This window comes from Peromyscus maniculatus, chromosome 8 (assembly GCF_049852395.1).
Source record: "Peromyscus maniculatus bairdii isolate BWxNUB_F1_BW_parent chromosome 8, HU_Pman_BW_mat_3.1, whole genome shotgun sequence".
Lineage (NCBI taxonomy): Eukaryota > Metazoa > Chordata > Mammalia > Rodentia > Cricetidae > Peromyscus > Peromyscus maniculatus.
The window spans coordinates 73,334,746-73,456,641 of record NC_134859.1 but is presented as its reverse complement, the minus strand read 5'-3'; the positions used below and the strand labels follow the sequence as shown (position 1 = coordinate 73,456,641).

At 43.5% G+C, this 121,896-nt stretch overlaps 3 protein-coding genes across 14 annotated transcripts; 1 reads left to right on the top strand and 2 right to left on the bottom strand.

The window, feature by feature from the left end:
• Window positions 1-14,147: 14,147 nt before the first annotated feature.
• Tubd1 (tubulin delta 1) lies at window positions 14,148-41,096 on the bottom strand. Of its 6 annotated transcripts, none has more exons than XM_006983195.4 (9): window positions 40,807-41,096; window positions 36,706-36,925; window positions 36,267-36,414; window positions 34,075-34,291; window positions 31,782-32,013; window positions 27,399-27,563; window positions 20,917-21,057; window positions 16,123-16,306; window positions 14,148-14,781 (listed from the first exon to the last, which is right to left on the bottom strand). In XM_006983195.4, exons 2-9 carry the CDS (start codon window positions 36,875-36,877, stop codon window positions 14,679-14,681), a joined length of 1,362 nt encoding a protein of 453 aa, XP_006983257.1. In that variant the 5' UTR covers window positions 36,878-36,925; window positions 40,807-41,096; the 3' UTR covers window positions 14,148-14,678. The 6 variants fall into 6 exon arrangements, with proteins under 6 accessions (XP_006983257.1, XP_015857232.1, XP_076433739.1 ...); XM_016001746.3 differs by having other exon boundaries at window positions 40,701-41,037; XM_076577624.1 differs by lacking the exon at window positions 40,807-41,096 and adding an exon at window positions 40,716-40,788.
• A 111-nt stretch (window positions 41,097-41,207) lies between these two features.
• On the top strand, window positions 41,208-84,105 carry Rps6kb1 (ribosomal protein S6 kinase B1). Of its 7 annotated transcripts, none has more exons than XR_013053070.1 (16): window positions 41,211-41,462; window positions 50,475-50,524; window positions 51,792-51,912; window positions 52,990-53,058; window positions 65,416-65,563; window positions 67,764-67,821; window positions 68,008-68,050; window positions 69,215-69,315; window positions 72,139-72,229; window positions 72,387-72,481; window positions 73,719-73,826; window positions 74,746-74,808; window positions 74,970-75,047; window positions 77,987-78,094; window positions 80,209-80,321; window positions 81,709-82,161. XR_013053070.1 is itself a non-coding variant. In XM_076577618.1 (16 exons), the coding sequence occupies exons 1-16, from the start codon at window positions 41,322-41,324 to the stop codon at window positions 81,944-81,946; spliced, it is 1,644 nt and encodes a 547-aa protein (XP_076433733.1). In that variant the 5' UTR covers window positions 41,214-41,321; the 3' UTR covers window positions 81,947-84,105. The 7 variants fall into 7 exon arrangements, 6 of the variants coding, with proteins under 6 accessions (XP_076433736.1, XP_076433737.1, XP_076433733.1 ...); XM_076577618.1 differs by lacking the exon at window positions 68,008-68,050 and adding an exon at window positions 53,573-53,638 and having other exon boundaries at window positions 41,214-41,462; window positions 72,387-72,477; window positions 81,709-84,105; XM_076577619.1 differs by lacking the exons at window positions 41,211-41,462; window positions 68,008-68,050 and adding exons at window positions 41,982-42,102; window positions 53,573-53,638 and having other exon boundaries at window positions 72,387-72,477; window positions 81,709-84,105.
• A 6,132-nt stretch (window positions 84,106-90,237) lies between these two features.
• On the bottom strand, window positions 90,238-101,508 carry Rnft1 (ring finger protein, transmembrane 1). The gene is made up of 9 exons (XM_006983192.4): window positions 101,369-101,508; window positions 99,374-99,827; window positions 99,122-99,198; window positions 97,254-97,354; window positions 95,866-96,019; window positions 95,121-95,279; window positions 93,759-93,824; window positions 91,541-91,642; window positions 90,238-90,957 (listed from the first exon to the last, which is right to left on the bottom strand). Exons 2-9 carry the CDS (start codon window positions 99,774-99,776, stop codon window positions 90,823-90,825), a joined length of 1,197 nt encoding a protein of 398 aa, XP_006983254.1. The 5' UTR covers window positions 99,777-99,827; window positions 101,369-101,508; the 3' UTR covers window positions 90,238-90,822.
• Between the last annotated feature and the right edge of the window lie 20,388 nt (window positions 101,509-121,896).

Below are 121,896 nucleotides of genomic sequence, written 5' to 3'. Positions count from 1 at the left end.
TGGATGCCAGTAAAACCCTATCTCAAGAAAGGGGGAAAGTCGGGCAGTGGTGGTGCACGCCTTCAATCCCAGCACTCGGGAGGCAGAGGCAGGCAGATCTCTGTGAGTTTGGCACCAGCCTGGGCTACAGAGTGAGTTCCAGGACAGCCAGGGCCACACAGTGAAATCCTGTCTCAAAAAACAAGGGGTGGGGGGTGGGGGGCTGATAGAAAAAGAATTTACTAGAAGGGAGGAAAAAGGGGATAGGGCCAGCATGATGACTGAGTGGAGAAAGGTGCTTGCTGCCAAGTGGTGGAAGGAGAGCCAACGCCTGCAGATTGTCCTTGGACACGGACACACACACACACACACACACACACACACACACACACTGAAGCTCACACATGTACCCACACACGTACTCACTAAATAAACATAAAAAGGGAAACAACGGCTTTCAGACCCTTAGAATAAACTGAATCCAGAGGATCTAGTATAGATTACTAGGTGGATATGCTTAAAACCACTTTTTAAAAAAAGATTTGATAACATGCCAGATCTTTTTGTTTTGTCTGTTTCAACACAGGGCTGCTCTGTGTAGCCCTGCTTGTCCTGTAACTCTGTAGACCAGACTGGCCTCGAACTCGGAGTGCTGGGATTAAAGGCGTGCGCCACTACACCCAGCCTGGTCTTTTTTAATGGACACAAATGCTGTTCATTTTCTGCATAACTAACTTGATTTGGTTTGCGTGTGCTGGTGGGAGGTAGCGTAGAGGGCGCTGGGTCTGCCTTGGCCTGTGGGGTGTTCAGATCACAGGTAGGTGACAGGCTTGACTTGTCACCTTTAATGTGCAACTGGGAATTAATCCAGTGAGAACTTAGGAACCCTAGTTAAAGCCAGTATCCTGTCCCTCATACTAGCCAGCGTCCTCTGGCTTTCCACCATGTCTTACAGCAAATGCTGCGCTGCACAGAACGACTGCGTCTGAAAATGCCCCTGCCTTTTAACACGAAAGAGGGCACATAATCTACCTCAAGACGCCGAGCGATCTCGGAGGCATCTATGCTTGGTTGACGGGGCGTGGGTTTCAGTCCCTTCCCTGAGGGCCAAGAGTTCACCTGAGGTAATATGTTTGCCTTGGAGGTGAGGCCTCGAATTGCAGCAACCAACCTACCAACCTGCATTTGCATGTTCAACCTGTTCCAGGAAGAGGCCTTACAGAAGCCCGCGGTACAGGGCTGCTTGTCAGGCCTTTAGAATTGCGCCCTGCGGCGACAGGCAGCTGCCAGCTGGTCTTTGACCCGCTGGACCGCACAGGCTCCTGTGTGGGTGTTAATACGAAATTAGAAGGGAGGTGGCTTTAGATGGCCCCTGCTCGCCCCTGGGATTCGTTTCAGATCAGAACTTCAGTTCTCCCATCAGGAGACTGACCCAGGTCCAGTGAGAGTGAGTCAGCGGCAAGGGGCTGGCTAGATCCGGGGACAGAAGTGCAGCTTCCGAGTGTTTGTTATCCAGACCCAGCAGCCAGTGACTCTTGAAGCATTGAACATCTGTCCCTCTCGAGGTAGCATTTTTCACGTGCACAGAGTTGTTCCCTTGAGTCTGTAGCAGTTGCTCTGTCTTTGCCTTGAGCCGGCTTAGGACACTCTTTAGGGTCCACTTCAGTCCTGATCTCAGTTGCTTCGGGAAGGAAGAGAGAGCATTTTACAGTGCACGGCTTGCATGGAAATTCCCCTCTCCATCTGAAGCCAGGTGTCCAACCTATTTGTTAACCATTTCCAAATGACTCAAAGGACAGACAGGAAGTGCTTGGACACAGTCCAGCACCATTTCGACAAACCAGCCCTTATTTGCATTGGAAACCACATTCCAGAATTCTGAAGGGCTCCAGCCTCCCGGGACCTCTGAGCCACCCATGCCACCTGGCAGTCGGGGTCTTCAGGCAGTTCCTGGCCTCCTTGCATGGTCTTCGATCTAACATCTTGTTAATTCTGGAGGCCTCCCCCACTGTCCCAAATGTGGCGTTTCCCGATGCCATCTCTCCCTTTCACAGGACAGAAAAGGAGCAGTCCTTTCCTCGGGGCCTCTTTGGACTGACCCAGCTGGACGGCATTGCTTAATTGTCTTCTAGGCTGTTTCAGATCAAAAAGAAAAATGTTCCGGGGTAGTGAGGCCAGTTAAGCATTTGAGAAAAGGAGGGGCTGTGCCTTGCCCTGGAGGTTAGATTGTTGTTGCTCTCCTCCAGTCCCTCGCCATGTGTGCAGACAAAGAACAGCACAATTGCTCCTCGGGCCTGAGCCAGGCTTGCTGGCCAGGTCCCCAGGGAATGGTGTTCTGCTCAACCCAGTCACCACCACCACCACCACCCAGGGGGTTAGTGATTGTGTAGCCCTGGCTGTCCTGGAACTCGTTCTGTAGACCAGGCTGGCTTCGAACTTGGAGATCCACCTGCCTCTGCCTCCTGAGCACTGGGATTAAAGGTGTGCGCCACCTCCGACCACCCCCAATCACTTTTCAAGAAGGCCAAAAATAAAATGAGAAAGCCTCTCTCTGCGGCCCCTTCCCACTTGTAGGGAAGCAAGTCCAGGCCTCCAGCAGAGTCACCCCCACTGTGTGGCCATGCCCTCAGTGCCCTCCAAAGAGCCCTGTTTTGCCCATTGCCACTGCCTCTTCCCACCCCCAGGCTGCTGTGGCACTTCACACTCAGCTGCACTGACCGCTCCCAGGGACCTCTGCCCTGAACCAGGAAGCGCAGTGAGTTGCTGTAACTGATAATGATTGCTTGCTTTGTACTGGATACTGTTTTCAGTGTCATTTCGAGCGTATTGTACTTAATCGTTTAATCCTCACTGCAACCCCAGGAGGGCATTAAGAGTGGGAGGGTCAGCAGTTTGTGGGTGGTGAGGGCACGGAGGAGGAAGTGGACGTGGCAGTACAGCTCTTACGCACTCGGTTATGTAGAAATCAGTGCAAAAGTTCAAGTTGCATCTTGTGATCACTGAGTTGGTGGAGAAAGGAAGACAGCAGAAAACCAAGGCCATTGCCTAAGAAGTCAGCAGCTTTCCCGCCTCCTCAGCCATCTCGTGTGGTCAGGTTCCCAGAATGCTCTTGGTAACGATGATTACTAAACAATTCATATTTGTATAGGCCTTTTTTCTTTTCAATTTGGGGACAAAATCTCACTTTGTAGCCCTGGCTGACCTGAAACTTACCAAGATCTGCCTGCCTCTTAGTTCTGGGATTAAAGCCCTGCACCTTTCTCCATTGCAGAGTGCTTTCACACCTTGAGCTGTTTTAATCTTCCTAACAACCATGCCGGGGCATTAGCCACTCTTTAAGAACAGGGGCGGGGGGCAGAATATAGTGGTTGTTACTTATTTGCGGCGCTGTCTACCATGTGAGAGAAAACACAAGGTACAACAAAACCCACTATAAGAGTTCTTATTAGGGATTGTGCAGTAGGCCTACTTCAACAGAACGTGTGGGAAAAGGGCCCGGGGAGCGGGTGGGATCTGCTTTTATAGGTGCCCCCCCCCCCCGCCCAGCGTGCGCAGATGGGCTTACATAGGCATGTCAACCAAAAGAAGGGTAATTCATTTATAATTCACTTGTCCTTTTCCTTGTGTTCGCTCTGTTTCTGCCCCTAGAACACTGTCTCTAAGGGTCCATTGTGTGCGCAGCCAACAGCATGTGCTGGGTGAGTGCTGCAGCCGTCCAGTGAGAAGCTACTCTCCAAGTCGAGGCCGGGGTGTGGGCCCGGGATGGAGTAAAAGAGGCGAGAGAAGTGAGGAAAGGCGGGGGGTGGGGGGTTGGCTCACACAAGCACGAGGCCCTGAGTGGATTCCCAGCATCCACATCTGCACCCCAGCACTGGGGGAGCAGAAACCAGAGGGTCCCCGGAGCTCACTGGCCAGTCAGCCTAGGTAAGTCATTTTGTTCCATGAGAGACCTTGCCTCAGAAAGTGTCAGAGACAGGGAACATCGGACGGACGTCAACCTCTGACCTCCCCATGCATCCACCACACAGAAAGAGAAGAAAGAACATGGCCACCCTCCAGAAAAGATGTGTGAAAGGGGGAGCGGGTTTCTGGCTCCCCGCGCTGTTCGGGTGGCGCACTGCGCGTCACAGGACCCTGAGGAAATGCCCCCTGAGCTTTCCCGTCAGCAACAGCAGCCTTCACTTGTGTAGCATTTGCTGAAAAGATGCCACTGTGGCTGGAGCTTTGAGTCACAGGAAACGAGAACTTCCCTCTCCTGTTGTGTCCCTGGCTCCTCCCTGTGCGGCTGGAGGGTGGTGATTCCTGGATAGATGGTCTTTCTATATAAGGAAAAAAGTTGGTACCGGGAGCTGCTGTCTTCCCCTGGAGGACAGCAGCCGCCACAGCCAGGAGCCCAGATGTGTTTCCAAGGCCGAGGGAGGGCTTTTCCCAGCCGCCGCCTCTGCCAACCCCAAAGGCAGCGTTGTGACTCTGGTGCATCTTCCGGACCGTGTGGTGAAGGAGTTTTCCACTTGGCTGCTTTGGTGCTGAGGTTGTTTACATGTCTCAGTAAATGAGTTATTACTTATTGTAGTTGGCTGAAAAGGCATTCAGAATAAATGGCATATGACCTCAGTGACACCACTCCGCAGGAGCATCAGGGGTCAGCAAGAGAGGTTTAACTTGTGTCTACTGTGGTGGAGAATGGATGAAAGCGAATTCCACTCTCAGGTTCCTGCATTGTTTTCAAAGACCAGGAGGACTGGGGTGTCCCTGTTCTGGGGTTCTCATGGAACCTGGCATAACTAGCTGCTGGTCCTGTGAAGATGTGGACAAGAATTTCTGAGGAGGGATGCTGCAAGGTCCTTTCAGAATGTACCAGTCAATTCTTGATGCTCTGCGTTTGCTTCAAAAGTAAAGGAATCTGGAGATGGGGAGAGAACTCTGCTCTTAAGGGCACCGCTGCTTTTCTAGGGGATCCAGAACCTCTTTCTGCCTCTGGACACCGGGCGAGCCACAAAGACTCCACGGAGGGCTGGGGGTGCAGCGTAGGTGGTAGAGAGCTTGCCCGGCATGCATGAAGCAGCCCCGGGCTCCTTGTCCTGCCCTGCCTGAACAGGGCACGGTGGCGCCAGCCGAGAATCCCAGGAGTTAATCGCAAACTCAAGGCCACACCTTGGGAGACGGCTCAGCACTCACACTCGCTGCTCTTCACAGGAGCCGCACTTGTTTGACGGCACCCATGTGGTAACCCCAGTTCCAGAGGACCCCATGCCCTCTTCTGATCTCCGCAGGATCCTGTGCACCCGTGGCATACCCTTACATCCATCACCCAGATACAATAAGTTCAAGGTCATCCTCAGCTACATAGCAAGTCAGATAAACCTGGAATACATGAGGCCTTGTGGAGGGGGCGATTCCCTAGTCTCTGCAGAAGGAATATTCCTAATTAACTCTTCCCACCCTTTGGTATAGTTTCTGACTCACTAGGCTTTAGTCTCTATTCAGACTGTTTCCATGTGGGTGTTAGCATCCTTTAATAAATCATTTTCCTTAGCCACTGAGTTTGGGTGCCTGACGTCCCAGCTACTTAGGAGGGAAAGAAGCACATCTTGAGCCAGAAGTTCAGAGCAATATGGCAAAAACAAAGATGTCAGGCATGAGGATTGGTGGATCTTTGTGTGTTTGAGGCCAGCCTGGTTTCCATAGCAAGTTCTAGAGCTACACAGTAAGACTGTCTCAAAAACAAACAAGCGGGGAATGGGGAGAGGCAAGGTGTCAGGGGTAGCGCTCAATTGGTTTAGTGTTTGCCTAGCAAGCAGGAAGCCTTGGGCTCCCTAACACCGCACAGATAAGACAAGGCGGCACACACCTGTGATCCCAGGTAGCACAGTTGGGAAAACGCTTTATGTGTAGACGTTTCATCATCACGTGTGCACCACGTGTGTACCTGAGGGCCACGGAGGCCAGGAGGCATTAGATCCCCTGGGACTGGGGCTACAGAAGGTTGTAAGCCTCCATGTGGGTGCTGGACTCCAAATGCAGTCCGCTGGAAGAGCAGCGAGTGCCCCTAACTGCTGGGCCAAAGACTGTCTTAAAAAGAGAAAACAAAACTGGGTGTAACGGTGTACATTTGTCTCCAAACAAAAGCCAGAGGGGACGGGGGATGGCTAAGTAGGAAAAGATGGTTGCTGCGGAAGGCTGACGAGCTGGGTTTGATCCCCAGGACCCACATGTGGAAGGAAAGAACCAACTCTCACAAAATGTCCTCTGACCTCCACACACAAACAAACCTCTATGTAACCCTGGCTTTCCTGGAACTAGCTCTGTAGACTAGGCTGGCCTCAAACTCAGAAATCCACCTGACTCTGCTTCCTGTGTGCTGGGATTAAAGGCGTGAGGCATCACTCCTGGCCGAATTCCTCATGTTTTTGAACCTGTCTTCAGTTGTGTGTGTGTGTGTATGTTTAAAATTACTCCAGAGACATTATTTTTGTTTTAATTTTTAAAAATACATACGGGTGATTTGCCTGCATGCTGTCTGGGCCCACAGAGGCCAGAGGAAGTTTCAGATGCCCTGGGACTGGAGTTACAGACGGGAGTGAGCCCCTGAGAATGGAAACGGATCCTTTGGAAGAAGAGCCAGTGTTCTTAACTGCTGAACTCTCTCTCCAGCTCTACACTTCGTCTTTAATTATATTTATTACTTATTGTTCATGGACACCAAAGGATAGTTTACAGGGGCTATTTCTCTCCTTCCCCACTATGGGTTGGGGAAACTGAACTGGGGTCATGAGACTTGGACATTGCTGGTCTGTTTTGTTTTTGAGACATGATCTCATGTGTCCCAGCCTGGCCTGGAAGTCTCTTTGCAGCCAAGGATGACCTTGAACTTCTACACCTCCTGCCTCCACTTCCAGAGTGCTGGGATTACAGGCATACTGTGCCCAGTGTATGTAGTGCTGGGTATTAAACCTAGGACTTCAAGTGTGCCAGGCAAGCACTCTGTTTCCTTAGCCACTTTTCCAGCCCTGGGGTTTGGTTTGCTTTGGTTGGTTGTTTGACATAGGGCTTCATGTTGCCCGGGTTAGACTTGAACTTGCTATGTAGCTTAAGCTAGTCTTGAACTTCTGATCCTCCTGCCTTCACTTTCCCAAGTGCTGGGATTACAGGCCTGCACCACCAACCCAGAGTGATTTTGAAGTTCAGTTGTCAGCTGTACATCTCTTCTGGAGTTAGAGGCCTACGTTCATCCGTCTAGTACACATGGAGTTTCCTGTGAGCCAGGCATATGCTTGCCAGCACAGACTGTACCAAGTGGCGACTGTCTTCCTGCCAGGGGCCAGGTTGGACTCATTTCTTTACCACCCTCTCAGCACGGTCTTTCCTCGCAGGTGTTCGGTGGATGTTTGTTGAATTCAGCTCACATCCTGCTCTTGCATACTGATCTCATAAGTCCAGCCTAAGCAAGAGCCCTTTTTTTTCCCCAAAAGGAAACTCCCGTCTTTAACCTTACATCTTTTTTTGTTGTTTTTGTTTTTGGAATCAGGGTTTCTCTTTGTAGCCCTGGATGGCCTGGAACTCGCTCTGCAGAGGAGGCTGGCCTTGAACTCAAAGAGATCCACCTACCTCAGCCTCCCAAGTGCTGGCACTAAAGGCACGCACCATCACTGCCTGGCCTATGTTTCTTACTGTCTTGTTCCCATGCCCTCTCACCTAGTAAATATAAGGAAGTTTTGTTCACACTTTTACAATTCCATGAACTTTGCTCTTGAACTATCTAGAACAGCTCAGCCCCTCATATCTCACTTAAAATGTAATTTGAAGGCATTTGTCTAATTTTAAATGTTAAGGAGAAACAGGTAAAGTTAATATTACTAGCCTAATATCCATAAAATTACAATAATTAAAGTATTAATATTTTTGGCTGGAGAGATGGCTCAGCAGTTAAGAGCACTGGCTGCTCTTCCAGAGGACATGGGTTCAATTCCCAGCACCCACATGGCAGCTCACAACTGTCTGTAACCCCAATTCTTGGGAATCCTACACCCTCACACAGACATACATGTAGGCTAAACACAAATGCACATAAAAAACACTAAAGAGAATGTTAAAATATTAATATTTCTTTTTTTGTGGTTTTTCAAGACAGGATTTCTCTGTCCTGGCTGTCCTGGAACTCACTTTGTAGACCAGGCTAGCCTCACACTCACTGAGATCTACCTGCCTCTGCCACCCAAGTGCTGGGATTAAAGGTGTGCACCACCACCGCCTGGCCAATATTTCATATTCTTTTATTCATGTAGGCTTTTTTTCTTCTTGTATCATTGGAGGTTAAACCCTGGGTCTTACACACACTGGCCAAGCGCTTGAGCACTGAGCTACATTCCCATTACCATGTTGTCTCGGAAGTCTGATGTGTATTCTGCATTCATGGCACTAACCACATGTGGTCAATGGTCATATTTTTGGACAATAGTATCTTTGAATTTTTGTGTGCCACTTAAATACTTAAACTCAAGTAGAACAAGAAGGCCAGAGAAACATCTCTTACAATGACTTCACTGGCAAAGAGGAGCTAGGACAAAGCATTACTTGCTAAGTGATATGTCATTTGAATCTTTTAAATATTTTAAAATAATTTCTTGGTTTTTGTTTTTTAGACAAGGTCTTGACATAGAGCCCAGGCCTCCTCTTAATTCCCCATGTTCCTGACCCTGCTTTCCCAAGGGCTAGAACACTCAGGCTCTTTCTTTTTAAACTATTCTTATAACTAGTCATACATTTTGCCATTAGGTAAAGCCAGCAATTCAAAGACCAGGCATAGTGGCACACACTTGGGATCCCAGCACTTGGGATGTAGAGACAGGTGGATCTCAGTGATTTCTAGGCTAGCCTGGGCCACTCAGTAAGGTGCTGTCTCAAAAGCAAACAAAACAAAAAACAAATTACTTTTGTTGTTGTTTCTCTGTGTAGCTTTGGTGGCTGTCCTGGATCTCGCTCTGTAGACCAGGCTGGCCTCGAACTCACAGAGATCCGCCTGGCTCTGCCTCCTGAGTGCTGGGATTAGAGGTGTGTGCCACCACTCCCCGGCCCAAATGACTTTTGAAATGCTGATAAGCTGCATGTTTGGGGAGCATGCGCTCCCTCTCTGTTTTGTTTCCATAGCTTGAATTCCCTATTTTCTCCTACACTCAACTGACAGTTTCCCAGAAACTGGAAACATTTGCAGCGTTTATCTGAGCTCCCTGTGTATGCATCCCTGCTTGTAGAAGTGGAGTTCTGAGCATCTTCCAAGACATTTCATGGTGTAGGCACAAGAAATTATTAAATAGAAAATATAGACCCTGGGTTTTTTTTAGTTTACATTCCTAAACTCCCCCCTACAAAAAATACTTTTGATTGATGAGGGATGACAGTGTCCTTTAAGTTAGTCATCAAAAATGACAGGTCGGCCGATAAAGCCGTATTTGGTAAGAAGATGGCAGGAGAAGAGAGGGCAGACTGCCAAGTGGGGGCCCACGGGGAGGGGACAGTGGGAGAGAGACATATGGAGCGTGTTTTAAAACAAAACATTCGACAGGCATTCAAGTGTGATAAACATGGTGGTCAGAAGAGGAATCGCTGGTATGCATGCTCCAAAGTTGTCCCAAGCCAGAAGAGACATTGCAACATTCAAAGCCCAGGCCCACACTCCCCATTTGCTGTTCTTTCTGGAACTACATTCTTTCCCATTAAAAAAAAAAGTTGAATATATACACAATCAAAAGCAACAATTAGGAAGCCAGAATCGTAGCTTCATACAGCAAAAGAAACCCTGCATTGTAAGCTCTTCCATCCTGCAGTACTGATCCAGCATCCCTAACACCTCGATGGATGCCTACCACGCACTGCAGACGTTGCTGAATGAATGAATGAACTGGCTGAGGGCAGGCAGTTCTAAGTGATGGGTGAAATGAAAGACTTCACATGGAGCTACTGCTGCTGGGGGTAGGGGGATGGGGAGTGCCGAGTGGGAAGAGATGGATGGGTTCTGCAGCGTAGACCAAAAGGCTATGAGGAGACAAAAGGGTGAGAAGGTCTGAAAAGAAGCAGTCTATGCTCACACCACACCCACTGCCCATAGGGTGCCCCCTCACTCGGAGTATAGTCCAGGCTGGCCCTCCTTTCCTGAGCCTCCTCAAGGGTCAGGATAACAGGTGTGTGCCACCATACTTGGCTTCAAAATTACATTTCAAAAGTTTTCTCACTCTAACTGGGAGCTGCTGCCTCTGTTTTCTCCCTGGTTGGTGCATTTCTGATGCCATCCTAAATTCCAAAGCATTGACCTCATCTTCCTCGTGGATCATTTTTGTTTGGTTGAGACAGGGGCATCTCAACATATTGCCAGGGCTGACCTCCGTCCTGGGCTGGCTGACTTGCCTTAGGCTCCCTTGCAGCTGAGGCTATAAGCACATGCCACAGCACCTGGCCTCTAGTGTTAATTTTTGTTAAAACTGCAACTCTAACTTTAAAAAGAAGTCATTACAATTTTTTTGAAAACACTATTTTCCATGTAAATGATTAAAACAAGTTTCAAATATTTTGATGTCCACATATGTCAAATAATGGAGTACCTGAAAAAAATGTTCACACACACACGGATGGGTCCTGAGTGCTTACAGGGATTTCCTTCTAATATTCACCTCCTGTTGATTACACAGATCTCAAATAAAAATACCTTCGCCTCATTTGTACCTCATGAATTCCTGCCTCAAATATCAAGTGATTTCAACTTCTGACTTCTCTCATGCATTCCTTCTAGCAAGATCCCTGAGTCAGCTCACCCCAGTGAGCTCACGCAGCCACGGGTCTTCATTAACATTGGTTTCGTCTGGGAAGTTAAGTCCTTGCATGTGTCCAGAGCTGAAGAATTCTGTCTTGTGAGAATTATGATCTAATTATTCCTCAAGTATATTTGAGTTAACAAAGTGCAGCCAGTGGGGTGTGCCTTTTAGCAGCTAAACCGACTGCTTTTTACATTCCTTCGAAATAAGATATGGTCCAGTATTTTAAACCATAGCAACAGTTGATAAGAACAACAGCAAAAAGGTAATTATTTCCATGTGGAAAGAAAAGCAAGAAAGCAGCAAAGCTGGGAACTATTGTTTTTCCATGCAAAATAAGTTACTACTGGTAGACCGGGCAGAAATAGCCAATGCTCCTATTTTGCCTCATTTTATATTTGTTGATACACTGTGTGTGATATATTTCATTGAAACACAATGATTCCTTCAAACATACTGCCAAATATGTGTGTGTGGTATTCTCCAGAGTGAAACAATATTTCCTTATATTAATTTCATCTAGTACTGTATTGCCTTTGTGATAATTTTCTCAATTTAACAAAACATACAGGTGAGTGATATTTTTACTTCAGGGCTGACAAGGATGGCCCACCTGGTAAAGGTACCTGCCACCAGGCCTTATGACCTGAGTGAGCCTCTGGACACAGAACTGACTCCTCCAAGTTGCCCTCTGATGCCCCAATCCACACTGTGGCACAAGCATGTCCACACACGTACACACTCACACAAACATACCCAATAATGACTGTAACACAAATTGACCAAAAAGCATATAAACTGCCTTCTATAGCAAGTCAAAACCTAGTAGTCTTTAAACACCGACTGAATCAAATCATTTTCTGCTCTGACCTTCTACAGTCCATAGCCAAATCTGACCCAGGTCACTCATTCCCAGAGAGTTGAAGAAAAACCAACAATTAGCACAGTTACCTGTTTACTTAAAAAAAAAAAAAAAAAGCTTGATGTGGTGGCCAAGTCTTCAATTCCAGCACCCAGAAGGCAGGAGCAATTGGATCTCTGATTTTGAGGTCAATCTGGTCTACATAGTGAGTTCGAGGCCAGCCAGGGCTGCACAGTGAGACCGGTCTCAAAATAAATATTGAATATGTGTGGGTGCATGCACATGCCATGGCACAAGTGTGGTCAGAGAACGTTTCTCTTCTTCTGTCACATAGGTCCAGGGATGGGTCTCAGTCATCAGGCTTGGCAGCAAGTGCCTTTACCTCTGAACCATCTCTCCACACCCTGCTTTGGTTTTTGAGACAAGATCTTGCTGTGTGTAGAGAGCCCTGTCTGACCTGGAACTTGGTATATGCTCAAGCTGTCCATTAACTCCTGAGCCTCTTGCCTCCACCTCCCAAGTGCTGGATTACAAAGTTTGTGTCTAAACTTCTTTGGTCCAGGCTCATCTTGAACTCCTGACTGAACAGATCCTCCTGCCCCAGCCACCTGAGCGCTGAAGTACCCGGCACACAGCTGCACCTGGCCCAATGTTCATTTTTAAACAGCTGTGTAAAGTGGCTTATTGTATTCAGAATCGATGGTCACGCTGTAGCATTTGACAACATCTCCCCCTTGTGGTTCAAAGCATTCATTTTCAAAGGTAAATATATTTGCAGAATTGTAGTTCTCAGACCCAAGTATAGTGACTGATGCTTAACACTCCGGGAAGCTGAGGCCAAAGCTGGAGAATCACAGCAAGTCCCAGGTCATCCTGGGCTACAGAGACCCTGCCTCAAAAACAACAAAAAACGAACAAACAGAACCCATGCTAGGGCTGGAGAGATGGCCCGGGGTTAAGAGGTGCCTGCTGCACTTGCAGAGAATCAGAGTTCAGTTTCCAGAACCAACACCTGTATCTCCAACTCCAGAGGATATAACATCTGCTGGCCTCCATGGGTACCTTCATACATGTGCACACACACACACACACACACACACACACACACACACACGAAACCCTTTTTTAAAAGCCCACATGCATACCCCTAAGTATTTTTTTAGCTTTCGTTTGAACTGTGAAAGTTTAGATCATATTTAGTAATCTTTTTCAAGTAAAGAGGGAAGAGTTAGAAACATGGAGACAACACATTTCCTTTCCCGGGTTCTTACAGTATGTGTATGTCAAGAGTTTGTGGAGTTGTTTTAAACTAGGCTCTGAGGTGCATGAGCTTCCTCTGGAGGCCGAGGCAGAGGGTTCTCTTGAGCCCAACAGTTTGAGACCCTGTCCTAATGAAATGTTCTTTCCAGAAGCACTGCTTTTTTCTCCTTACAAATGAAATACCAAATACATGTTTGTAGCAGGCTTTCTTTGGGGCCACCAACCAGCCCCCAGTCACGACACAGATACTATTAGTTATGAAAGCTCGGCCTTATCTTCTGCTTGTCCCGCTGGCTCTTACAGCTTAACCTGTTCCCTTCATCTGTGACTTGCCTGCAGGCTTTTTACCTTTCTTTCCTTCTGTATGTCCTACTTTGCTGCTTCCTCCGTGTTGGACTGGCTCGCAGCTGCCTGGCTGCTGGCCCTGGGCATCTCCCTTTCTTTCTCCCTCATTCTCTCCTCTCTCTCTCTTCTCCCGAGATTCCTCCTCCTACTTATTCTCTCTGCCCGCCAGCCTCACCTGTCCCTCTTCTGCCTAGCATAGCTATTGGGCATTCACTTTTTTTGTTTGGTTGTTGTTTTGTTTTGTTTTTTTACACAGGGTTACTCTGTGTAGCTTTGGAGCCTGTCCTGGAACTCACTCTGTTGACCAGGCCATTCAGCTTTTTATTAGACCAATCAGGTGCCTTAGGCAGGCAAGATGTTGAAACAGCAACACATCTTTACATAATTAAACAAATGTAGCATAAACAAATTAACACACCTTACATAGTTAAAGTAATATTCCACAACATAGATTTTCACTGAAAATATGCTATACTCCACTGGAAGTGTTTTTTTCATGTCTGTGGACAGAGTACATAAATTAGAAGCAGCATTCTATTTTTTTCCAATTATGTAAGTATTTTATTTATCACTGGAGAAAAAAACACAGCAGTAAGTTCTGTGTTGGCTTTTTTTTTTTTTTTCTTGGTTTTTCGAGACAGGGTTTCTCTGCGTAGCTTTGCGCCTTTCCTAGAGCTCACTTGGTAGCCCAGGCTGGCCTCGAACTCACAGAGATCCGCCTGCCTCTGCCTCCCGAGTGCTGGGATTAAAGGTGTGCACCACCACCACCCGGCCTGTGTTGGCTTTAATAAGACCAAATGGTTACTCTTCCACACAGCTACTACACTCCAAATTGAAGTCAACACAGCCATCACTACAAATTACTTGTTGAAATAATCTACCTTGAAGAAAGAAAATTAGGAAAAAGAATTTAATTCCTCCAAATCACACATTTATAAATATTGTCATATTTAAAATGTTTGAGAGGCTGAATTAGTGGAAAAGTAGTTTTCTTTTGGTAACAGTAAAAAAGTCTCAGTAACAGTTTACCAAATTCAGCATTCTATTTTATTACTTTAACAGATTGGACTTTAGAGCAAGTATTTGTATTTATCTATTCTGAGATAGAGTCTCATGTAGCCCAGGTTGGCCTTGAACTCTTTTTTTTGTTTGTTTGTTTGTTTGGTTGGTTGGTTGTTTTTCGAGACAGGGTTTCTCTGTGTAGCTTTGCGCCTTTCCTGGAACTCACTTGGTAGCACCGGCTGGCCTCGAACTCACAGACATCCGCCGGCCTTGAACTCTTGATGTAGCCAAAGATGGTCTTGAGCTCCTGATTCTCCTGCTTCGACTTCCAGAGTGCTGGGCTCACATGTGACCTCCGCTGAGCATGGTTCAATTCTGAAAATACTTTAGTCCAAGACTCCTGTGAGGTGCTTTTCCTCTTAGGGTCAGAGACTACCATAACTGGCAACCACTTGTTCTAACAATGTAAAACTGTCCAAGAAGTCTTCCTCCTCCATTCCAGATCTTGTGTACTGATGAATGTAGGCTCTGGTGAAAAGCAGAAACTGTCAAATCAATAGATCCAGGCAAACGAGAAACCTAAACAATAGACAGACCTCTCCTGGCTTGTGAGCATTCAAAGCTCACAGCACTTCTTGGGGACCTTCCTTACGTGTGGGGCGCTTGTTTACTCGGAATCAGTGAATGACACTAGCAAACTCCAGCCTGTTTTCACACTCCCTCGGCCTTATGTCCAGAGGACAGGGGAAGGCGGCGTGTCGGACTCTAGTCCTGGCTCAGTACACTGCAGGAGGCCACTGCCTCCAGATCAATTCTAAAAAGGAGCCCAGAAGGTCCATTTAGGGTCTGACATTAGAACTGAATCTAGGGCTCTGCCTTGGTGGTTTTCTCAGACCCTTCCCACCCAAATGCTCTGGGTCAGGACAAACCCAGCTCCCAGAAGAACAGCAAGGCCGGTACGCAATAAACTGACATCCTAGCAAGAGGAAGAAGAGCTTGGACCAAAAGAGGACGTGGGATCCAGGTGAGGAGGAGATGGGCTGTGGAGCAACCTGGGAAGATGACCAGGCCTGGGGAATCCTAGCCCTGTTCAGTCATCTGGGGCACTGAATGTCGACAGCAAATAACTGTCTACGGGAAGAGGCTGAGAAGCCCCGAAGACTTCCCTCAATACATTACTGTTACTGAGGAGGACCAGAGTACCGTCCACTCCCTGGGACCTTTTCCTTGTCTCTTCCCAATAACCGGGACAGGACACAGGCCCCCACACATGCTGGGCAAGTGCTCTTCTCCCGAGCAGCATCTCTGGTCCCAAGGATCTTTTTTCAAAAACTATCTTATTAGGAAATGTTTGAATCTTGCCTAGAAACTGTTCATTTGGTAAACAACAAGTCCTATATTATAACAGTAGTATAGGAGCTGAGCTGGAGAGATAGCTCAGGGGTTAAGATCACTGGGTATTCTTCCAGAAGACCCAGGTTCTATTCCCAGTGCCTACATGGAGACTCATTCACAACCATCTGTAACTCTAGTCCCAGGGGGTCCAGCACCTTCCTCTGGCCTCCCAGAGCTCTCGGCATGTCTATGGTACAGAGACATATATATAGGCAAGATACCCATACACATAAAATAAAAACAATCGTGCAGGACAGTTAGTGAGCACTTGGCTAGCCAAGTGGTGTACTAGGTATTTTGCACGATGATCTCATTGGATGCTTGCTGCGTGGATGAGGGGTAGCCTTCCAGTCTTATGCCCAAGGCTTCACAGCCACATGGTGGCAGCCAGGCTCGCTCCACAGCGCACCTCACGCTTTCCCTGGGCATTATCTGGCTGAGGAGGGGAGGTCTGGGGACCTGTCTTTTACTTACTTGGATGCAAACATATTCCACGCCTTGCCCACGATCGTGTCAAGCGGCTTTACTAGGAGCTGGCTGTTGCTGACCAGGGCTGCAGACTTCTCGTACTTGTCAAAGGCTCGCTGGGTTTTCCACAGGCTGAAAGCATGAACAGGATCCAACCAGGAAGTGTAGAGAGCTGGGTCTTTAAACCCCTCTAGAATTGGAAACACCATACATGAGCAAAGTCCCTTCTATCCGTGTGTGAAGATGTTGTAACGGGGGCTGGCTCCAGGAGTAAAAGTGACTGCTGCCAAGCCTGATGACCTGAGTTCAATTCCTGGGACCCCCATGGCGGAAGGAGAGAACTGACACTCTGGAAGTTGTCCTCTGACCCCCACATGTGTGCTGTGGCACATACATGCATGTTATGTCAAGCATACATGTACACAGGTATACATATACACACATTTAAAAAAAAGAAGAAAACAGCTAAATTCTGAAGAAGGATAAAAAGACAGGGGAAAAAATAGGGGGAGAGAAGAAGGCAAGGAGCCCCTCACTCTAGACTCCAGTTCAAGTCTCTGGGCTGGAAGGATGGTCCAGTGCTTAAGAAGTTGAGAGCACTGGCTGCTCTTCCAGAGGACCCAGGTTCAATTCCTAGCACCCACAGAGGCATTCACAACTGTAACTGTAATTCCAGGGGATCTGACACCCTCTTCTGGCATCTTCCGGCACTTGCATGCATGTGATACATAGAAATACATGCAAGCAAAACATACACATAAAATAAAATAATCATAGTACAATTTACAAGATTTGCTGGGAAGACTGTCTGCAAAGAGCGATTTCAAATATGAACGCTGAACTAGCAATGAAGCATGCTCGAGGCCTGTGTGTCTATGGCTGTCCTTGGGGGTTTCTCCAATGTGACCCTGCAGTCTGGGAACCGCACAAACAAGACTGTAAACTTCGTGTACAGTAAAAGCGTGTCTTAACTCCCTGACCATGGGTTTTGTCATCAGCTCAGTCTGAGGAGACACCTTAGGTAAAGCAGATCCTTGGTTTTGCAGGAGGAAAGAATTTCCGAATGAGCCAGTAGGAAGCAGAGCGAGGCTTTATTGAAAGATGGTTTTTATATAGAGCTTAAGTTCAGGGAGTAACAGAAGGAGGTTCTGGATGAGTAAGAGGACAGGGCAGACAGAGGCCCACAGGTGGACAGAGAATCAGCAAATTGTTGCCCCGTGTGAGGTATGTGCACACAACCCCAACAAACATCCCCATGAGTGTGGATCCACAAAGAGCTGGGCCTCATTGTCTGTATAGTAATGTTGTAGAATATTACTTTAAGATGTGTTCCTTTTGTTTATGTTGCATTTGTTTAACTCTGTGAAGCTGTGTTACTGTGCCTGTGTAAAACACCTCGTGGTCTAATAAAGAACTGGCCAATAGCAAGGCAGGAGGAAAGAGAGTCAGGGCTGGCAGGCAGAGAATATACAGAGGAAGAAATCTGGGAGGAAGAAAAGAGATGGAGGAGTAAAAGGAGGAAGGAGCCAGAGAAGGAGGAGGGCATCAGGGGCCAGCCGCCCAGCTACACAGCAAGCCACAGAGTGAGAGTAAGATTGACAGAAGTTAGAGAACGGGAAGAACCCAGAGGCAAAAGGTAAATGGAATAAGTTAAGAAAAGCTGGCTAGAAAGAAGCCAAGCTTAATTCATAATTAAGATAAGACCCCATGTATGATTTATTTGGAAGCTGGGTGGCAGGACCCCTAAAAGAGCAAAAACAAACACCAGCATAGTACTTTAGTGATTTTCGAAGTTACTGTCTTCAAGGAGTTGCTAAGGACTTTTAATGAGGTCACAGGGTACCCGCCAGATTACAACGAGGAGGTAAACTCCAGATCACAGGGATGAAGGAGTGTAGGGTGTCCTCATTGAAAACTAAGATGTTAGTCTTGTTTGTGAGATTCCAGAAATATCTGCTGTAGGAGGAAGGCCCTGCCCAGGGTCCTAAACATTCAGGCCCCAAGCCTGGGTCATTCTTTTAATATTCCCACTTGAAGACATTTCTTTATAAAATACCATGTTTATGCTGACAACCTTCACAGTAAATGCTAATCATGCTGGAATCCTGTGTCTGGGTGGTGAGAGAGCGCCCTTTCCTTCCTAGGTCCCCACATTTCCCTCTTCTAGCCTTCCTTACATTTACCTTGTCAGCTGTGGCCTAGTGGGCATGGACCGCCAGATGTGCCCAGTCAGGTCCCTAGGTAACCCTCTGAAACTGTACACATCAGGGGCTGAGAGAAGACACGTGGGTAAGAGTGCTTGGCGTACAAGGGGGAGCAGGGCTGGGCAAGCTCAGGGTAAGAGTGCTTGGGGTACAGGGGGAGCAGGGATGGGCAAGCTCAGGGTAAGAGTGCTTGGTGTACAGGGGGAGCAGGGATGGGCGTTAAACCCCTGGAGCTTGCCAACCACCCTGCATTGCTGAGAGGCAATGCTCAGGTTCAGTGAGAGACCCCGGCTCAAAGGAATAAGGCAGAGCAGCCGCCCCAGGTCCTCCTCTGGTCTCTGCATGCAAATGGACAGGCATAAACCTCCTTACACTCATGGGCATACACCACACGCACACACACACACACACACACACACACACACACACACACACACACACCACACACACACACACACACACCACACACACACACACACACCACACACCACACACACACCCACACACACACACACACACATACACACACACACACACACACACACACACACACACACACACACGCATACACCACACACACACACACACACCACACACACACACACATACACCACACACACACACACACACACATACACCACACACACACACACACCACACACACACACACACACACACACACACCACACACACACACACACACACACCACACACCACACACACACCCACACCCACACACACACACATATACACACACACACACACATACACACACACACACACACACACACGCATACACCACACACACACACACACACCACACACACACACACACATACACCACACACACACACACACACACACACACATACACCACACACACACACACACACACACACACACACACACTTAGAAATAAACTCTTAAAATTGTACATATGGAGCCAGGCAGTGGTGGTGCACACCTTTAATCCTAGCACCATGGAAGCAGAGGCACGTGGATCTCTGTGAGTTCAAGGCTAGCATGGTCTACAGAGTGAGTTCTAAGACAGCCAGGGCTGTTACACAGAGAAACCCTGTCCAAAAAATAAAAAAATTAAAAAAGTACATATGGCTATTATAAAGACACTTAAGAGTGGTTCCCTCTTGAGAAGCTCATACCCACACTCGCGTTGTGTTATCTTTTCCCTAAATGCCTCCCTTCCTATAAACCCCGGTGCTGAAGCCTGTGCTAATAATTTCTTCCTGAACCAGCAGGACGGCTCAGCAGGGATGCTGCTCCCCAGGCCTAACGACCAACTTCAGACTCTGGGACTCACAGGGTGGACGGACAGAAGCAACACATTGCTTCTCACCTCCACACACATGCAGTACATGTGCACTACACACACACACACACACACACACACACACACACACACACACACACACGGATACATGTACTAAACTTCTCTTCCTAAAGAGAGAGGATGTGGCCTCAGTCTACATGAGCATCTGCGTTCCATCCCAGAGACCAAGTCAAGGAAGCTGGGGGTACATTTGTGTGACCCCGTCACTGGGTAGTCTAGACCCCGGCCAGATCTGAGTTACCAGGAAGTACCAGGCTAGTAAGAGACTTTTCCCAAAACCAAGATGAAGTGGGGGTGGTGGCACACGTAGTCCTGGCCCTTGGGAAGTGGAGGGAGGAGGGTCAGGAGTTCAACGCCAGCCACAGCTACATAGCAAGTTTGGGGACTGCGGGAAAGACAGGCTCCAAAGCTACGCAGACCTTGTCTCAAAACAACAACAACAAGACTGGCTGGGCAGTAAGGTGGCCCCGCGGGTTATCTATCCCAACCACTCAATTAGGTTCTTCTGTTCTGTTTGGTTTGTGAGACAGGGTCTCATTATATAGCTCTGGCTGTCCTGGAACTCACTCTAGACCAGGCTGCCCTCAAACTCACAGAGATCTGCCTACTTCTGCCTCCTGAGCTGGAATTAAAGGTGGCTAAATGCCTAATAAAAACTATTACATTTGCATTTAGTGTGTGGTGGAGGCTGGAGGATATCTGTGGAGTCGGTTCCCTCATCTGCCTTCACATGACTTCCAGGTGCCACATTCAGGTTTGCAGGCTTCTAAGCCAAGTGTCTCTCCCACTGCACCATCTTGACCATCCCAGAAGTTGTTTTTAAAACACCCACATGAGGGGCTGGAGAGATGGCTCAGAGGTTAAGAGCACCAGAGGTTCTTCCAGAGGTCCTGAGTTCAATTCCCAGCAACCACATGGTGGCTCACAACCATCTACGAGATCTGGCGCCCTCTTCTGTGTACATAATAAATAAATCTTAAAAAAAAAAAAAAAAAAAAAAAAACACCCACATGAGCCGGGCGTCGGTGGTGGCACATGCCTTTAATCCCAGCACTCGGGAGGCAGAGGCAAGCGGATCTCTGTGAGTTCAAGGTCAGCCTGGTCTACAAAACGAATTCTAGGACAGCTTCCAAAGCTACACAGAGAAACCCCTTGTCAAAAAACGAAACAAGCAAAAAACAACAACAAGAAAAACCACCCACATGATCCAAAATATACCCCTCAATTTTTATCTGAACTTATGCTTACCCACATCTGCACTTTGCACGTCTTTCCCACGGAGAATGACCAAGTTAGCAATAGAAGTGTTAAAATGACGATCCTTTTGGACAGACATTTTGCCAAGAGGTGGAAGACCTGAGAAAGGAGGCCGCACCTGCCAGTCGATACCTAGCACAAAAGAAAAGCTAGAGAGTTTATACACTGCTTTGAACAGCATGAGACAAATGTAGCTGCTTTAGGTTAGGTGTGGTAGCACATGCCTATGATCCCAGCACTTGGGAGGCAAGGCAGGAGAATCAAGTCAGAAGTTTAAGGCCCTTGGAGAACCCTCCCCACGCTGAGGTATGTATTTGATTGCCTGTTTGTTTTTGAGGCAGGGTCACACTCTGTAGCCTAGAACTCACAATGTAACCCAGGCTGGTCTGGAACTTCTGCTCAGTCTCTGAAGTGCCAAGGGTGCCGGGTTACAGGCATTAGCCACCATGTCCACTTTTTTTTTTTTTTTTTTTATGGGATCTTACTATATAACCCTAAACCTCAAACTCACAATTCTCCTGCCTCAAAATGCTGAAGTTACAAGCATGCACAGTCATGTTAAGCTTTGAAGCTAGGTATTCAATGACACTGTAAGCTCTCTCTGTCTCTCTCTGTCTGTGACTCTCTATTGTGTCTCTCTGCCCTTTCCCCTTCTCCCTGGGGTCTACTTATTAAGTAGACCTGGCTGTCCTAGAACTAGATATGTAGACCAGGCTGGCATCGAACTCACAGAGATCTGCCTGCCTCTGCCTCTCGAGTGCTGAGAATAAAGGCATGTGCTATCATATCTGGCAGTTTTAGTCTGTCTTGCTTCAATTTTTCATTCCCTTGTTGGTCTGTTGCTGGGAGATGTGGAGGTAAACAGCAGCAGTGATAAAAACGGAGCCAATCTTCAGACAGTGCATTCTGATAACATGAACCAGATATAAACAGATCCTTCACCTTGGTTTGTGCCATAAATATGTTCACCCATATGCTCAGTCATATATTCAAAAACGGAAAACATTCAGGGCAGGCTATGTAGCTCAGTGGTAATGCACTAGCCTAGTATATGTAAACTCTAAATTCAATCCCTGTACTACAAAAAAAAAATTATATGCTTAAACTCTATCTATAATGAACTGCAAAAAAACAAAAAACAAAAACAAACCATTGACACCTACAGTGCCCTTTGGGAAAATGACTAAGCAAACTGCACTTAATTGACCCGAGAGCTTGGTGCAGGGTGTCTCACCCTCCGTGAAGAACACTGTGCTCCATAGATCTTAGCAGGTATTGCTAGAACAGCAAGTACTGGGGCCAGGAGTCGGCAAACATCACTTCAAACTGTGCTCTGCTCTCTCCAAATGCTGGCACTGCCATCCGACACACATAAGCTGTTTCCAGCAGAAAGGGGAATCTACCTGTCATTTTAAATATTTCTATAATACTTGCTACTAAATAACATCCAGTGATTTCTAGTTAAACACAAAGGACCACATACACACTGATACTCTCTCTCTCTCTCTCTCTCTCTCTCTCTCTCTCTCTCTCACACACACACACACACACACACACACACACACACACACACACACACACACACACATTCTCTCTCCCACTCCCATTAAGACAACAAAGGATGTCTTAGAAAAAAAGCAACATTTGTGAAGACAGCATCAGCATAACTTTGGTTACTGACTGAGCAGCCAGAACAGTTGAAACTCTGCTCACCTGTTGTGGAAGTCCTGGGAACAAGACAGACATGTCTAACAGCAGAGGGAACAGGGATTTCTGCTCTGAAAAAGCTAAACCATCGAGGCCAGCTTCAGTGACTCTAGACACAGCCATGCAGAGGATCTTTCGGGACACTGGGTCACTGTGTCCTACCTAACCCCAATTCTGAGAAGTCTGCTACCTGGACAGTGATCTGAAACCGAGGCTCTGTGCCTGCTTCCTAAGTGTCCCACCACCAACCTACAGCCTGAGCACTCATGAGTCAGCCTGATGCTGCCTTTGTCCACCTGGAAGCCTTGAGACTCCCCTCTGCTCCTCTCGTAAGACCTCTCAGCACCGCAGCAGACAGATAAGGGCAGGGACGCTTCACTGTGATGTACGTCGTATGTAGTGTGTGTCAGGGTATGACAGGTGCACATCTGAGGGAAGGCCGGAGAGGGCAGCTGGTGTCCTCCTCCATCGCTCTCAGCCTGTTCCCCCAGGCCAGAGCAAGACCCAGCAATTCTCTCGTCTCTGCTCCTCTCAGAGCTGGGTTAGAGGCATGAGTAGGAGGACATTATGTGGGCACCAGGGTCTAAACTCTGGTCCTCATGATTGTACCAGCAGGCACTTTTAACCACTGAGAACAGCTCCAGTCTGGTTTTGTTTGTTTGTTTATTTTGTTTTGTTTTGAGACAGAGATCTGCCAAGCCCCCTTTTAAAGGTTTTTTTCCCCCATTATTCCTTTTCTTTAAGAGCTCTATGAAGTATATAAAATGTTATCTGAATTCTCAGTGTACTAAGCAGTTTACTAGCTTGTGGCGATGCTACTTGTCAGTGTTACTCCTTGCCAAGGAACCAATCATTCAAGTTTTGTCCCTAGGACCATAGTTAAAAAAATAAAAGCCAGGTGGTGGCTCATGCCTTTGATCCCAGCACTCAGAGGCAGAGGCAGGCGGATCTCTATGAGTTCAAGGCCAGTCTGGATCTCAGGACAGCCAAGGCTGTTACACAGAGAAACCCTGACACAAAAACAAACAAACAAATAAGCAAAACACATAAAAAAGAAACAATTCTACAAGGGAAAACAAATAGTCCATGAAATAAAGTGTGGCCTGCAAACAGCACATAGATCAACCGTTGGTGAGATTTATACTAAAGGCTGATGTAAAGGTATGTTATACTATGTTATATATGTTATAATATAAGAGAAAGAAGAATGTGAGTGACGAAGGTGTGTGTGTGTGTGTGTGTGTGTGTGTGTTTGAGCACATGTAGGTGCAGGCACCCACTGAGGCCACAAGGGGGCACTGGATCTCTTGGAACTAGAGTTACAGGTTATCTGTCAGCCTCCTGATGTGGGTGCCAGCACCCGAACTCTGAGGGGATCTAAGAAGATTCAATCAGCAGTTTTTATATTAGGAACAAAATGGATGAGCAGGGTGGCACTTGGGAGACAGGAAGATCACACTGTGAGTTCCAGGCCAGCTAGAGCTACATGGCAAGACACTGTTTCAAAAAGGTATGAAGAAAGCTGAGCACAATGGTGCACACTTATCATCTTGTAATCCTAACAGGGAGGTGAAAGCAGGAGGATCGAGAACTCATAGCAAGTTTGAGGCCATCCTGTAATACATGAGACCCTGTGTCCAAACAAAAACAAGATGGATCATTGGATAAAGCATTTGCTACCCAAGTGTGAGGATCGGAGTCCAGACTCCAGCACCCACATAAAAGCCAGGTAGGCATGGAGAGCTAGCTGCCTGCAATCCCAGCACTGGGGAGACAGGGACAAGGGGTCCCTGGAGCAAGCTGGCTAGCTCTAGCAAATTATGAGTTCTGGGCTCAGCACGAGACCCTGCTTCAATACATACAATGGAGAATGATTAAGGAAGATACCTGATGTCAACCTCGTGAACCAGCCTCTACATGCATGGACACACATGTATGTGCACCCTCCCCTATATATGTGAATACACACACATACATGCTCATTACACATAACATATACATGCAGAAATCTTCAAAAAAAAATGAAAAGCAAACAAAACCAAATTAAAGCCTTTAAAAAGTGAGGAAAAGAGGAAAGGAATGGGTAAAGGTGGAAATAAAATTAAATCAGAGCCAAATATTTATTTCTAAATAAATAGGGCCATAAGTTTCAGAAGAAGCAACTGAACAGATTGAAAGCGGTTTTCTCTGAGTGAGGGGAAGCAGAGGGCCGGGCACTGCTGTGGTCTGCTTACAAATGTGTGCCAGGGAGCTCTTCTAACTGCTGACACACAGTGTGCCTGCAATACCACACTAGGACCAAATCCAGGACCTCTCACATGCGAAGGGTCTGCTGGAGGCTGCAGTGACTTAGCGACTGCTCTTCCAGAGGACCCAGGTTCCATTCTCAGCATCCATATCTATCACCATATCCACAGCTGTCTGTAACTCTGGTCCTGGGAATCGAAGGCCCTCTTCTGGCCTCCACAGGTACCAAGTGTGTATATGGTACACAGATATACATACATACAGGCCAAACAATCATACATATAAAGTAAATAAAAATTTTAAAAATTGTGTGTGCTACCACTGGGCTATATCTGCACTCCTTAAGTGATTTAATTACTTGATTTTTTTCTTTCTTCTTCTTCTTTTCTTTTTTGGTTCTCCAGACAGGGTTTCTCTGTGCAGCCTTGGCTGGCCTGGAACTCACTCTGTAGACCAGGCTGGCCTTGAACTCACAGAGATCTGCCTTCCTCTGCCTCCCTAGTGTATTGAGAGCTGCTGGTAGCAAAAGACCATGGGAGTATACAGCAGGTGACAACTAGTGCTCAGAAGGTCAACCTATCAGAACCAAGGGTTCTGTTGAAGGAAACCATCACACAAGGCGTTATGGAATTACTGCCTTTTGAATGAACTGGCTGTTTCTTGTTGTAAACTTCTTGTGCAATAACAGCTATGATTCTCTCCATTTACCGTGCATTTCCATGTAATGTGTACATGCAATCTCACGATTACAACTCAATCTTATGGGCACACATAATTATAGATAGTCTAAAAGATGGTTTCTTATTTAACTGTACAATTTTTATGAACAGAAACATACTAAAATATGCTTCAAAACTAGGTCTATTTTTCCATGTGGACTGTAGATACTTAGAGGTCTTGTTCTCCATCCTTAGCCATGACAAGGCAAAATTGGCCAAAGTGTCCTCTTAGAACTTTCACAGAGCAGAATCGCAGGCCTTGTTAGATCGAAACCCTTCAGGAGAATTACAGTGAACCAGAAGTGATAGTGCAGGTGTCCGGCCTTGGCATATCTTAGTCCTTCAGGAGATCAATAGCATCTATGCTGCCCTAAGCTTCCTCCACCAGCCCCTCCCCACTCTGATTCAAATAACAATTAACACTTGGTATTTATTTCTACACCAGTTTTTAGTGCAAGACTTTAGGCTCAGAAACTAATTATGTACAGGTCCTGAGATTCAGGTGACTAACAAAAAAAGGCTGTTAACTGACTAACCATGTCTGGATATTATTATTAATCTCATAAATAGAACACATATTCTTTGCCTATTCCTTAAATCTCTCATTGGTTTAATTTCTTCCCTTGTAACCCTTCTAGCTATCCCTTTAAGAGATAGAACTTTTTACCACCTACAGCTGTTGTCAATCACCAATTAGCTGACCAAGTCTTTGCCAAGTGTGACTCTTATCAGAATGCCTGCCCCGGGGGGTTTACTTTGTAGTTTTTACTAATGAGTTGTTAATGAATGGATGTATAGACGCTTGGGGGGGGGGAGAACAAAAGGGAAGGACTGAGAGAACAAGGAGAGAAGAGCAGAAAAGGGACAGAGAGGAGCTAAGTATGAGAACAGAAAACAAGCTGTGCAGACAGAATTGACTGAGAAGAATAGAGTGAGTGGACTAAAGAGCTCCGTGTGCTTAGATCCTTTCGATTTCCCTCAGATTAGTATCCCAGCTGCTTGTAGCATCTTCTCCAGGACTCGGGGAGAAATCTCCTCAGGGCAGGCACCTGAGGGGAATTCGATACTAATGTTGGAATTAAAGGTGTGGACCACCACCCGGCTGTTACTTGATTTTTTTGATTTAACTAATTAATTTATGTGCTTGTGTGTGTGTGTGTGTGTGTGTGTGTGTGTGTGTGTGTGTGTTCATGCATGTAGGCGTGTGCTCGTGTGTACCACAGTCCATGTGTGGAGGTCAGAGGATAACTTGGAGGAGTCGGTTCTCTCCTTCCAACACTTGGGGTCCAGGGATCGAACTCAGGTCATCAGCTTGGACACAAGCGCCTTTACCCACGGAGCCATCTCACTGCTACATGATTTTTTTCTTTTGAGGCAGGGTCTAATATACCCTAGGCCGACCTGAAACTTGCTATGGAGCTGAGAGAGGCCTTGAGTTCCTGATCTTCCTGCTCTTTGTGGGGCTGAGAACTGAACACGGGGCCTTACGTGTTAGGCAAGCACTCTTCCAATCGAGCTATAGCCTCAGCCCCTAACTACTTGGTTTTTAGAGCTACATTCATATATTACTTTGATTAAAATAAAATGAAGATTTGCAGTAACACGACGCTTGTCTTAAATGTCCTTTTGAAGACTGTACAGCCTCAAGAAGCCCTCTGCAATGTCTCAGCGAGTTTCTGAAGGAGGCTCCTCTGTAGAAGAAGGGGCCTTTATTTCAACCAGCCTGAGCCAGTTTACCCTCAGGGTTCAGGACAGGCCCTTCCCAGTATGTGGGTTGTCTATTTTTAAAATCGCCCTTACCTTCTTCCATTTTTGCACTCGAAATAAGCATCTGTCTTAGATGCTTGAGGAGGCCAGCCCAGGTAAACGTGCTGTATGCCAGAGAGTTCTCAGACATCTGTGGAATGTTACGAACACCCAGCATTTTAAATTCGGGGTGGGGAACTAAATGCTCCATTAAGTCTCCTGTAAGGAAAAAACAAAATCAAAATTAAACAAAAAAAACCCAAAATGTGAACTAAATTTACTTCATCCACAGTGGTGCCATTACTTTTACACAACCATGACTTGATGATGTTCTGAGCCAAATGTTTTCTCCATCTGCAGAATTGCTTAAACAATAAAAGTGAATTTTCAGAGACAGTATCTGATACAGACTACATTTTTGCTTTATTATTATTGACACACAGAGACTCACTGTGTAGCCCTGACTGACCTAGAACTCTCTTTGTAGACCAGGCTGGTCTTGAACTCACAGAGATCCATCTGCCTCTGCCTCTGGAATGCTGGGATTAAAGGCGTGTACTATCATGCCCAGATCTTTGCTTCATTTTAGAATGGCTGAAAAAGCATACTTATAATGGATATGGTGGCTCACATTCGTAATCCCAGAATTTAGGAGGCAGAGGCAGGAGGATTGCCCACAAGTTCCAAGCCAGCCCAAGAGCTTACATTGAAAGACTCTGGCTCAAAAAAAAAGAAACAGACCAGGCATGGTTGTGTACACCTTTAATTCTAGCACTCAGGAGGGAGAGGTAGACAGATCTCTGTGAGTTCAAGACTAGCCTGGTCTACATAGTGAGTTCCAGGACAGCCAGAGCTACATAGAGAGATTCTGTCTCAAAGAAAAAAGATGAAAGGAAAGAAGTTGGGGGGAGGGAAGGAGGAAAGTGTTGGAATTTCTAGCTACTCCCCCATGACCTCACATGTGCTGGCAAGATGCTTACAGTCATTGGGGGGTGGGGCCTACATCCTATGTAATACATGCGCTGCTTGGTCACATGATTTGCGCGCAGAGTGATCACGCAATCTGTGCGCATGCCTGGCTATGTAGCCCATATGCACATGGGGGTGGGGAGAATCCGTAAAAAGCAGGTCACAGACCCTCCCCTCTCTCTTCTTGCATGACTATTTCCACAGGCCTAAGTGCTACCCTCTGGTCTCCTCCCCTAATAAACTCTTACAGTGGGTTTTGTCACACAGTAAACAGCCCCGCTTAATGAATAACACAGTACCGCATTATAACGAACAGAAAGAAGGAAAGAAAGAAAGAAGGAAGGAAGGAAGGAAGGAAGGAAGGAAGGAAGGAAGGAAGGAAGGAAGGAACACCCGACAGCTTACCAAAAGAAATATGAGTAGAAATAAGAGTGACTAATTGACTAAACTAAGTATGAGTGCTAATACACTTTTCTTGTCATCCTATCTATATTCATTAAATGTTTCTTAGATAATGTTCCAGATCTCGTATTTATCTAGCTAAATGACAATCAGACGTGTTTTGGGATAGAAACATAGTTCTGTGGTAGAAGGCCACCAAACAGACCTTCATGACCTGAGGCAGACCTGGTCCAGCTGCTTCAGAGACTGAGGCAACAGACCAGGAGGATCTTGTGAGTCCAGGAGTTCAAGACCAACCTAGGCAATGGAGCAAGACCCAAAATAAAGTAAATAGATAAATAGCCAGAAGAAGAGAGAACAGGTTGCAACAAGCTGTAATTCACGCCTTTCGGGGTCACCTCCACACCCGCTGGCTTCCTGTGTCTCCTCTTCCGCAGTGAGGATAGACATGCGCAGTGAGCTATATTGGCGCCTCGCTAGACCTCTCTGCCAGCTCTCCGACTAACTCAGCCTAGCGATCCTTGGCCCTGACTGAGCCCCTAATCCACTGACTCCCTTCTCTGATAATCTGTCCTCCTCTTTCTGGCAAACTCCCATCTTGGGCCAACCCCACTCCCCACGTTTCCTGTCAGAGCCCTGAAGGACATGACACCACATGGCAGCCTGGAGTCTCTGAATGTTCTTTCTCTTCCTCTCGACCTCATCTTCCTGCTCTTCCTCCCGACTCCCTTCATTACTGCAAAGTAGCAAGGAAGCGTTAGCCAAACAAGACGACAGAACAGGCGGAGCGTGCTCTGTCAAGAGCGGCAGCAAACCCTCCTGAGTCCTCTGGGTTTCCTTCCTTCCTTCCTTCCTTCCTTCCTTCCTTCCTTCCTTCCTTCCTTCCTTCCTTCCTTCCTTCCTTCCTTCCTTCCTTTTTCTTCCTTCCTTCCTTCCTTCCTTCCTTCCTTCCTTCCTCCCTCCCTCCCTCCCTCCCTCCCTCCCTCCCTCCCTCCTTCCTTCCTTCCTTCCTTCCTTCCTTCCTTCCTTCCTCCCCCCCCCCCCCCAGACAGGGTTTCTCTGTGTAACACTGGCTGTCCTGGATCTTGCTCTGTAGACCAGGCTGGCCTCGAACTCACACAGATCAGCCAGGCTCTGCTGGGATTAAAGGTGTGCGCCACCGCCGCCGCCCAGGTGGGTTTCCAATCCTTAGACATAATGCCAATTTACATTAGAAACCCACATCGATTTTTTTTTTTCTGAGATTCACTTATTTGATATGTATGGATGTTTTGCCTGCATGTATGTATGTGCACTATGTGCGTGCCTGGTGCCCCCAGGCCTTAGGAGAAGGAGCCAGACCTCCATGACCTGGAGTTAGGGATGGTTGTGAATAGGTAGCAGGAACAGAGCCTGGGTCCTCTGCAAGAACAACTGTTCTTATCCACTGCTGGTGGCTGGTGGCCGGGTCAGAGGAGCAGCAGGTGGCAACGGAAGGTCACGTGTCAGCCCACCAGGAGGCCACCCCCTGATGGGGTGTCTTGTGACTCTCAGGTAGGCAAGGCCCCCCACACACCCCTGAGACCCCAGAATGTCTTTTGCTTCTGCTGTGCCTTCACATGTTTGCTGCTGCTATCGCCTGCCAACAAAAGAGTTGGCTATGAAAAAATACTTTGTTTGCTCAAGTTCTGTTAATATGTAACAAGTTGCTCAGATGTAAATGTATATGGGCTATTGGGGTGACTTTGTTTTTAATCATGTAAGGGTGAAAAAAAACATGTTTTTACCTGTACTCTGTAAGAATTTAGCAGAATCACTGTGTGGGGGTAGATATTAGAATGAACAGCTGTTTTTCAGAAGTACTTTGACCTTGAAGAATCCTTGTGGAAGACAGAGATTGTTTTGCTGAAGGGGCTTTGCAGCCATCCAGTGACTTTGGTCACATGACGCCTCAGGCACCCCTGAGGCTCTTGTATTAGTGCATATCTTGTATTAGTGCATATTTTGCACACAGAACATAGTAAAGGACTAGAGTCAAGGATGCACGTGATGCTCTCCTTCAGTAAGCCTTGTAAATTAAGATTAGGGACCCTAGTATGAGGAAATATTTTGTGTAACAACCAATAAATATGCCTTTGTGCGGCTGTTCAGGGTTCAGTCCATTAGAAGAGGCTGGACCTTCCTGCTGCCAGGTAGGCCTTATAATCTGATCTTGGAGTGCCTTCTTTCTTCAGCCAACAACGGAAGAACACAGAAAGAACATGAAAGAATAGCGGACAAAGAGGGAAATCATCCAAAGCTACTGTGAATGTCTTTTTCCCTAACCCCCCTCAGACAGAAAACTCTAGTACACACCAGCTCTGGGGATTTGCCTTTGGGCCTGTGCTGCTGGAGGCTGACCCCCCAGGCAGCGACAAACCACTAAGCCGTCTCTCCAGCCCAACCCCATTGTTTCTGTGAACCCCAGATCTATATACCTTTCATCGGTGGGGTGTAGCTCAGGGGTGTAACACTTCCTTCGTGTGTGTAATACCTTAGCCTCTCTCCCCAGCTGTGCAAACACACTCATTTCCACCCAATGAGCACTTCAGCAAGTGCTCACTATCAGCCTTACACAGTTTTAGGTCCTGGGAGGACAGTAGCTCCACAAACGGTGTAGTCAGTGAGGAGCATCTAGCTCAGTGGTTCTCAACCTTCCCAATGCTTCAACCCTTTAACACAGTCCCTCATGTTGTATTTGTGTTGCTACATCATAACTCTATTTCGCTACTGTTACGAATAGTAATAAAAGTATCTGTGTTTTCTGATGGTCTTAGGTGACCCCCGTAAGAGGGTCATTCAGCCTCCAAAGGGGTCTTGGCCGACAGGTTGAGAACCACTGATCTAGATACTCACATTGCATGCTTTTGAGAAATTTAGTAACTTCTTGAGCTTTTCAGTAAGACAGTTTGGAGATGAAGGCGGGTCTGAAGGCAGACTTTGGGGTACATCTTGGCAGTATTTCCAGGTAAAGGGGAGGAGACAGCGGAAATCATGCTGGGCTTTCAGAACATATGGCTTTTCTACACATAACAGAGGGTTGAGTACCTAGTGGATTCCTGCGGTAGTGAAGCGAGCCATCCTCAGAGTACGTAGGCTGGAACACACTCCCCAGCTGATGGGCAAGAACTTGGTTTAAATCTCTAAAGGAGATCTGCTTGATGTTCATCCGTCTGGCACAGATCTTGTGGACGGCATCATTTTCGTGAATGAGGAGGGCATCTGAAGACCGGTACAAGTGAGAGAGAGTCAAGATGGAGTTGTAGTTCTGCACGATAACCTGGAGAGAAAACCGTCAGAATCAGGAAAGGAGGAGTGAGTGATGAAGAGTGCAGATTCCAGCTGGGAGTAGTGGCACGGGCCTTTCAGCCCAGCGCTTGCTTGGGAGGCAGAGGCAGGTGGATCTCCGTGAGTTTGAGGCCAGCCTGGTTGGTCTACAGAGCGAGTTCCAGGCCAGCCAGGGCCACACAGTCTCAAAACAAAGACGAAAACAAAAACAAAGAGTCATTGCTACCACACTTCTTTCCTGAATCATTTTCTACATTTGGTCTTTCTATTAGGAAATTGGTATGCATAACACTTTCTTCTCAACAGGCAGTACTGATGCACACCTTTAATCCAGCACTCCAGGGGTAGATGCAGGTGGATCCCTGTGAGTTTGAGGCCAGCCTGGACTACAGAGCGAGTTCCTAGACAGCCAGAGATATACAGAGAAAACCTGTCTTGAAAAACAAAAAACAAACAAAAAATTCTTCTCAATAGAAAGAAGTTAAGATGGTTTGAAGGCTAGCCACAATACCATGGACCCCCAACATGAGGTTAAGGGTCCCCTTTGCAGCACCAGAAGAGCCAGTCCAGAGACGGGTTCCTGAGAGATGGGCAGTCGTCTTTGAAATTCCTTGTTGATATTCTTACTAGTGCCTGGTATTGGGGATAGACTCCAGGGCTATAAACAAGCTAAGCACATGCTCTAAGGAGTTACATTCCTGGCCATCATCTTTGGAAATAATAATAATTCTTCTTCTTCTTCTTCTTCTTCTTCTTCTTCTTCTTCTTCTTCTTCTTCTTCTTCTTCTTCTTCTTCTTCTTCTTTTCCTTCTTCTCCTTCTCCTCCTCCTCCTTCTTCTAAATTTTTATTTATTTATATTTTATGTATGAGTGCTCTGCATGTATTACCTGCATGCTAGAAGAGGGCATCATATCCTATTATAGATGGTTGTGAGCCACCACGTAGTTGCTGGGAATTGAACTCAGGACCTCTGAAAGTGCTCTTAACTGCTAAGCCATGTCTCTAGTGACCCCCTTTTTTTTTCTTTGAGACAGGGACTCTATTATGTGGCTCTGGCTGTCCTGGCATGTCTGGAATGTCTCTATATGTCCTACATATAGGGATATGTAGGCCAGGCTAGCCTTGATCTCACAGAAATCCACCTGTCTCTGCCTCCTGAGAACTGGGATTAAAGGCATGCGCCACCATGACTGGCTTAATTAAAAAAAAAAAAAAAAGACCCCTCAGCTATACATGGTGGCACATGCCTGTAGCTGGATTGGGTGGATGGGTCTTGAGTTGGAAGTAAGTCTGGACTGCATAGTAAGACTGTCTCAAAAAAAAAACTAAGACCAAATGAAACAGAAAGACTTAAAAACAAAGAATACATTTGGAAAAATGTAACCAAAATTAAATGAATTGTTCACATAAATATCACAATCAATCCTGAACTCAACATTCCCAAAACAGTGCGATCCATTATTTATTCATGTTCACTTTAAGAACAAAGGATATAGGGACTGGAGAGATGGCCCAGTGGATTCTCTTCCAGAGGACCAGGTTTGATTCCTAGCACCCATATGGCAGCTCACAGCTGCCTAACTCCAGTCCCAGGGGATCTGACACCACATGGTGCATGGACATACATTCAGGCAAACACTCATATACAAAAAATAAAAATAAATAAAACTTTAAAAAGAAAGAAAATATACTCTGATCTAATTATTCAATATTGAGCATTTACCAAAGAGAAATGGCATATGACCATACCAGACTCCTACTTGTACCTAAATCAATTTAAAAAAAAAAAAAAAAGAATATACAACATAAAACTTTCGATTAAGGGCTGGAGAGATGGCTCAGTGGTTAAGAGCATTGGCTGGCCTTCCAAAGGATCTGGGTTTGGTTCCCAGTGCCTACATGATAGCTTACAACCTTATGACTCCAGGACCAGAAATCTTATGCCCTCTTCCAGCCTCCTTGAGCACTAGGCATGCATGTGTGCGCATACATACAAACAAGCAAAAACACTCATCAAAATAAATACCTAACTTGTAATTAGCATGTTCATACCTCGCCAGTTCCGTAAGGCCATATAATCTGATTCATTTTCAAGGCACTGGAGTACTGGTCCTGTAACTTCTGTGTAAGGAAGGCTCCCAGCCCCGATCCTGTTCCCCCAGCCATACTCATGATGATGAAAAATCCACTCAGAGAGTCACATTTCTCCACCTCCTTTTGGATTAGGTCCATCATAGGCTCTTCATGCTTCGGGCCATGCACAGAGTACCTATGCCACGGCAGAAGAAACAAGCGTGGGTACCGTCATTTAACCAGAGGGAGGTGCTACGCTAGAAGGTGAAGACTGAGGAGACAGAGGTCTTTTCAAAGATGTGGGAGGCGGTCTCATGTAAGTATGGTGCCCCGACTGACAACATTTATTAGAGACAGGTTAAATATATTTAACAGGTGAGTAGGATGGCTAGAAGAATAAATTTACAGGATCTAGGAAATATATATGTTTTTCAAGACAGGGTTTCTCTGTGTAGCAGCCCTGGTTGTCCTGGAACTCGCTCTGTAGAGCAGACTGGCCTTGAAAACACAGAGATCCACCTGCCTCTGCCTCCTGAGTGCTGTAATTAAAGGTGTGCACCACTGCTCCTTGGCTAAAAGTTCTTTTTTAAATGAGAACAATGAGATTATTTACTCATTATTATCATCATATGTATGGTGTGTGTGTGTGTGTGTGTGTGTGTGTGTGTGAATGTAGGCCATGATGCGCATGTGTGGAGGCCAGAAGACAACTCTATGGAATCTGTTCTGTCCTTCTACCATGACTGAACTCCGGTCCTCAGGCTTGGCAGGAATTGCCTTTCCCTGCTGAGACATCTCTCGGGCCTCATATATTGTGGGAGAGCAGCCCAGGAGCTCAGGATCCTGCTTCAGCCTCCCAAGGGCTGGGATTACCTGGTCCTCTGCAAAGTCTCCAGCACAGCACAACTCGGGGACTGCTGCCTTGTAACAGTCCTTAGAGCTGGGTGCCTGCGAGGTGAGGCTGCTGTACTGATAGTTTGCCGAGGGATAAGGGAGAGAGAGAGGAGACCTGGATGCTGGAGATCCTGGTTCCATCACGGCCTTTACCTGAGCACAGGCACAGGGAGAAGATCAAATTCTGAATTTTATTTATTTACTGGTGGTAACGGAAGTTGGTCCTATGCCTCAAAGATGCTGAGCGAGGGCTCTACTGCTGAGCTTGGCCCCTTTGTTTATATACTTTTAACTTTGAGACAGGAGTCTGCTGAGTTGCTCAGGCTGACCGTGAACTTGCTCTATAGCTCAGGCACACATTGAACTTGAGCTCCTCTTGCCTTGGCTTCCTGAGTAGCTGGGATTATAGGCTTGCACCACCAGGCCTGACATATTCTAAATTGTAATTTTTTATTACATATATTTACGGGAGGGCATACACATGTCATGGCACATATGTGGATGTCAGATGGAGTTGGGTCTCTCCTTACACCATGTGGGTTCTAGGAACTGAACTGAGTTCATCATGTTTGGCAGGGGTGCCTTTACCCTGAGCCATCTCTCTAGACCAAATTCTTAATTTTATTTTAGTTTTGCTTTAAGACAAGATTTGACTAGGTAGCCTTGAATGGCCTGTGTGGTGGTCTGAATAAGAATGGCTCATAGGCTCATAGATTTGAATGATTAGTTACCAGGGAGTGGCACTACTTGAGAAGGATTAGGAGGTGTGGCCTTGTTGGAGGAAGTGTGGCCGTGCTGGAGGAAGTGTGTCTTCAGGTGGGCTCTGAGGTCTCAAAAGTCCAAGCAAGATCCTGTGTCTCTATTTTCCTGCTACTTGTGGATCCAGATGTAGAACTCTCAGCTACCTCTCCAGCACCATGTCTGCCCGCATGCCGCCATGCTCCCCACCATGATGATAGTGGACTAAACTTCTGAAACTGTAAACAAGTCCACTTAAATGCTTTCTTTCATAAGAGTTGCTTTGGTCATAAAGCTAAGTAAGACAGCCTGGAACTCACTATGTAGACCAGGCTCTGAATTCACCGAGTTCTGCCTGCCTCTACCTCCTCAGTGCTGGAATGATAGGTGTGCACCACCGCACCAGACTCCAAATTGCAAATTTTAATACAACACTTTCAAGGTTTTGAGCTTGTTTTATCAACTATGCACCTATAATGGCCTGAGTACTTAACTGCACAGCTGTAACACCACTGAAAGTCATGAGGACCTGTTCTTACCCATATGCCCAGTTGTTCCCAGATCCTTGTCTCTGACAAAAGCATGCATGCTGACCATATTTCCATCGGCCAGCCTGGGCAGCTCTGGATAGGGTTTGATTGATAGCTTTAGGTTCCATGTCAACAAGCACAGCCCGGGCAACCGGAACTAGAGTAGGGAAAAGGGAAAAATAGCCTGTTTTATGTCAGTACCACAGAGCACCAACTTCTAAGTCCCTAAACCATATTGCCAGCCCCAGAGTCAGTTCTTTGTGTCTACATTTTAATTTAGGGGTTGGAGGCAGGGTACGTGCATAGCCTGCTGAGGTCTTGGGTTCAAACCCCAGCATGGGGTGGGGAAAGAAAATCAAAGGACCTCCCTGGTAAGATGGAAGGGATGGGCGTAGATACTTCGAAGATGTTCACATAGAGTAAGGAGAGGGCTGTTGACCACACCTACCTCCATTTTCTTCCTCTCTGAAAAATCTTTCACTGCAAGATGCTTGATAGGCTTCATTTTCTCTCTTAGAGCAGAGTCCCTGGGAACAGTGTGAGTCTCTAAATAAAGTATCAAACACTTCAAAACCAATCTGGTTGCCACACTGCCCAAGCTGCACGGTTACTATGGACATGACAAGCCACCAACTAGGCCTCTTCTGAAACACAAGAGAGTGGGTAAGCTGCAAAAAAAAAAAAAAAAAAAAAGACACAGACATGAGAAACCACCACATTACTAACAAGAGCAAACAATATGCCATGTGTTCATGACACAGATGTAAGGGGCTGGAGAGATGGCCCAGTGGTTAAAGTACTTGCTCCTCTTGCAGAAGTCCCAAGTTTGGGTCTCAGCACCTACACTAGTGCCTGTAACTCCAGCTCTAGGGGATCCAACACCCTCTTCTGGCCTTCCAAGGAATTGTATGCACACGGTGCACATACAGGTATGGAGGTATTCACATACAACATCAAAATAAATTTTTTAGAAAATGAAGAACTTATGTACACAGGGGCTGGAGGGATGGCTCAGAGGTTAAGAGCACTGGCTGCTCTTGCAGAGGTCCTGAGTTCAATTCCCAGCACCTACATGGTGGCTCACATCTATAATGAGATCTGGTGCTCTCTTCTGGCTTGCAGGCATACATGTAGGCAGAACACTGTATATGTAATAAATAAATAAATCTTTAAAATACATATATATATATATATATATATATATGTACACTAACAAAAAGTAATTTTTTGTCTGTGCATGGAGGCACACATCTTTAATTCTAGCACTCAGAAGGCAGAGGCATGTGGAGCTCTGTGAGTTCCAGGCCAGCTCATAAGACTGTCTAAAGTGTGTGTGTGTGTGTGTGTGTGTGTGTGTGTGTGTGTGTGTGTGTGTGTGTGTGTTTGAGACAGGGTCCCAGGCTGGCCTGGCTTCGAACTCACAGAGATCAGCTTGTTTCTGTCTCTGGCGTGCTGGGATGAAGGGCGTGCAGCACCACGCTTGGCAATCTATCATACTTGACTCTGCCATCAAAAAGCATGTCAGGGGAGCTGCAGGAAGCAGCATTGAGTTAAGAATGGATTTTAACGGATTTAAGCAAGGGTGTTGATGGAAAGAGAGGCATTTAAGAAAAGGATGTTGCATCCCCAGGGTGAGGTGTGGACTTCTCAAGAATCACATTTAAGTGTCTTAGCAACAGTTACATATATTAATGGGATTTTGTTGTCTTTTTACTTATGTTTGTGGGTTGTTGTTTTTTTTTTTTGGAGACAGGACTTCACTATGTGGCTCTGGCTGTCCTGGAACTCACTATGTAGACCAGGCCAGCCTCAAACTCACAGAGATTCTCCTGCCTCTGCTTCCTGAGTGCTGGGAATTTATTCTTAGGTGCATATTTTGGCTATGTGTATATCTGTCCACTACATGCATGCAGTGCCTTCTGGGGCCAGAAGTGGGTATCCTATCCTCTGGGACTGCAGTTACAATTGCCTTGTAGAGGCTGGGAACTGAACCTGGGTCCTCTGCAAGAACAGCAAATTCTCTCAACTACCAAGGCATCTTTTCAGCCTGATTTTATTGTTTTCTGACAATACTTTGTTCAAAGACTTTCTAAGAGAATGCTTTTTCTTTTCCTCTCTTTTTTGGTGAAATTACAAAGTAGTTCCTAGTGTCACCAGTGAGAACATAGGCCGATAAGGTAAAAACCATATGGCACAAAGGTTAAAGGAAGACTACACTTGAAAGTCACAGACTCTTAGGCCTTAAGCATGGCTCATTACTAGTTTAACATTCTTTTTTTGTTTGTTTGTTTTTGTTTTTCAAGACAAGGTTTCTTTGTGAAAAACTCACTCTGTAGACCAGGCTGGCCTCACACTCACAGAGATCCACCTACCTCTGCCTCCCAAATGCTCCCAAAAAAGCCACCCGGCTTATTTTAACACTCTTATTTGAAATAGTTCTATATAAAAGGAATATTGTCTCCACATAAACAACAGAGACTTTTGTTAATAGTGTGCATGTGTGTGGCCCTTGCTTTCTGCCGGGTTTGAGGCTGGGTCTCTCTTGTTGTCTGCATCTGTGTATATCAGGCTGGCTGGCCTGTGAGTCCAGGGATTCTCTGTCTCCACTCCCCTTCTGTCCATAGGAGTGCCGGGATTACAGATATGTGCTACTGCATCTGTTTAGAATGGGTTCTGGAGATTCGAACTCAGATCCTCACACTTGCACAGCAAGTGCTTTACTCCTGGAGCCATTTCCCCAGTTGCCTGTGCATCCCGTTCCTGACCTTCCCGTGTTCTTAAACTTTTCCTGTCTTTCTACCCTGCCTGCATCTAAGAATCTAGTCATCTAAAGACATTTTCTTACTCTATAGAATTTGGGGGGGGGGGGCGATTACTGTACTCAAATTCATTCTCACACACAGTTCAATAGTTTCCAAAATATGATTTGTACTCACCATTTTCCCCAAGTATGTTTTCAAAAGAAATCAAAACAAACCAAAACAAAAATGTTCATTGAGGGGGCTGGAGAGATGGCTCAGTGGTTAAGATCACTGACTGCTCTTCCAGCGGTCCTGAGTTCAATTCCCAGCAACCACATGGTGGCTCACAACCATCTGTAATGAGATCTGGTACCCTCTTCTGGCCTGCAAGGACACATGCAGACAGAACACTATGTATAATAAATAAATAAATCTTAAAACAAAAATGTTCATTGAGGGAGCTGTGTAATCACGAGGACCAGAGTTCAGATGCCAGCACCCACCGAGCAAGCCTGGTGTAGGCCTGTAGTTTCAGGTCTGAGTCGGTGTAGACAGAAGGATCACTGGGGATGGCTTCCAGCTTGGCTGAGAAAACACTGCCCCAGGTTCAGAGAGAGGGAAGGAGGGAGGAAGGGAGAGGAGGGAGAGACCCTGCCTCAAAGGAATATATGAAGAGTGATAAAGGAAATAAAGTGATAACCAATCGGATGCCCTCCTCTCCTCTGCATTTGCATAAATGCTCACATCCACACACACACAGGTGCATACACACTCTTACACAAATAAATTAGTTAATATAATGCTGACTGAAGGAATTCTTTGTATTCACTTCACACCACATGGATACCAGAAGTTAGCTTAATAACCAAACATCCATCTAACATTAATTTTTCTGTCTTCCAAGAAAATGACTTATTTTTTGCCGGGCGGTGGTGGCGCACGCCTTTAATCCCAGCACTTGGGAGGCAGAGGCAGGCGGATCTCTGTGAGTTCGAGGCCAGCCTGAACTACCAAGTGAGTTCCAGGAAAAGGCGCAAAGCTACACAGAGAAACCCTGTCTCGAAAAAACAAAAAACAATAAACAACAACAACAAAAAAAAAAAAAAAAAAAAAAAAAAAGACTTATTTTTTCTTTTTCCACCAAGCAGCTTCTGGCCTGGTAAGTACAATTAAGATCAATAAGGAATGTTTTATGTTTAGTTCCAGTATTAAAACGAAGTTGGAGCCGGGCACACTGGCTCATGCCTTTGATCCCAGCACTTGGGAAGCAGAGGCAGGCAGCCCTCTTATGAGTTCAAGGCCAGCCTGGTCTACATAGTGAGACCTGCTCTCGGAAAGAAAAGAAAGAAAAAAAATTTGGAGCTTAGAGAAAGGCCAGATAAAATATTAAAGTAAGTCTTTATTATGTTTATACAACAAAAGAGGGTTCTTTGTTTTGAGACGAGGTCTCCCTATGTAGCCCAGTCAGGCCTGGACTGGCTAACTAGTCTGAGCTGTCTTCAAACACGTCATCTTTCTACCCCAGACTCCCCGAAAGCAGGGATTATAGGCGTGTGCCACTATGCCCGGTAAATAGTATTTTTGATAAACGCTTCACATCAAGTCTATGTAGCCCTGAAAATGAGCCGAGGCTATCGAACCGGACTAAGCCGGCATTGTAGGTAATACTATTCTCATTTTACAGATACGGAAGTTGAGTTACCGAAGGGTTATGAACCTTTCCAAAGCCACTGAATTAGCAAACAGCAAGGCCAAGACGCTCTCTTTGCCTTTCTGCCCTACGAGCTCCCCATTAGCCCCACACTCACTGACAGTTCTCCGACTCGCAGTTTCAGTTCGGTTCAAACTTCAGAAGACCAACCCTCTCACTATGCGCATGCTCACTTTCCATACTCTCAAAAAACTACCGAGAACGAATGAATGCGCATGCTCCTTATACAAAGAGCTCTGCTAACATTTTTTTCCCCTTTCCTTTCCCCCTCTTCTATTTAGAAAGGTTAATCACGCATGTTCAATTTTAATTTATCAACTTCAGATATGGTACGCATGCTCGGTGTCCAGCAAAACGCCTTAGACAGTAGCGCGCATGCTCTACTTTCCTGGCTTGGCTTCGGTTGGTGTTCTGCGCATGTCCTTGCCAGTACCTGGCGCCAGGAGATAGTGCTACGCATGTCCGCTGCCCACTGTTGGCTTCACGGAACCTTGTACGCATGCTCCGGGGCTGAACTTGAGGAGCCAGTCTGGGGCCTAGGCGCAGACGCATTGAGTTTAAGCAGCCGGTGATGGCGGCAGCAGCAGTGGAGTCTGCGGCGGGTCCGGGCCCATGAGGCGACGACGGAGGCGGGACGGCTTTTACCCAGCGCCTGACTTCCGAGACAGGGAAGCTGAGGACATGGCAGGAGTGTTTGACATAGACCTGGACCAGCCAGAGGACGCAGGCTCCGAGGATGAGCTGGAGGAGGGGGTGAGGCCCGGGGTCTCGGGGGATGGGGGGGCGAGGTGACAGGGCCGGGGTGGCGGCGTGGGCCCTGGAAGCCTGGTGTGTCCTAGGGCGCGGAGACCCGGGGGGCCGCGAGCGGTCTCCGGGAGGAGCTGAGGCGCCGCGCGGCCGAGCGAGCCAGCGAGGGAGCGGGCGGGGCGGACCTGGCCCTAGGTGTGAGGCCTCTGCGGGGCCCCCGCGCAGGTGCAGGGCTCGCCCGGAGCCCGAGAGCAGCGCAGCCCCGAGCGATGGGTTTCTGGAACGCCGAGCAGAAAAGGCGCGCGCGCGCGGTCGGCATCTGGAGCCGTGGGTTCTGGATGTGGCCGGGATGGTGTGAGCGTGTGCAGGGGTGGGGGCGGGGGTGGGGGCTGATCTTGCCGGGTGTCCCCTAAGTGCAGGTGTGAGGTGCGGAAGGGTTTCCCTTTGGAGTGTAAGATTGCAAGCCCTGAAATCTTCGGACTCCCCACAACCACCTCTTTTCTCGGCCTGTCGCTTCTCTCCTAGGAAGCGCTCAGCTGTTAGAAGTGACAGCTGAAAACTTCTGTCGGGAGTAGCGCTGCCGCTGCTGTTACAGCCACCAGGAGTTTTATTTCGGGAGCAAGGGGGCTCTGCTGCATCTTCCAGGGTTTGTTTGTTTGCCTTTTATTTTTAACCCCCCTTCCGTGTGACATTTTAAAGGAGAAAAAAAAAAAGACCATTCACAACGACACACGGCATTTGTAAGTTAATTTCCCTCAAGTTGAAGATGTCTATATTCCCCCCCCCCCCGGAATAATTTATGTAATTGTAGGGTGGGGGAAAAAAAAACAGCGTTGACAGCTGTGATTTGTCTCGCCAAAAATAAATTGCCTGAACAGAGACTTGTGAATAGTGGTGTGAGGGCTTTCCTTGCCGAAGTTTAAATTTAGAATCGCTTTTCCTAATGCACATCTTGGTTTTTACCTTTGCTGCCCTAGTAGTTTGTTATTTGTGGAATTTCATCTTTTCTAACATAATAGTTACTGAAACATACACATATTATTACACCGAAGGTTAAAAAAAGTGAGATGTCAAACTAAACCGATTTAGGACAAATATCCTTAGTAATAACCTCATGGTGATTAAATGCGGCCATTTGTGTAAGGATGGATTTATGGCTGATGTTAGATATTTGCTGTATTTATATGGGGCTCCTCTTCTCACCCTCAGTTTTCCTTCCTTAGTAAATAAAGTGTACCCTTCTGGCAAAAGAGAAAGGTCTTTTTAGGTCTCTGAACACTTTATGAAATTAAGTGGGCCAACAAAGTATCAATCAAATGACTCAGAATTACACTGTTCCAAATGTGGGTTTTGAGACACACACACACTTCTTAAATGTGGGGTTCCACTTAGCCTTTTAATCAAACGTGGTGAATACTAAATTTGAAACAAATACCGAGTTACTTTAGTTATAAATGTGATACACTGTTGAGCTCTATTGGTCCCATATGGCTGTGGCTCTGGAGTAGGGCCAGAGAGGAGGCTGCAGAGGAGGCTGGCTTTTCTGAGTGCTGTCGTTAGGTACTGGTGGACTTTTCAGTCTGTGCGCTCCTATGGCTCTTTGGAGAGTCCAGTGTTGTGATTCTTGGGATGAACTGGGGCCTTGTTTCTTTATCTTTTCATTTTCTTAATGTACTTCAGGAATAGTAGAAGTTCCAGGTTTGGCCTACTCTTGGGACAGGAAAAGTGGATAAGAAAATGAAATGTGACCACTAACTTAGGGAAAGGGAATTGGGAGGACGAGCAGAAGTAATTAAGGAGGATTTTGAAGAGGAGCGCTTTTAAGTTGAAATGTTTCTCTTGAGTGCATTCTTTAAAAAAACAAAACCAAAAATACAATGTGTCACTGGGTAGCCAGGTGGCCTCAAACTCAAAATTCTCCTGCTTCAGGCTCCTGAGTGCCAAGAATACAGGCGGGGCCTGCACCGCCAGGCCTTGATTGAGTGTGTTACTAAGATAATGTCTTAACGTCTCAAGGTGGATAAAGGGAAAGAGATGAGATGGAGTTGGGTCCGCTACCTAAAGAGAGTCAGTCTAGGTTACTTTGGGGAAAAAAAAGTAGAAAAAGTATGGTAACAGTTTAGATTCTTAAGAAAATCTTATGTTTCCTATGGTGAATGTACAACTTTTCCTTTGTTATGTAAACCTTTTGTTAACATAGGTGGCATGTCAGAGCAGCCCCCACTGCTTTCTTTTATGATAAGGAAACTGAGGCACAGGCCAGAGAAGTGATTGCCCACAGTTAGTGTCTTCTGACTCAGTTCAGCAGATTATATTGTATAGATTTAAGTGTCTTGGACAAGACGGCTGGTCCAGTGGGAAAAGACACTTGCCACCAGAAGTTTTGAGCCTGAAGACTTGAGGTTGATAGATTTGATTGACATGGACCTACTGTGTAGCTATACTGGCCTTCAACTTGTGGTTCTCCTTGATCCTCCTGCCCTTCTCCCCTGTGTGCTGGGGTTGTAGGTTTGCACCCCCAAATCTGGCTTGCACACAGACTCTTTCACATTTATTTATTTTGATGAGGAAGGTGTGCAATAGCACGTGTGGGGGTCAGAGGACAACTTGGGAGAGCCAGTTCCCTCTTTCCATCGTGTAGGGAACCTGAGGCTCAAACTCAGGTCCCTAGACTTGGCAGCAAGGGCCTTGACTAGCTGAGCCATTTCATTGACTCCTGCATAGATTCTTTTTGAAATCTTACTACGTTTCTGTGTGTGTGTGTGTGTGCATGCACATTGTGGGGAAGATGACAGCTTGTGGGAGTTGGTTCAGAGGAGTGAGCCAGGCCATCAGGCTTGGTGACAAGCTCCATCACCCACAGGACCATCTCACAGTCCTGCATTCTTGATTGCATTTGTTAGCGCAGTCACAGTGTGCTATTTGTAAGTCAAGTTGAACTCAGTAAAAGAAAAATAGGGACTACAGATCTCTTTGGCCATACTCATGAACTATGGCATCTAGAGTAAACTGATACTGTTTTCTTCCTTGTAAAGTGAGGGTTAAATGAAATAAAATATAAAGTATTCTCAAGATACTCTGGCTTATTGGGCAGTTTGCCATCTCGTGGACTGTAGCTTGTTATCACTAGTCATTGCTGAGTTCCAGAGTGATTCGAGTTTACCTTCAGCTGTTCAGAGCTGGATGTTTTTAGAACTATAGTATTTTTTAAAGAATTGATCACACGGATAACAACTTTGTAGGTATTTTGTACCGGTGAATCTATATTAGTAAGTATAGGCATTTATGTAGTTAATTCTTTAGATGTAAATGATGAAACTAAATTAATGGTTTATAGATAAAACTGAATGGCTACTATCTAAAAACAAACAGAATAAAAGCCTTAAAGGTATAAAGTAATGGACAATCACACTAAAGAGTAAGAGGATTGTGATTATGAGAGGGCATTTCTCTTCCTGTTGTTTGTCTATATTTCTGTGGTAATAAGTTGAAACTAAGAATTTTGTTAGATTATGAAAATGTTGGATGCTTTGCTTTTTCTGCCAGTTAAAAACTTGAAATAATTACTGAGACATATTACACAAGTTTTAGAATGAGATAGCAGATTTTTGTTCGACACAAAAGTATATTACTGCCAGGTGTGGCGGCACATGATTTAATCCCAATAGTCAGGTGGATCTGAGTTAAAGGCCATTATAGCAAGGTCTGTATAGCAAGTTATAGCCAGGGGTACATAGAATGACCCAGTCTCAAAAGAAAATTTTTTTAAAAGTTTATTATTATTATTATTATTATTATTATTATTATTATTATTATTAGGGCCTAGCTGGACAGGTCAGTGGGTAAAGGAGCTTGCTGCCAAGCTGACAACCTAAATTTAATGTTTGATTCCTGGAACCCACATGATGGGAAGAGAGAACTGACTTCCACAAGTTGACTCTTGACCTCCACATGTGTACCATGCCATGAACTTGAGCACTTATTCTCAAGTACCCAGGCACACACAAGCATGTGCACACGCACGCGCGCGCGCACACACACACATACAGACTCATTGGATTTTTTTTTTTTTTTTAAAGATAGGTTCTAGGGTGATGGTGGTGGTGGTGGTGGTGGTGCACATCTTTAATCCCAGCACTGGGGAGACAGAGCCAGGTGGATCTCTGTGAGTTTAAGACCAGACTGTTACATATCCTGTCTTGAAACTACCCCCATCCCCCCCCCCCCAAAAAAAAAAGATAGTGTCTTATTGTGTAGCTCTGGCTGGAACTCACAAAGATCCATCTGTTTCTGTCTCCCAATATGTGAGCTACCAGACTTAGCCTATTTATTATTTTTGAGGTAGGGTAGCGTGTAGCCTAGACTGCCTTCCCTTCACCTCCCAAGAGCCAGAAATACAAGTATGCCCTGCCATGCCCATACTATACCCCCACTTTGTGTTTGGAAACAAGGTCTCACTATGTAGTCCAGCTTGGCCTCAAACTCAGAGCCTATTGCCTTAGCATCCCAGAGGTGCAGTTACATGTGCTACCACGTAGCTTGGAGATTTGTTCTAGTTCATGTCTGGATTAAGGATAAGTTTTCCCATTGGGGAACAGTACATTTAAAATCTTTATGAAGTGCTTACTTTCATTGAGACTTCATGCTTATTAATTATAGTTTAGAGGGCTTAAAAGTTTTTTTGAAATTATGATATCACTACATTTTTCCCTTCCCTTTTCTCTCTCCAAACCGTCCTATATACCCCTCCCTGCTCTCCTTCTAATTCATGGCCTCTTTTTCATTAATTGTTATTGCATGCATGTATGTGTATGTATATACTTACACACACACACACACACACACACACACACACACACACACACACACATACACACATATTTGTTTTTTGTTTCTTGAGACATGGTTTCTCCGTGTAGCTTTGGAGCCTATCCTGGAACTCGCTCTGTTATCCAAGCTGGCCTCGAACTCACAGAGATCTGCCTGCCTCTGGTGCACACCCCCCACCCCCACCGGCCAGTGCTGGGATTAAAGGTGTGTGCCACCACCTCCCAGCACATATATATTTCTTTACATGCATTTTTTTATTTAAAAATTTGCAAATACTGGTAGGCTAGTTTGACACAGTCTATCTTGTATAATAATTTGCCTTAGCAAGAGTCTACTTCACACATGTCAATCTTTTTTGGGATGTGTGTTTTGAGACAGGGTTTTCTTGGCCCTCCTGGAGCCCGCTCTGTAGACCAGGCTAGCCTAAACTCAGAGATCCACCTGCCTCTGCCTCTCAAGTGCTGGCATTAAAGGCGTGCGCCACCACTGCCCAAAAAGATTTGTTTGTTTATTTATTTATTTATTTATTTATTTATTTATTTATTTATTGAGAGATTTATCTATCTATCTATCTTTCTATCTATCTATCTATTTAATGTATGTGGGTGTTTGGTCTGCATGCATGTCAGCACACCAGAAAAGGGGATGGGATCCCATGGGACTGTAGTTATATATGTTGTTGGGAATTGAACCCAGGACCACTGAGCCATCTCGACAGCCTCCACACAGGTGAATCTTAAAGCAGCAGGAGAAAATTCTGCATGAGAAGAATTTCCTTTGAAAGAGTGTTGTCATTAGTGTGTGTTTCAGTGTGCATTTGCATACCTGGTGAGCGATTTCTGTAAAGTGACAGAATGGAATTGTGCCTCTGATGTCTCTGCTCTGGGAAGTAACGGTAGGAAGTTGGTGCAGGTGCAGGTGCAGGTGGTGGAGCAGGCTCCGGAAGTGAACCACAGCCTGGGGGCATGTCTGCTGAGGTGCCTTCAAAGGAGGTTCCCTGTTAACTACTCTGTGGTCTTGAATTTAGAATTAAGCAAAGCCAACATTAAAGAAAAACACAGTTGTGTAACACCAGTTTATCACATCTGAGAGAAGTTAGTCATTTGTCTTTACAGTGCAGCTGTGATTGTATGAAGGACGGAAACTAAAAACCTGCTCTACCGGTGGGTTTTTGTTTGGTTTTGGATACAGGGTCTCACTATATAGCCTTGTCTAGTCTGAAACTCTCTCTCTCTCTCTCTTCGGTTTTTTGAGACAGGGTTTCTCTGTGTAACAGTCCTGACTGTCCTGGAACCCGATTTGTAGAATAGGTTGGCCTTGAACTCACTGAGATCTGCCTGCCTCTGCCTCTGGAGTGCTAGGATTAAAGGCATGCGCCACCACCGCCTGGCTGGAACTCTCTCTAGAACAGGTTAGCCTGGAACTCACAGAGATCTGTCTGCCTCTGCCTTCCAAGTATTGTGATTAAAGGTGTTCTCCACCATGTCCAACTTATTTTTTAAGTATTTATTTTTTATTTTATGCATATGGGTGTTTTGCCTGCACATCACATGTGTGTAGTGCCCTTGGAGGCTAGAAGGCATTGCATCCCTTGGGACTGGAATTATTGATGCTTATGAACCCACCACGTGGGTGCTGGGAATTGAACCCGGGTCCTCTGGAAGAGCAGCCAATGTTCTTAGTCATTGAGCCATCTCTCCAGCTCTGACCAGCTGTGTTTAACCTATTTGTTTAAGATAGGGTCTCCCTGTGTAACATGGCTGTCCTGGTACTCCCCATGAAGACCAGGTTGGCCTTAAACTCACAGATATTCTCCTGCCTCTGCTTCTAGAATGTTGTGATTAAAGGTGTGTTATCATGCCCAGCCTATGTTTAACTTTTTAAAAAACATTTTAAGTGTAGGTGTGTTTTGTCTGTCTGTATGTCTGTGGGCCACTTGCGTGTTTGCTGCCCTCAGATGTCAGGTTCCCTGAACTAGAACTACACACACTTGTGAGGAGGCACTGTGTGGATGCTAGAAATGTATCCTAGGTCCTCTGGAAGAGCAGCCAGGGCTCTTCACTGCTGAGCCATCTGTCCAGTCAGGCTATGTTGAACTTCTTAAGAGATTACCAAACTATTTTCCCATTTTACACTCACACTAGCAGTATGTGATGGTTTCTCCCCTCTCCCTCTCTTCCCTTCTCTGCAGTCCTAGTGAATGGGAAGGTGTAGCTTATTATGTCTCCATGCAGCTTTCTTCTAGTACTAATGTTGAATATCTTTCTGTGTGGTTATTGTTCATTTTATGTCTTCTTTGGAAAACACCTAGTCAGAGCCTAACTTGTTTTTCAAAAATTGTTATCTTCTTATTCTTTTTCTGTGGGTTTTCTTTTCACCTTTTCTTATAGGGGAGTGGAGGGCCTAGGTGTGCTGGGAATCAAACCTAGGACTTTGCACATTCCAGTACAGTGCTCTGACTCTGAGATATATTCCAAGCACCCCCCCTTTTTTTTTTTTATTAAAAAATAATTTGCTTATCTTTATTTTATGTGCATTGATGTTTTAGCCTGCATGTATATCTATGTGAGGGTGTCAGATCTTGGAGTTACTGACACCTGTTAGCTGCCATGTGGGTGCTGTGAATTGAACCCATGTCCTCTGGAAGAGCAGTCAGTGCTCTTAACCACTGAGCCATCTCTCCAGCCCCGGCCTTTTGTTTTTGATATGAGGTCTTAACAAGTTGTTCAGGATGGCTGTGAATATAGTCTATGGAAAGTCTTGAATTTATGGATCTCAGTCTCTTAATCAAGTAGTTAGAATTGATTACAAGCCTATTTATTATACTTGCCCCCCCCATGTATGTGTATGTATGTATGTATGTATGTATGTATGTATGTATGTGTGTAGAGTCTTGTTGTTTCACCCTGGTTGGCCTGGAACTCGCTGTTTAAGTATTTCTTCTTCCTGCATCTCAAATGCTGGGATTATAGGCATGCAGTATCATGCCCAACGTCTAAAGTATACTTAATTTTAATTTTAAATTTGTGTGTGTGTGTGTGTGTGTGTGTGTGTGTGTGTGTGTGTGTGTGTGTGTGTGTACATGGCTGGAAGTGCCTGAGGAAGACAGAAGAGGGTTTCAAATTCTCCCCCAATCATGCCCATGCTGCAGTTACAAATTGTTGTGAGCTGCCCGTTGTGGGTCCTGGGAATTGACCTTGGGTTCTCTGTAAGAGCAGCATATGCATTCTTTTAACTCTGAGCCATCTCTTCAGCCCCACATCTAAATTGTTGGATTTCGTTTTGTTTGGTATTTTTGCAATTGTTTGTTTTGTGAGACAGGGTCTCATATGTAGACCAGACAGAGAAATGTCTGCCTTGGCCTCCCAGGTGTTGATATCAAAGGCATGTGCCACCATGCCCGGCCATCTAAGCTATTTTTATGGATTCTATTGTGAGTTTCTCAATTTAATTTTGGGTTTGTTCATTGCCAGTACACAATAGGTTAATTACAATTTTTACTTATTCTATGGCTAAAATAAATGTTTGGCCAGTGTAATGTTTAATCGTTAGATTGGCTGATGAATTACTTTGCTTTGATTAGCTACATTGCACATTATCTATCTTGGACTAGTTGTGGTTGCCTTAGGCTGAGTTCATGACATGTTGGTACCCAACAGAAGCATATAATTTGACTCAGTATCTTAGAATGTAATACCTGTAACTTCAGAATAAAAATTGTATTTTAAATAGATGATAAGTATAATTGCTGAAGGAGAATTCACTTGCTTTTGTTTTAGGTTATGAATGAGTAGCTACTGTAGTTAGTAGTATAAAATGAAAAAACTTAGCTGGGTGGTGGCACTTGCCTGTAGTCCCAGCACTGGTGAGGTAGAGGCTGGTAGATCTCTGTGAGTTCCAGGCCAGCCTGGTCTATAGATCCAGTTCCAGGATAGCCAGGACTACACAGAGAAACCCTGTCTCAAAACAAACAAACAGTCAAAACAAAAAAGAAAAAACTTGAAAGTACAGTGTCCCTAGTGTTGTGGTGTGCTTTACTTTGTTCACCACTAGTTGGTTTGGAGTGAAGTAGACATTTTAAGCTGGTGTATTTCAATTATTTTCTCTAAATTATGAGATAAAGCATTGAAAGTCTTAAGTTTTGCATTTCTGGTGTTATTTATGTCTAAAACTTCAAATATTTTTCAGGGTCAGTTAAATGAAAGCATGGACCATGGGGGAGTTGGACCATATGAACTGTAAGTGTATATGAAAAGACTTACATTGTGCTTTCAAGTAGGTTGTAGCAACCTGTTCATAGCCTCAAGGGGTTCTATTTAATAATCTATTTTTAAACATGACTCATATTTGCAAAGTTGTTTGTTGATTTGCTGAATATAAGATGAGAATTCAATATTCTGTGTGTAGAAAAAGATGAAATATGAGTTCAAATTGGTTAGGAATTTTTAATTCTTTTTTTTTTTTTTTTTTCAAGACAAGATTTCTCTGTATAGCCTTGGCTCCTGAAACTCACTCTGACTCACTCTGTAGACCAGGCTGGCCTGGAACTCAGAGATTCATCTGCCTCTGCCTCCTGAGTGCTGGTATTAAAGGTGTGCACCACCACCACCCAGTGAATTTTTACTTATTTAATTCAGAAAACTGTATTTGCAACTGTTTCTTATTGAAAAACTTATGCCAGTGGCCCCAAATACTTTAACACGTGGTTCAGACAGAGAGATGAATGAAATTTTAGGTCCCGTTGAACAGATTCTGTTAGGTAAGTATATGACTAATCTGCTCCTAACCCCACCCTTCAGTAAAGAGCATGACAAGAGCTGAGAAGACAGAATACTCACATGAGAAGCATGTACATGACCTACACAGTTGCCAGTCCTTTTTTGGAGATTTAAGCTAGTAACTTGGAAAAGCCAGACATGGGAAGAAGTTCAGATATATTTTATTATCAAAAGATTTTAAACAAAACAAATCTCAGTGTGGTGGTGAGTGCCTATAATCCTTGCACTCAGGCTGAGGCAGAAGGATGACTTTGAGGCCAGCCTGGGTTGCCTAATCATTTTGAGATAGGCCTGAGTTGTATAACAACTTATTGAGTCATTTCTGAAAGATCCTAGATTTTCTGCTAAAGTTGCCAGATGATGTTGGGTAATCTCGTGGACATTTTGAATGAACTAAATTTGAATAACTAGAAGGTTTGTTTACTTCATCGTTTTAGTAAACATGATCTAATTTTCTTAGTTTAGGGGTGCTTGATATTTAAGTAAATAAATAATAATAGCATGTTCTATGAGCAAACAGATAAGCAGTTACCAGTCTACCCTGATCCTGACCAGCCACGTCATTAAATCAGCCATCAGTTAACTTCGTTCACAGATACTAAACTTACTGTCATGTGCTTTTTTTCTTTTACCTAACTGGATTCTGTTTCCTTTTCTCCTTTCTAACTATGTGCTGATATAATTGAACTTTTTGCAAATTTACTTCTGGTTTTGCTTTTCTTCCCAGTGGCATGGAACATTGTGAGAAATTTGAAATCTCAGAAACTAGTGTGAACAGAGGGCCAGAAAAAATCAGACCAGAATGTTTTGAGCTACTTCGGGTACTTGGTAAAGGGGGCTATGGAAAGGTAGGAAGTGTTTTTGAAATAGCTGTCTTTGATTTGTGTAGTTTGGTTCTCCTCATCAGTGTAGGATTTCACTGTGACTTGTATAATCTGAGGGTATATTAAATGTCCCCCCTTCCCACCACTCACACAGACATAATGTAGGTCCTGAGTATTTGCTGGATAAGTGAGCAGCTGACTTGCCTGTCGGCTCTGCTGTCCAGCAGTGCTTCCATCTTTGCCCCAGGGCACCTTGTGTAGGACTCCTCTGTAAACACGGGCAGACCTCTCCTCACTTCAGGCACGTTCAACTGTGTGCTCCTGAGGCTGAATCCGAATGGATTTTCTTTGACTTGCAGCATCTAAGAAATAGGAAAGATGAAAGAAAGACCGTAAGAAAGGGGTTTCATAGTTTTGTCCTAGGCTTTCTAATTTAAGACCTCACCTTTATATGTTCTGCCCAAGACAACTTATAACCCAGACATCCCTTCCCTCTTAAGAGAGTTTAACAACTTGGTTATATCAAGAACTATCTGTACTATCCCAATGTTAGTTTTTAGAAGTGTGACATTTTCAGTTTATTTTTAAGGTTAAGGGCACACTAGAATACATTCTAATCGTCCTGAATATGTAACAATTTGAATCTTACATGTGTTGTTAATTAAAGGTATTGGGTAAGTAGACATTTTAATGGAGCGAGTAAAAATCTGTCAGTTACTATTAGTGTTGTGTGAAATAATAACAGTTGTATCCTTAGAATAAATTTATGTAAAAAAACTGAGAAATTTGCTTTTTAAATTTGGGAACACTGATAGTTTGTGCTCAGTGAACTAGGATTTTGTGTAGTGCTGTTTAGTTGGGTATTTCCCAACACTGCCATCAGGTGGCAGACAATCACAGAAAGTCCCCCATGTAACAGCTTTCTCCAGTAAATTCTAACATGTGGCCTCTCTAAGGGATCATTTTTGTGCACAGTCCTTTGTGATGCACTTTTTACAGTATAAACCACAGTATTACATGTTTCTTATAAATGGGTATTATGGAAGATGACCTGCATGGTTTGGCTTTTGATAATGTGCAAACACTTATTTCTTTGTCCAGGTTTTTCAAGTACGAAAAGTAACAGGAGCAAATACTGGGAAGATATTTGCCATGAAGGTGCTTAAAAAGGTGACTCCTTTCCCCCTTTTCACTCTCAATGCTATACCTTAATTGCTATAAGTTTTCAGTCGGAAAAATGTGTCTGTAGGCACTGTGGTTTTAACTCAGTAGTAGAGTTCAGTAGATAGGTTCAATGTACATGATACCCTGGGTTTAATCTGCAGCACTTCTTCCCTGCAAAAGGAAGAGTATTTATAATCATTCTCCTTGTAGAATGGGAATGATGTTGTGAGGTGTATTTTGTTTTATACTTGTTTATTTCTGAAAAGGGTAGAAAGGGAAGCACTTTCAGTTCTCTGAGGGACACTGAGCTTCTTCTGGTCTCCATGTTTCTAAGTAGTAAGCATATTATTACTCTTTTATACAGCACTTCTAGATTATATGTTAATTTCCTATGAAGATAGTTAAGGATTTTAATTTCTTCCACTCCTAACTTACTTTTTGTCTATCTTGCCCCTTTGGTTCATTTTCATTGACTCTCCTATTGTGTTCTCTAGTTTTTTTGTTTGTTTTTTTGAGACAGGATCTCATGCAGCCAAGACTGGCCTTGAACTTCTGGCCCTCCTGTCTTCATCGCCTGGGATTACAGGTGTGCACTACTATGCCTAGCTTCCTTAGGAGCCTTTTATTCCCTGTTCCAGTCTGTACTGTTAGCTCTCTAGACATGTCTGTCATTAAGAGACTCCCTTCAATCCTGGCTCTCAACTATTCCATTCTGTTTTCTTGCATGTCATGACTTTGTAGTTCTTTATTTATACCGTTTTCTTGTTGTAGTGACCATCTTGCCTTGAGAAAAAGTTCTTGAAGATTTTTGTTTATAATTGTTTTTTGTTGGTGGTGGTGAGACAGGCTCACTATACAGTCCAGGCTGGCCTTGAACTCATGATTTTGTTGACTCAGCCTTCCAAATTCAGCCATAACTTACAAGTGTTATGTAACCATGCTAGGCATGTTACTTCTCCTTTCATAACTGAGTTCATATAGCTGATAACCAAACCAATATCAAACAGATTGTTGAATAGAAAAGTATGGGGCATAGTCAGAGGGGGAAGTCCAGCAGGAGATTTGTATTTGGGAGCTAGTGGTAGTACTGTAACTGGTAAACACCAGAGTCTAGAGCTCCAGGGAGGAGCTCTGAGCCCTCACTAACTCCTCACTTTGTTTTCTAGTACTACACTAATGTCATCAGAACAAATTTGATTCATATTTTACATTTTTCTTTATTTTCAATCTTTGTGTACACCTGTGTGTGTATGTGTGTGAGTATAGGTATTTATGTGCCATGGCATGCATATGGAGGTCAGAGGGAGATATTGGGTGTTGGTGCTCACTTTTTACCTATTCAGAGGAAGTTCTTTTGTTAGTCTCCACTGTATGCACCAGATGAGCTGATGTACTTCTGAGCTGCTCCTGGCCTCTGCCTCCATCTTTGCTGCAGAGCACTGGGATTGCAGACATGGTTCTGGAGAGTCAAATTCAGGTCCTCATACTTGTGAGCCTTCTCCCCAGCCATGATTCATATTGTTGCACTGTCCCACTGAGCCATACCCCCAACCTTTGTTTGTTTTTCTTTGCCACAGGGACTCACTGTAGCCTAGAAGTCATTATAGAGACCAGGCTGGCCGTAGACCTATAAAGTTGCTGGCCTCTGCTTCCAGAGTTCTGGAATTAAAGGCGTGTTCCACCATGCCTTTAAAGGATCCATATTTTAAAATTGTACTTTTGAGGCAGGGTTTTACTATGTAACCTAGCCTGGCCTCAATTTGCAGTCTTCCTTCCTGTCCTAGTCTCTTGTGTGCTTGACTATAGGCATGTGCAGGGTCACCTGGCTGAGACTCTATGGTACCTTTGTACTTCTTTGATTGTTCAGAGGGTCTGTGTGTGTGTGTGTGTGTGTGGTGCTGGAGTTTGAACATGGGGTCTCATGTTCTAAGCCAGCCGGCTATTACTGTGTCGTATTCCCCACCCAGCCCCTGGGAATATTTTTAGTGTTGAAAATAATTTTTACTTAGAATTTTGCTCTTTTTTTTTCTTGAGAGTTTTTGCTGAGAAGTCTTTTGCAAGTCTGATTTCCAATCCTTTTTCTCAAAAATGTTACATATTTCCTTCCTTCCTTCCTTCCTTCCTTCCTTCCTTCCTTCCTTCCTTCCTTCCTTCCTTCCTTCCTTCCTTCCTTCCTTCCTTCCTTTCCTCCCTCCCTCCCTCCCTCCCTCCCTCCCTCCCTCCCTCCCTCCCTCCCTCCCTCCCTCCCTCACTGTCTCCTTCCCTCTCTCCCTTTCTTTCATTCTCTGCCTGTCTCCCTCTCTTCCTCCTTTCTTCCAAAAATTCTCTGTGTATGGGTGTTTCACCTGCATATATGTGCACATGAGCATGCCCTGTACCCACAGAGGTCAGAAGAGGGCACTGGGTCCCCTGGAACTAGAGTTACAGTTTGTGAGCCATAGTGTGGGTGCTGGGAATCAAACCTGGGTCCTCTGCAGGAGAACAAGTGGTCTTAACCGCCGTCTCTCCAGCTCTGTTCTCTTACTTCTAATAGTTTTGTTCCAAAATTATATAGTAGTGTGTCATGCTTTGACTCTTATTACTAGTTTTAATTTTTTTGTTTGTTGTTTTGTTAGTTTGAGACACAGTCTCTCTATGTAGTCCTGGCTAGCCTAGAACAGAGATACAAGTGCCTCTGCCTCTTGAATGCTGGAATTAAAGGCATGCACCGTAGTTTTTATTTTTGTTTTTAAAGTCAATAAAATAAATACATCTCTAAAAAATGTTTAAATTATGTGTTTGGGTGTTTTGCTGCATGTATATGCAGACACCATGTGTATGCCTGTTGCTAATGGAGGTCAGAAGAAGCCGTTGGAGCCCCTGGTACTGGAGTTAGAGATGATTGTGAGCTCCTGCAAAAGCTACAAGTGCTGTTAACCACTGAGCCACCTCTCCAGCCCCCATAAATATTCTTTTTAAAATTTTATTTCATGTACATAGGTGTTTTTGCCTGCATATATGTCTGTATAAGGGCGTCAGATCCCCTGGAACTGCAGTTACAGACAGTTATGGGCGGCCATGTGGGTGCTGGGAATTGAACCCCCATCCTCTGGAAAAGCACTCAGTGCTCCCAACCACTGAGCCATCTCTCTAGCCCCCCAATAAATTTTTATTTAGGGATTTCACATTATGATTCCTTTATTCCTGTTAAGGTCCAAAGCTAGAGTTCAAGATTTCTCTCTCCAATATGGTTCTGCTCCCCCTTTATTTCTTTTGACACATGGTCTCCCTCTTTAGCCCTAGGTAGCCTGAAACTCTGTAATTTCTAATCAAAGAATATTGTCTTCCATTTTAGTGATGTTAATTTCTTGTCAGAATCTGGCACAACATTAAGATGAAGGGTAGAAATAAGCACAAATAATCCTGCACTATATTGTGTCTCCCATTCATGAAATACTCCTTAAAAGGGGGTGGTGGGGCTGGAGAGATGGCTCACCACTTGAGAGCACTGGCTGTTCTTCCAGAGAACCTATATATATTTCCAGCACTCACATAGTGGCTCACAACCATCTGTAACTCCAGTCCCAGGGGATGTGACGCCCTCTTCTGGTCTCTGTGGGTACCAGGCATGCATGTGGTGCATACCTTCAAACAAAGCTCCCATACATGTAAAATATATTTGAAAAAAAATTTAATTAAAGAAAAGGGGACAGTGCTAATTTCTTTCCCCCTCCTTCTTTTCCTCCTCTTATTTTTTATCTTTTTAAATTTTTTTTTCAGACAAGGTCTTACTACATAGCCCTGGTTAGCTTGGAACTCTATGTAGACCAAGCTGGTCTTGAACTCAAAGCCTCTAGAATGCTGAGTTTAAAGGTGTGTGGGTACTATGCCTGTCCTTTCTTTATTTTGCTTTGGAGACAGGGTCTGGAGCTCTAGCTAGCCTAGAAAGTCCAAGTTTAAAAGAATGGATGCCTAATCCATTGTCCTATAAACCCATCCTTTCACGAGACCTCTTTTGCTAGTGATAGCCTCATAGTTTTCCTGAGGTCTAGCATCTAATTTCTTCAGTGGTTTATACAGGATCACTCTCCCTGGATTCAGAACTTAGATCGTATTCATTCAAAATGTCATACTCAAGAATGCTGTGGGTTAACCAAGGTAGATGAGACTAGTAGGTCTTACATAGTTACAATTTTTTAATTACATTTATTTCTGTGGGGTGGGTGGGTGGGTCAGGACAGTTGAGCAGGAGTCAGTTTTCTCCTTTAATTTAGCACGTGGGGCCCAGGGACCAAAGTCAGGTTGTTAGGTTAGGCAGGGTACCTTTAGCCTGTTGAGTTATCCTTTCAGCCTAGCCCTTTCGTATGTTGTTAATCATTTTGTTCCTGTGAGTAAAACAAAACTACAATTTCTGTCTAAGGTGTCCAGCGAAGTATGGCTACTTGAGAAGTTCTATGGGGAAGACCTTACCTAGTCGTCTTCTAACTGACACACTCTAGCACTTTATAGGAGTTTTCTTGAGGGAGTTCTTTGACAGCTCCCTCTCCACTGTCTTGTCCTTAGAGTTACAGTCAGTTGACACTGGATCCTGGGCTGATATCTGATTTTCTTAGCTTCCATTATCCGTGTCTTTTTTTTTTTTTTTTCTGTTTACTTCCATTTACTGGTGTTCATAAAAATGACTTTTTAAAAAAAATATTAAACTAGCTGGGTAGTGGCATGTACTTTTAGTCATAGCACTTAGGAGGTAGAGGCAGGGAGATTTCTGTGAGTTTTGAGACTAAAAAGATCTATATAATGAGCACTAGGACAGTCAAAAAATTAAAGAAATAAACAAAAACCCTAAAATTTATATATCTTAACGGGTATCCTGTTATCTTTAATTTTTTTATTATGTTTTTTAAACTTTGTGTGTTTATTTGTATGGATCAAAGGACAACTTTTGGGAGTTGGTTTTCTCCTTCTGCCAAGTGGGTCCCGAGGATCAAACTCAGATTGCCTGGCTTGGTGGCAGTGCCCTGCTGAGCCGCCTCAGCTGCTCATGGCCTCATGCACTCTCTTAGTGCACATGTGCACTGCACAACATTCACATCAGGTTAAGCATAGGTCTTCCAACAGCTAGAGTCTGAATTCCTAGACCCCTAAATGAGATGATAGTAGGCCCCTTTGGAGTGTTTTTCTCTGATTTTCTGGCACATGGAGGCAAAGTTCTGATCTACCAGACCTAAATGTTGGTGAAAGAATTCTTCTTTCATAGACTGACAGATGAACTCAGGGGAGTGTGAGGTGTCCCGTTATTTTAAGTGAGTTGTTCACATCGGGCTTGTCAGACTTTACTCTTTTCTTTTTTTTCCCCCAGTCTTTACTCTTTGTGAGAATGGTCTCATTTGGTTATTTACTCAGAATATTGAGGAAAAGACTTTCAGTTTGCATCTTTGGAAGCAAACTACTTTATTCTTGCTAGAGCCTTTGGCCAAAGTTTTGTTACTCACAAGAGTGCCTGTGTTCCATCTTTGATTAAACTAGTGTGGAGATACTGGGTGCTAATACTCTTCATTGGGGTGAAATGTATTCTGTCTCTAATTTACTTGCCCTGTCATTCAAGGGAAAAATGAATAAGCTTGTTTTTAAAATTACTCAGCCACCTATAATCAAAACTCTTTCTCCATTAAGGTTTAAACCTATTTTCAGGTAGGTAGGTAGGTAGATAGGCATATGTATATACATACATATGTACCTAGTTTCTTTGTCTTTTTCTTCAACTTCAGTAATATCTAGTTCAGTCTTTTCCCTCTTGTTCCCAGGTCTTCTTAGTCTGGGTGTCGTCATTGCCTTTGTATCACTTAACTGATCAACAGACTGGCCTTTGATTCAACTCCACCAGTTTTCACTTCCATTCCATGTCAAGGTCTTCGTGTTCTTGTTATTTTATTTTATTCAGAGACCATCCTAATTAACTTAGCCTGCCACTTGATTTAGTTGTTACCCCACTAACCTTATGTTCAGCAAAATGCTAATCTGAATCTGTTTGTTTCTCAATCTACTCCTGTGTTCCTCTGTCAGCTGCTGAGCATTTTCTGGCAGAAATCACATAAATCTGTAGATTGCTTTTGGAAAAAATTCATAAACTCCAACTCCAGTTTATGACTTGTTTAGACCCCAATTATCCCAACGATATTTGACATCTCCCTGCACAAGTCCTTCCATTCTGTGGCTGTTGAGAGCTTTTACTCTCGGCCATTCATTTGTTCCGCCAGCACCATCCACTCTCTCCCTTCCTGTGAGACCGTCGTCCGTGCTTTCTTGCAGCTGCCCACCCTGGCCCCTGTTCCAGCACTGTCTTACCCAATTTTTTACTTAGTGAAATGTGTTCTTTTCTGGAGCTAACTGCTCTGTTTTAGATCCCCTTCCTTTCTGCCTGTTTGAATACTTTACTCTGTTACTTAATCACTCTTGTTCTCTCCTCTGTCCTGGCTTTTTTTATTCTAAAATTTTTTATTTATTATTTGTGTTTGTGTGGGCACATGCATATGCTTGGTACCACAATGTGTGCATGTCAGAGGACTTTTGGGAGTCAGTTCCCTCTTGTTTCTACCACAGTGCATAATCTAGGCTAGCTGGCCTACAAGCTTTAGTCAGTTCTCCTATTTCTACCTCCCATCTTGAAGTGGGAGTGCTAGAATTGCAAATGTACACTCCACAGCTGGCCTTTTTACCTGGGTTCTGAGGGTTGAAACATGCCAGGATTGCATTGCAGGCACTTTACCCACCCAGCCAGCACCAGGGCCCTGGACTGCTTTGAGTCCAGAGTTTGTTAAATTGCTCTGGCTGCCATTAGACCTGTCCCTCTTGCCTTAGTCTCCTAAGTTCTGGAATCACAGGCATATGTCACCATGCCCAGCTTCCCATGACTTCTTTCTTTCTTTAATATATTCACTCAACATCTCCTTTTGAATCTCCAGAACTTAAGAAGTAGGGTCTGTATTGCCCCCTCCACTTTTTCTTCTTTTTCTCATTTATTTGTTGTGTGTGCACATTCCATGGAGTATGTGTGGATTCAGAGGACAATTTGCAGGAGTTGGTTCTCTCTTTCTACCAGTTGGGTTCCAGGGATCAAATTCAGGTCATCAGGCTTGACAGCAAGTGCTTTTAACTGCTGAGCCATCTTCCAGCTCCACTTTAGTTTGTTTTTCTCTCATAGTATTTTGGCTTATGACTCTACTATTTTAAGATACTCTTGTCTCTAAGTTGTCAGTGACTTCCCAGTTGCTAAATCCAATAGTCTTTATTTAGTTAATACTTAATTTACATCTCTGTACTCTGAAGCAGTTGACCACAGCTCTTTTTTTTTTTTTAAAGATTTATTTGTTGTATTTTACATGTATAAATATTTGCCTATATGTGTGTTTGTGTACAATATGCATTCCTGGTGCCTGTGGAAACCAGAAGAGAACACTGGACCCCATGAAGCTCTACATGGCTGTGAGCTGCCATGGGAGTGCTGAGAATCAAACCTAGATTGGTTTGTTTCAATACTTTTTGTTTGTTTTTGAGACTGGGTCTCACTATACAGCTCTGGCTGACCTGGAACTCTCTCTGTAGACCAGGCTGGCCTCACACTAGACGAGATCTGCCTGCTTCTACCTCCTGAGTGCTGAGATTTAAGGCATGTGCCACCAGGTCCAGTGTGACCCCTTATCACTCCCTGCCTTCCTGTCTTGAGACCTGGTATGGGTTCTCACTCAACTAGAAGTTCATGGTTTCCTACAAGACTGGCTGGGCAGTAAGCTCTTGGGATCTGCCTGTCCCTGCTTCTCAGTTCTGGAGTTGAAGACACACAGCCATGTCCAGCTTTTTATATGGGTGCTGGGAATTTGAACTCAGGTCCTCAGGTTCTCAGGCTTGCAGAGCTATCGCTGTTATACAGTCATCTCCCCAGGGCCGTAATTAGGATATTTTGCTATAGTTTGTCTATCCACCCTCCATTCTTCTCTGCTGTCACATATGTATAGTAATATTTCACCCCTAAATTTTGATGTTCATACAGTTTTGACCCACTTTTTGAAGAAAAAATTTATTTTATTTGTGTGGGTGTTTTGCCTGCATGTATGTGCATGCCTAGTACAACATGGAGGCCAGAAGAGAGTATCAGATCCCCTGGAACTGGAGTGAGCCACCATGTGGGTTCTAGGAATTGAACCCAGGTCCTCTGGGAGAGCAGCTGATAATCTTAACTGCTGAGCCATCTCTCCAGCCCTGAATCGTTCAAGTTTTGAATTAGTCTATATTTAAATTTTATTTAAAAGTGATTTATTTAATTTATGTGTATGATGTTTTGCTTGCATGTATGTCTGTGTACCACATGTGTGCACTGCCTAGGAGGCTAGAAGAGGGCCTCAGATCCCCTGGAACTAGAGTTAGAGGATTGATTATGAGCTGCCTTGTGGGTCCTGGTTGCTGAAATTGGGTCCTCTGCATGTACAATAAACACTCTTGTCTCTCCAGCCCCTGTCCATTCACATTTTTAATTTCAGCTTTTACTGTATAATTTGAGAGTTAATTATAGACATTATAATACTTCACCCTCAATTCTGTTAAGAATAAAGGTATTTTCATACTCCAGTATTACTGGAGTATAATTATTGTACTTGGAAATGTTAACATTAATGTTCAGTACTGTTTCCTAATATATAGGCTATGTTCAAACTTTTTCAGTTGTTCCTTTTTGAAAGCAGGATTTCAAATAGCCCAAGCTGGCCTCTAAACACTCTGCTCTGTGTAACTGAGGATGACCCTGGACTCTCTCGATCCTTCTATCTTCACTGTTGAGTGCTAGGATTGCAGGTGTGCACCATTATGAATGGTCACTGTAGAACCATTTCTCACCCATTTAGAAAATTGTCTTTTATGGCACTGACTGTCTTAAAGAGTCCAGATTAGTTATTGGCTCACAACCACCTGCAATGCCCAAATCCAAGGGGATCTGATACATTTGGCCTCTGAGGGCACCTGCACATACCCACACACAAACACATACACACAATTAGAAATAAAAGTGCTGGTTTTGTTTGTTTTGAGATAGGTTCTCTATGTAGCCCTAGCTGTCCTAGAACTCACTCTGTAGACCAGCAGGCTGGCCTTGAACTCAGAGATCCACCCACCTGCCTCTGCTTCTTGAGTGTTGGGATTAAAGGTGTGCTCTACCACTGCTCCGCTGAGAAGATTTTTTTTTTTAAAATAAAGTATGGTAGTTGGTTTTTTGTTTTTTTTTTTTCCTTATTTTTTTAAAGAATCAAAGCCAGATGTTGGGCATGATGGCACACACCTGTAACCACAACATTTAGGAGGCTAATGCAGGATTGTGAATTGAAGCCAATTGGGCTACATAATAAAATCTTTTCTCAAACCCAGAAGGGGTTGGGGATGTGGCTTAGTTGATAGAATGCTTATTTAGCATGCACAAAATCCTGGGTTTGATCTGTAACCCTATGTAAGTGTGCCATGGCATGCATGCCTGTAATCTTCAGCATTCGGTAGGTGCAGGGAAAAGGATCAGAGGTTGAAAGCCATTCTTGACCACACAGTGAGTTTGAGGCCAGCCTGGAACACATGCGACCCAATTAAAAGAAAAGTCTAGAAAAACAAAAATAGAATTGGTACCAGAGGCAATGGCTTACGGAGCTGATAGTGGCAGGAAGACTACTTGGCACAGGGATTCAGGATCAGTCTGGACAATAAAGGAGGACCTTTTCTCAAAAAGAGTTCATTAAAGAGTCAGTGTGAGCTGGGCATAGTAGTTCATGTCTGTACCCCAGCACTTCGGAGGATCACATCAGTATAAGGCCAGACAGGGCTTCAGAGTGAGAGCCTGTCTCAGAAACCTCTTGGATAAGAAAGAACCAGTATAGACTTGTTTTTCTCTATTATCTATTTTTAATATGATGCATTGTGGTTTTCAAATATCGCTAATGAAAATTCTATTTTGTTTTTAAAATTAGTCTAATTTGTTTTTGTTTGTTTTGCTTTTGAAATAGCATCTCCCACTTTTTGCTTAGGGTTGCCTAGAACTCACTGCATGTAGCCCCAGACTGGGCTCAAACTTGTGGCAGTCCCCCTGCCTTAGCCTCTTATGTGCTGGATTATATAGACTTAGACCACCATTCCTAGTTATGTGGTTCTGAGGAGTGAAGCCAAGGCTTCATGCATGCTAGAAAAGACAGCCACCTATTGGGTCACACCCCCAGCACCAAAATGCACAGTTTCAAGTCGCTTCTGTGGTAAAATTATCAACATAGCATTCACTTCAATTTGTGAGTTTTGTTTTGTTTTGTTTTGTTTTGTTTTGTTTTGTTTTGTTGAGACAGGAACTCTCTATGTAGTCCTGGCTGTCCTGGAGCTTAATATGAAGACCAGGCTGGCCTTGAATTCAAAGATCCACCTGCCTCTGCTGGGATTAAAGGTGTACATCACCACACATGACCAAATTTGTTTATTTCTTTTGTGCTTATTTTCTTTTACAGTTCTGTCCTTGATTTCATTTTATTCTTAGAATGTGTAAAATTATTAGCATTCAGAAATCAAAATTTTTATATGTGCAACTGGGTGGTGGCAGTGGTGCTACAGCACTGGGGAGGCAGAGGCAGGTGGATCTCTGTGAGTTCAAGGCCAGCCTGGGCTACAGATTGAGCTCTAGGACAGCCAGGACTGTGACGCAGAGAAACCCTGTCTTAAAACAAAAACAAAAAACAGAATTTCTATAATTGCAATAACAAATTTAAACAAGATGGCGGATAGCCAAACCATTGAGGTTTACTCAGAAAATTACTCAAAAGTCTTATTCTCTTACCACTCTTTTACTGTTAGCCTTGAGACTTGCTTAGTTGTATTTAATTTTATAAATACAAATAACAGACATATGTTTGCTTGCATTTTCTGAGTCAGGGTCTTACTGCCTTGTTCTGCTGTCTCAGGATAGGCTGATTTATGGTCCTGCTGCTTCAGCCTTTGTGTATTGGAATTCTAGGCCTTTTCCATCATACCCAGCTTGTTTTTACTCTTTCCTCATTCTTTCACAAAGTATAGCATATACTATATGTACTATAAGTGATACAGTACTTGGTATGTCCCTTTCACCTCACCTTCATAGAAATGTTTCTTATTCTCTTTATGGTTATATGTATGTAGACTATGTAGGCTTCCAGCAATATCCTACATGTGGACATTCAGTTTGTTTCTAGTGTTTTCACTTTTGTAGATATGGTTACAACTAATAACGTTGTGTGTTTGCGTCCAATTACTAGGCATTTACCATTGGAATAATTTCCTAGAACTTATGCTTAGTGTGTCTAAAACTACATAATTTTCCCAAAATTCTTTTATTATTATTATTTGTTATCCTTATTATCATTATTATTATTGAAGTTTAGGCTGGTCTCAAACTTATTAATAACCATAACTGGCCCTGAACTCCTGATCTCCCTGCCTCTGTCTCTCTCAAGTGCTGAAATGATAGGAATGTGCTTTCAAACCCATCTTTCCTTATTTCTTAAAACGAAGACTACAAGCACCAATGACAGACCTTTAACCTTTCTTCTTTTTTCTTTATCTTCATCGTCTTAGTTACAAGCCACTTTCCTTAGTTTCTTGTTCTGGCCACCTGCTTTGTGTCATTTCTTCCCTAAACACCACGCTTGCACTAAAAGCTGAGGGTTATTCATTCCACTCCTCTCGGCATTTTTCCTTTGCCTCTAAAATGTCAACACCTTGGCCTAGATGCACAGCCTTCCATTTCCTGACCCCTGGTCTCCTCCTCCAGCTGAATCTCTCAGCTCTTGTTAGATACTGACCTTGGGTTCCCTGGACATATCCTGTTCTGCCATGCCTCTCTTCCACTGGAATGCTTTTTAACCGCCACGTCTCATCTTAACTTTACAGTTTTGCTATCATCATCTCCTGGAAGACTTCTTGCCAGATTGAGTGCAGCTCCCCTGCTTACCCATACTGTTCTGTGCTTGCCTCCATTGGTATCTTTTCTCCTGATGCTCTGGCTCCAAGGAATCTTGATTCCTTATGTTAGTCCTGTTCTCTTGGCCTAAAGATGGGAGCACACTAAGCCCTGAACTGCAAGTAAATATGTGCATAAACTTGATCTGTTTACAGATTCCTAAAAAAATGCATCTAGGTTTTCCTTTACATGTTTAATACAAAACTCTAACAAGTTTAGATATTTATAAGCAGACAGTAGCTTCCATTACCTCCATCTCAGTTTCTAGTAGGAACTATTCTGTATTGGCCAGAAAAACATAAAACAGATTTTTTTTCCCAATGATCATAGAATAAAAATGTTGGTTGTTTTGTTCTTATAGATCATCTCTTTTCCTTTAGGCAATGATAGTAAGAAATGCTAAAGATACAGCTCATACAAAAGCAGAGCGGAATATTCTGGAGGAAGTAAAGCATCCCTTCATTGTGGATTTAATTTATGCCTTTCAGACCGGTGGAAAACTCTACCTCATCCTTGAGTATCTCAGTGGTTAGTACATAGTTCGTGTAATTATTTACCTTTGCTCCAGAAACTGGGTTCAAACATTACTTTCCAGTGAAAAATGCTTTTTCTCATTGTGAACAAGTCTTAAATTGATGGCGACATTGAAGAAGGAAGCTCACATGTGAACAAATGGTTCTATTACAGACAAACAGGAAAGAAACGTGGAGGGTGTTTTCCTGTCGGGAAAATTCGATTTAAATCTCTTTGTAATCAATGATAACATATTTATAAGCTGGGGTAGCTACTGTAATTCACATATTCCATTAAATATTCCTTTCTAAATAGAAATGGAGATGCTCACTGAGAGTATTATGAGATACTGAATGTTTTTGAGCCACATTTTCAAGGGCCTGCTCCCTACTGGGAACTTACCAACCCCCATGTCTTTTTTTTTTTTTTTTTTTTTTTTTTTTGAGACACGATCTCACTGCAGACCACGCTGACTGGAGCTTACTGTGTGGCTCATGCTGCCCTTGAGCTCCCGCTTCAGCTTCCTACCCACAGCATCTCTCAATCACAGAGATGCTCGCGTCCACAGCAAACACACCTGGCGGTTTCTCTTCTTTTTTAGACAGGATCTCTATACAGCTCTGGCTGTCCTGGAACTCTCTACATAGACCAGGCTGGCTTCAAACTCAGAGATGGGCCTGTGTGCTGACTTAAAGGCTTGTGCCACAAGGCTTGGCATACCTGTGATTTCTAAGAAACAGGTTTTGTCACAGCTCTTCACATGGACCTGAAAGCTGCAGATTTTCACACCTTTTTTCTTTCTTTTTTTGTTTTGTTTTGTTTTTTTGTGTTTTTGATTTCTTGTTTTTCGAGACAGGGTTTCTCTGTGTAACTTTTTGGACCCTGTCCTGGAACTCACTTTGTAGACCAGGCTGGCCTTGAACTCAGAGATCCACCTGCCTCTGCCTCCCGTGTCCTGAGATCAAAGGTGTGCGCCACCCCACCTGGCTACCTTTTTTCTTAATGCTACTTACTTGTGACTTTATTTTCTAATTTGAACTTTATATGGAAGATTGTGTGAATAGTCCAAGGATTCTGTGAAGTTTCTGCAGCCCTCACATCTCCACATTCTGTCCTCTCATTGCATTTGCCTATCTTCCGCTTTATACATAGGCATGTGTGTACGTACAGATGCATGCATGTACAGTCAACATTTTTTGTGCTATTCAAAGATTTTTACAACTAAAACGCTAGCATTTACTTCATAACTCAAGAACATTTTCTTATGTAACTAGAATTATAAGATAATTAGGAAATTAACATTAATATAATAATGTCTTTTGGTTTTCTTTTATTTGGAACAGTTCCTTAGTCTGTCTTTGTCATTATGTTGACATAAAGAGTATAGCCCAGTTTCTGTAGAATGCCATTGATTTGGGTTTATCTGGTATTTCTTTGGGAGTAGACTCAGGTGATGCACTTTTAACAGGACATTGTGTTCCTTCTCGGCAGTTCCGAACAGGAGGTGCATGGTAGTTAGATCTTTGTCCCTCTGCTGTCGATGTTCATTGTGCTCACATATGTAGGTGGTGTTGCCAGGTTTCCCTTTGGGTTAATAAGTGTCTCTTGACGAGATAATTTGGGATTACTTCAGTATCTCATCTCATCAGGCTTCAGGTCCAGTTTGGCATCCATTGATTCTTGACTGTAACAATTAACTGTGGTGTTTGCCAAGTGGTTTTCTTACTCCATCATGCCACCTTCACTTATACAGAACTTTCCTTTCTCCATTGAGAACTTTATCTGTTCATTTATTTACATCATTATGGGTTCCTGGAGTTTAAGATAACTCAGGACAGTATAACCCTTTATTATTATTTACTTTGATACTTAAATTATGCCACCATCAGGTTCATTCAGTTTATATGAAGGTTCTGAAAATAGGGAATAGTCACATTCACAAAAATTTGAGTGACTTAATTGTGTACTGACATTTTTTTTTTTTACATATTGAAAAGGTGCTTGAGAGACTTTAATGAAGACTTTTTAAAACTTTAGGCCTGAAATCTCTATATATTTTGCAGTTTGCAGGTGTAAATGCTATTAATTCTAAGCCAGTTTTAGGATTTAAAAGAAATTTTTTTAAGGACTCAATCTTATAGATAGAAGAAAGTGCAAACTCATTAGAAGCGGATTGGAAGTAAAGAAATTTATTCCTAATACTTTTCCTTTCTAGGAGGAGAACTGTTTATGCAGTTAGAAAGAGAGGGGATATTCATGGAAGACACAGCTTGGTAAGTGAAGTTCTGTGGTTGTATGGATTCAGGTCATGCTTCATGTAATTAAAACCCAAACACACGCCCACTGTGGGAACCACACTGTTCAGTCAGTTGATCTGGAGCCAGTCAGTCTCTCAGAATGTCAAGGGGAACTTTGGGACTGGGCAGCTATTGGAGGTCACATGATTCCTTTGCCCCCAGGCCTTGGGTGGACCGCTCTTCACTGCAGAATTTCCTTGAATTGGTAAGCTGCCTGTCTTGGTTGTGGGTGAGTGTGGTTTTCCAGTGAAATTTTGTATGTGCAGCAATGGAAAGTATCAGAAATCATCTCCTCTTTTTTTTAGACTTTCCAGTTCCCAAGGTGCAGTCTTAGGGAGGTGATAACCCTGAACACACATCTGTGGATTGATTATATAGCCAGGATGGGATCTGCCCTCCTATTCGTAAGATGGCATCTGCTTCAAATTAAAAATATACACATCCTTTTGTGAAGTGACCATATTGAAGGGTAACAGTAAATCAGTTTGACCTACACATTAATTGAATAGAAAACACTTAAATGTTTTTTCTATCTTAATTACCAAACTGCATTCCATTGTTTAATTTCAGGCCTTTTCTAACACAGAAGCTGCATTTAAGAGCCTTAGGGATGAAGTGCCCTTTTTTGGAGGAGGCTCTCTGAGCCCTGTTGGAGGCTGTGGTCCTGCTGGCTTGAAACTGCCTCAGTCCTCTAGGACACACCCTCTCCATCCTGGAGTAATCTGCAGGATTGCAACATTGTTACACAGCCAGTATTGCAGTGCTTTGTGCTTTTCGAATCCAGACAGGGTTGATTCAGCCCTTTATTCTTTTGAGGTAGATAAATTTGAGTGTCACACAGTTTATAGTTGTGGGCTGGCTGGCAAGAGGGTGGGCAGATACTGTGGGTATTGCTGTCTATAAATACACAACTCTATTATGTAAGGGATGAGTGGGCTTCCACAGGTCAGGCTATAAGATCAAGTCTTGATCTCTGAGAATAACAAAGTCCATACTTCCTGTGGAATCTTAAAGTTGGGGGAGGTGGGTGGGAGGAATTTGTTTATCTGAAGGACTGTTGGCCTAATTCCTACACAGAGAGAGCAGAACCTAATCAATAATAGTTAAAATACACTGGATGTCTTTGCAATTTTAGCAGTATATTTATAATGGAAAAATAAAACATGGTATAGTTTGACTAAAACAAGTAACAAATGTCCCCCTGCATTGTGGCATCATCCTGTGCCCTCTCTTTTCCCAGTACATTCTTCCACCCCCACTAATTTGGTCTTTGGTGCATGTCTGTTTCTTTCAAGGAATTTTATTCCATACATAAACTGCTTTGGGTAGATTGCTTTTTAAATTTTTATTAAATCACTTCTGTTTCCAGCTTTTACTTGGCTGAAATCTCCATGGCTTTGGGGCATTTACATCAAAAGGGGATCATCTACAGAGACCTGAAGCCGGAGAACATCATGCTTAATCACCAAGGTGGAGCTATATCATGAACAATTCTGTAGTAACTAGTCCGCTTACAATCCTTCCACACAGATCATGGCCATTTTCAAGGCTCCCATGTTTCTCTCTCTTGTTGCATATTTCCCCCCTCAGGATATATCATATCGTAATACTTGCTGGTACTTTTAGTATTTATAACTGAGCTTAAACAGAGTTAAAGAGATTAGCCATTCTTTACAACTTAGAAAAAAATTCTTATATAAAATGTTGTGACACCCCCCCCAAAGCTAATTCAGATGTTAATTTTGATTTATGCCATTGATTTTTTAATGACAAAAATGCGGAAGTAGTAGAAGCAAAACTTGTTTGTTTAGACATAGTCTTGCTGTATAGCTGGCTGGCACCGAACTTAGTTAGGGTCTTACTGCCTCAATGTCCCAAGTGTTGGGATTACATATATAGAACACCAACATGGACTGGAGAGATGGCTCAGAAGTTAAGAGCACTGGCTGTTCTTCCAGAGGACCTGAGTTCAATTCCCAGCACCCACATGGTGTCTCACAACCATCTACAATGAGATCTGGTGCCCTCTTCTGGCATGCAGGCATTCATGCAAACAGAACACTATACATAATAAATAAATAAATCTTAAAAAAAAAAAAAAAAGAACACCAACATGCAGCTAAAAACAAAACTTTTTATAATTTTAACTAATGTTTGAGGAAGAAAAAGACTGAAATTGAACCGTATTATTTGATACAGCCCCAATAACAAAATACTTAATAGGCATAGGTTATACAGAGAGACTAATTCTATACAGCTGTGGGTATAGCAAAGGGAGTGTTGGCTGCACCTGCATGCGCCTGCAGCTCCATTTCTGCTGCTGCAGTCTGAACTGCGAAGACTGCACTTTACAGAAGCAGCAAATGAGGAGACCAAGGCATCTTCAAGGCTGTTAGCGGCTGCTGATCCGCAGGTCTCCATAGGGTGGTTCATGAGATAGTTAACCAGTGCAAACTCCTAGACAGAAGCATCTAAGAAATACACAAATTTATATAAGTCAGGTCTTTATAAATGTTCCAGCTAGGGCTGGAGAGATGGCTCAGAGGTTAAGATGGCGGCTCACAACCATCTAAGATCTGGCACCCTCTTCTGTATACATAATAAAGAAATAAATCTTTAAAAAAAAAAATGTTCCAAATAGTGCTTTTTAACAATTTGTTCGTAAGGGGCTGGAGAGAGAACTGGCTCAGTGGTTAAGAGCATTTGCTGTTCTTGCAAAGGACCTGGGTTTAGTTCCCATGGTGGCTTATAATGTCTGTCCAGGAAATCTGGAACTGGTTTTTGCTGGCACCAGGCTCACATGTAGTGTTCATATATACATTAGGCAAAATACTCATACATATGAAATTAAAGAAAAAACAAAACTTGTTTGTTCTTAATGGAAAAATGATAGAATTGACAAAGTATATTGTGGGAACCATGTCTTATTCCTATCTTCCTATCCCAAACCTGGATTCTGATTCTGAATTCTTTGTTGTTGATTTTGAAGTATTCTTTTAAAATTATTTTTCTGTTCTGGGAACTGAACCCTTTGTGTATGCTCCCACCAAGCTATGGCCCCAACCCTTCTGATTCTCAATTCTAAGGCAAAGGATAGAATAAAGGAATGGTGGAATAGTAAAATAACTTTAAAAAAAAAAAAGATTTATTTATTTATTAAGTATGCATTGTTCTGCCTACAGGGTAGAAGAGGGCACCAGATCTCATTACAGATGGTTGTGAGCCACCTTGTGGTCTCTGGGAATTGAGCTCAGGACCTCTGGAAGAGCAGCCAGTGCTCTTAACCTCTGAGCCATCTCTCTAGCCTCTAAACTAACTTTTTTAATCCATAAACTTGGATATACCATTTGATTGTGTGAGAATAAAGGCTATGGCCAGGTGCAGAAGAAAGACCTGGGTTCCCAGCACCACATACTGGCTCCCAACAATTGGGAACTAGTTTCAAGGTTCCTGAGCCCTCTTACGGCTTACTTAGGACCAGGCAGACATACTGCACTTGCATATATGTGGGCAAAATTACTCATATGCATAAAATCTTAAACATGAGAAAATAAAAGATAAATGTAGCTCTGTTTTTTCTTTTGTAGCAGAATGTAGATGTTCACAGTTGAATAAATGAGCCATTGCCTTTTGTCTGAAGGGAAGCTTGGAGAATAGGGCCATTGGTGTTGTTGAACCACTGGCTAATTAAATGACAGCTGAGAGGAACTTATCTGAAGTGATCTTTGTGTAAGGTGGAATTCCACCTTCTGGAACAGAAATAATTATCTGATGCAAATTTTAGTTCTTTTCCTTCACTGGCAGTAAATAATTGAATTTGTTCTGCTAACTGATAGCATTTGGCATAGTAAGCGATAGAATGACTTTCTGAGACTGAAGAGTTTATAAGGACTCTTAAGTATACTGTGAAGAAACAGTACAGTTGAAGTATGCCGTGATTTTTGTTTAAATACAGAATGCTTATTAGGGGTATAATATTACTTAAGCCAGACTTTCAAAGAAGCTTTCTTGGGATGGAACAGAATTCTGCATATAGGGAAAGCCAGAGCTTTAGACAGACAGCTTCATTATTTTCTGTATTTTCTCCTTTCTGCATTGCTTATATCATGGGCACTGCCCAGTCTTTAAGTAGTTACTACTCCATAGTAGATAAGGCACCTAGTTCTGGACATCTTCAAGAAAAGTTTTAGAAAGGAAAAGATAAATGGAAGGAGGAATTATCTGTTTGCTGTGTTCAAATACTGTATGTACTTGAGAGTCTCAGAATAATCATGCTATGATCTTTCATTGTAGGTCATGTGAAACTAACAGACTTTGGACTATGCAAAGAGTCTATCCATGATGGAACAGTCACACACACATTTTGTGGAACAATAGAATACATGTGAGAGCTGCATGTTAAAAGAAATATAACTGGTTTGGGGGTAATATCTAACTTTTACCTGGTTTAAAATAGTATCTTAGTTTTTTTCGTTTAATTATTTTATTCAGATGATAGAAAAGTGGGTAAATTTTAAGACATGTTACTTTTCTCATTTAAGGGCCCCTGAAATCTTGATGAGAAGTGGCCACAATCGTGCTGTGGATTGGTGGAGTTTGGGAGCATTAATGTATGACATGCTGACTGGAGCAGTAGGTGCACATTAAAAGCTGCATGTTTATAGTCTGTGCTGAAGCGTTACTAAGACATTCTAGTGAGAGAGCTTGGCTCTGCTTTCACAACATGTTCCTAGTCGAGTTACTTTCAAAGCCTCAAGATTTGTTAGCAGTAATTTTTTTGTTTTGTTTTGTTTCGAGACAGGGTTTCTCTGTGTAGCCCTGGCTGTTCTGGATCTCCCTCCATAGACCAGGCTGGCCTCGAATTCACAGAGATCCTCCTGCCTCTGCCTCTGCCTCTGCCTCCCGAGTGCTAGGATTAAAAGTGTGTGCCACCGCCGCCACCAGACTCTTATCAGTGGTTTAGCATTAATGGTAGCTTATGATTTTGTGGAATTCATACTTTTTTCCTAAAGACTTATTTTTATTTTATGTACATTGGTGTTTTGCCTGCATGTTTGTCTATGTGAAGGTGCCAGATCCCTTGGAACTGGGGTTACAGACATCCGTGAACCATATATGGGTTTGGAAATTGAATCTGGGTCCTCTGGAAGAGCAGCCAGTGCTCTTAACTGCTGAGCCATCTCTCCAGCCCTGGGATTCCGTACTTTTAAAAAATATTTTTATTTGAATGACCTATGTAGGGGCGGGACAGATTGCTCAGTGGTTGAAGGGTAAAGTCTGCCTTAGTTCAGTTCCCAGTATCACATCAGGTACCTCACTATATCTAGTTCCACGGGATCTGATGCCTCTGGTATTCACGGGCACCCACACACATGCACAAACCCACATACACCACGTGTACACATAATTAAAAAAATTTTTTTTAAATTGACTGGCTTATGTCATGGCAATCTAATGAAATACAGAGGGACAAATGGGAACATAAAATGAGACACCTCACTGACTACACAGACTTCCTGGGCATTGCTACTTATGTATCATTGCTTAAAGCCACAAGTCTCTGAGTTAACTGTTTCTGAACATTTTTTCTTTTTCTTTTCTTTTTTTTTTTTTTTTTTCCCCTGAAACACAGTTTCTCTGTGTAACAGCCCTGGCTGTCCTGAAGCTCTTTCTGTAGATCAGGCTGGCCTCAAACTCATGCAAATCAGCATTCTGCCTGCAAAGTGCTGGAATTAAAGGCATGCGCCACCACTCCTGGCTCTGAACCAGTTTTCTTATCTCAGTGTGTAACTGTCCAATTCAGGAACCAGATAATATTGTTACTTAAGATTGGTTTTTTACATGCTAATTTATCTGCTCTTTTCTACCCTTAGCCTCCATTCACTGGAGAGAATAGAAAGAAAACAATTGACAAAATCCTCAAATGTAAACTTAATTTGCCTCCCTACCTCACACAAGAAGCTCGAGATCTGCTTAAAAAGGTAGGCATCCTAAATGGCAGCCCCTCAGCAAGGCTTAAATTGAATTTGGTACACACACGCGCGCGTGCGCCTACTGTTTGTTTGGGGGTTTTTTGTTTTGTTTTTTGAGACTCACTATGTAGACCAGGCTGGACTCAAACTCATAGAGATCTGCCTGTTTCTGTCTCCTGAATCCTAGGATTAAAAGTGTACACCCGGCTCATAAGTAATACTTTTTTATTTATTCTTTGATAATTTTATGTGTGTATAGTTTCACCTCCATCCATCTTTTTCAACTTCCTCTAATGCCCCCAACACTGACCCTCCCAATTTCAGGCTTTCCTTCTTTTTTTTTTTTTTTGGTTTTTTCGAGACAGGGTTTCTCTGTGTAGCTTTGCGCCTTTCCTGGAACTCACTCTGTAGACCAGGCTGGCCTCGAACTCACAGAGATCCACCTGTCTCTGCCTCCCGAGTGCTGGGATTAAAGGCGTGCGCCACCACTGCCCGGCTTCCTTTTTTTTAATAACCTATGCAGTCCAGTTAGTATTGCCTATATAACTATGGGTATGGAGTCATCTACTTGAGCATGGGCAATACAGCAGTGGCCAGACCCCCAAAGACAAATGATTGTTCTTCCCCCAGCAGCTATCAGCTGCCAATAGATCCTTCATGAAAGGTGGGGCCTCATAAGGCCCTCCCTTATCTAATACTTTAATGTTTATTTTGATTAGAGCAATACATAAATACTAAACAGAAAAGACTTGCAAGTTTTTTAAAGCAAAGTACATGTTTAAAAGATGTTCTTTTGTTCTCAAACATTATTTAGTATTAATAAATTGTATCTTCTTGAGCACAAATAGGAAGCACATTCTATAAAGGGAAAAAAAAATCAATTTGAGTAATTCAGGATTTTCATCAGTGCTTCTTTTCTTCCCTAAAGCTGCTGAAAAGAAACGCTGCTTCTCGTCTTGGAGCTGGTCCTGGGGATGCTGGAGAAGTCCAAGTAGGAATTGAGATGTTTGGTGTTTGGGAGAAACATAATGCTAATTTTGCTAATTTGTGATGGTTATATGTGTGTATCCATATATGTTTAGCTTATATTGTGATTTGTAACTTCAAAAAAGTGGTCTGTCATTTCAGTCATTCCCCCTTGACTTTTTCTAGGCTCATCCATTTTTCAGACACATTAACTGGGAAGAACTTCTAGCTCGGAAGGTGGAGCCTCCCTTTAAGCCTCTATTGGTATGTATATACGGAAGCATGTAATTAGGGGAGATCGAGAACCCTTGTTTTCCAGTACTAGGGGTTGAACCTAAAACCTCCCACTCTACACTGACACCTCAGTGCTGGTGACTTTTTAAAATAAGAAAAATCTCAGAGAGACCAGGTATAGTGGTGTTCTCCTGTATGATAGTGTCCTTATTAATGACATCTGCACCAACCCTTTCCAAATAAGATGAGTTTCCGAGGAACCAGGTGTTTGAATGTCAACATGAACGGAAGGGCGAGGGAACATCATTCAGTCTATAAAAATGCTTTAGCTGTAGCTAAATAACTTAGTGTTTACTTAGCTTCTGTCTTCTGCTTCAGAACCTGAGAAAATATACTTTCTCCATTTCTTGGGATGTAGGTGGAGGAAGAGGATAATGAGGCTGATTATTATTTGGTCACAGAGCATAAGATGACCTGCTTTAAAATGTCAACATACACAGGGCTGGAGAGATGGCCTCATTGCTTAAGAGGACCCAAGTTTTAGCCCTTGCACCCATAGGATAACTCACGATCATTCTTAACTCCACTTCCAGGGGATCCATCACCTTCCAACCTCCAAGGGCACAAGGACATGTACATAGTACACAGCCATACATGAACAGAAAATACTCACAAATAAAATAAACCTTAAAATGTCTGTATATACAATTATAAGGAGGATAATTAACTCAGATACATACTGCCCAACTTCAGAAATGACCAGGTCATCTTGTATTTAAAAAAATAAAATAAACAATAAGCCATCATTATACCTAAAGGTTGACTATTTCACTGTTTGTTTTGATTTTCCTTTTCCCCTGTGTTTTTCAGTAAGAATTCATAGTCTGTACATTGTTAGGTGTTCTCTTATTATAGACAGATATCCCTTCTCATCTCTTCTGGAGATTTATTGAAGAAACTGAGCCATCTGTCCTGTAGAATTCTTCAGATTAAAAAAAAATGTGTTTGTTTTAATTTTTATTTTGTATATATGAGTATTTTGGTGCATACATGTGATATGCAGTAGAAATGGGTGTATCCCTGATGCTTGTGAAGGTCAGAAGAGGGAATTGGATCCCCTGGAATTGGAGTTAGGGATGGTTGTGAGCCACCATGTAGATGATGGGAATCTAACCCAGGTGTTTTGGAAGAGTAGCCAGTGTTCTTAATGGCCGACCCATTTTTCCACCCCCAAATTCCTTACATTTTAATTTTGCTAATTTTATGCCCATAGTGTCATTTCCTATGTTCATCTGTTTCCAAAAACTGGGTGTTTAAGGAACTTATTTGATACAGATGGAACTCTATCCCGTCCCCCCGTCCCCCCAGAGCTGAGGACCAAACTCAGAGCCTTGAGCTAGCTAAGCAAGCGCTCTACCACTGAGCTAAATCCCCAAACCCCAGATGGAACTCTTGATGTTATATGCTTTGACAAGGAGGCCTAACTTATAGTTTTATTTCTCTTAGGCTGTTAGTAGTCACTGATGAATGCCTGTGAGTCAATAGTTCTTAACCTGGGACCAAAGTCTAGAAACATTTTGATTGTGTCGCAGGAGGGCCCTGCTCCTAGTTCCTACAGCACACATGCAGCTCTCTACAATACACAGTTACCAGAAACATGAGAGGTGGCTCTTCAGTTAAAATGAGTACTGGCTGCTCCTTCAGAGGACCGAGGTTCTACTCACAGCACTAATATGGTGGCTCACAGCTGTCTGTAACTCAAGTTCTAGGGGATCCTACACCCTCTTCTGTCCTCTGCAGGCACCAGGCATGCATGTGATGCACAGGCATACATGCAAGCAAACACATAGAAACATAAAATAAAAAGTTAAATCAAGTCCCAAATGTAAGTAGTACTGAGGTGAGAAACCCCAGTCCAGTTCTCTGTTCTCATTCAGAGTTTACACAATGGCCTCATTCTCTTGAGTCAAGGTCTCTCTCTGTGTAACAGCCCTAGTTGTCCTGGAACTCACTGTATAGACCAAGCTGGCCTCGAACTCACAGAGATCCATCCGCCTGCCTCTGCCTCCCGAGTGCTGGGATTAAAGGCATGTGTCACTATTGCCCGGCTCTCTTACTCATTCTTTATTGCCACAATTTTTTCATAAAACAAACTTACCAATTGTTTGGTTACCCTAGTTGATACCAGGAAGACGGGCTAAATGTTTGACTATTATTCTTCAAAATAATGAAATAGTTTCTTAGTATCTTCCAAATTAAACAGTGAATTATAACTTTTTTAGTGCCATGAACTCAGGGTGTTTTTTGTTTTGTTTTGTTTTGTTTTATGGTTTTTGAGACAGGGTTTCTCTGTATAGGTTTGCGCCTTTCCTGGAATTCACTCTGTAGCCCAGGCTGGCCTTGAATTCATAGAGATCCGCTTGGCTCTGCTTGGCTCTAAAAATTTACTGACTGGACTAGATACACTAAAGAGTTATGAGGGGAAAATTGATAGTCAAAATTTTAATCAGGATAGTTTTATATTCAATCTATTTAATTCATATATAAAATTTGAAGATGTAGGCTTTGGCCACCGGTATAATATTTGCCTAGCAAGTATAAAGCCCTAGGTTTGAACTCAGGCACCAAACACATACAAAAAAAATGATGTTGTGGGGCTGGAGAGATTCCCAGCTTCCACATGGTGGCTTACAACCATCTGTAACTGCAGTTCTAGGGGATCCAACACCTTCTTCTGGCCTCTGTGGGTACCGGGCTCACATGTGATGTGCAGATATACATACAGTCAAAACAACCTGCATATTATAAACAAAAATAAAAAATGATTGACACTCTTTCTACCTACAGTTTGTGACCTTGTCTGTGGCTGCTAAGATTATTCTGTGCAGAGTATAGGGCTTGTGGCACCTTTGATTGATAGCAGTAATACAGACTGTTTACCATTTTCTAAAAACTTTGTTCTTATAAAGCAATCTGAAGAGGATGTGAGTCAGTTTGATTCAAAGTTTACACGTCAGACACCCGTTGACAGCCCGGATGACTCAACTCTCAGTGAAAGTGCCAACCAGGTCTTTCTGGTAAGTGCAACGTTTCCAAGCAGCCATAGGAAATTTAAGTATGGAGGATGATCAATGAGAAGTTCGTGTTGGAAACCTGGGTGACTTTGCTTTTAAGCCATTTCCTTGGTAACTTACTGGTCCCTACAAAATGACTTTCATAATCTAACATTCCACTTTAGATATTACAGAAAGAATATTTGATTCTATGGAGTGATTCATGTTTGGTTGCGTGCTAGTGATTTGAAATGATTTTTGGCTAATCAGAGTAGAACTCTTTCATTCCCAAAACACTTACCATAAATTACAGATATTGCCGGGTGGTGGTGGCGCATACCTTTAAGCCCAGCACTCCTGAGGCATAGGCAGGCGGGTCTCTGAGTTTAAGACCAGCCTGGTCTACAGACTGAGTTTCAAGTCAGATGACTACACAGAGATACCCTGTTTCAAAAAAAAAGAACAAAAAAAATTATGGTTACTAAAACCCTGACTCTGCAAGGGATTTGTAATTTTAATTATTAATATTTGATAGCAAAACATTGATTCATTTTTGATAATAAATATTAGTTTTCATTGAAGAGGTGTCTGTGTGCTTTATCTCTAGTCTGCAGTCTCGTTAGACATTAAAGTTGTGATGGGCGTGGCTCACCTGAGAGCACACACTTACCAGCCCAAAATAACTAAATGAACCCATTAGGACTCCATTTACCTGTATAGTTATTTCAGTTCTAACAACCTCAAGTTGATGGATATTTAATGTATGATGAGATCTCATTAAAAGTAATGGAAATTTGATTGGGCAGTGGTGATACACACTTTTGATCCCAGTACTTGGGAGGCAGAGCCAGGCGGATCTCTGTGAGTTCGAGGCCAGCCTGGGCCACAGAGCGAGATCCAGGACAGTATCGAAAGAAGAAAAAAAAAATTGAAATTTAAAAATTGAATAAGATGCAACTTTGTCTTTAGCCCACCAGAATCTACAGAGGAATGGCCTCTGAAATTGCAAGTATACAGTGCAGAACTACACCTTCCTCTTGGGGCTCCGCCCGGAGACTGCCCAGCCTTGTTTACTGTAATAAATACATAATGCTCACTCAGCTAAGAAGGAGCAGGAAAGCAGGTAGGCAGTAGGACCCGTGGCTGAACAAAGGAACATGCAGCAGCAAAATGAGAGACCGGAACTTAACAGCAAGGTTCAACCTGATCTGAAACTAATACAGCAGCATCTGTGCCCTGTACAAGAAGACTGTCATAATGTTGGCACTGGTCACCAAAAAAAAAAAAAAAAAAAATCTTCTATGGCTCAGTGATTAATAGTGTGTCACACTCTTTCAGAGGACCAGGAGTTTAGCTCCCAGCATCTGTGTTAGGTGGCTCACAACTGCATGTAATGACGTCTCAAAGGATCTGATACCTCATGTCCTCAGGCATCTGTACTCACATGTACATACCTACACACAGACATACATGCATATACAGAATTTTTAAAATTCTATACAATTACTAATGAGAAAGTGGAAAAGTCACACAAGCTAAGTAAGAGAACTCTAATTTTACCTTGGCTTAGTTATGAGGAACTGTTTTGGAAGTATTAATCCTAGCACATTTTATAAATATGGGTATGTGTATCTGTATATATATGTGTGTGTGTGTGTGTGTGTGTGTGTGTATAATATTTATATTATATGTATATAAACAATGTGTGGCTGACAGTGTACCAATTTATGTTTATCTTTATAGTCAACATTTTAATGTGCAAGCTACATTTTTCCTGTTGGGTTTTTTTCCCCCTTCTGCTAACGATTGGGTAAAATTTTGTTAGCTAGCATATGAGGCTTTAAAAAGTATAAAAATGTTGGCTGTAGTGGTGCACACCTTTAATCCCAGCACTCAAGAGGCAGAGAGAGGCAGGTGGATCTCTGTGCATTTGAGGCCAGCCTGGTCTGCAGAATGAGTTCCAGGTCATCCAGTGGTACACAGACCCTGTTTTACAAAACTCAGAAGGTATAAAAGTGAGATCATCAATTTGGAAGAATATCCACATTGTTGATTTTAGTTATACATCATTGTGAAAGCCATTTTCTTGATGTGTATGACAGACTGTCACCCCGAAGTACACTGTTGCTGTTTTTCAGGGTTTTACATATGTGGCTCCATCTGTACTTGAAAGTGTGAAAGAAAAGTTTTCCTTTGAACCAAAAATCCGATCACCTCGAAGATTTATTGGTAGCCCACGAACGCCTGTCAGGTATTTCACTCCCTACTCTCTTCTCGTGTTTATGTATGCGTGTTCATGTGTACGCAGGTGCATACGGAAGACAGCCTTGGGTGGTGCTCCTCAGGCAGTCTCCACCTCTCACTGGCCTGGGACTTGTCCAGTGTGTTAGTTAGGCAGACTGGCCAGGGAGGGCCAGGAAACCTATTTGTCTCCTCCAGTGCTGGCATTACAGCCATGCACCACAATACCCACTTTTTCTTACATAGGTTCTGAGAATTACATTGAGGGCCTTGTGCTTGCAAGGAAAACATTTTTTGAAGCCTAGAAGAATATAGCTTAAGAAATGCGCCGGGAGGTGGTGGCGCACGCCTTTAATCCCAGCACTCAGGATGCAGAGCCAGACGGATCTCTGTGAGTTCGAGGCCAGCCTGGTCTATAGAGCAAGATCCAGGACAGGCACCAAAGCTACACAGAGAAACCCTGACTGGGGGGGGGGGGGGGGGGGAAGAAATGCATATAAGTTACATAAATAAAAAGTATGGGGTTGGGGATTTAGCTCAATGGTAGAGCGCTTGCCTAGCAAGTGCAAGGCTCTGGGTTCGGTCCTCAGCTCAAAAAAAAAAAAGTCTGTCATATTTTGCCTAATGTAAGCACATCTATATTTTATATTTAAAGGATATACATCATATAGTTTACCCATAATAAATGTCCTCTTTAGCATTTACCAACATTTCATATGTGCTGCATGTGAATATATATGTGTTATATATAATATAGAATTGTTCCTTTCTGATGAATCTAGCAGGGGTCATAATAAACCAAGATAGAAATATACACAAATGTATGTACCTACCAAGTTGTGCCAAGTGTACCTGCGCACATGTGTGCACATTTAACAACAACAACAAAAGGTAGTAGTAGAAAGCAAAGAAAAATGAGGAGCCTTCCATTAACTGTGGTCAGCATGGCCTCCCTGGTGAAGTAACTTCTAGGAGTAAGGAGAAAGCTAGCTATGCAAAGAAAAGAAGTTCCTCAAGTATTGCAGGGAGAAGAGCAGCCAGGACAAAAGCCCCTGGGGAAACATGCTTCTTCTTGGAAATAAGAAGTCGGAGTTCCTAGAGTGTGGTGAGAGAGGAAGATGGCAGAGGTGTGGGGAAATACTTGATTTTCAGTGCACTGGGAAGTTGTTCTAAGTGGGAAAGTAAAAGGATTTAACAGTATGACATTAGCGGCTCTAGGGGTCAAGTGCAGAGGACATACTAGCTGTTAGTCTAGGGGGAAGATGCTCAACCTTTGCCTTTGTGACAGTCTACATGAAAATAAAGTCACATCACCCCTACCTTTAAACATGGGGGGAGTAGTTCCTGTTAAGATGATCCTTAAGACAAATGAGTGATAGCTCTTCTTTGTCTTAAAGCCCAGTCAAATTCTCTCCTGGGGATTTCTGGGGACGAGGTGCTTCAGCCAGCACGGCAAACTCTCAGACACCTGTGGAGTACCCGATGGAAACAAGTGGGATAGAGCAGATGGATGTGACAATGAGCGGGGAGGCATCAGCACCACTTCCAATCCGACAGCCCAACTCTGGGCCATACAAAAAACAAGCTTTTCCTATGATCTCCAAACGGCCAGAGCACCTGCGTATGAATCTATGACGAAACAATGCTTTTATTGATGCAAAAAGAAAACAAAAATCGGGGGAGGGATGTGTGAACATCCTGCAAGATAAAATGAGAATCAAAATGGCAGACTTAAAAAGTCAGCACAGTAACCTAGATTGCTTTGGATGGAGGAAAAAATAAACATGGATTTTAAAAAATCAATCAATGGTGCAAAAAAAATAAACCCACAAAAAAACAAAAACAAAAAACTCAAGCAAAATAGTATTGTGGAACCCACAGACACATCGATTGGCTGGTTCCTGTCAAGCAACATCTCAGCATTAGCAAGGGTTTTCAAGTTGACGGCTCCACACCGACAGTATTAAGGGTAGGATGTTGCTTCCGAATCACCGTTGAAGCCTGGAGATGTCAAAGAAGGGTTATCCTTTCATAGGCAAGGTATGAGATTGCCTGTAATACTTGCAACTAAGGACAAATTAGCATGCAAGCTTTGTCAAACTTTTTCCAGCAACACGGAATCAAAGACAAAAGAAACTTATCGATTGATGTTTTACGTGCAAACAACCTGAATCTTTTTTTTATATAAATATATATTTTTCAAATAGATTTTTGATTCAGCTCATTATGGAAAACATCCCAAACTTTAAAATGCAAAATTATTGGTTGGTGTGAAGAAAGCCAGCTTCTGTTTCTTCTCTTGATGAAATAAAACGCAAATGAATCATTGTTAACCACAGCTGTGGCTCTTGTGAGGGCTTGGGGCGGACCTGGGGTGTTTTTCATCTTTTGTTTTAGTAACCTATCTGCAATACCTGTCTGTAATACTAGAAGAAGAAAGTCTGTTTAATCATTTCTACTTGCAGTACTGCTGTGTGCTAGGCTTCACTGCAAGCCTTGGGACAGGCAGAAGTTAGATGTTCTACATTGCATCCTTGTCCTGGGCCTGTACTACACTGGGAAAAGATGGCTACCTGTTGTTATCCCAGTGTTCGGGTCAAGCCCATGGCCAAGGAAGGAAAGAGTCAGGCTAAAGTTTGTAACTCGGGCAGTAAGCAAGGGGAGATAGAGACCTGCAGGGAAGAGGGGCCACCCTCGTCTGTCTCTTCTCAGCACATTGGCAAGGTTTTCAGTTTTACTTTGTACTGTTTTTGCTGTTTACCTTCCTTAACATTTTTCCCTCCAGAGTTTAAAAAAGAAAAAAATGGTGTTTTTTCCCTCCTATACTGGGGCTACATTTTTAATTGTAAAAATATTTGATGGCCTTTTGATGAATGTCTTCCATAGTGAATAAGAAAACTTAGTGGCTTAATTTAGGAAACATGTTAACCAGACATTGTTTTTGAAATTGTAACAAAATCTACATAAGTGATTTACAGGTACAAAGAATAAAAAATAAAGGTAATTTTACCTTTCTTAAATATTTCCTGCCTTAAGGAGCATTTCCATGACTAGCTGGTGAGAGGGTTTCCTATCTGCAGAGCTTTATAAACTATACTTCAGTGCATACTGGTCCAGGTAGATGGTCACACTGCAGGTCTCGTCACTTCACTTGGTTGGTCTTTATGTCTCCAGTCTGTGCAGCTCATTTGGTATAGTTGCAGCCCTAGGGTTTCTTTACGCAGATGCTCTTGCTGTATTCTCCATAGGATCCAAGCCATAAATTCCTTATGCACATCAGAGTCAGTCAGGAGAGACTAAGACCTTGCTTCTTTAAATTGCAATTGAAGTGAGATGGGAGGAAATTTTAATAGTGAGCAAAAATAGAACCTTGAGGGGCTGGAGAGATGGCTCAACGGTTAAGAATACTGGCTCCTCTTCCAGAGGTTCCGAGTTCAATTCCCGGCACCCACATGGTGGCTCACAATTGTCAAATGGCAGTCTGATGGGATCAGATGCCCTCTTCTGGTATGCACAGCATTCGGACAACATACCCACATATATGAAATATATAAAAGTCCTTAAAAAAATGACAGTTGGAAATATGGCCTTTCGATTGTGGCAGTAAATGAAAGAATTGATAAAAGTCCATCTTTGGACAGAAGTTTTTTATCGTCTCAGTTCTCACTCCTGGATCTCTGACTGCTGCCTTTTGAGGACTTTGTAATTGCAGCAGTAGATAAAGAGCTGCGGTGATGATTAAGGGCAGACATTGTGAAGGTCTTCGTTATTTGACAGCTTGTGGTATCTTTAAACGACCCCCCCCCCCAATAACCTATGGTGATGCATACAGGAATTTTTTCAGACTGCAGAAGGCTGTGCTACTCTGATATCTGTCTCCAGTGTGTTTACTAACTATAGCATTGACTGCCTGGCCAAATTCCAGTAGAACTTTTACACCAAACAACTCCTCCTCAGCCCTAGTTGCTAGTAATATGTGCACTGTGACCACCCCGTAGTTAAACTTTCAGATTAGTGCTGCCAGCAATAGTGCAAATACTGCAACTTGTTTGCCTAGAAAGCATTAATTATATACCTTCCATCTACACAAATATATAGCTTTTCTATCACAACATTTATTAAGTGAAATTGATTTCTCACGCTGTGGCAAGTTTATTGAGAAATTGTTTCATAAATGGATATCCCTACTATGACTGTGAAAACATGTCAGGTGTCACGGGAGTGTCACAGACAGAAAGCACACGCCTATGCAATATGGCCTACTCTGTATTTATTTGTAAAAACTGAAGCATAATTTAAAGTATATGCCAATACTAGTTTGAGTTTCTAAGAGAGCATTCATGCTTATACCAGGTAAGTGTATAAAAAAGATGAAGTGCTTTTTCTTTTATTACTTGATTATTTTCTTTAAAATCAGCTATTACAGGATATTTTTTTATTTTCTACATGCTGTTTTTTAATTAAAATGTACTCACTGAACTGAAGTTTACTAAATTTGTTTTATAAGGTTTGTAATGTTACAGAATAACTAAACTGGTATTTATAAACCAGCTGTGATTAACAGTGTATTAATTACTGAACTTGAACCAGATCTTTAGGAAAACTATGTTTTTTCTTCCCCTTTTATGATCTTTACTTCAAGGATTTTTTTTTCCATACTGTTTTTGAACTAGAAGATAGTTTGAGATTTGGGGAAAGGAGGATGCGTATGCGAGACTCCATAAATTCAACATTCTGTACTATAGGTAACAACTATAAACAAAATATATCTTAGTATTAATATCTTGAGCCTTGGATATCATAATTAATATAGGATCTTTTTAAAACTGTTCAGTTAGTTGTATATTTCCTCGCTTACAAGGGCTAGATCAAAGATTATTCTCATGAGAAATGTTGAATTTATGAAGAATGGATTTTGAGGCTTTGAAAATGATTAGTATCTCAAAAGATTCAATATCCAAACATCTGCATGTATTGTAGGAACAGATACTAGCTTGCTGGACAAAACAGTCATGGCATTTGTCACACAGGACCTGTGGTCTGTTGCTGGTTAATATAGTACTTTCCTCATGGGACTCAACACTACAGCACAAGTATTTCCCTGGGTTCTCTGGAGAAGCATCTAAAGATGGGTTTCTGACAGTGTTGGCTCTTTAAACTGTGTTTGCTTCTACCCCAAGTTGGCTTTGCATCTATTAAATAAGTTCTTTAGCTGCCTTATTAGGAGTGCTCTGAGGGCAACACCTTTTCTGCTTTTCATCTTGTATTTAGTTTACTGTATTAAGAAAATTTGATTTCAGATTGAATGAATGTAAATAGAAATTAAATGAAAATTTGAATGAACATAAAGTAGAAGTGATTTTTTTATTACCTGAGAGGAAAAATTAGTATACATATTTACTATAGTATACATAACAGATGTACAATTTTTTTCATTAACATGTTAGATATGTTCATGTTCTCATATTTAATAAACTACTTTTGTATGAAACAATCAGTTATAAAATTTTCTCGTGAGAAATTAGAGCTATTTAAATATATAACAAATTTTAGTGTTGACTTTATGTAGTAAATGTTAAACATCTTTGTTATTTTGAGTATACTTGAATTGTTTGCTTTTAAAAATACTCATGCAACAAGCTATGTGGAATCTAGCTCCACATAAAAATCATGGGAATACTTTTTGTATATTAATGATCAACAGTTTGCTTAACTACACCTTATAGCTACCTTTGATAATGTAATATTCATGCACAAAATAATGTAGTTCTTAAATTTAGCAAATGTCATATCTAGTGTATGATAGCCACTTTGGGTGGTAACTTACCATCTCTGAGGCCGTTATATCACACTACGGTATACAGAAGTTCTCCAGCTGAAGCTATATTTAAAAAAGTTACTATACATAGGCTTGTGGGCTTGCACAGGCCACTGCATGCATCTGAAGGTCAGAGGACAATATGTAAGTCAGTTCTCTCCTTCCACCATGTGGGTCCCAGAGATTGAAATCAGTTCATTGGGTTTGGCGGAAAGCAACCTTGCCAGCCCAGAAGTTAACCAGTTTTTAAAATATGGTAGTATCTCTCTCTGTTTGGTCCTGGGGTAAATGAGACCTCTAATGCTGGGGTGGAGAGGTGGCGCCACAGTTAGAAAGCACTTGTGTGCCTTCCATAGGTCAGGGGTTGGTTTCTAGTACCCACGTAGTAGCTGTTAATCACAACCATCACAGATCTGAAAAGCTAAAAAGCTCTTGCTGGGTGTGGTGGCACATACCTTTGGTCCCAGTGTTTTGGGAGGCAGAGGCAAGCAGATCTGAGTTTGAGGCCAACCTGGTCTACAGAGGGAATTCCAGGACAGCCAGAGCTACACAAAGAACCCCTCCAAAAAACAAACAAACAAAAAAAAAAACTCTAGCACAGAGCTATAGTCTCAATCCATGGTGGCATCTCTCTATCTCTTTTTTGTACATTTATTTTTTATGTGTATGGGTATTTTGCTTGTGTGTGTCTGCATCATGTGTACAGTGTCCAGATAGGCCAGAAGAGGGTATCAGATCCCCTGGAGCTGGAGTTACAGATGGTTGTTGGCTGCCATGTGAGTGCTGGGAGTCAAACTCAGGTCCTCTGGAAGAGCAGTTAGTGTTCTTAACTGATAAGCCATTGCTCTAGCCCTTAGCATTTCTTAATGCTGGTATTGTAATTGTTTGGAGGGTATGATCTGAATTCACAGAATTAATTCCCTTCCTTTGAGGTGAAAGCGAAGTTAGAAGCAGAGAAATGTTTCAGTTCATTACTGATGAGTGCCATAACCTTATTACATTTTCTGGGTTTTGTTTTGAGACAAGATTTCTTTATATAGTCCTGGGTCATTGGGAACTTAATATGCAGAGTAGGCTAGCCTTGAACTCAAGAGATCTGCCTGCCTTTGCCTCCTGCTATTAAAGGTGTGTGTTTTCAATTGAAAAGAAAGTCTATTGTGTATGTACCTGCATCACTACATGTGTGTGGAGGCCAGAGGACAACATGCAGGCGTTGTCTCACAAAGGAGTTGTCACCACAAAGCCAGGAAGATGCTTGAATGCCAAGTAAACTTGTTCAGGTACTTGGCAGTGATTCTCAGTAGGTAAGCTTCTATATCCTGTGACTGAATACTCAGTTTAAAAAAACAGGACGTGGCATTACACGGTGGGGGGATTGCTTTTTCCCGTGCCTTTGTCAATACAGGCAGTAGCTGTGCTGGCATGCTCTCATCGGGAGCACTTGGTCACTCTCCCTGTCACTCCATGTGCTGGTTACCCTGTCTTTAGGATTTACTTTTACTCCTTCTAACTATGGCGTGTGTGCGTGCAAGACTGCAGGGCTAAAGGTGCCGGAGCACTGGAGCTGCAGGCAGTTGTGAGGCTCCCGGTGTGGGCTGGGAGCTGAACTCCGGTCCTCTGGAGGAGGAGTACACATGCTTAACTGTAGCAGGAATCTTAGAGTCTTATTAATAAATCAAACCTGAGCCAGGTATTGGGGTGAAGCTGGAAGATCAGAGAGACAGAACAAGCCACAGCTACCTCACCTGGCCAACTTCTCAGCTGATCCTGTTTCCTCAGACTGGAAGCCTCTGTGTCCTCATATCCGAATGGCCCTCAGCTGAACTGTGCTGCTCAAAACCTAAAAGCTTAACCAGCCAAATGCTTAACCAGCCAAATGCTTAACCAGTCAAATGCTTCTAGTTTCTGGTCCTCACACCTTACATATCTTCCTGCTTTCTGCCTCACTCCTTGGGATTAAAGGCGTGAGTCACCATGCTTGGCTGTATCCTTGAACACATGGATTTCTGCCTCTGGAATGCTAGGATTAAAGGCGTGTGCTACCACTGCCTATCCTCTATGTAAATATTGTGGCTGTTTTGTTCTCTGACCCCAAATAAGTTTATTAGGGTGCACAATATTTCAGGGAACACAATACCACCTGACTTAACTGCTGAGAACCACCCCATTTTAGCCTGTCTTTTGTTTGTGTTTGTTTTTTGAGACATGGTTTCTCTGTGTAGCCCTGGCTGTCATGGAACTCTGTAGACCAGGCTGGCCCTGAACTCACTAAAGGTTTGTGCTACTACCACCTGGCAGTGAATTTGTATCTTAAGAAATAATTTCGAGCCGGGCGGTGGTGGCGGTGCTCGTCTTTAATCCCAGCACTCGGGAGGCAGAGGCAGGCGGATCTCTGTGAGTTCGAGGCCAGCCTGGTCTACCAAGTGAGTTCCAGGAAAAGGCGCAAAGCTACACAGAGAAACCCTGTCTCGAAAAAAAACCAAAAAAAAAAAAAAAAAAAAAAAAAAAAAAAAAAAAAGAAAGAAAGAATTTCAGGCTGGAGAGATGGCTCAGAGGTTAAGAGCACTGCTTGCTCTTCCAAAGGTCCTGAGTTCAATTCCCAGCAAGGACATGGAGGCTCACAACCATCCGTAATGAGATCTGGCACCCTCTTCTGGCCTGCATGGGTACATGCAGGCAGAAGACTGTATACACAATAAATAAATCTTTAAAAAAAAAAAAAAGCCGGGCAGTGGTGGCGCACGCCTTTAATCCCAGCACTTGGGAGGCAGAGACAGGCGAATCTCTGTGAGTTCAAGGCCAGCCTGGTCTACAAAGCGAGTTCCAGCAAAGGCACAAAGCTACACAGAGAAACCCTGTCTTGAAAAAACAAAACAAAAAGAAATAATTTATACTGCTCTACTATCCATAAGTGAAAATCACTGGTACTTTACAATCAATCTATAATACTTTAGCATATATTAACATGTCTTTATTAGGTTGTGCAGTACAGTTTCCAGAGTGTCACGTAAGCACTGAAGAAATGGTGGCTTCATGCATATACACGAGAGGAAGAAACTGGTAGTTTCCGCCGACATAGAAATCCAAGCTGTTGCTCATTCCAAATCCCACCATTTGGAAGGTTGAGGCCAGAGGATTGTGCAAGTTCAAGCCTGTCTGGGTTCCGGGGCATGGTGAACTACAGAGTGAGACCCTGTTGAGGAGGGAAGGAGAGAAGGGTATCCAGTGCCTCTAGGATAGCTACACTTCCAGAAAACTCACAGATTTAAGACCCCTACTTCAAATACTGTGTGTTCAGATGTAACATGAATTTGTATTAGGATCTTGGATAAGTTTCCCATCCATGCTAATTTCTAGTGCTGCAGCTTTGCTTACAGCATCCTGACTTCATGGCCTAGTGCGCCTCCCACAGGCTTACCATGACAGTGAGAACCACTGTACCAGGCCATGCGTACACCTGTCTTAATAATGCAGGTTTGTGTTCTTCCTCTTCTCAACTGCTTCCCACTCTCACTTCCTTGTTACTGAAGACAAGTGGGTCTACCCCTTAACTCAGCAGTAGCAGCCCTTTAGCCCTTTAGATTTCAGATTCTTCAAGGAAACACGAGCAAGAGCAAGTGCCTCGTTCCCTCTTCTACCATGCAGAAGTCAACTGGAGACAACTAGTCATGCTACCCAGTCTTGACAGCTTCCCTTGAGTGCAGGCTCCTGCTTTCCCTTCTCCTCAGTGTAGAATTCAGCCAGCACAGCGTGCACACTGAGCAGCTCTAGCACACCCCTTGAGTGCAGGCTCCTGCTTCCCCTTCTCCTCAGTGTAGAATTCAGCCAGCACAGAGTGCACACTGAGCAGCTCTAGCACACCCCTTGAGTGCAGGCTCCTGCTTTCCCCCCTCCTCAGTGTAGAATTCAGCCAGGACAGAGTGCACACTGAGCAGCTCTAGCACACCCCTTGAGTGCAAGCTTTTCTATCCCAGCTAATGGTGATTGTAAAACTTCCAAGCTACATCTCCAGCCCCTGTGCAAATCATTTGAATAGTTATTTCAAGCTATTACACAAGACCGTGAACAGTGCAGGTGATGGCAAGAAGCACATATGAGGTCCACAAGGTGAATGATCTAAATCATTTATTCTCACTACTAGTCATAGCACATAATACAGTATTAAAATATATCATCCTCAATAAATCTTCACTTAGAAAATGTGATTGTTATAGGTAAAATATAGCATTTAGAACTTTCATTTAAAAATACAATTTTATGAAAAATTTAAGCATTTTTAGAATGGGAATTATAAAAATCTGATGAAGAAAATTGTTTCAGATACTATGTATCTTAAAATATTATGCAAAGTCTTTATTCTGAAAACCATGTCAGGAAACAGTACCTGCACCCCTAGTTTCTAATTGCTGTTTCGGTATTATTGACAAGAAAACCCATTTCCAATTTAACACTGCAATTATCTGTCAAATAAGTGGAATAAATGTTGCATACTTACTAAGTTTAATATATACTTTAAAAATGCAGGGCTCTTGAACTTAATCTTTGAGAAATTGAACTACAAACATGTCTCGTGATACCCTAAAACCATCTGGAAACATTTTTTCTACTCCTGGAAATCAATTATGATGCCTTTATCAATAGTTACCATATTCAGGTAAAATTAGTGTTTTGTTGCCTTAATAGTTTGTACAACTTAGTACATCTGCAGGTGCGATGAAGTGGCTCCATCTTTCCATTTGTTTACACGATCTGAAATCACAGTTCTGCACAGTGGACATGTTTTCTCTCTATTAAACCATAAGGTAATGCACTCTTCACAGAATATATGCTGTAAGGGAATGAAGAACCAGATCTTATATGTAACACTCTAGAGGATCCCATTCTTTAAAGTTGTAAAGGATTTTAGAGAGCATCAGTCCCAGCAGTTTACAAATGAGAAAATGACTTTTAATGGTAGAGCCACTCATTACAAGTTCTGACTCTTCGCCTTAAAGGCAGCAGGGTATGCTGCCTTTTAAGTATGATCACTTACCTGCTTAATGGTAACTTAGTAGTAGTCACTATGAAATATGGCGAGGAGCCCTACATATTTAGTAACAAATGCTGCCACTGATCCAGTTAGAAATAGAACCTGGTATCTAGTTATCCAGTTAGAAATAGAATCTGGTATCTAAGCTGCTAACCAAATTACTCCCCCTCCCCCCTTTTATATGCTCCTCTGCACAAAAATCAAAACATTTGGGGGATGATTTAGACGATCTACCGCATCCTTCCATCCTGAATACATGACCAGTATGTGCCTGGAATGTAACCTTCCACTAAATATTACTTTCATTGCCATATAACAAACATAAACATAATTTTCACAAGTCACGGAAACAGGCTGTATATAGTTTGCTTAGAAATCTTACCTGACAAAGGAGAAGAACTGGCTTCTGAAATTCAGCTTGACATATTGAACAAATACCATCCGCATCTGAACACTGTCTCTTGCTGGCAGGCACTCCATAACTCTATGAAAACAAATTCCATTAGAAGTAGTTCCTGTGGAGAGTTTGGTTTTGAAATACGTAACTGGCCGGGGTATACCTCAGTGGTAACACATGTGCAAGACCCAGGGCTCGATCCCCAGTACTATGCCAATAAAAAATAAGTAAAAAGTTTGTGTTCCACACTGGAGATTGATTTAGTAGGCCCAGACATCAGACATACTAAAGAGAATTTATTCTAAAGTCCTAAAAGTAGTTTGAGTTCTTTAAGATCTTGGCTTTTTTACTAAAGTCAGCAGGGTTTAATCATTAGCCATACATGATAATTAAGAACAGTGAAAGCTCTCTGTAGATATGAAAGGGAAAGGTGGTGAACAACACTGGTGCTGTCATGGATAAAGCAAGATGGGTCTTAGTTATGGTGGGCTAACAAAATCAAACCAAAACTCAAGGATAAAATTTAAAAAGTTTCAAACTGCTAATACAGATTTCAGAATCAGGTCTAGATACTGTTTAGATGGTCTCGATGTCAATTTCCCTTCAATAAAGCCCTAGTTAGAAGAATACCCTGCAGATAGTTATGCTGGGAAGTTTTTAGAGTATCATTTTTGTAGGGTGGAGAGGTGGAGGCAGAGGCAGATGGATCTCTGAGTTTGAGGCTAGCCTGGTCTATACAGCCAGTTCCAGGCACCAACCATTTTTGTGGTTTGGAGAATCCCTTTAAATGAAGACTGACCCTGACATGTATGCATATATGTACTCAGGGTCTCTCAGGGAGACTCAGGAATAAATTGTATCAGTAACTGATTCCCTCTCTCTGTCTCACATTGAAGAAAACAATGAAGGTGTTTAATAGTTTGTCTCTTCTGATAGGTACTGAACCTAGGGCCTCACACATGTGCTAGGCAAACAGGCTATGAGTTACACCCACAGCTCACAGGGCATTTTCTTGAGGTTATTTTTAGCACTAATCTTACTAGATTCAACTAAGTGAAACGGCTGATGCTTACAACCATCAACTGAATTAACTTAAAAGCTAAACTCTGAATTTCATTTTATTTTTTACTTTCTTTTTGTTGTGTGTCAGCAGGGTTTCATTATGTAGCCCTGGCTGTCCTTAAACTCACTATGTAGATCATGCTAGCCTTGAATTCACAGAGATTAGTCTTCCTCTGCCTCTTGAATGCTGGGATTAAAGGCGTGCACCACCACACCCAGCTAGCATTTGCTTAAAGAAAAGGTACCTTGGCCAGTTAGTCTGAACTACTCTGTAGATAATTTTTTCCTTTTACTTGTTTTGTTTCAGATTTTATTATTTATTTTTTAAATTTTTTGTTTTGTTTTTCGAGACAGGGTTTCTCGGTATAGTTTTGGTGGCTGTCCTGGATCTCACTCTGTAGACCAGGCTGGCCTCGAACTCAGAGATCTGCCTGGCTCTGCTGGGATCAAAGGCGTGCGCCACTGCCACCCGGCTCAGACTTTATTGTTAAATTACTCAGGCTGGCCCTTAACTTAATCCTGGGATTAATCCAGGGCTCTTCCCTGCCTATCCATTTTCCTCCTCCTAAAAAATATGAGCTGGAGACACAGCTGTTGGTAGAGTGCTTGCCTAGAAAACTTCATTTTCTAATGCAGAATTGAGTAAGAGGAAATTTCCCTTAGTAAGAAAACTACAGGGACATGATTTTTATTGAGTCATCCTCAAAATAAAACTATACTCAAGTGTTTTCATGAAAGTGGAACAGGGAAAGTGTTAATGAAAATATACAAAGGAAACATCTGTGGATTAAAAAAGGAAAAGGAACAGAAGTCCATAACACGGCTTTTAAAGTATAATTATAAATCCTAAAAGATGTCCAGGGGCTGAATTATTTGCTGTGTGCTTCTAGTACAGGCTATGCTAAGTGTCTACCACTGAGCCTCAGGTCCAGAATAACAAAAGACATTGAAAGGGCAAACAGGCATTCAGATACATAAGCACTGTAGTTAACTGGTGGGCAGTGAAATTTAAGAAACTGCTCATGGAATTAAAATTGCTAAATCGTTACAGCCCCAAGTGCCAAAATATTAGAAAACAATCTCAAAGTAGAAGAGAAACGTCCCCTGAACTTCTTTGATAAAACTGGTAAAAAGTACTTACTGGTCGTGTAAAAAATACTCGCAAAACCTGTCTGAAAGTTCTCAGATGTCCAAATAGGTCCAAAAGCTGAAAGGAGAAGAGACAGTTTATTAACGCCAAACCTATGTGTGCTAAATCTAAAGACCAAAGCTCCCACCTAACCTAATATCCACTGTATGCCACAGCTAGTCCTCCAACTATAAGTCATTTCAAGTTTAATAAATGAGTGCATAGAGCTGAGCCACCTCTTAACCTGGAGCTACAATGTAAGACAAATAAGCCTATGTCAAAGACACTGCAGGAGGCTAGCAGTTAAAGCTAGCTCTTCCAGTCCATCCTCAGCACCCACTTGGCACCCAGAGAGAGGCTCTCAACCATCTGTAACTCCACCCTTTTTAGGCCTCTAAGGGCACTGCATTCATGTGATGCACAAACATAAATACAGGGAAATCACTCATATACAAAATAATAAAGGGGGGCATCAACTTCATTTGATTCAAATACTCTTGGCATTTAGACGTGAAAATTTCACTAGGACGTGATGGCGCACACCTTTAATCCCAGCACTTGGGAGGCAGAAGCAGGAGCATCTTTGAGTTTGAGGCCAGCCTGGTCTACACAATGAGTTCTTGGACAGCCAGGGATACACAGAGAAACCCTGTCTCAGAAAACCAAAAAGTTTCATTGGTCTACATGAGTTCCAGGACAGCCAGAGGTACATAGTGAGATCCCGTCTCAACCTCCCCAATGCACACACACACACAAAGTTTCATAGAACTACACAGAGAAACCCTGTCTTGAAAAATAAAACAAAACAAAACAAAACAAAACAAAAAGATTGATAAAGTACTAAGTTGAGACTTGGCATATGGGGAAGAGAGCAAGCTACTCCACAGGTTTGAGAACTATGTGTATCACAAATGGTACTGTTAGGGATTTGTGTGTTTTCTACTCATCTCCTTAGATACCACATATATATATAAGTCTACTCTGTGACTCAACAAAACAGAGACAGAACTTGGCATGGTGGCAGGTACTTTTAATCTTGGCTGCTCAGGAGGCCAAGGCACCCTGAGCAGCATAACAAGAACCATTGCAGTTAGTTCCCCAGACCACTAGGGTCTTTCTCCTACCCTTTCTGGATCTCTCTCTACTGAGGCAAGGTCTTGGTAGGTTGCCAACACTGGCAAACTCATGATTCTCCTGCCTCAGCCTCCTTTGTAGCTGGGATTACAGGTGTGTGCCAGCTCTATATTTCTGAATAGATAAAGAGTCTGCCATTATTTTCAAGTAGTGATATGAACATAAAATTTAAGGAACTTAGTAGTAATATAAAAATCAGTAATCAGAAGAGTTACACTGCCAGGGCTATAATATACTCACTTTTAGTATGAGGTAGAGTAAAGCCAGCAATATCCCAAGACTCCATCTAGACACATTACCAAATTCCCCATAGCTTATAAGGTACCGAAACCAAACTGGTATGGGGACAAAAATTCGGTAATACTGACATAATTCTTCTAAAAGCATGTACCAGTAACCCTAAAAAAGCAAGAAAAAAGAAATAAATGCAGCTACCCAAGGTATTAAACATAGAGCAGAAATTTAATATGGGAAAGAGAACATCATGAGTATAATACACTAATCACATAAAATTATATTTCAGAGTTATGATTAACACTGACAAACTCAAATTGACTAACACATACCATTGTCACCCACTGAGTGACTGCTTATGTAGTCACTTTATCAGTTGGCAATGACTTGGGCCAAAACAGAATTATAAATTTGTTTTATAATGTGAAGATTGAGTTTTCAATTATCCCAGAAATAAATGTAATCCTGATTCTAGCCAATTAAGTTAGTATTTTCAGTTCAAGTACTTGAGCAAATGGTTGCCAGGCAGAGGTAATGAAGGTACTTAAAATTAGGTTATTTATGTGTTGGAGAGATGGCTCTACAGTTAAGAGCACTTCTTGCTCTTCCAGAGGACCTGAGTTAGGTTTCCAACACCCACATTAGGCACTCAAATGTATTTGATGCCCTCTTCTGGCTTCTAAACTAAGAGACATTTAACTGGCATTAGTAGGTTTTGCTAACATCATTCCAGTAAGCATTAGTTACTTACCTTTGATTTAAAAGGCATGATGAAAGAAGGCACCAATAAAATTAGGCATTTTAAACCCATGAAGAAGAACTTCAGAATGAAGTCTGTAATTCCAACAATCCAAAGAACTTCCCAGAAGCTCAACTGGTCCAGTGTAGGATTTAAGAAAATTAAGCTGCCGAGAGAAAAACAATATACAAATGTAAAGTGGCGGCAAAGGTTTTAAGTTTGCTGCAGTATTTTACAAGTTTCATGAAATAGTTAAGTGCTCTACCACCAAATGATAGCCCTCATCTGTTCGTTCTGGCATCTAACAAAACACTCCTACAGTAGCTCTAAGTCAGGGATGTAGGTCCTCCTTTCATGCCTGGGGCCAGCCCTTTTCTCCATCTAAACTTTCCCTGGTTGGTTTTGTGTCTGTGAGCTCCTTTTGTTTTGTGTGTTCTTACAGACAGGGTAATCACTATGTTACCAGGCCTCATTGGGGTTATAGGCTATGCCCAGCCAGTCTTAGGATTTTGTTTGTTTGTTTGTTTGTTTGTTTGTTTGTTTTTGAAGACAGGGTTTCTCTGTGTAGTTTTGGTGCCTGTTCTGGATCTCACTCTGTACACCAGGCTGGCCTCGAACTCACCGAGATCTGCCTGGCTCTGCCTCTGAGGGCTGGGGTTAAAGGCATGTCATACCGCTGCCCGACATCATGATTTTTTATGTACTAAACATATTCTGGAAACACCAAATTTAAAAGTATGTGTGTGTGTTGTAGCATGGGATGTGTGTGCAGGTGCTTGTGGAGTCAACAGATGGTGTCAGATGGCTCAGAGCCCCTGAGCTGGAGTTTCCTCTGGAAATGCTCTTAACCATGCAGCTGTATTTCCAGCCCCAGAGGTCATTGTTTCACACTCTCTCTGCCTCATTACAGCCCAGATTTGTCCATATCAATTACACTGAACCCAGGCCTTCTAATTATCTGATTAAAGCTGGAAGTTCAGAATATCTGACATGAAAATGCATCTCAACATGTGTTTTAATGACTCATTTTTAGAAACAAAAGGTTGATAACAACACCTAATGGTACTAAATAAACACTGATTAAAACTGTGAATGGCACACACCTGTATGTTCAGCATGCAAGAGGCTGAGGCAGGAGGACTGCAAGTTGGAGGGCACCCTGGACTACACAGTGAGATCTTGTCTCACAAACAGCAAACAAAATCCACCTATCAAAAAGTATTTACTGGGCACATGCTATGTGCCAAGGTACTGGGGAAACAAGTCTGTAAGTTACACCTGTCAGTCATGAACGGAGACAAGTAAAAACTGAACTCTAATAAGCAGCATGTGCAAGTAAGATACGGTCAAGTGCCATGGAATAAATGATAGGCAGCAAATATACTAGGATCTCTAATTACCTGTAATAAAGTGATTGAGAATGAAAGGAGTAATATAAAAGAACAGAAGAACCTGCCAGGAACACCAATAACCAAGCACACTGAATCTTTGATGACCGTTCCTGAAAAAGAGACAAGTTTGTAATTTATTTAAGTGTTGTGTTAGGCCAGAATTACTAGTACTATTAAATATCTTTTCACTTGATCAATTTATTACCTTAGAATGTTTTTTAGATTATTCTTAATACAATACCAACTACCTGCTAGATTGTTCATTATCATAACCACGGTTTTTGTTAATTAGTCCTTAATTAACAAAACTCTAAACAAAACTTAAAAATACAAGCTGGGCAGAGGCAGGCGGATCTCTGTGAGTTTGAGGTCAGCCTGTTCTACACAGAGTTCCAGGACAGCCAGGACTGTGTAGAGAGACCCTGTTTCAAACCACTACCCCCACAAAGCCTCTAAAAACACAAGACCGAGAAGTCAAAGAAGCAAATTTCCACACTGACATAAAGGACCTGCACGAAGCAATCTTCACCTCTTCCACAAAGCAGAAATTTAAAAAAATGCACGTAAGTAAATCAGTTCATAAATATGCAATAATTTTGATCTTTGAAATTCAAGTTTTAATTACTAGTTTAATTCAAAGTTTTACAGTTGACAATCCTAATCCAAAAACTGGACAACTTTTTGAGCACTAACATGATGCTCCATGTGGTAAATTCTTCACCTGACTTTCCTGCCAGTCAAAACACCAGTCCACTGATACGATATAAAACTGCCTCTGAACTGTGTGGATAAGGCAGACATAAGAAAGACACCTCATTATGTATAGGCAAGATTTATAACATTAAAGAAATTAACCTTGTACTAATATATATATATATATATATATATATATATATATATATATATATTTTTTTTTTTTTTTTTTGAGACATGGTCTCTCTGTGTAACCTTGGCTGTCCAGATCTGACTGCTTCTGCCTCCTGAGTACTGGGACTAAAGTCACGTGATACCATGCCTAACCTTGTACTAATATTTTTATCATTTATTTACTTTATTTTCTGAAGACGAGGTCTCACTCTGTAGCACTGGTACTCACTACACATTCCAGATGGACTCTGAATTCAAGGCAATCCTCCTACTCACCTTCCCCAGTGCTGGGATTACATGAACACAACCACCATGCCCAGCATTAACCTGTGCTAGTTTTAAACTATGCACTAAATTTTTGTTACTAGGCTATACTGTAAAGTCCCGGATATGATCCCTTCTTAGAAAGTGCTCATAAGGTAAAATGTAAAATGCTATAGACTCTTGGAATTTTTTCTAATTTATATGACTAAAACTTTTATATTACTAGAAAAATTGGGCTTAATTTTTTTTTTTAATTCATGGTATGGCACGCCTTTAATCCTAGCACTCAGAAGGCAGAGGCACGTGGACTCTGAGTTTGAGGTCAGGACAGCCAGAGCTACATAGTGAGACCCTGTCTCACACAGACAGACACCTAAAACACCCAGTGCCCATGTATTCAATGCTCCATTTTACTTATATTCAATCTTATGGTACATTAACTAAAGTTTTTAATGATATTATACTACTTAGTTTGTTCCAATGAACTCATAAAGTACAAAGGCCCTTGCCAAACTAGATCCAATAGTGTCATCTAAGTCTAACCCTCTTGTCTACGTTGTCTTTATTAGGACCCAAACAACAAAAGTAACTCTTCCAAGTCATTCAGAAAACAAAATTAAGCATGTAGTGGATATCACAACTTATCCTGTTACTTTCTAGTCTTCTTGAGAGTTCTATTTCTCTCAAAGTTATCTCTAACTCTGTAGAGAGAAGCAATTAATAATTTAGTTGCTTTTTATACTTACTCTTAGAAAAACCTGATTTACAATGCTTTTGTTTGCATACATAAACGTTGTTAGCAGCCCAATGCCAAGAGAAATTCCTGTTAGAAAATAAGTTCTAGTTAATTGAAAGAAAAGAAAAAAACAAGATTATATATGCTAATAAAATAAATTAAAACATAAATTTAAAAGCTAGCAACCAAAATACAGGTTAAAATTGTCAGTAAAAAGAGAAACTGAATTCAGCAATTTAGTCAGTGTTTTATCATGTCCTACCTGTTATATGCTGCATCACAAGTTTAACACCCAGAATCAAAATATAAGGAAGACTTTTTTGCAACCACTTGAAGAGATAGCGGAATTCTGAGAAGGAGCCACTTCCATGTTCTCCGGACTCTGTGGCAAAGTCCTCAGGTGGCCTTGCTTCGCTGTGGGAGTGACTGCGGAAACGACCATGTGCACATCCGTGGGCACAGTTACAGACAGCAGACCTTGGATTTCTAGAGCTCGGGTCTTCGGGATATTCTTTAGGTCCGGAGTTTATCTGGATATGTACGTCTCCAGGATGAAAGGAAGACCCTGCTGTGGATCGTGATGAGTGAACACACTGGGAGGCGGAGGCATCTTCATCACTTGCAGTGCCTGGAGGATTGTGCAGTTGGTTACAGCTGGCTTGCATGGTCCTTGAATATTTGTTCTCTAAGATGTCTCTGCTTCAGGACTCTTTCTCCTTAAAAATAAAATCAAAGAGCAAACGCATTCTAAGTTAACAGTTCATCACAAGCAGCGTATTGTTCATTAGGTGTCCTTGATTCACTAAAGGAGTAGTTAGTTGATAGTCACAGATGGACTTCCAGTCTGCCATCATACCACTTCTTCAATCTCTGCTTCAATACTGCCAAGGCTCTGCTGTCCCTACCCCAGTCCCAACGTCAACTTGGCAAACCAGTGAGTTTTTGAACTTATTTAGGGGTTACTTAAAATACAAAGCATATTTAGTGAACTACTTTTGCACTGTAGATGTTTTGTCTTCTCTAATGCCAAAAGACATCAGCCAACAGTCAAAGAATGGGTGCCCAGCAGACACCACTGTGAGTAGCAGTACTCACACTGAACATGTAGGTGTACGTACTCTACGGTAGAGCCCACACTAAGAAGTCGGATAGCTTTGAGTCAAAGCTTGAGTGCTTTAATCCCAGCACTCGGGAGGCAGAGCCACGCGGATCTCTGTGACTTCGAGGCCAGCCTGGGCTACGGAGCGAGATCCAGGACAGGCACCAGAACTACAAAGAGACCCTGTCTCGAAACCCCCCCCCCCCAAAAAAAAAGTTTGCTAAGGGTAGTTGAGGTGGCTCAGTGCGTAAAGGTACCTCTAGCTTAGTCAAGTCTGCTGATCTGAGTTAATTCCCGGATCCCAGATGGTAGAAGGAACGGAAGTGACTCCCACAAGTTGTCCTCTGACACACACACACACACACACACACACACACACACTAAATGTAACACAAAGATTCACTAATGCTTAGAAGGAAAAAAATCAGTGCCTTATGAAGCATCAAAAGATAAAACATTTCATTTGGGTGACCTACACATTTCCTTTTAATGTGAAAAAGCCTTCCCAAACCTAATAAGGTTTTCAGTAATTAATAGTGTTACTCCCCAAAAGAATGTTACTCAAATATCTTTGAAATGGGGTCCTTATGGGGAGTCATCATGTAACTGCTAAGTGATGCTTTAGTCTGAATAAGGAGTTAGCTTCTTGAATAAAAATGCCACCATGGGCGGTGTGCGGCGGGGGGGAAAGGGGTGTCTGAGGGGAGGCTGTGGGCAGGGCAAGATCCCTCCGTGATCCAGTGTTATCTCGGACGAGGGTGCTAGAGTCACACGCCTGCCTGACGAAACGCAGAGCCCACACGGCCGGGCCTCTCGCGTTTCCCCCGCGAGGGTGCAAGCAGCGGCCGGGGCTTGCTCAGGCGCCGTGCAGTTACAGTGTGACGTTTCGGCCAGGCTCCGAAGCCTCGGCGACTCTATCTCCACACTCTCGGAAGAGCGACTTGGGACGGGACAGTTTGTGTCTCTGCTATTAAAACAGCAACAAAAACAACTACCCTCCTGCCCTCCTTCACACATAAACAAGAGAAGGGAAAAGGGAGAAAGAAAAGTAAACGCCAACTCTTCCGGAATCCGCGAAGACCGAGTTTCCCACCCACGTCCGAACCTCGGCTCTTCTTCCCGGAAACCCTCCGCCTCACCGCCCCTCCCAGGCCTGACCTCTCATGACCAGGAGCGGGTGGCCTCGGCAGCCACAATACCAACAGCCCGACACGCCGCCACAAGCCTTTCTCGCCAAGCCTTCAACCTCGGACGCCACCAGCAGCACCGACACTCCGCCTGGCCCCGCGGCGGCGCGCGCGCTCCCCAGACGTCGTCGTGCGCGCCCCGCCTCCGCCAAGCCACGCCCCCGCCGGCTGGAGGAGGGCGCTCTTAGGCCCCGCCCTCTCCGGGCGGAGAAGGGAGCCCTCAGGCCCCGCCCCGCGCGCGCCCGCGGCCCCGCCCTCTCCGGGCGGAGAAGGGAGCCTTTAGGCCCCGCCCTGAGCACCCTGGCCCCGCCCCCACCTGGAGTGGGAGGAGGAAGGGCGGTGCCTCTAAGCACTCTGGCTCCGCCCCGCTGTGATGCCGCTGCTGCTGTTCTGCGAGAGGCCAAGTGGCAGATGTATGCACTAAATTAAGTCTGCATGGCCGTCACGTCTTGCGTGAATTTGTAATCGGTCACACTCCTCGGAGTCCTGCAGGATTTGTGGTTAAGAATGAGTAGGTTCGGGAGCCCGCTTCGGCGGCGGGGCTCTGACCGAGGTTGCAGGGCCCATGCCCGGAGCCGCGGTCAGACGAGAAGGACCGGGCTTCTGGCTGCGTGTTGCAAACCACTCCAGACTCACTGGGCTGGCTGGGCGAGAGGTTGTGAGTGACCTGGATTCAGGTTCCAACCCTGAAGTGGGCAGGGCGCACTAGTTCGTGCCAGAGCCGGATATCAGAAGCGCCGGGGAGTGTGTGAGGCGATGGAAATAGATTTAGAAACCCCTTTGTATTTTTGGTTGTGAGCCTAGCCTTTAACGGCTGAGCCCTCTCTCCCGCCGGTGGTGGCACACGCCTTAAATCCCAGCACTCGAGAGGCAGGGGCAGGTGGATCTCATTGAATTCGAGGCCAGCCTGGTCTACAGCGCGAACTCCAGGACAGGCACCAAAACTACACGGAGAAACCCTGCCTCGGAAAAAAAAAACAACAAAACAAACAAGAGAAGGACGGGGTGGGGTAAAACAGAAAAAGAAACAAAAAGTCCTTCTGGAAAATCTAACACACCAAGTAAATAACAGGATTCCTGAAATGAAGTGTTTCGTGGGAGGTTAGTTGAAGGGACCCGGGTGATATTTGTCTTTTGGCCTGTCACTATCTGACCTCTAGGCTATTTTGCCAAAGTCACTGGTGTGACTGAATCCACTATTTTCAGCCCCAACCATTCACCTCGAGACTGTCCTTAAATTTCTCTCAAATTGAAAAGCACCTAAAAAACCAAAAGAAAACAAAACAAACAAAAACCCCTCAAACCTGTTTTGGATCTGCTTCTCACTGTGATCAGTACATTGGCTTTCTTTCTTTTTCTTTCTGTCTTTCTGTCTGTCTCTCTTTCTTTCTTCCTTCCTTCCTTCCTTCCTTCCTTCCTTCCTTCCTTCCTTCCTTCCTTCCTTCCTTCTTTCTTTCTTTCTTTTCTTTTTCTTTCTTTTTTAAGACATGGTCTTAACATACCCCAGGCTGGCCTAGAACTGACTTTAATGGAAGGTGGGCCTGCTCCTGCCCTCACTTAGTGCTGGGATTACAGGCGTCTGACTTCATGCCTGGCCCGTTTCATTTCTGAACGGAAGGCTTTGGGCTTCAAGCCTTTTCACAAATTACAGTCCTGGGTGAGGAAAATGAATTCTCTGAGACATTTGCATATATTCTACCCTTCCTGCTACATGAATGTCTCATTATTAATTCTTTAATGTTATTTGCACCCATGTGTGATGATGGGTGGTGCTCGCACAGGTGTGGCAGTCAGAGGACAACTTTGTGGGGTTTTTTGTTTTTTCTCTCCTACCTTTATTTGGGTTCCAGGGATCCAACTGGAATTGTCAGGTTTGTGTGAAGCATGGCTCCTACATGATTTTTTTTTTGTTTGTTTGTTTGTATGGTTTGTTTTGTTTTTGTTTTTGTTTTTCGAGACAGGGTTTCTCTGTGTAGCTTTGGAGCCTGTCCTGGAACTCGCTCTGTAGCCCAGGCTGGCCTCGAACTCACAGAGATCCGCCTGTCTCTGCCTCCCAAGTGCTGGGATTAAAGGCGTGCGCCACCACTGCCTAGCCTTACCACTACACTATGGAAACCCACTGTGAATGTTTTTATTTTAAAGTAAAACCAATGTAAGCTAAGCATGGTGGCTCATGATTGTTATCCCAGAATTCTGGAGGGCAAGGCAGGAGGATTGCTGTGAGTTCCAGGCCAGTCTGGGGTACAGAGTGAGACTGTCTCAAATAACATACATACATAAATGCAAATCTAGGAAGCAGGAAAATCATGAAAGTTCACATAATCCAGCCCCAACTACAGTATAACAATTTGTTTTAATATGACATGTTTGTAAATTTAATATACCTAATGTTTAAATTCATATTAACATATAACACATTGAAGGCATATCAGTACATACTGGAAGTTTACTTGAAGTGTGATCCTAATTAGTCTTATTAAAAAAAACTCGGAGTCAGATATCAAGGGTGAAAACTGAAAGATCAGAGCAGCAGCCACTAGAGACTTGTTACCTCTCTGAATCCTCAGACCGAATGGGGGTGAGATCCTGTCTCTACCCATTATATTCCTGTCTCCACCTCCCTAGTGCTGGGGTTAAAGGTGTGAGCCACCACCACCCGGCTCTGTTTCTCTTTTAGACTGGATCAATCTCATATAACCCAGGGCGGCCTTGAACTTCCTGCTTCCTCCTTCCAAGTGCTGGGATCAAAAGTGTGTGCCACCACTGCCTGGCCTCTGTGGTTAACTAGTGGCTATCTCCACCCTCAGATTTCCAGGCAAGCTTTATTTGTCAGAACACAAGCAAAATATCATATATTTGTTAGTATATTTTATTCAAATAACTTGACTAAAAGGTCACATGTTTGAGGAAGAACAATGAGTTGAGATTTGATTTTATGATAAGCTTTCTACTTGAATCTGGAATATCAAAAAGGACATTTAAATTTTAATTAATTATTTTAAAAAGCAAGCAAGGTTAGTGCCAGGTAAGATGGACCCACTGATGCAGTAGTGGTATGAAAGTTATGGGAATAGCTAACTGCTTTGAAATTGGATTTGAGGCCGATCCCACAGGAGGGAATTCAGATCTGGCACTGTCAACCTGGTCAAAAGCCCATGGCTCAGGACGTCGTAGGCCCTAGGGAGGAACCTACTGCTGTTCTGTAAAGGGACACATTGTCAAACTACCTCCCGAGTGGTGTTTGTGCTATGTCCGGTGGTTATTGTTGCCCTCAGTTTGGGCCGGAGACACTTCTCTTTGCAGGAGTCAGCAGTGAATGATGAGACACATAACTGGTGGAGTGCTGAGAATGTGGGGTGAGTGCTCCATCCCACATGGGCCCTCTGTATCTCCTCCCTCCCTGCAAGGCTAAGGAAGCACCCGGAAGAGGGGAAGAGGGGCGGAAAGGAGGTAAAAGCCTTTGGTTGGGGAGGAGTGCGGAGTCCGTGTGATTCTGTTTGAGGAATGTGACATGGTCAGTCACGTGAACTCACTGCAGCTATGATCACGATCGAGTTACGGAGAGCAGTTAATAGACAGCACTGATTGGACTCAATGGGTTACTACCAATACCAAAAAAAAAAAAAAAAAAAAAAAAAAAAAAAAAAAAGGACATGAAGAGGGGAGATATGCTGGAGGGTCCTGGGGAGAGCAGGAAGGAGTTGGGGGCTCCTTGGGGAGATGGGTATATTTGCACTGTTTATGTGTATAAAATTGTCAAATAATAAAAGATAGGCTACTAAAAACAACAACAACAAAATATGTAAATTTAAGTCTGTAATCCCAGCTTTGGGAAGTGGAATTCAAAGCCAACCCTGCGTGAGGCCCTGTCTCCAACCAACCAACCAACCAACAAAAAAGCATTCGCTAAATATTTACTGTCAAGAATTGTCCTAAGGGCTAGGCAGTCATACAATCCCAGCACTTGCGAGGCAGAGGCAGGTGGATCTCTGTGATTTCGAGGCCAGCCTGGTCTACAGAGCGAGTTCCAGGACAGGCTCCAAAAGCTATACAGAGAAACCCTGTCTCAAAAAAAAAAAAAAAAAAAAAAAAGAAGAAGAAGAAGAAGAAAGAAAGAAAGAAAGAAAGAAAGAGAAAAAAGAATTGTCCTAGGCACTAGAGAGAGAACAAAAAATGATGTAGTCCAAATCCTACAGGGAAGTAAGTAGTTAAACAGGCCTGCAAACAAATAATTACAGTATACTGGAGTAAACACTGTAATTGAGGGTTGTTTTCATTGCTGTGGAAGAGGTAGGAGCCTTTCCTTTGTCAGGGAAGAAACTCTTCATTACAGTTGTGACATTTGAGATGGAGGCTGAAGAACAAGATTTACATAGAGATACATTTGGTGGAAAAGCAGGACGCTGAACTACCATGGCCCTTTAAAGACTTAGTTTCTCATTTTTGGAAGAGCAGTAAGCCCAGAAGAGAACAGGAAGAGAAGTCACGGAGTAGGGACTAGAACTAACTAGGGTCTTCACTCAGGAATCTGGAGTTTATTCTTTCAAACATTTTTTAATGGTTTAGTTTATGTGCATTGGTGTTTTGGCTGTGTGTATCTGTGTGAGGCTGTCGGATCCCTTGGAACTGGAATTACAGTTGTGAGCCGCCGTGTGGGTGGTGGGAATTGAACCCGGGTCCTCTGGGAGGGCAGCCAGTGCTCTTTACCTCTGAGCATCTCTCCAGCCCCTTTGTAGTTTATTCTCGTGGTCCAGGAGGAGCTGCTGAGTTTTAAGCATTAGTTCTGCGAGCAGAGTTGTGTTTCCAGAAAATTCACGTGCTGTAGGACACAATGCAGGGTGAATCAAAAGAGTCTTCGTACTTTAGGTAGGAGATAGGAAGGTCTTGGACTTGTTAGTAGTGGCATTCTAGAGGAAGGGTGGGAATAGAGGAACAATGGAGAAGTCCTAGGTTTGTGGTGGTAGCAGTCACGCCCCGGCTCCCTCGATCACTGCACACCTTTTCCACGCTCTCCTGTCCCAGATCCTCGGGTGGCCTCCTGCCCTATCTTTGTAGCCAGGCTTTTAAAAGAACAGATCTGGTAGAATGAATCTATATATGGAATTTATTAGAGTGGCTTACAGGATGTGGCCTGGGCAGTCCAAAATTCAGGTCTCATCCTGGAGAGGCTCAGTCCATGAGGCTGGATGTCCCAGTTGTCCCAGCACTGAAGACCTGGAGGATTCCTGGAGAGCTGCTGGCCTTCTTTCAGTCTTTGGACTTCGTCAGTTGGAAGCCCGGAGACACTGGTTCTTCTAAGGATGGAGGAGTGCTTCGGGAACAGGCTAGGTGAACTTGCCATTGGGATGGAGGCAAGCGGCTTGAAAAATCAGTTCCCTTCTTCTGTGTCCTTTGTCTGGACCACCACCAGAAGGTGCCACCCATGCTGAGGATGGGTCCTCCTACTTGAAATGATCTGGTCAAGAAAGGAATGCCTACCAACTTGTGCTGCGGTTAATTCCAGGCGCAGTCAAGTTGACAACCAAGATGTACTGGTCATTGGTATAACAGCAGTTACGTTAATAGACTCTTGAAAGCTTCTGGACACGGGACAAAAACTTACTGTTTGCAACCATGTGATCCAATGAAGGCTAGATTCTTAGCCAAGGGACCACTTGCTTGGGTGGCTAGAGAAATTAACCTTAGAAAACTCTACATACTAGAATAAATGAAAGACTGATGATATCAATAGAGTGCCAAGTGGGCAAGCATGCCCAGTGCCTGCAGAGGCCAGAAGGTGTCCGGTCCTCTGCAGCTGGAGTTCCAGGTGGTTGTGAGCTATCTCATGGGTGCTGGAACCGAACTCAGGTCCTTTGGAAGAGCAAACAGTGCTCTTAACTGCTTAGCCATCTCTCTATCCCCATCTCTTTCTGTCTCTCTTTTTTTAAGTATCTTTTTTTCTAAGATTTATTTATTTATTATGTATACAGTGTTCTGTCTTCATGTATGCCTGCAGGCCAGATCTTATTACAGATGGTTGTGAGGCACCATGTGGGTGCTGGGAATTGAACTCAGAACCTCTGGAAGAGCAGCCAGTGCTCTTAACCTCTGAGCCATCTCTCCAGGCTCTCTCTCTCTCTCTCTCTCTCTCTCTCTCTCTCTCTCTCTCTCTCTCTCTCTCTTTTAAATGTATTTATTTATTTGTGTGTATAAGTGTGGACATACATGTGAAAGTCAGAGGACACCTTGTGGAAATCAGTTTTCTCCTTTCGCCGTCTGAGTTCCTTGGTGTGCTGGTTAGGGGTTTTTTTCTTTGTTTGTTTGTTTGTTATTGTTGTTGTTGTCAATATGACACAGCGTAGATGAGGGAAGAGGGGACCTCAGCTGAAGAAGTTCCCAAGTCAGATCAGCAGGTAGCCATGTCTGTGAGAGAGGGAGGGCCTTCCCTGATGATGGACGTGGAGGCCCCAGCCCACCATGGTGGCATCACCGCTGGGCAGGTGGGCCTGGGTTGTATCAAAAAGCTTGCTGAGGGTACTGGAGAGATGGCTCAGTGGTTAAGAGCCCTGGCTGTTCTTCCAGAGGACCCGAGTTCAATTCCCAGCTCCTACACAGCAGCTCACAACCATCTGTTGTAACTCCAGTTCCAGGGAATCTGACACCCTCACACAGACATCCATGCAGACAAAACACCAATGCACATGACATAAAAATTAATTATATATTTACAAAAAAGCTGAGCATGAGCCAAAGGGAGAGGCAGAAGGCCACCATTCTCCATGCTGTCTCACTCGGTTCCTACCTGCTGCGTTCCTGCTCTGACTTCTCTTGGCAATATGGACTTTGACCTAGAAGTAGCCAAATAGATCCTTTCCGAAGTTGCTTTTCGTTAGAGAGTTTTCTCATATCACGGAAAAGCAAACTGGAGCAGGGATAGAAATCAGGTCGCCTGGCTTGGTGGCAGGTGCTTTCACCCGCTGAGGCGTCTCCCCGCCCCCACTCAAAACTGTTGACTACACTAATTTAGTGTGTGTGCCACGCCCGTCTGACGTGGGCACATCAGAAAGCTGCAGCGGGTGTGTGGGTGCGGAAGGACAGCTTGAGGGAGTTGGTCTTTTCCTTCTACCTCGTGGTCCTGGGATTGAACTCAGGTCATCAGGCTTTGTGGCAGGTGCTTTTACCCGCGGAGCCGGTCCTCTGGCCTCTGTCTTTCTTTTCCTTTGCCTGTTTTTTTTCCCCGAGACAGGGTTTCTCTGCAGAGTCCTGGCTGTCCTGGAACTCACTCTGCAGACCAGGCTGGCCTCGAACTCACAGAGATCCGCCTGCCTCTGCCTCCTGAGTGCTGGAATTAAAGGCATGTGCCACCGCCCGGCTGGGACCCTGTCTCTTAAGACTGAGTCTCATTGAGTCTCAGTAGCAATGACTAGCCTGAAACTCTGCATATAAAATACACTGGACTCAAATCTGTAACAGTTGACCTACCTTAGTCTCCTGAGTACTGGGTGACAGTCATGTGCCACAGTGTCTGTCCAGGACTTGTTTTTGTGTATGTGAAACGGGCAATAATGGTACATAACTGTAATCTGAGCATTCAGAAAGCTGAGGTAAGAGAATCTTGAGTTTGAGGTCAGGCTGGGTTACATAGTGAGACTTTGTTTTAAAGAAACAAGCTGGGCATGGTAGCTCATGCCTATAATCCCAGCACTTAAGAGACTGAGGCATGCCGGGCGGTGGTGGTGCACGCCTTTAATCCCAGCACTCGGGAGGCAGAGGCAGGCGGATCTCTGTGAGTTCGAGGCCAGCCTGGTCTCCAAAGCGAGTTCCAGGAAAGGCGCAAAGCTACACAGAGAAACCCTGTCTCGAAAAACAAAAAAAAAAAAAAAAAAAAGAGACTGAGGCAGGAGGATCACCATCAGTTCAAGTCTAACCTGGGCTGCTACCTACTTAATTCCAGGGCAGCCTGGGCAGCAATGTGAGATTTTGCCTCCAGAAACCAATGAGAGAGAGCAGCAATGGTTGTGGCGAGGTTGGAGGGATAAAAATTCAGCTTGAGGAATAAGCTGGGGAGGCTGAGGAGATGGCTCAGTATGTAAGATGCTTGCTGAGTTCATATTCCCGAACCCAAGGGAAAGATGGTAAAGACCCTGTAACCCCAGTTTTGGGAGCAGAGGACGGGATGATTCCTGGGGTTCACCAAAAGACTCAGAAAAGAAGCAGGAGGCACATGGGCTCCTCTGTGGCTTTTGACGTTTCGTGAGGAGCTGAGCAGACCAGCAGCTGCCATGGTGAGTGGGGGCATGTCATAACCTGTTGGGTGACTATGGAAGGCTACACCAAGTAGAGAAAGTCAAAGTAGATACCTAGAGTTTTGTATAGGGTTGGCACAAAACTACAGGTCAAGTGGTGGCCATGGAGAAACCAGACTCCATCAGTGAAAAGGAAGGCACACCCAGTACTATAATTCAGGACATTTTTTTCTATTGAAAGAGCAGCAGCTTCCAAATGAAGACAGTCTTCGGGATGTGCTCACATAAGATTCCGGGTTATAGCTTGATCAGATTTCTCTCCATGGATCTCAAGAAGAACTGGGGTTCGAGCGCTGCTGTGAGTTCACAGATCCCTCTTGCTAAGAGTCATTGGTACCAAAACCTTCAGGGGACTGGGTTCTGTCACTGCAGACTCCAAATCTATTGACGGGTGACAACAGAAAATCGGACTGTCTGATTGGCCTTGGCATACCCTCAGCAATAGGAATGCTCTGGAATAGCCCTGCCGAAGCTGTTCCACTCTGGGTAACAACTGAAGGACAGACACCGTGGTGTTCAAAGAACTGATAACAGAGAAACCGCTTTCTATGAGGAACCAGAATTTGACCAGCTCTTCGGCATTCCAGAGCTTTGAGCACTCCTATAACGAAGCAGGCCTAATAATGAAATAGGCCTGAATCGGAGTTTCTACCTGTCTAAGAATCCATTTCCCGATGGAAACCAGGATTATCCCATGTCAACGTTTGAGTGAAAATGTGTAACTAGAAGTTTCTCAGTCCTTCCGGGTCTCGAGGTCCTGCAGCCCTTTATATAAAATAGTCACTCAGAGGCTGATTCTCACTAGATAGCTCTTATAACTTAACTCAACCCATTTCTGTAAATCTACATGTTGCCATGTGGCCGTGGCATTGCCATGTGGCCATTGCATTACCGGTCTGTTGGCTTCTTGTTGCTCCTTTGGTGGCAAGCTGGCGTCTCTCTTGACCTTCTTCTCTCTGTATCTCTGTTTGGATTTCCTGCCTGGCTGTAAGCTTTCTTGCCATAGGCCAAAACCGCTTCATTTATTATCCAATGGGAGCCACACATATTCACAACATGCAGAGAGACATCCCACAGCAAAAATGGTTTCTTTTGCCCTCAAGGCTGCTCGTCTCTCATCCTGCCTGGCTTATTATAATATAATAAGTTCAATATATTTGTTAAACTCATAATCTTCCTACCTCATCTTCAGAATCCTGGAATTGCAGGCAGATATCGCCTTGACAAGCTGAACACTTTATTTATTTATTTATGTTTTTTTCATCCTGGAACTTACTACATAAACCAGGCTGGCCTTAAACTCACTGAGATCTATCTGCCTCTGCTTCCCAATTGCCCCGTCTTTGAACACATCTTTTTAATGTATTTGCATGTGATCCTCAACTCATCTACTGAGGACTGAAGAAAAATTTAGGGTGTTAAAATTAGTCATTAAATTTGAAAAGTTTTGTTATATGTCAGGAGAGTTCAAAACTGAACTTAATTATATTTTACAGCTCCCTCCCCTCCATGCGGGTGTGTGTGTGTGTGTGTGTGTGTGTGTGTGTGTGTGTGTGTGTGTGCGTGTTCCAGAACTCTGTACCCATTTGACTGTTGGGATTAGTCATGTACCACCACACCAACCAAGACACTCCCTTTCCTAGAACTTTACAATAGCTTTAGAATTTAGACAGAGAATCCTACTTGGAGAAGTACTTGGCTTCTCGGCCTGTAACAAACTACGCTGTCACTGCAGGCTAGGGCTGAACGCCCTTAGGTTCAGCTCGGGAAGGGATTTGACCTTGCTGTGTCTCTGCTTCCAAATCTTCATGGGCTGGTAATGAACTTTGGTTTATTTAGATAATTACAGGGACACACGTGTTTGCACATGCCCTCCTGCAGAACAGCTAGGCCAGCCTAAGGACATGGTAAGCACGTTTTATTAACGTTTACAAAGCAACTATAATTCCAACCCCCCAAATGCTTGCTAGCTCCATATCTTTTCAAATGCATTTTAAATATTCATATCATAATTCAGTAATTTTTTTTTTCTTGACCTTAAAATGAGCTTTTTGCTCAAGAAAAGAAACTCCCTGTTTGTTCAGAAGGAGAGCGCAGTTTGAAAACTCTTTAAAAACTGTAGCTATTAAGACCACAGTGTTTGCTTAAAAGGGATGCAGGAGGCAGGGCTACTAAGAGAAATGAATTGATTAATGCAGCCGCTGCATTTTCTTTTCCACCCTCAATTTGATTTAAATTTAATATCCTCCCACAATGGAAAATGATTTACAATGAGAAGATGAGCTGGAAGGAATAAGAAAATGGAAACAAGATATGCCGTCTCATTTTACCATCCAGCAGATTTACCATGCCGTTCAAGACAGTGTCTGGCCATTTACAGTAATGAAGCGAAATGCTTTTTAAAATAACAAAACCCTGCATTTTTACTGGTGGACTCTCCCTCCCCTGCAAACACATTCATCCCACTGAGCCCTGCTTTACATCTATGTTGTTTTTAGCTCATTTCCTTTTGTAAAAAGGCAATTGGTGAGTTGATTTCCCAGTTTAGCCGTTGTAATAAAACATAAGAGGCATTTCTGTTTGGGCATCTCATATAGTGATTCGAAAGCTCCAAAAACCAACAAATATAGGACAGTGTAAAATTAGAAACTGCTGGTGTTTCTTGAGCAGCGGGAGCTCTGTTGGCTGTGGCTCCTCCCCCCCTCCCCCATTGCCATCAGCATGAATCTGAAGGTCACCTCTGTGTACCAGACGACAGAACCCCATGTGTGTGTCTTTAAATAACAGTTTATAATTCACGTAGCATAACATTCATCTGGTGAAAAACCCATCTCGGTACGTTTCATGTCCACAGACCTGTACAATGAACATCATTACAAAGCTAGAACATGTCCTTCCGTTCCCAGAAAACTCCATGCTCATCAACAATCCGTCTCCATCTCCTCATCCCCTGGCACCGGCAGCCGCCGCTGCTTTGCTTTCTATGACTTGCCCATTCTTGACATTTGACATAAACAGCCATAAATAACCAGCTTATGGTTTCTTTCAGTTGACATAATGTTTCCAGGTTTTATAATGTTGACCCATGTACCAGTACATCTCCCCCCTCCCCCGCCCCCCCAGACAGGGTTTCTCTGTGTAGCCCTGGCTGTCCTGGAACTCTCCTTGTTGACCAGGCTGGCCTCGAACTTACTGAGATCCACCTGCCTCTGCCTCCCAAGTACTGGGATTAAAGTCGTGCGCCACCACCGCCCGGTTCTCGTTTTTTATTGTACAATAATATTCCATTGCTTGTTCGTACAGCAGATGATGGGAATTTGGGTATTTTGCTTGTTGATTATTGTTAACAATACTATTAATAGCATGTATAATGATTTTTGCCATTTGTTTTGTTTTTATTTTGAGGCAGGGTCCCTCTGGGTAGCCCAGGCTGGCTCAGAACTCATGATCCTCCTGCCAAATATTAAGATTGCATGTACGTACCATCAGACCTAGCCATGTGGACAAGTTCTTGTAAGAGTTCTAGTTTTTCTCACATTCTTGCCACCATCTATTATCTGTCCCACCCCACCCCGCCTTGCCCCGCCCCGCCCCTTACACAGGCACTGTGCAAATGTCTACCATGGACCTACATACTTAGCCCAGAGAAGTTCCTATTGTCACGTTGCTAAGGGGTTAGTTGGTAGGACAGCTTCGATAGACAGCAAAGGATTTATTGAGAGGCTTTTCAGCCAGGCATAAAAGGAGAGACTGTGGAAGAACCCATGAAATGATCAGGGGGACTGGAGAAGCAGGCTTAGAAAACACAGTGAGCAAGTGGGACAATGGTGGGAACCGGCAAGGGTGTGTTCCCCCGGACAGTGTGGCGAGGTCCTGCCGCCTTGGCATGCACACCCTGGCTACCATAATGAGAACTGAATTCTGACCAAGTCTGGAGGCACACGTCTCTAATCCCAGCATTTGAGAATCTAAGGCAGGAGGATCACGCTTTTGAAGCCAGCTGAGCTGCAGAGTGAGATTCTGTCTCCAAAATAAAAATACAATAAACACAAATGTGCCTTGGGGAGCCTCACTCAGGATTTCCAGATCTTGTGGGGAGTCTAGCCAGTCAAGCCCAGATGAGACCCTCTGTGCGTGCTTGCTTCCTGGGATGAAGGAGAGATGGTACAGCTAAGCTTCTGATCTCTCTGAAAGACAGGATGCGCTGTAGCCCAGGCTGTGAGCTCCCTGCGTTGCTGAGGGTGACTTTGAACTTCTGATCCCTTGTCCCTGTCTTCCAAGTGCAGCCATTACAGGTGTGCACCATCACTGGCAGCCAATGGTGTGGATGGTCATAGTGGAGAGCAGGAACTCGACTCTCTGCCGTGGATTATCCCAAAGAGAAAGAATGGTACAGGACAGCAACAACAACAACAACAAAGCCCCACACCAAGCACACCTCACAACCTCAGCCACGCACACCACAACAAACGTACCACACAATACCAACCACCACACACCAACCCAGCCACCACACAACGCTAACCACTGTGCTACACCATGCCACCCACACCACATCACCCACACCACACAAACCATACCACACTAATGACACTACAGTAACCATAGTAACCACACCACACACCGACTGAACCCATGTTAGCCGTTACCCACAGCCAAGATGCACGGACTTGGACCTTCTTCTGCACTGCTAGTCAAGATTATTGTCAGTGTGGTCACGAATTCATACCTACAGTTGAAGCTGCTTTTCCACTTTTTCTTTATTTGTATCATTTGTATAGTTATAAGCAACACAGTAATATAAAGACAAACACTCCATTTCACATATTTTTAAAGTCACCACAAAGAACTTATGTTTCATTACATTAAAAAAAAGTCTGTCATTTCCTACTTATTTTTTTAACTCCTAATCCTAAAACATTTAAAGATAATTATTTTGTCATAGATCTTTAGAGAAACACTTTCTTGGGTGTATGCTTTTCTTCTTCAGTGCTGAGAACTGAACCCAGGGTTTAGCGCGCTCTAGGCAAGCATGCCCATGCCGAGCTATGCCCTGGGCGTGATCTCTCTCTCTCTCTTTCTCTCTCTCTCTCTCTCTCTCTCTCTCTCTCTCTCTCTCTCCCTCTCTCCCTCTCCCTCTCTCCCCCTCTCTCCCTTCCCCTCTCTCCCTCCCTCTCTCCTCTATTTTTTATCTCTATTTCCTTCTTTCCTGAGACGGGCCTTAAGCTCACTGTGTCCCCGCTCAGCCTCCCAGGTGCTGGAATTGCCAGGCTCCTTCACGGTCAGTTCTCCTGCAGCTGGGAGAGACCCGAACTGCTAATCTGAACTGAATTGTGCTGTAAGCGAAAGCTACACACCAGACTTCTAAGAGTCAAGAACAAGGAGAATGTAAAATACCTCAGGATTTTATTGGCTACATTTTCCAATGATATTTTAAGTAAATTAAGTTAAATAAAGTAACTGTTAAAATTAACATGCTTTTTTATTTTATTTTATTTTGTTTTCCCGAGACAGGGTTTCTGTGTAGCTTTGCACCTTTCCTGGAACTCACTCTGTAGACCAGGCTGTCCTCGAACTCACAGAGATCCGCCTGCCTCAGCCTCCCGAGTGCTGGAATTAAAGGCATGTGCCACCACCCCCTGGCTAAAATTAGCATGCTTTTAATTTGACCATTCAAGAAAGTGTTTTGAAGCACACAGGTGGTTTCACTGACTTTCCACATAACCAGTCTGGGAACTAAAGCAGAGACCCCAACCCCCCAACTGCTAACAGCTGCACCTCAGGCAGGACATGGTAAAGCCGCTCCTTTGTTTTCCTGTTAATTACATTGGAAGAGTTTGCGGATTTGTTTCTGTTTTATTGACTTATCAAGGATCTTTTATTGTGAATCAAATTCTATAAATACAATGTCTTAAAACATCAAATCTATTATTTCTCACAGTCCTAAGGGCACACTGGTGACTAGTTACACATGTTCTCACTGTGATAAAATGCTTGGCCAAAAAAAAAAAAGGAAGGGAGGATTGGGTTTGGTTTATAGAACACACATGTACTAATATTCATGCACTGTACCCCCCTACACACACACACACACACACACACACACACACGCACACGCACACGCACACGCACACACACAGGTTAACCATCACATTGGTAATCTTTAGGCCAGCCCAGCTGAGACTGGAGAGTGGCCTCACTCATTAACTGGGACCTCAGCTGAATTGGTTGGGGTGGGAGCCAGCCCACAGGGCTTCTTCAGGCTCCAGGACAGGATACTTGCCCTTAGATGGGGATGGAAGGCCTCTGAAACAAAAGAGAATAAGTGTCAATATCTTGAGCCTTCTAATTGTGCCACATTGGTGTTGATCTATGAGCCTAAGAAAGTCCCATGTTCAAGTCCAAGTGGATAGACAGACTTCCTGGCTTCTTGTGAGCAAGTCAAATGCTATCACAAAAGAGTGGTATGCGTGAGGGGGGAGATGTAGGGAAGCTGGCGTGCAGTGAGGATGTGTCTGTAATGTGTTTACCTTGGGTATCGGTACTTTAACTCCGAGGGAAGGTTCTCCAAAAACAAGACCTCTCGCTGGAATATCTTCCAGGTTGGTGGTAGCGACTTCTGCTTTTCCCGATGTGCAGAATTTCCTCTACATACTCTTTCCAGTACCAAGTACTATTGTCATTCCTGTAATCTTTGCCAGACTGTGAGAAGGAGTGGGCCATCCTTGTTGGGCTTGTGTTTTTCCTGACCAGGGCGTGGAGCATCTTCACTGAGGATTGTACTAGGGCCTCACATGCTCACAAGTGATCCTACCACTGTCCCTGCCAACTCATACGCTAAAGCTAGGGTGGCGTATGGAGCTTAGCTCCTAGACCAGGCTGCCCTTCAGCTCACTAGGTAGCCAAGGATGACCTTGAACTTGTGATCCTTTTACCTAGACCTCCCAAGTGCTGGGATTACCGGCATGGGCCCCACACCCGGTTTATGCAATGCTGGGGATAAACACCAGGGCTCCATACATGCTAGGCCAGCACTCTCCCAACTGGGCCGCATCTCCGTGCCCTTTGTCTACCTTGGACACCCTACACTTTTTTTTGTAATAAAGTTGGATATGGTGGCACATACCTTTAGTTCCAGCACTCAGAGGCAGAGGCAGTCATAGGTCTGTGAGTTCAAGGCCAGCCTGGCATACTTAGGGAGTTACCGGCCAGCCAGGGCTGAACAGTGAAAAGAGGCCAGGCAGTAGTAGCACGTGACTTTAATCCCTGCACTCGAGAGGCAGAGCCAGGCGGATCTCTGTGAGTTCGAGGCCAGGCTGGTCTACAGAGTGAATTCCAGGAAAGGCTCCAAAGCTACAGAGAAACCCTGTCTCAAAAACTCAAAAATTAAGAATAAAATAAAAGAGGAGAAGGAGAAGCATAGTTAGTTAAAAGTTAGGAGAGGGCATCGTTAAACTTTTACGAGGTGGATGACAATAGCAATGTGAGAACACGGCATTTAAACTGGGTCATGGGGAAAACACAGGGAATTGTGGGGCGTGGAACTTTCCTTGGAAACAGTAGAGGGTTCTGAATGGGTAAAGGAAGGCAGGAAGGGAAGCTCGGATGTTGGGGAGACAGGAAAGAATAATTGAAAGCATGAAACAGGTTCTATTTTCTGGTGGGAAGATGCCAAAACCAGTATTCGGGGCAGTGAGGCGGCGGCGGCGGCTTAGCACGGAAAGGCACCCGCAGTCCTGCCTCAGCACCCTTGCTGAATTCCCTGGCCCCATACAGTGAAAGGAGAGGACCGACCCTCACAAGCTGTTCTCTGACCTCCACACAGCAGCACGGCATTTCCGAGCATGACGCGTGTACACACACGCACGCACACACACGCACACACGCACGCATGCACGCACGCACGCACGCATAATAAAACAAATTTAAACAACATTCACTTTTCCTTAGAGACCCATGATCGGAGAGTCACTGAAACTCTCCCTGCGCCGCCTTTTGAATCTCAAGAGTTGCTGGTGTCCAGTTTGGGAACTGTTGGAAGGTAAACACGCTGGCGTCTGTTCCTGTGTTCTGGCTCATCCAGTGTGGCCTGTCTGGCCTCTCGTCCGAACTGGTATCTCACCTGATCATTCTGTTTTCACTAAGTTCAAATTTTCTTCAGGAGTGATGATCTTGCCGTCAAGTTTCATTTCCTGTCAGAAAATTTTAAATAAAAAAATCAGCAAAATCTCAGGTTCAGGGATTCTCTACATACAAAACAATCCATAAACTCTCTGCTGGGAGTCACCAAGGCTTCCCTCGTAAACATTAATGATGGTGCGCTCCTCAAAGCCTGTGCGTTTATGGCCCTTCTCACGAGTGAGGCAGTCATTACTGGTCTACTGAAGGAAAAAGAAAATAGGTTGGTTTGTTTTCCTTTAGCAATTTGAGTCTGCCCAGTTTGGCATTACGATCTTGACACATAGAGGGGCTTCAATAAATATGGGGTGAATGCCTTCATATATGAATGGAGTTTTGAGATAATGACTTTTTTATACAGTTAAAAAGAAAATGTCCCCTCTGTTTATACCCAGTGTGGCCTTTGTGAGGAGGAAGAAGTGTCTTTACAATGATTTAAATAAATACATATTTATTTGAAAAAGATGAGTTGGAATTAGCCTCCGAGCTGTTACCAACCTCTAAAAAGGTTACTGCAAGCGCTCATGTATTATAAATAATGAGCTAATTGACTGCTTTTTCTTCTAGGCCTGAGAATAAAATAACATAATAAAAAGTGTTTCCTACATTCTCAGTTTGATTCTCAATGTTTGATTGTTAGTAATGGTGGCCTACACACTTGGGAAACTGAGGTAGGTGAATTGTGGGTTTGGGCTACCAAGTGATCTATATCCTTCTCCTCACTGCCCCCCAAAAACCTTTCGGGGTACTGGAGAGATGGCTCTGGTTAAGGGCACATACTGCTCTTGCAGAGGGTCTTAGTTCAAGTCCCAGCCTTCACATTAGTGGCCCACAAGTACCTGTCACTCCAGCTCTAGGGGACTCTGACACCTCTGGCTTTCACAGGTATCTACACTCACGTTCATGTGCACAGACACAGGCATGCATACATAATTTAAAAACAATTTAAAAATCTTAGAAAAACAACCTGGGGAGGGATATAGGTCAGTTGGTAGAATGCGTGCTTAGCACGCACAAAGCCCTGGCTTCGACCCTCACCACTGTATAAACTGGACATGCAGGCCTGTAATCCCAATACCTGGGAGGTGGAGGCAGGAGGTCATCTTCAGGCTATAGAGGGAGTTCCAGGCCAGCCTGGGATACATGTGACCCTGTCCCCAAAACAGAAAAACAGAACAAAACACACCCAGAAATAAAAGGCAAGTCTGACAGTTAATGTTAATAGGATTAATCACATTCTTTAGTGTTTACTTGTAATACTCACAAACGGGAAAACAACTATTACTAATGGTATTTTTTTCTGAGACTAGTGAAACATTACGACAAAGGAACACATGGGGGCGCCATTATCGGGCAGGAACGGCACGTGTGAGCAGAGAGATGTTTGTGAGATGTCAAAAGGCAGGCTGAACTTTTACAGACGGAAACATCAATGTTTCAAAGGCTTGTGAGTTAACATACTCTGTTCCCAGAAAGTATACTGGGCGCTAGGATTCCAAAAGAGTCTGTGCAATCCCTGCTTCATGATTTTGTGCTGGAGAATTTGACTGTTGTTTCGGCAGGACTTTAATTGAAACATTTACTGTTGGCCTGGAATGATGTATTTGAATCTTGAATGAGTTTGTTAATAGTATTTATGAATGGCAAGAAGCAACTAGGTGTAAAGTCCTTGCTTGGAATGAGTGGGACCCTAGGTTTGAACCCCAATATTGCAAAAACAAAAGCAAAAATAAAATGTTTATTTTTGTGACGTTTCCTCTACAATGTGAAATGTAAGTAAAGTCGTTTATGATCGACTCTGACCCCAAACTGCTTTCTCTGAGGTCTGTAGCCTTTTTCTCATCTGTGGCCTTTGGCTATTATTCCTTGACTCTCATACAAATATAAAGCTATCTGGCTATCTGGAAGCCCGTAAATACTCACAAAGATTTTATTAGGAACAGGCTGTGATGGGAATATAGAACATACATTCTTTTTCCAGACATTAATATGCATGTGAAAATATTTGTTTTACAGGCAAAATTTTTTCCATTTAAGCATTGTCATGGTGAAAGGAATTGCTTCCTTACGCCAGTGAGTGTCTACTTCCATGCTTCTGCATTCTCCCCTCCAAAAGATCTATTTTGTTATCTTTAATTATGGGTCTTTGTGTGGGTCTGTGGCCAGAGGTCGCTGGATTCCCCTGGAACTGGAGTTACAGGTGGCTATGAACCACGTGGGTGCTGGCACTCAAACTCAGGTCCTTTGCAAGAGTAGCATGTATTCTTAACTGCTGAGCTGATTCTCCAACCTCCTCCACCCCTTCCTTTCTTGCTTTAAAAAAAATATATTTGTTTGGTTTTTTGAGACAGGGTTTTTCTGTGAAACAGTCCTGGCTCCTGGATCTCACTCTGTAGACCAGGCTGGCCTCGAACTCACAGAGATCCACCTACCTCTGTCACAGGTGGGTGCTATCACACCTAGTCCATTTCTGCTTTTTCTTTTTAAAAAAAGTGTTTATTTTTATTTTATGTGTATGAGCCTTTTGTTTGCCTGTGTACCACATACATGCTATGCCCGTTGACACCAGAAGAGGGAGTTGGGTCCCCTGGAGCTGGAGTTACAGCCGATTGTGAGCTGCCAAGTGGGTGCTGAGAACGGAACCTGGATTCTCTGGAAGAGCAGCCACTGAGCGATCTCTGCAGCCCCCCATTTCTGCTTTTTCAAAGATTTTTTTCCCTTAGAAATAAGCCCTTTTAAATGAAGGAGCTGGAGAGATGGCTCAGCAGTTAAGAGCACCGACTGTTCTTCCAGAGGACCCATGTTCAATTCCCAGCACCCACATGGTGACTCACAGCCATCTATAACTCCAGCTCCAGGGATTCCATTGCCTTCTAGCCTCAGTGGGCACCGGGTTCATGCACAGTACACAAACATACATGTAGTCAAAATACCCATACACATAAAATATTTTTTTTAACTTTTTTTTGAAAGTGCTTTTCCATATATTATTCAAATGAACTATTAAAGTGTTAGCATATATCCATATAAGCATATTCTTTTTTAATTCTGATCTTAAGTGAAGGAGGGGCTGTTCAGCAGAAATCTTGACAAACTCCAAACCCTATGAAGTTTCTCAATTTGGAAATAATCTCACTTTCATTTCTAGGATGTAGGACGAGCAGATAATATGAAAGAAGCCATGGTCAGTGCTCATTGTGAATCTAGAATGCAGAGTCACATCTTGAAAAAAAAAAAGTATTCCCTGTGTGTTCTCATAAAAGGACAAAACAAGTCCTTAGCATTCCTTAACCCAACACTAGGAATAAGGTAAAGAATTCAATAGTGCGTCCTCATTCCCAAATACTCTTCCATGAAACTATTATACAAACAATATGCCTACACAGTAAGAAATCACTCTCAGAAATTAACAAAGGAAAAGCTCTGTACAAAAAACCAAAACCATGAGGCTAACTGTGGCTAATACCCAAAGAAGAGCTGGCCTCCAGTTGAGGATGTCCTAGCTAGTATACACACCTTAGGCTTATTCTTTCCACAAATGTTGTCTGTCATCCTTAAATATCCCAGGTTCTGGCTCAGCTTATATTTCGAACAATTTAAGCTGACATAGGAGACTGCCAGTCTGGACACTTGGGCAGATGGCAGATTTACATACAAAGATATTATACAATACACCGTGTTGTTCTTTTCGCATAGTTCCTACCCAGGTTCATCTTGCCAAAGCATAATGATTGTTGTCACCCTGCTCTGCCCCCTTGAGCAGTTCTTTGTTATGGGGATGAGGCCTAACTGGAGGTCAGTCTTGGTGAATCAACATTTAGCAGAAACTTTCTCAGCAACCCTAAACTTCAATTATGGCACACAATTTTCTCTCTTGGGTTTCTAAGGAGCCTAGTTAGTACACTACTTCTCTTCCAGTCAGCTTGGAGGTAACACCCTTTGATTAAATACTACTTCATATAACTTAATATTTCCTGAGCAAGTTATTAGTAAATCCTTTATAGCTTCAATTTTGCTACTTCTAGTTTCTTGTCCA

What these genes read in the sequence shown, in the direction of transcription:
- Rps6kb1 (XM_076577618.1), top strand. Translation starts at nt 41,322, where the DNA reads ATGAGGCGACGACGGAGGCGGGACGGCTTTTACCCAGCGCCTGACTTC. An exon ending in CCATGAAGGTGCTTAAAAAG is followed by an intron (nt 53,059 to 53,572) that starts GTGACTCCTTTC and finishes TTTTTGAGACAG; the next exon opens with GATCTCATGCAGCCAAGACT. An exon ending in CTCCCTTTAAGCCTCTATTG is followed by an intron (nt 75,048 to 77,986) that starts GTATGTATATAC and finishes GTTCTTATAAAG; the next exon opens with CAATCTGAAGAGGATGTGAG.
- Rnft1 (XM_006983192.4), bottom strand. Translation starts at nt 99,776, where the DNA reads ATGCAAGCCAGCTGTAACCAACTGCACAATCCTCCAGGCACTGCAAGT. An exon ending in TCATGCCTTTTAAATCAAAG is followed by an intron (nt 95,280 to 95,865) that starts GTAAGTAACTAA and finishes TTGCTTTTTTAG; the next exon opens with GGTTACTGGTACATGCTTTT. An exon ending in CAGTTCTTCTCCTTTGTCAG is followed by an intron (nt 90,958 to 91,540) that starts GTAAGATTTCTA and finishes ATTCCCTTACAG; the next exon opens with CATATATTCTGTGAAGAGTG.
- Tubd1 (XM_076577623.1), bottom strand. An exon ending in GGCCTTACGGAACTGGCGAG is followed by an intron (nt 32,014 to 34,074) that starts GTATGAACATGC and finishes TTTTCTCTCCAG; the next exon opens with GTTATCGTGCAGAACTACAA. An exon ending in TGGAATATGTTTGCATCCAA is followed by an intron (nt 14,782 to 16,122) that starts GTAAGTAAAAGA and finishes GCTTTTCACCAG; the next exon opens with AGCCTACATTCATCAGTACA.